Source organism: Physella acuta, unplaced genomic scaffold (genome assembly GCF_028476545.2).
Source record: "Physella acuta isolate Inbredline_101_S28 unplaced genomic scaffold, ASM2847654v3 ptg000454l, whole genome shotgun sequence".
Lineage (NCBI taxonomy): Eukaryota > Metazoa > Mollusca > Gastropoda > Physidae > Physella > Physella acuta.
The window spans coordinates 62996-184891 of NW_026731973.1; the positions used below are offsets into that span (position 1 = coordinate 62996).

The window sequence follows — 121896 nt, forward strand, 5'->3', positions numbered from 1 at the left end:
GCCAGAGTAAGTGAGTGGAAATTCCCAAAGCGATGCAGATGTTTTTATAGCCGGAGCTGAGAATTATAGAAATAATTAGGAATGATTTAGTATGAACTTGTATAAAAAAAATGAATAGATGTTGTCACTTAAAAGCCGTTTTACAAGTTTGTTTCCTGTTTTCGATTAATTTTAGTAAATAACTTAAAACGTATAAAATGATGGTTCTGGACACACAAGTTTTAATAATCTGATGCGAAAGATAAACTCTATGTTATATTTCATTGAATCCTTTAGTAAAATACTATATTTTTAGAACAATAAGGATTCCACAAAGTACTCTTTTAATGCTAATGATCTGATTTGACAATTAAAGAAGAATTAGTCTAATTTGTGAAATCAGCTAAAAGTTCAATGTTTTTTTTTTTGCATTGAGCTATTTCTAACACACACAATAATACTCAATCTAAGTAGGGTAAGATAATCTCTCAATAATATTTCATTAATTCATGGCATCTTTTTTTCCCGTTCGTTCTCAAGACACAATGGAAATATAAAGTAGAATTTAATTGCTTAAATGACTTTCTTTAGTTCAATATGATTATATTTATGTGCAAACCAAAGAGACTTACAAGTAAGAACTGGCCAACAAAGACGCCTGAGCCAGTAAAAGACTAGTACACAGAAACATGTTGTTTTTGCCTGCACTGTTTCTCAGCTCACAAAACCGGATGTACGTCACTAAAGACACCAGGAGACACAGCATTGACGCGGACATGCAAGTAAGAGTCAGTATGTTGGCGTAATAGTTCAGTTCATTTGGAGTTTTTTCCAGAGTGGCGAGTTTCTCGTACAGCAACTCACGACAAACATTCAACACACCATCGCCGTCAATCTCCAGCATGTTGATCTCTGACACCTTTGAGAAGATCAACGTATTGTTTCTTAAATAAACTGTGATGGTCACGGTTGGTGGAATATCAATGTTGTCAGCATCCACGATGTATTCAGACTTTTTGAAGCTTACAAAACTACAAACTAAAGTATTTGTCACTTTTACAAGCGATTCCTTGCTACTTTGCCAAAGTTTTGAATTAAAAATTAATTCATTGAATCTGTGCGTGGAACAATTTTTGAAATTTGACCTACACCATTCATAAAACGACGTGTTCACAAAGTCACCCAACCACATATATGAAACAAAATGTACATCTTTAACAACTATCGGTTGTCTTAGAAAGTTTTTCACTAAAAATTCTTCAACCTCGTCCCGTGATGTATTCAAAGGAGCAACAAAGACAATATCAACCATGAGGACAAGAGACGACTGAAGTTTATACATGCTTGTTTTCTGTTCTTTAACGGACGTCGCTGACATCGAATCAATCAAATAACTTAAACCTTTTAGATCACGTAACTTTTGTATCTAGAACATAAAATAAAAAGATAAAATATATTATAACAACATTATAATAAAATTATATAAATATATTTACACACATTTTAATTATATATATATATATATATATATATATATATATATATATATATATATATATATATATATATATATATATGTATATATATGTATATATATGTATATATATATATATATATATATATATATATATATATATATATATATATATATATATATAATGATTCTCTCTCACTAATATCAAGAACAATAGGCATTTTAAAAATAATTTTCAAAATGATGGCAATTCATTTTAAAATCCATAAAAAAAACAGTTTTATCACAAGCTTTTAGTATAAATGTTTTTAAAATAAAATATATAACAATGCTCCACAATTTTAATAACTATAAATAAAAACATGGGAGTCTACCTAAATAATAGTAAAGGTATCGAACTGAAATTATGGTATTCCACGCTTTTCTTTTTAGTTATTTAAATTATTTCTTTTCTCATTTTTAGTGCGTCATAAAAAAACTAGTTATTTAAACGTTTTTACCAGTTTTTATTTAGCGAGCAAAATTTCGGGCACTTCTAATTTACAGATATGGTTCAAACTTATCACGTGGGTCAAAAAGTAAAGACAATGCAGTATGACATAAAATTTGAGTAAATAGGATGCCAAAATTAATGTTTTATAAAGTAATTAAAATTTTTCCAAATTAGTAGGCTGTTTTACCAGCACTATTATATCCGCGTTATAACTTTCATATGATAAGCAATGTTTTCAAGTCATGCAATTCTATTGTAATTTTTTTTTTTAAATTAAAGCGCTAAAAAAATCATGAAACCTTTTAATAACATGCTTTTATGTATTAATGCACTAAAAAGTAGAAAATAAATTATATTTAAATAACTATAAACAAAAGCATGGGTATCTTCCTGAATATTAGTAAAGGTATTCAATAGATACTAAAATGACCCACGCTTTTCTTTATAGTTATTTAAAAATGGTGTATATAATTCATTTTCTACTTTTTAGTGCATTATTAAATAAAAGCTTGTTATTAAAACGTGTTTAGTTCTTTAAAATTGTTAATACAATAGAGTTTTGTGATTAAATAAACAGCGCACTTACAGAGGCGTAGCTAGGGGAGGGCGGGGAGGGCGGCCGCCCCGGGCGCCGACCCTAGGGGGGCGCCAAAAGGGGTAGAAAAAAAAATTAAAAGCTAATTTTAAGCTGCAGTTTTGAATTATAAACAGTCAAAGTAAAGAAATTTAACGGCTGAGAGACTTTGCATACTGATTTAACTGTTTTCTACCTTGATTGTGTAACTGTAAAACGTATATCTTTAAGAAACAGTGACCGGAAAAACCGCTTTCCAGCTTTCCTAGATGGGGAGGGGGTGGGGCGCTTTTTCGAAGACTAAAATCGGAAAAATTTACAACGGATTAAGGAATAAATAACCGATATCACTCAGAAAAGAAACCCATTGAACTAAAGCGTATTTTACGATTATATAACATAAAAAAGAGTTAGTGACGTTTAAAATCCGCTCTACCATTTTTGTCCAAGATCGTGGGGCGCTTTTTCACTAACAAAAATCGCAGGATTTGTACTAGATCGGTTGCTAACACTTAATGTACGATTTCACTACCCAGTTTTGCTAAGTAATAACGCGACTAGTTCTTTGAACATTTATTACGATTCTCTCAACTTGATCGAGATAGATCAGATACTTTTACTTGATTGCATAACATCTTGCCTGGATCACTGCATTATTAAAAAAAAATATAACGGATTCTTGTATCGCTATCCGATCAGTAAAATAGCAGACTATCGGAGCGGGGGGATGGGAAGCGACACTCTTTGCCAAAATTTTAAGAGAGAAGAAAATGAGTAAATTGTACTGATTATTACTTTGTTCAACCTAACTGATAATTCAAAATTGCAATATTGGCCTACTATTATCGAAATTGTTCTAAAGACACGACCAAAAGTAGACCAAATAAGGCTTGCACCTTCTACAAAATACACTCTAAAGCAGTGGTTCTTAACTTTTTGGAGTACCAAACCCCACCAGTTTCTTATGCGCAATCACCGAACCCTCCTTAATAGTTGTATCGTCCACACTGACAAAATCCGATCGTGAATCCTATGAGTCGGCTGTGTGTCTTGACCTCCGCGGAAGCCCTGAGACTGAATTACCGAACATCTGTTGTAAGCTCTTTTGATTTTATACTTTTTATTCGTTTCGGCATCTTAAGGGGAATTAATTGGCGTCCAGTGAAGTTTTAGGAAACGACAATCAGCGTAATTGTTAATTTTTTCCCAGACGGTCGCACACACAAACACACACGCATATATATATATATATATATATATATATATATATATATATATATATATATATATATATAATATATATATGGGGGGGGGCACCAAACTGAAAGTTTGCCCCGGGCGCCGGAAAGGGTCGCTACGCCTCTGCGCACTTAGTGAACATGATACTGCGATTGTATTAATGAGGAAAAGTAGTATAGGTCAGTCTACTAATTTAAGAAACAATTATTTAATTCATATAAAATAAACTTTACATCCAATTAAGTTAAATTTAAAGTATTATTGCAATGTCTTTAAGGCTTGTCCAACGGGCAACATTTGAAACGAATCTGTCAGTTAGAGTCCCCGAAATTTCGCTCGCCCATTTCAATCTATGACGTCAGACTGACTGACGAAATAGATAGAGGAAGCGAGTTATAAAAAGCTTGTAAAAATATGTGCAATTCATTGGAGAAAAAAAACACAAAAATATCCATAAGCAAAAACATTTCTCTTGAGAACCTTAATATTGCATACATAAAGCAGAGCTACACGTTAATCTCATGGCTTAGAAAAGGTGACAATATAAATATCAACGATACCTTTGCTCCAAAGCTCTTACGAATAGAGTCCGGTGATTTCAAACTTTGGTTGGCGTCAGCTGGACTCAGCATGAACCAGTTTTTTAATCTGTAGAGGAGACCTGTAACGTCGGTGTTGACTGTTTTACAAATGCCCGAGGTCAGTTTTTTTCCAGTTGTGCAATGAACAGGTTTACATGCACCCTGAAATAATGAAATTTACTACTTACATGGCCCTTATATAACTGCCTTTGTTATTTTCAAGTGCTCTGAAATAGGAGCCTAGAAATAATTGCATTAGCTACTTATAGGAGCCTTGAAATAATTACAATAGTGATTCTGGTTCACCACTTAATTTGAGTTACACATACATTTTGACGAATGTATTAATATTGCCCAAACTAATTCCGCACTTTGCTTTTCAGTGATCTGTCTGTAAATCTAACGTGAGTGAAAAGTATTGACAAGTTTTTTTTTTTTAGAAATTCTGCGCTCAAATTTACTTTTCTATATGATAATAGTATAAGCACTCATCTTTTATTACAATTTCCTCACTGTCCATTTGGGCAAATGTAGTATATTTCCCACACAATATTAACATCTCTTATTGAAATAAATCGTCATGTACCCACAACAGGTGAATGTTTTGTAACAACTTACGTCAGGTGAAGGCCAGTTGGTGTCATCACATTGGAATTGGTTTGACAATCTCGTGCTTGTGTCGTGTTTTGTAGCTGGGCTGGTGAATCTGATGAGCTGGGAGAAGGGAGGTGGCACTTCGAGGTTGGAATTCATATTCGGGGTATTGAAATCTATATATTTCTCGTGCTGAAAAAGTAGACGTTCTTGTGAGTTTACATTGTTAGGTATATTTACATATATTTACATATTCAGAAGACACATTTTAAAAACTTGCCTTGTTATTAATTTAACAAACGACAAGTGTAAACGCTTTGCTGTAACTTATATGAGAGAAGACACTTTAGAAATATTAATGTTTTACAATTTAACAAAAACATAAGCACAAAAAAGTGCAATGGCTTTCATTATTTTTCATTTTATTACCAATCAAAATAATTGTATTTCATATTAAAATATAACTTGTAACCTACAATCTCACAAATATTTAATGTAACAGTAGCTATTCTTGTAGAGCTTACCGTGTTACATATGAAGCAGAAGATGTTCTTGTAAAAAGTCTTTCGATGTGTAACGAGCACCAGGTCCACAGTGTTGTTGAACTCACTACACGCCCTCTCGACGTCCTCCTCATATGGGCGGTTTGTCTGCGTCACGTTACATCGGTCTATAATGTATCTAAACAAAATATTTAGACACATATTTAAAATGTCACACGGAGTGCCAGATGATTTTTTTAAGGTGGTAAGCTCCTGGAAAATAGGAAGTAGGACCGGTTTGCCTTGAAGTAGTGAGCTAAAATGCTAACCCGAAATTCTCAAATTCGAATCCAAGTTCAAGTACGTAGAACGTCCCCAGCCTACCCTGCTCTTAAGGGTAACTAACTCAAATTGGGGAAAGCAAAGGCGGCTGGGCTGAAATATATGTCTGTCCCCTTGTATGGAGCTAGACCTAAATCCCTAAGGAAAATCTTCAGAGACAAATCCAGGTCCAGGAAATAAAATGTCTATGCAAATCTCATACAGAGATCACATAACCAATGATAAAGTTCTGAAAGGGTCACGAATTCGATTAGACTCTTTGAGAGTTTACTGAGCATAGTTAGAAAGGGCAGCTACGAACTCAAGTCTTTCGGGTGGGCAATCGTGAGCTCTAACATCCATCCGACCTCACAGTCCTGTAGTTCAAATAATAAATTGTTTAAATTGTTATCTGCTACAGTTCTTTTATCGTTAAAGGTTATTTTGATGAACTTGTGTCTATGAACCAAAGCGGGAGAGTTCTCAAATTTGATTTATAACTCAACCTCTACCTCCTCTTTAAACAACTAAATCAATGAATAAATACAAGGTCGGTACTTACTTATCTGGGAAACAGCCAGCGGATGTGACGTTCTCTAACTTATGTCGTAAGGCGCAGGTTGGTTCCCGCAGTGAAATGTTAATTATCTCATCATAATCCATCGCTTTTTGCATAATCTGGTAATCTCTGCAGTATACTTCAAAATCTCTAATAGGACGCACCTGTCAGATAAAACCAAATTTATAGGCAGAAAAAAGTGGGTATCGCAACTACATATATTCATTAATTGTACTGGATGGGTAGGTAGGGTGCATACTTAATTTTTTCCGCCGAAAGTGGCATAAGTGGAGATTTTTATGAAATATGATATAGATAGTAAATTTTTAAAAAGATTTTTTTTTTCAAAATCGATAGTTGTTAACTGTTGTATTTGTCTTTATTTTTATGAAGCTGTCAATGAGGTTGTAGTTAGGGTTAGGTTTTCAGTTAGCCATTTAGTTGCAAATTTGTATATTCCGGGGTAGCTCAGGGTATATGCTGCTAATAAATACATACGTCACGGTTTTTTTTCAGATAGTATTTTACAAGGATCAAACCAGCGCCTGGTCGTGATCAATAGTCTAAAATATTTGTATTAAACATGCACACTTATAATACCCAATATTAGTCAATACACGCAGAAAAACATTAACTGTGACTACTAATGCGTCAGAACGTAACATTATATACCTTTTGCAATTGTTTGATATTGTTATCATTCCCTCCATTTTAGTTACTTTGTATGTCTAGTAATTAAACGCTCTAATTAACAACTACGACATAATCCAATTACCTCAGTGTACCAGTTGCATTCTATTTACTTTGTATGTCTAGTAATTAAACGCCCTATTTAACAACTACAACATAATCTAATTACCTTAGTGTACCCATTGCACTCGGCGCAATACTTGTTGTAGAAAAGATAACCTGTCTCTATGTCAACAACGAAATTGTAAACATCCATAGACATCATCTCTCGTGGGATGTCCGCCTCACACAGCTCTACGACGCTGGCCGGACCGGTGTAATTGTCCGGACAAGACCGGATGGTCAAGACGCGAGTCGATGACCGCTGGGTCTCACAGTGAAGTTTGAATACATCGTTTCTAGGCAAGTACTTGTAATTTCTGAACTTATCAAAACTATCGAGTAAAGTTATCACGGTACCGTTCTCGGTTGTAAAGTTGTAATCACTTCTGGATATTTCCGGGCAGCAGTTGTCGAAAATCTCACAGAAAGGTCGGCGACACGAACAGTCTAGCTGTGCCGGCGCTAGTAGAAAATTTCTCCGAAGTTGTGTGTTGCCGTGACACCACTTGGTGTAGAACTGCTGCAAGTAGACGGTCGCAGACATCCGGGTTTTGTTCCAGGCCCAACGAGTGCGATGTTTGTTGAATGTCACAATTATACCATGACAACCCCTGTCTTGGTCGAACGCCAGAATTAAAATACAAACAAGTAGTGGAAAGATTATTTTCATTGCTTGTTTGTTATAAGTGTAGCTTTATATACAGAAAAAAAATAACATGCCCAAAGATTTAGAACCTTGGTTTAATGATAATTATTGTGAAAATCACTATAACGTTGAAACATTGCACATACACTCAAAACAAACTGAAAACTGGCGTGTAATACTCAAACTAAAGACGTTTATAAACATATTCAACTTAAACTTTGTTTATGTGAATTGAATGCAGTCTAGAGTATAAAAAAACTATGCTTTGTTTTCTTCTGTTATTGAATAAGCAGACAGTTTGCAATTATGAGAGTAAAAAAGTACCTTAGCTTTAATGTAACTTGTGTCTTCTGTTTTAATAAATTTATAAATATGAATGTGCTCAGAAAGTAGTTTTTGATAAAAACATAAGGGTAAAAATAAACAAAAACAAGCGTCTAATAGATCGTCTGTGTTTATTGAAACACAAATTAGCAATTCATTTTAAACAGAATTTTAAAAAATCCAAAGCCAATTTCCTTTTTAGCTACCTATCAGTTCTAGTATGAAAACAAAACATTTGGAAATGTGATCTACAGAGTCATCTTCAAGATACAGTCAGAGTTTTTTCCAGTCATCTCCTCGGGGAAAAACATTGAATTCAGTTTAATTTAAAAGCATCTGTAAATATGCATTAAAAGCGTTTCAATAAAAAGAGCACATTACATTTATATTATTTCTTTAGTTTTAAAAGAGGGTGGGCACCGGTAAAATATATCGTATTTCTAGACGGGAATGAATTAATTTACCGCAGCTTTCTAAAGGTACATAAGAATATCGTTTTCTATAAAATGGTTTCTGACTTCTTGAAAGATTAATCTATTTGCAGGACTTGAGTTCTCAAAGCTTTATATTTGTAGCCCAATAAAGTTTGAATTCTTAATATTCATACAACTTATTATGTACTCAGTAATACATTTTAAGTGTCGAACTTTAAACGAATTGCATGTTAATTTTCAAATTTTGGTTTCAGTTAAAATGCCCGAGGGCAACTAATTTAGTGTTACTACTAGACCCAAAATTTGAACATTAATATTGTCTCTGTTCTAATAGTTTGTTCACCAACCACAAGTTTTCAATTAAAACACATATTGAAGTGTTCAGTGGAAAAAATACTTAAGTGTAACTACAGTTTTGGGAAAAAAGAGTTCAAAGTTATTTAAATTATGTTGAAATATCTAGTATTTTTCAACTGATTTTTCAAAGTAAATTACCTGGGTAATTTTTCCATATTCACAATATAGAGGAATAGTTTTGGCATGTATTCAAATAGTTTGCAGGTTTAAAATTGATAATGAAAAAAAAATATTAAATATTATTTAATATTAAATATTATTATTAATTTCAATACTTTTTGCCATTTATATGCAGATGTACCTCTGATGCTAAACTGTAGTGAAATTATTGATTTAAATTCTCGTGAAAGTAAAACAACACCATACGTCATAAGGTTGTATGTAAGTGTTAGACACTTGCATGTATTGGAAGAATAAAAGGCACTAAATAGTAACATTGTTGAATGGGATTAGATGTGCAAACTTTATTGTTTATGCAGATGGGCAAGCTATTCTTGTGTAAATAGATATAGTAGCATGCCGGTCTGACGTAAATTGTTAAGGCGGTTTCATCAATGCGTTACCAATCCAATATTCTTAGAAGCTTGAACTTGTTTTCTAAAACTGGGTTATTAAAAAAATAATGACGACGATATTTTTATTGAATCATGTTTGTCGGGGCACGCGTTTGCCAAGACTAACGCCTTGAATGTAAATTATGTACAATTCTGCGACCACTCGGGTGTCAGGGACGTGTGGGAAGCCATCGGGAACCCCTGTTACAATAACGAGATTGCACCACGTAGGCTTCTGGTTAGATTGTGTCGTGTGCTATCGCCTCAATATTTTAGGGTGCTCTTTAAAAGTTACGTATGCGCAATAATCTTCAAAGTATATCTTGGGCGCCATAACGCACTATGCTGGGGTGCCGGCGGACGTGTTTAATGTAATTTGATGAAAGGCACCCCACTTTAAAACGAAATTAATCGTCAAGGTACTATTGGAAAAGCTCGGGGCGTCAAATAGCACCAGGTGGGCGCAGGTGGACGAGTCGGATTCGATTTAGTGAGTGACAACAACATCAATAACCTAACGTTTTTAAAACACTATAGTCCTCACTGATGAGCACTGGACGCCAACTCACCCCCCAATCCCCCCCACACACTGACAACCAGAAAATGAAAGGTTAAAAAAAAAGATTTGCAAATGGTGTCTATTATGGAAGGAATGCATCTTTCCAGAATACTTAATGTTAGTCTATTATGAGTGGATAGGGGGAATTAAGGAGAATAAAAGCATCACAAACATTTATCAGTGACATGGCACACTTGAGAAAGGTTATGTAGCTTCTATTTTTATTTTTTTTATACTCATAATTTCTTTTTCGATGAAAATTGAATAGTATATGTCTGGGAAAAGTTGGGATGGAAGGGGTTGACATTTCGAAATCGTTTTAGTGATGAGGAGCCTAGATTTTGGGTAATGTTCTGGAGAGAATTACCATCTTTTGATTACATATGTGACTGTGAACATTTAATTTAGTATTTGTATCACAGATGTAAACATTTGATGAATTTGGAAATTATTACTTATTATAAAAATAATGAGGGAAAAGTATGTAAATTAATGAAGTAACAAAAGTAATAAAAATTATTATGTTAGTTGCCGGACACGCTAAACAAAGTATTAGGAATTAAAATAATTTGCACCATAAAAGTGAGAATGAAAAAAATTATGACATTTATTTTTGTAACCACACTATCCCTACATTATCCAGCGTAAACAAACATTCTTAACTTCAAATAACAAAAAAATAAGAAAAATCTGAACAGTTTATAAATAGCCAACTATACCGTCAGGCTCGCTGTGTGATTGATTATCAAATAATGTAGGAGTGAAAACAAAATGTATATTACAAAACTAGGTTCTATCAGCTAGAAAGTCCTCAGAACTATCACTCAGTAGTTAGACATTCATTTTAAAGCGCGACCATTGTTTAAGTCATCAGTATCTTCGTATTGATTTGAGATTGAGCTAAAACAATACTTGTCTTCTCTGCTGTCTGTATTTTACAATACAGTACCAAAATTATTTCAGTGAGCTGTGTTTGTTGTAAATGAGAGGATCAAGTAATGTAACAATAAATATAAGACGACATAGGCTTGTTAATTTAATTTCGGAGTAGCCTATACTTGAACAACAATTGGTTAGTGGCACACGGTACGGTAGCAGAGAATGATTACCACCTTTTCAAAATGTTTTTATAAACTGTATGGTGTCACCCATCTCTCCATACTGTTTTTTTTTAAAAAAAGAAATGCTAAAAACAAGAATAAGCCTTTGTTCAGATGTTTTATTGATCAATTTCTTTTTTTTCTACAGTTAGAAAGCAAAAATAAAATGTTGAATTTAAGAGATGATAACAAAATATACTTCAGTTCAGTTATCAGGTAAATGAGAAAATCTAGTAAAGTGTTCATGAATGAGAACTACTTGACGGCAATGTGTCCTCCCAACTCTAACAGGTGCAAATGGAAAAGTAAAGAAGTCATGGCTTACAATAGTAATCTTAAGGCCTCTAATTAGAAATTTTTCGTTCATATTACTTTGTTTAGAATACTATCCCTATGCAGATACAAAAGAAGTAGATAAACTCTAACTCACTTGCCCTATAGACCGTTAGGTTCAAAAAGGGAAATTTATCAACTACTACTTTGCAAAGTAGTAGTTAGTATATCGTAAAACAAATTACTCGCTACAGAAACGCAGACAAAGAGAAACTTTTTAGAAGTCTTCAACCAACCATGAAAGGTTTGGTGTTCTGGAGATTAACCCCTGAAATAAAAAACAAACTAGTAAAACCTATTTTACTCTATGGAGCTGAGACATGGATAATAACAGCAATAAATAAGAAGAAAATACAATCATTTATAAACGCATGCCCCAGAAAGATCATGTGGCCTAAAACCATTAGAAATGATGTTCTATGGCAACGGACAAATCAACTGCCAGTTGAAGTAGAAATCCTCCAGAGCAAATGGAAATGGATTGACCACACACTCAGGAAGCCTATATTCAGCATAACAAGGCAGGCCCTCAACTGGAATCCACAAGGCAGGAGGAGGGGAGGCAGACCAAGAAAGACCTGGAGACGTGACCTGGAAGAAGACACCAAGAAGTTTGGATACACCTGGGGACAGTTGGAGAGACTAGCCCAGGACAGAAAAGTCTGGAAACTCTTGCCAGCGGCCTATGTCCCAGTAGGGACGACAGACAAACCTAACCTAACCTAACTTTGCAAAGAGGATTAGTAGAACTTTTTAATAATAATTATAGGGTTAAGTGTTGACATTTCTTGCACCATAATCAAAAGTTTTCATATCCTTTAGATAACAATCACTCTAATTCTACTCTATCTGCTCCAGAATCGAGTCACTCTACTTTAACATACATCTGATCTGCTATATGTAATTCTGTTACAGAATCTAGCCACTCGTGGAACCTGTAACATCCCTTTGTCTTACTGATGGCCAGTAGAGTCTCATAACACGACGGTTGCAAATACACGCCACAAAGAAGAAAACACCTTGCAAGCCATTTAGTGTAATTGATAAAAACCTGTTAGATTCAAAAGTTGAAATAATACATTAATTTATAAATTATAACTATTGTTTAGGGTCGGGGTTAATCTAGTGGGGGAGTGCTAGACTTCTAATCCGAGTAATACTTGCGCCCAGCTCTCATGGGTTACTCACGTTAGGGAAAGTAAAGAGGGATGACTATAGCGCTGACCAGATTATTCCTTCGTATGACCAGGTCACAGAAATAGGTGACTTAGGGAACTTAGGAATTTTTAAAGTCTACTGATAAGAACATAATTAGCCAAATATCAAACATTAAGTGCAAAAAAGTCAATAACTCGTTCCGCATTTATTTGAGCAAATTTAAAAAATACAGCTATTGAAACAATTATACCTTTTCTGTTTTAAGCCACAACTAATTAAATTTTAGAAGTATTGAAACATCGTTTATGATTTGGTGTGAAGGTAATACATTTTAGCAATAAAATAATGATTTAAATCGTTATGAGTTAAAACTTACTGAAGTGGTTTCAATCCCGTGGCTTCTCCAACGATGGCAAACAGCCAGAAAGCTCCGGTCATCAACGACAGCTTCACGTAGACCACAGAGAGTTGTCTATCGCTGCTGCTGAAGTTGTTCTGTTGTGTGACAGATCTGTTTATGGTGTAGATCCTGACGACGGTGGCGATGAAAAAAGCCACATTACAGACGGTGATGAGTGCAAGAGGAGTCACCAGACACAAACCTTGATTGGAGATTAGAGAGCATGTCTCATTAATTGTTGTATGTAGTATCGTTTATTCATTTTTTATCTATATCACCGCAATTTATTTTATCTGATTAGATACAAAAAACGCTGGTTGCTATCATGAGCGTGATCTTTCACAAAATACGATTTAGAAAAATGAAATATATTAATTAAAATTCTAAAATTTAAGTACTTTGTAACTTAAACGAAATTGAAACTTAGATTTAAACAACAAACCTAACAGAATACTGGAGTCAATAGAACAGTTGATTTCGCCGTATCCTATTTCCTGGCCGTCAGTTAGTATCTGGGACGAAATCACAACAGCAGCTACAGAAACAATAGGTAGAACAAATGTGATGATTACATTTTTCATCAACATTCGTCTTTCATCATCCGGTGTTTGAGGTATCCGAACCTGCGATGAAAAGACCTGAAGCATTCGAAAGTTGCACATGAAGGTCCAGGAGAAGTTACACAGCCAGAGAAAGTGAGTGGAAATTCCCAAAGCGATGCAGATGTTTTTATAGCCGGAGCTGAGAATTATAGAAATAATTAGGAATGATTTAGTATGTCACTTAAAAATAATAGCAGTTTTAGAAGATTGTTTCTTGTTGAGAAATAATTGTATTAACTGACACACTAAGTGTGTAAATATAGTTCTGGACACACAAATCATACTAATCTGATGTGACAGATTAACTCCATTTTATAATTTATTAAATCCTTTAAGTCTTTAAGCAAATACAATATTGTTTTTGAACAATAAGACTACAAAAACTACACATTGAATACTGATGCTCTTTATTGACATGTAAAGAAGAGTTATTCTTATTTGTGAAATCTGCTAAAAGTCAACTTTTGTGTGTTCTGTATATTGTATTAAGCTATTTCTAACACATACAATACTACTCAATCTATGTATGATAAAATAATCTCTCATTGATATTTCTCTAATTCATTGTATCATCTTTTCCTGTACGTCCTCAAGACACATTGAGCGTAACAATCTGAGTTTATCTGTTTCAACGACTATCTCTAATTCAATATGTGCATATGTAAGTGCAAACCAAAGAGACTTACAAGTAAGAACTGGCCAACAAAGACGCCTGAGCCAGTAAAAGACTTGTACACAGGAACATGTTGTTTTTGCCGGCACTGTTTCTAAGCTCAGAAAACCGGATGTACGTCAGTAAAGACACCAGGAGACACAGCATTGACGCGGACATGCAAGTAAGAGTCAGTATGTTGGCGTAATAGTTCACTTCATTTGGAGTTTTCTCCAGAGTAGCGAGTTTCTCGTCCAGCAGCTCACGACAAACATTCAAAACACCATCGCCGTCAATCTCCAACATGTTGATCTCTGACATCTTTGAGAAGATAAACTTGATGTTTCTAAAATTAACTGTGACGGTCACGGTTGGTGGAATATCGGTGTGGACGGCATCCAAGATATATTCAGACTTGTTGAAGCTTACAAAACTACAAAGTAAAGTATTTCTCACATTAATAAGCGATTCCTTGCTATTTAGCAAATCGTATCTTGAAAAGTCTAGCACTCTAAATCTGCTTTTGTAGCAATCCTCGAACTTTGACCTACACCATTCATAAAACGACGTGTTGACAAAGTCACCCAACCACAGATATGAAACAAAATGTGCATCTTCCACAACCAACGGATGTTTAAGAAAACCTTTCACGAAAATGTCTTCAAACTCGTCCCGTGTTTTACCCAATGGGGCACAAATAAAAATATCAACCAAAAAAACAAGAGGCGACTGAAGTCTATATATGTTACTTTTTTCTACATTAGTGAAGATCACCGTGTCTAAATCCATCAAATAGGACATTCCTGTGAGGTTACGTAGCTCTTTTGCCTAAAAACATTAATTAAAACATGATCTTTTGTAAAGATAATTCGACACACACACTCATATATATATATATATATATATATATATATATATATATATATATATATATATATATATATATATCCGTATGCGTGTGTTTCAATTTTATTTATTTTTTTAAATTAAAAGTTAAAAAACAGCAATTCTTCAGATAAGTTTTCTTCAAACTTATTTTTTCAGTTAAAACATCGAGAACAATGTATCAGGAAAATTTGTACAAAATTGCTGTATTATAATTTGGGAACCAAAAACCGTTATTCTTCAACATGATGATAACACATTCAAAATAAAATATCAATAAAATATGCTGTAAAGAACAAATAATTAATTGCCAAAATATATTACTCAAAGATCTCGTATTAGCTAAATTTAACATCTCATACAGTCTAAAGAGTTACACATTTGTGAAATGTATAAAAAATTGACAAAAATATGCTAACGTCACCTCGGATTCAAAGTTCCTACGGATGGAGACCAGAGATTTGAGATCTAGGTTGGCATCTGCTGGTCTTAGTATAAACCAGGTTCTCAATCTGTAAAAGAGACCTCTGATGTCAATGTTGACTGTTTTACATTTGCCCGAGATCAGTATTTTTCCAGTTGTGCAGTAAAGAAGTTTACACGCGCCCTGTAATAACAACATACATTTTCATTAGTGGTTACATGGACCATTAAACATTTACTTTTACTTAACGTAATCGCGACTGATATCCGAACTCCAGACTTTCGTGATAGCGGTCGATAATTCTACAATCCAACTACGCCGTTCCAACAAATATCTTCAACTCTTATTGAAATGTTTCGTCACGTACCCACAACAGGTGAATGTTTTGTTACAACTTACGCCAGGCGCAGGCCAGTGTGTGTCATCACAACGAGAGTGGTTCAACAATCTTGCGCCTGTGTCGTGTTTTGTAGCTGAGCTGGAAAATCTGATGAGCTGAGAGAATGGAGGGGGCACATCGAAATCGGAGAAACCCTCTAACGGTTGCTTCCCCTTTCCATAGTTCTCATCCTGGAAAAGTAGACGTCCCTGTAAGATCTAATATGCTACACATGTTAAATATGGATACATATGTAACATAGATCTACCGAAGACAAATATAATACATTTCCGATCTTCTCATGTAATAGTAGACAAGTTATAGTGTTGCTAATCTGACGAACTATATAATTTTTAAAATATCTTGCCATTTTACTAATTTAACATAAGGCAAAATAAAATAAAAAATTGCCTTATAACTTTTTAAACACAACTATACTTGTGCTACCTGAAGTCTTAGGAATGTTGTTATTGTAAAGCTTACCGTGTTACATATAAAACAGAAAATGTTCTTGAAATAGGTCTGTCGTTTTCCAACGAATACTTGATCCATTGTGTTGTTGAATTCAAGACAAGCCCTTTCTACATCCTTATCATAATGCCTGTTTGACGGCATTACATTGCATCGGTCTATTATATTCCTGAACAAGAATTTCATAAAATCAGTAGAATTGATTCGTACTTCACTAGGATGTCTAATTTAAAGTAAAGCATGTGTCTTATTAATCGATTCGTTTGTTCAAAGGTAATTTATCATCAAAGCCTTGGTCTCCTTAAGTAAGTCAGATACCCATAAAAATGCGGTTAACTATGTAAGACCCAATGCTAAATTAATTGTATATAAACACCGACTTTATTATATGTTCTTTGGGTGCCATTTCAAAATTACATTTACGTTTGTGGACCGTTCGGTTGAGGAATAGTTGCAGTTTGATATGTTATTGTTGCTATTTCGATGAAGAGACTATGAATTTATATTTGCTAGTGTCACTTCCCTATAAATAAACCTGGCTGTAATCCTAGTCCTTCCAGGTCGGTTGTCGTGAGCTAACGATTCCATCACGCAATCCTGTGGTTCAAACTTTAATATATAATATAAAACGATCCTTTACATATCCAATTAGTCTTTAAAGGTTTGTTTAGAGACTTTTTACGAACGTTAGCCTGGTAGCCACAACGATGACTTTTATTGCAAGATTTATCAATCAGCCCAACACTATTCTTCAAATATAACCATGAATAAATAAACATGTCGGTACTTACTTATCTGGGAAACATCCAGCGAATGTGACGTTGTCTAACTTATGTCTTAAGGCGCAGGTTGGTTCCCGCAGTGAAATGTTAATCACCTCATCATAATCCATCGCTTTGTGCATAATCTGGTAATCTCTGCAGTAAACTTCAAAATCTCTAATAGGACGCACCTGTTAGATTAAACAACATTTACATGGGGAAAAGGGGATATTTATACGTTAAACGCCTACATCTGTTTTGATCGAAGTGTTTAAATGTAATAACAATCCATGAAAGAATATGAGCAATTTATTCATGTGGATGTAGGTGATATATATATATATATATATATATATATATATATATATATATATATATATATATATATATATATATATATATATATATATATTACATTACGCGGTTAAAAATGTAAAACTGTAGTTATTTAACTTTTGTAAATAAAAACAAGTTAATAAAAAGTCTAGTGACAATTTAAGCGCAATTTCCTTATGTTATCTAAAAATAGATAGTGATCAAGTTTGTTTTTAAAAAATGTGAAAAAATGATTAGGCCTAGCGAAACAAAACCTTGTAATTGTAACTCCCTATCACTCTCATATAAATTATAAACAAACTAATAGGGTACAAAAATAACGTTTGAATTAATAAGTAAAAAATTAATTTTTTGTGACCGAACGAAAGGATATTTTGTTTTGCGCTAAAAAAAGACAACTATATTCACCTATATCAACGGAAATAGTTTTATTTTAACGAGTAGGCCTACACGATGCTCAGTTTAAAAAAAAAGTAGTAAATATCATCCTAGGCCTACACGATGCTCAGTTTAAATGTTCTTAATTAATTTTTTGTGACCGAACGAAAGGATATTTTTGAAAATTTTCTTCGGCAATATTGTTCTAAATTATGGCAGGAATCGAGTGGTAAATGTTTCAAGTCGCTAAGTGGTCTGGTTGCCGAGATATGGACCAAAAACTGCATTTGTTCGAGGTTTTTTGGCTTTTCCGGGAAATCCAGGAAGGAATTCCGGGAATTTTTTTGGCCCACAATCATCCTCGGAACTTGCTTAACATATTTGGTTTGGAACTAGTCCTCGATATTGCTTCGTTGAGAAGGAGATACGAATTAAAGCTGGGGACACACATCCATCCAGAAATGACGAGTTAATAATCGAAATTGTCCGTATGGAAATTGCACTAAAAATTTAAAGCAACTCGAATACTTTTTTGCCTAAAGCTTATACTTAAAGTGATACAGCTGTCTTTTTAAGGTCCGTATATAAAGGAAGTGGATCTAAATCTTGCTATAATATCCGGCTACCTTTGTCAACACCCCTAAATTGGGTAACGGGTTAATTTAATTTGTGAGACATCATTTACAGCCTTTAACAATATACTTACGTAGAGCTTGATGGGGAACAATAGAAACATTAAAAAACAAATCATACACCTGCCTGAGTGTACATGTTGCATTCGGCGCAGTACTTGTTGTAGAACAATAAATCCGTTTCCATGTCAACAACGAAATTGTAAACATCCATAGACATCATCTCTCGTGGTATGTTTACTTCACACAGCTCTACGACACGGGCTGGACCTGTATAGTTGTCCGGACAAGACCGGATGGTCAAGACGTAAGAAGATGACCGATTTGATTCACAGAGAATTTTAGGAAGATTTTCTCGTGTCGTGTACTTGTAAGTTCTAAACTTGTTAAAACTGATCAGTAAAGTTATCACATTGTGGTCCGTGGTCGCAAAAAAGTCATAATCCATTCTGGTCAGTTCTGGACAACAGATGTCGAAAATCTCACAGAAAGGACGACGACACGAGCAGTTGAGTTGTTCCGGAACTGGTCGCCAATTACTCCGAAGTTGTCTGTTGCCATGACACCACCTGGTGTAGAGCTTTTGCATGTAGACGGTCGCAGACATCTCGGATTTGTTCCAGGTCCAATGAAACTCCCTTCCGTTTTTAGTGACAGTTACACCGTAGCAACACATGTCACGATGAATCGCCATCGCTAAAATACTAACATAAAGAAGGAAAACTCTTTCCATTGCTTGTGTGTCAATTTTCAGATATTTTATAGCGCCCGTTCAATGTTTTACAACGTTGATTTAACTACGATTAGTGTATATTTTTCAATAAACATCAGACTCTACACACAAAATGTAAACAAAACTGTAAAACTGCTCCTCTCAAACTTCAACTAACTGCTTTTGTAGACACTTTAAATCTGTGTATATGTTAAAATATACATTAGTAATATAATATGCATCCTAGAGAAATTCTAAATGTGCATTTTGAAGTGTATTGTTGTTGAAAAAAAGAAGACATTTTAATATAATACTAATAAGAATTCTGATGAAGTAGTTTACAATGAGAATATAAGAGTAAAAATTCAAATAAAAACTAAAGGTAAGAACCAATAAATTATTAATTTCTCAACATCATGTAAATTTAAAAAGTATTTAAAAAACCCATCTATTTAGCTTTTTATCCGTTTAAGTATTAAAAAAAATATTTTAATTTTACCTGAACCATTATCTTTAAAAAAAAATCCAATTTAAAAGCATATGTAACTAAACGAACAAACGTTTTTAAAAATGTCCCATTGTTTTGATTAATTCTTTTCATTGATACTTAAAAAAAGGAAAAAAGGAAAACAACAAAATAGACTTTTGTAATATGCATTACATTTTCTCAATGTATAGCTATCTAACATGGGCAGCTAGGGTTAGCAAGCTATTCATACAACACAAATAGGTTCAGAACAATGCAACCAGGATCAAGTATCGCAGTGAAATACTCCCGTCAATCAAATGATCGTGGGTAGTTAATAAAGAAACCCTATTTTAAATCATACTCGCAACACTAAATGTTTATTAACGTCTAAACCTATTACTAAACTTAACTCAACTTTAACTCTATCCGTAAACATAAATATAAAAGTAAACATAATCCTACACCTTCACCAACGCTTAAACCTAAACCTAAACTGAAACCTAAACCTTATTTTTCTTTTTGGGAAGGCGGTGATTTCTAGGATTGACATATAAAACCAGACAATAAAAAAGGTAAAAATAAGAATAGCATAATGTGTATATTGTGGAAGGAATGCATCTTTCCAGAATGCCTAATGGTTGTCTATTAATGTGATCACTTATGAGTGGATTGGACGGAGTAAGGAGAATAAAGGCATCACAGACGATAAACAGTCAGAGGGGTATCTGATGAAATGTATCGCAGCATTCATTTATTATTATTACGTAAAAATAATAAACATAAAGTCGTGATTTAAATTTTGATGAAAATTTAGTATTTTATGTCTTGGAATTGGGAAAGGTTGGTGAGGAGAGTGTGGACATTGCGAAATGAGTTGAGCGATGGGGGGGGGGATGTCTATATTTGAGATAATATCCTGTGAAAAAATCATAATCAGTTGATTACATATGTCAATGTAAACATTTAATTAAGTTTTGTTTGTATTGCAGATGTAAAAGTTTGATGGATTTCAAAATTAATACGTTTAAAAAAAAATTGAAAAAGTAAAACCAAGCATTTTATTTTCTTTAATCGCGAATTAGGAAAGTAATGAAATAATAAAAGAAATAACAAAAAAAGTTTGTGAGTCGAGGACACGCTCAAAAAGAACATAGTTTAAATAATTTCCAAATAAAAAGTGACAATGAAAACATTTTTATGAAACAAATCTTTTTAGATTATACTACTTTCTAAATATCTGGCAGGTTTCAGGAAATAAAAACAGTAAACAAGAAACCAGCTGTGGAAATATAAATAAAAAAATAATGTAATGACTAGAGAAAAGTTGTGACTTACAATACGTTTTATTTTAAGCGTGACGTCACTCAATTTCAAAAGTTATCATATGACGTCGAAATGTCCATCCAGATTTGATTTGTACCCTATTCACTTTAGTAAAGAACGTTAAGCATAGTGGTAACCACACTATCCCTTCATTAGACAGCGTAAACAAACATTCTGCACTTCACATAAACTATGGACAGATAGATTTGAAACGAAAAGTAAAGAAAAATCTGAACAGTTTATAAATAGTAGGCTATACGGCCTAGCTAACTGTGTAATTGATTATCAAATAGTGCAGTAGTGAAAACAAAATGTATATTACATTACTCATTTCTATCAACTAGAAAGCTTTCAGAGCTATCACTCAGCAGCTATAAATTCATTTTAATTCGCAGCCACTTGCTTAAGCCACCTTTCTCTTAGTAGGCGTGGGTTCGTATTTCACGAGTGCCAACTTGTTACCTGAATCTTTTCATTTAGAACAAACACAGTTCTACGAGTTCACTAAAGATACAGCTAGAGACAAGAAGTGTCTTCTCAGCTGTCTGTATTTAACAACAAAGTACCAAGGTCATCTCGGTGAGCTGTGTTGGTTCTAAATGAGAGAATCAAGTAATGTAACTTTGTATTTAACATTTCTTTGGTATTTTACTTCATATTCGAAGTATACTTGAACAATCACTGGTTAGTGTCACACGGTATGGCAATAGAGACTGTTTTCTAATGTTGTATCTATATATATGGTGGCACTCCTCTCTCCATACTTTTTTTAACTAAACGAAACATTAGTTTGTTATCATTAGTTTGTTATTGTTTTTTGTGTCACTAGCCGAGTCGGTTCCATAAAAGGCAGTCGCATCCACGGCACCGCATTTAGTACACATAACGGCATTTTCTAATAATGTAGCGAAAACAAAAGTTTAAAACAAGAATAATTTTTTGTGATTGATGAAATGTTTTATTTTTTAATTTCGTTTTTTTAACAGAAAGCAAAAATGAAATATTGAAAACAAAAGAGGATAACACATACTTTAATTGAATTATCAGGTAAATGGAAAACTCTAGTCTGTATAGTTTTCAGGAATGGTCTTCAATTTTGTGTCCTTACCACAATATCGTATTATATACCGAGATCAAGAAACTTTACTTCATCTGCACTATTAAACTTAAGGCCTCAAAGCAGAACTTTTTTTTCAGTTTACTCTCTGTAGAACACTAAAGATATCACTGAAGCAGGTAAACTCTACTTCACTTGTCCCATAGACCGTAAAGTTCGAAATGAGAGATTTATAAACTACTACTTTGCAAAGTGTATTATTTAAAAAGTGTATTAACTACTTTTTTAATAACCGCTATAGGGTTAAGAGTTGAAATGTCTTGCACAAAAATGAAAAGATTTTATGTCCTTCAGACAACAATCACTCTAATACAAACTCAACCCAATCCAGAATCGAGTAGCTCTACTCCAACATTCGCATGATCTACTATGTGTAAGCCTGTTACAGAATCTAGCCACTCGTGGAACCTGTAACATCACGTTGTCTTACTGATGGCCAGTAGAGCCTCATAACACGACGGTTGCAAATGCACGCCACAAAGAAGAAAACACCTTGCAAGCCGTTAAGTGTAATTGATAAAAACCTGTAAGAGTCAAAAATTGAAATACTACATTAATTTATAAATTATTACTATTGTTTAGGGACGGGTTTAATCTAGTGGTAGAGTGCTCTAAGTCTAGCCCAAAAGTTTCGAGTTTTAAAGTGGTTTGAGTTAGTAGTATTTTACTGAGTCCACCCAGCTCTCATGGGTACTTACTCAAGTTAGCGTGAGTTAAGGGGGGGGGGGAATGATCATAGCGCTGACCAGATTATTCCTTCGTATGACCAGGTCACAGAAATAGGTTAACTCTACTTTACTTTGAACAAAATATACAGTGAGTTTCGAAAAGGAAACTTAAGGATGTTTTTTAAATCTAAATCCTACTAATAAGAACATAATTTGCCAAATAATACAAATAATGTGCGGAAATAGTCATAACTCGTTTGAATTTATTCAAGTAAATAAAAAAAAAACAGGTATTAAAACATTTATACCTTTCCTATTTATAGCCACAAAAAAGAAATTTTAGAAGTATTGAAACATCGTTTACGATTTGGTGTGAAGGTAATACATTTTAGCGATAAAATAATGAATGACTAGAATTTGGTTGTTATTTAATGAAACGATATTAATCGTAATGATTTAAAACTTACTGAAGTAGTTTCAATCCCGTGGCTTCTCCAACGATGGCAAACAACCAGAAAGCTCCGGTCATCAACGACAGCTTCACGTAGACCACAGAGAGCTGTCTATCGTTGCTGCTGAAGTTGTTCTGTTGTGTGACAGATCTGTTGATGGTGTAGATCCTGACGACGGTTGCGATGAAAAAAGCCACATTACAGACGGTGATGAGAGCAAGAGGAGTCACCAGACATAAACCTTGATGGGAGATTAGAGAGTATGTCTCATTAATTGTTGCATGTAGTATCGTTGATTCATTTTTTATCTATATCACCGCAATTTATTTTATCTGATTGGATACAAAAAAAACGGTGGGTATTATCATGAGCCGAATCTTTCACAAAATAAGATTAAGAAAAATGAAATATTTATTTGAAATGCTATAACATTTGTAAATTAAACAACATAGAAATTAAATTTATAACTCCAAACCTAACAGAGTACTGGAATCAACAGAGCAGTTGTTTTCGCCGTATCCTATTTCCTTGCCGTCAGTTAGTATCTGGGACGAAATCACAACAGCAGCTACAGAAACAATAGGTAGAACAAATGTGATGTTGACATTTTTCATCAACATTCGTCTTTCATCATCCGGTGTTTGAGGTATCCGAACCTGCGATGAAAAGACCTGAAGCATTCGAAAGTTGCACATGAAGGTCCAGGCGAAGTTCCACAGCCAGAGAAAGTGAGTGGAAATTCCCAAAGCGATGCAGATGTTTTTGTAGCCGGAGCTAAGAATTATAGAAATAAATATGACTGATTTAGCATAAAATTGAATAATAAAACTGAGCCGACGTTGTCACTTAAAAGCAGTTTTACCAGTTCCTTTCCTGTTTTTGAATGAATGTAGTAGATGACTTAAAACTTATATAATGATGGGTTTGGACACTAAAGTTATAATATTCTGATGAGAAAGATAAACTCTGATGTTATATTTCAATGAATCCTTTAGTAAAATACTATATTTTTAAAGTAATAAAGACTACATAAATTACTCTTTTAATGCTGATGTTCTGATTTGACAATTAAAGAAGAGTTAGTCTAATTTGTGAAATCAGCTAAAAGTCAACTTCGTGGCTTTTTAAATATTTTATATCTTTTTCTAACACACAAAATAATTCTCAAACTTAGTATGGTAAGGTAATCTCTCGATAATATTTCACTTATTCATCGCATCATCTATTCCCGTTTGTGCTCAAGACACATTGAGCATATAAAGTAGAATTTAACTGTTTAAATGACTTTCTCTAGTTCAATATGTTTATATGTATGTGTAAACCAAAGAGACTTACAAGTAAGAACTGGCCAACAAAGACGCCTGAGCCAGTAAAAGACTAGTACACAGAAACATGTTGTTTTTGCCTGCACTGTTTCTCAGCTCAGAAAACCGGATGTACGTCACTAAAGACACCAGGAGACACAGCATTGACGCGGACATGCAAGTAAGAGTCAGTATATTGGCGTAATAATTCAGTTCATTTGGTGTTTTCGCCAGAGTGGCGAGTTTCTCGTCCAGCAATTCACGACAAACATTCAACACACCATCGCCGTCAATCTCCAACATGTTGATCTCTGACACCTTTGAGAAGATCAACGTATTGTTTCTTAAATAAACTGTGACTGTCACGGTTGGTGGAATATCAATGTTGACCTCATCTATGATGTATTCAGACTTTTTGAAGCTTACAAAACTACAAACTAAAGTATTTGTCACTTTTACAAGCGATTCCTTGCTAGTTTGCCAAAGTTTTGAAATAAAAATAAATTCCTTGAATGTGTGCGTGGAACAGTTTTTAAACTTTGACCTACACCATTCATAAAACGACGTGTTGACAAAGTCACCCAACCACATATATGAAACAAAATGTACATCTTTAACAACTAACGGTTGTCTTAGAAAGTTTTTCACTAAAAATTCTTCAACCTCGTCCCGTGATGTATTCAAAGGAGCAACAAAGACAATATCAACCATGAGGACAAGAGACGACTGAAGTTTATACATGCTTGTTGTCTGTTCTTTAACGGACGTCGCTGACATCGAATCAATCAAATAATTTAAACCTATTAGATCACGTAACTTTTGTATCTAGAACATAAAATAAAAAGTTAAAATATATTATAACAACATTATAATAAAATTATATAAATATATTTACACACATATTAATTATATATATATATATATATATATGTATATATATATATATATATATATAATGTTTTTCTCTCACTAAAATCAAGAACAAAAGGCATTTTAAAAATAATTTTCAAAATGATGGCAATTTATTTTAAAATCCATAAAAAAACAGTTTTTTATCTCAAGCTTTTAGTAGAATATGCACTAAAAAGAGAAAATAAATGATTTTAAAATAAAATATATAACAATGCCCCACAATTTTAATATCTATAAATAAAAGCATAGGAGTCCACCTAAATATTAGTAAAGGTATCGAACTGAAAATATGGTATTCCACGCTTTTCTTTATAGGTATTTTAATTATTTCTTTTCTTTTTTTTTTGTGCGTTTATGAACAAAAACTAGTTATTTAAACGGTTTTACAAGCTTTTATTTGTCTTATTTTCTCTGTCTGTCGTCAGTCTAGATCGAAACTCCCGAGCAAAACTTAAAGATACGGTTCAAAGTTATCACGTGGGTCAGAACGTAAAGACAATGCAATGTGACATAAAATTTGACTAAATTGGATGCCAAATTAATGTTTTATAAAGTAATTAAAATTTGTCCAAATTAGTAGGTGTTTTACCAGCACTATTATATCCGCGTTATAACTTTCATATGATAAGCAATGTTTTCAAGTCATGCAACTCTATTGTAATTTTTTTTTTAAAATGAAGTGCTAAAAAAATCATGAAACCTTTTAATATCATGCTTTTATGTGTTAATGCTAAAAAAGTGTAGAAAATAAATTATACACTACTATTTAAATAACTATAAACAAAAGCTTAGATATCTTCCTAAATATTAGTAAAGGTATTCAATAGATACTAAAGTGACCCACGCTTTTCTTTATAGTTATTAAAAAGTGGTGTATATAATTCATTTTCTACTTTTTAGTGCATTATTAAATCATTATTAAAAGCTTGTTATTAAAACGTGATTAGTACTTTAAAAATGTCAATACAATAGAGTTTTGTGACTACATAAATAGCACACTTAGTGAACATGATACTGCGATTGTATTAGTGAGGAAAAGTAGTACAGGTCAACCTTTCTAATTTAAGAAACAATTATTTAATTCATATAAAATGAATTTTACATCCAATTAAGTTAAATTTAAAGTATTATTGCATTGTTTTTAAGGCTTGTCCCACGGGCAACATTTAAAACGAATCTGTCAGTTGAAGTCCCCGAAAATTCGCTCGCCCGTTTCGATCTATGACGTCAGACTGACTACCGAAATAGATGGAGGAAGCGAGTTATGAAAAGCTTGTAAAAATATGTGCAATTTATTGGAGAAAAAACAACTGAAATATCCATTAGCAAAAACATTTCTCATGAGATCCTTAATATTGCATACATAAAGCAGAGCTACACGTTTATCTCATGGCTTAGAAAGGGTGACAATATAAATATTAATGATACCTTTGTTCTAAAGCTCTTACGAATGGAGTCCGGAGAATTCAAACTTCGGTTGGCGTCAGCTGGTCTCAACATAAACCAGTTTTTTAATCTGTAGAGGAGACCTGTAACGTCGGTGTTGACTGTTTTACAAATGCCCGAGTTCAGTTGTTTTCCAGTTGTGCAATGAACAGGTTTACATGCACCCTGAAATAATGACATGTACTGCTTATATGCGCCCTAAAATAACTGCCTTTGTTATATACAAGTGCTCTGAAATAATTGCATTAGCTACTAATAGGAGCCTTGAAAATAATTACCATATTGATTCTAGTTCACCACTTAATTTGATTTACACATACATTTTTTTACGAATGTTTTAATACCGCTACAACTATTTCTGCAGTTTACTTTTCAGTTACCTTTCTGTGAATCTAACATGAGCGAAAAGTGTTGACAAGTCTTTTATAAAAATTCTGCGCTTTACGTTTCTATAAGATAATAGTATGAGCACTCATCTTTTATTACAATTTCCACACGGTCAATTTGGGCAAGTGTAGTATATTTCCCACACAATATTACATCTCTTATTGAAATACATCGTCATGTACCCACAACAGGGGAATGTTTTGTAACAACTTACGTCAGGTGAAAGCCAGTGGGTGTCATCACATTGGAATTGGTTTGACAACCTCGTGCTTGTGTCGTCTTTTGTAGCTGGGCTGGTGAATCTGATTAGCTGGGAGAAGGGTGGGGGCACTTTGAGGTTGATGGAAGGATTCAAGTTTATGAAATTTGTATAGTTCTCGTGCTGAAAAAGTAGAAGTTCTTGTGAGTTTACAGTTTTATGTATATTTACATATATCTACATATAACAGAAGTCACATTTCGAAAACTTGCCTTATTATTAATTTAACAGAGGACAAGTGTAAACACTTATCAGTAACTAATTTGACAGAATACATATTACAAATGTTAATGTGTTACAATTTAAAACAAGCAATAGCACACAAAAAAGTAATACGCCCCTGCGGACTTACATTAATTTCCATTTTATTACAAATAAAAACTATATATACTTATTAAAAAAATATAAACGTGTAACCTACAATCTTACAAAAAATTAATGCAACAGTAGCAATTCTTGTAAAGCTTACCGTGTTACATATGAAGCAGAAGATGTTCTTGTAAAAAGTATTTTCTAATGAATCGAGTACTAGGTCCACAGTGTTGTTGAACTCACTACACGCCCTCTCGACGTCCACGTCATAAGGGCGGGTTGATAGCGTAACATTACATCTTTCTACAAAGTATCTAAACAAGATATTTTTAAACACATTTAAAACATCAGTAAGAGTGATAGGTGATTTTGTAAAGGTGGTAAGCTCCGGGAAAATAGGAAGGCTTTGCCGTGATGTAGTGAGCTAATATGCTAACCCAAAATTCTCAAATTCGAATCCAAGTTCAAGTACGTAGAACGCCCACAGCCTACCCTGCTCTTTGAAAGTTTTTTGAGCTTAGTTAGAAAAGATATATTCGAACTCAAGTAATTTAGGTGGGCAATCGTGAGCTCTAACATCCATCCGACCTCATAGTCCAGTAGTTCAAATAATAAATTGTTTAAATTGTTATCCGCTACATTTCTCATATCCATAAAGGTTAATTTGATGAACTCGTGTCTATGAACCGAAGTGAGAGAGTTCTCAAATTTGATTTATAACTCAACCTCTCCCTCCTCTCTAAACAACCAAAGCAATGAATAAATACACAGTTCGGTACTTACTTATCTGGGAAACATCCAGCGGATATGACGTTATCTAACTTATGTCGTAAGGCGCAGGTTGGTTCCCGCAGTGAAATGTTAATCACCTCATCATAATCCATCGCTTTTTGCATAATCTGGTAATCTCTGCAGTATACTTCAAAATCTCTAATAGGACGCACCTGTCAGATAAAACCAAATTTATAGGCAGAAAAAAGTGGGTATCGCAACTACATATATTCATTAATTGTACTGCATGTGTAGGTTGGGTGCATACTTAACTTGTTTCCGCCGAAAGTGGCATAAGTGGAGATTTTTATGAAATATGATATAGATAGTAAGTAAAAGTAAGTAAAGATTCCCTTTCAAACCTTAAGGTCTATGGGGCACGTGAAGTAGAATTCACATGTTTCTGTGACCTCAGCTTATGAAGAGATAGAATGGTCAGAACTATGCCCAGCCGCCTTTACTTGCCCTAACGTGAGTTAGGTACCCATCAGAGTTGGGTGGACTCAGGGACGGTGAACTGACTTGAACCCGGATTCGAACTCGAGACTTACGGGTTAGCAGTCCAGCTCTCTACTGCTAGACCCCTCGTCCCATTTTATAAAATATGATATAGATAGTAAATTTTTTAAAAGATTTTTTTTCTACAAAATCAATAGTTGTTAACTGTTGTATTTGTCTTTATTTTTATGAAGCTGTCAATGAGGTTGTAGTTAGGGTTAGGTTTTCAGTTAGCCATTTAGTTGCAAATTTGTATATTCCGGGTAGCGCAGGGTATATGCTGCTAATGAAAACATAAGTCACGGTTATTTTCAGATAGTATTTTACAAAGACAAAACCAGAGCCTGGTCGTGATTAATAGTCTAAAATATTTTTATTAAACATGCACACTTATAATACCCAATATTAGTCAATACACGCAGAACAACATTAAATGTGACTACTAATGCGTCAGAACGTAACATTATATACCTTTTGCAGTTGTTTGATATTGTTATCATTCCCTCCATTTTAGTTACTTTGTATGTCTAGTAATTAAACGCTCTATTTAACAACTACGACATAATATAATTACCTGAGTGTACCCATTGCATTCTATTTACTTTGTATGTCTAGTAATTAAACGCTCTATTTAACAACTACGACATAATATAATTACCTGAGTGTACCCATTGCACTCGGCGCAATACTTGTTGTAGAAAAGATAACCTGTCTCTATGTCAACAACGAAATTGTAAACATCCATAGACATCATCTCTCGTGGGATGTCCGCCTCACACAGCTCTACGACGCTGGCCGGACCGGTGTAATTGTCCGGACAAGACCGGATGGTCAAGACGCGAGTCGATGACCGCTGGGTCTCACAGTGAAGTTTGAATACATCTTTTCTAGGCAAGTACTTGTAATTTCTGAACTTATCAAAACTATCGAGTAAAGTTATCACGGTACCGTTCTCGGTTGTAAAGTTGTAATCACTTCTGGTCAGTTCTGGACAACAAGTGTCGAAAATCTTACAGTAAGGACGAAGACAGGAGCAGTTGAGCTGTACCGGTGCTAGTACCAAATTTCTCCGAAGTTGTGTGTTGCCGTGACACCACTTGGAGTAGAACTGCTGCAAGTAGACGGTCGCAGACATCCGGGTTTTGTTCCAGGCCCAACGAGAGCGATGTTTGTTGAATGTCACAATTATACCATGACAACCCCTGTCTTGGTCGAACGCCAGAATTAAAATACAAACAAGTAGTGGAAAGATTATTTTCATGGCTTGTTTGTTATAACTGTAGTTTTATATACAGAAAACAAATAACGTGCCCAAAGATTTAGATCGTTGGTTTAATGATACGTATTGTGAAATTCACTATAACGTTGAAACATTGCACATACACTCAAAACAAACTGGAAACTGACCTTTAATACTCAAACTAAAGGCTTTTATAAACATGTTCAACATAAACTTTCTTTATGTGCTTTGAATGCAGTCTAGAGTATACAAAATGTATGCTTTGTTTTCTTCTGCTATTGAATAAGCAGACAGTTTGCAATTATGCCAGTAAAAAAAGCACCTTAGCTTTAATGTAACGTGTGTCTTCTGTTTTAATAAATTTATTAATTTGAATGTGCTTAGAGAGTAGTTTAGGATAATAACATAAGGGTAAAAATAAACAAAAATAAACAAAAACAAGCGCCTAATAGATCGTCTGTGTTTATTGAAACACAAACCAGCAATTAACAGTTCTAGTATGAAAACAAACATTTGGAAATGTGATCTACAGGGTCATCTTCAAGATCCAGTCAAAGTTTCTTCCAGCCATCTCTTCGGGGGAAAAACATTAAATACAGTTTAATTTAAAAGCATCTGTAAATATGCGTTAAAAGCGTTTCAAAAAAAAGAGCACATTACATTTTTATTATTCCTTAGTTTTAAAAGAGGGTGGGTACCGGTAAAATATATCGTATTTCTACACGGGAATGCATTAATTTACTGCAGCTTTCTAAAGGTATATAAGAATATCTTTTTCTATAAAATGGTTTCTGACTTCTTGAAAGATTAATCTATTTGCAGGACTAGAGTTCTCAAAGGTTTATATTTGAAGCCCAATAAAGTTTGAATTCTTAATATTCATTCAACTTATTATGTACTCAGTAATACATTTTAAGTGTCGAACTTCAAACGGATTGCATGTTAATTTTCGAATTTTGGTTCCAGTTAAAATGACCGAGGGCAATAAATTTATTGTTTTTAACAGACCCAAAATTTGAACATTCAAATGGTCTCTGTTCTAATAGTTTGTTCACCAACCACAAGTTTTCAATTGAAACACATATTGAAGTGTTCAGTGGAAAAAAAATACTTAAGTGTAACTACAGTTTTAAGAAAAAAGAGTTGAAATTTATTTAAGGGCAGGTTAAACCCCCAAATTGAAATTTAGGTGTTAGGAATTTTTTGAGTGATAAGGAAGTTGTAACTAGCATAGTATATGAAAAAAATGCAAAAAAAAACACTAAAAAGTTATGGTTTTGTGAAAATATTTTCTAAAAAGTGTCATTTTTAGGGTAAAATAGCTCAAAATTAGCTCTCATTGAAATCACAATAACTCAGCTTCTGTTTGTTAGAATAACACAATTCTTTAATATAGTATAATATACGCAATTACAAAAAAGTTGAACTAAAACAATTAGAAAATAATAAAAAATGGATTTTAGCCAAATTTTTTAAATGTGAGACCTAAATTTTTTCCAAAAAGTAGGGAGTAGACTTAGCTTTTTTTTAATAAAATGAGAAGTTTCAAAGATATAGAAATTCTTTTAGTTCACCTTTACAAGCAGTGTTTAGTAAACATGTGTGCAAAATTTCAGCTAAATATCTCAAGTAGTTTTTGAGTTATAGTGATTTAACTGGTACTATTTTGTTGAAAAGTAACATTTTGAGAAAAACGCTAAAAAGTGAAAAATATACTAAATTTGAAAAAAACGAGAAAAAGCGAAAACTATACCAAATAAGTCATTTTTAAAACCTCCCAGTTACATAAATTGCATCTGGGGCCTCTTACTCAGCAATAAGAACATCTATTTTAGTTAGTTTTTAATTTTTATGTTGCTAAATGTTGCTTAATATAGGTCAATTACGTCATTAGTCTCATTAATTAAAAAATTATAAAAAATACTAGCAATACGAAATTTTGCAAAATGATTATACAAAAATGTTCAGAATTGAATGTAGTTTCAGAAACAATAAATTTTCAAAAATCAACATTTCTGACTTAAATATGTATTTTGGGGGGGTTTAACCTGCCCTTAAATGATGTTGAAATATCTAGTATTTTTCAACTGTTTTATTAAAATAATTTACCAGGGTAATTTTCCATATTCAAAGTATAGAGGAATGGTTTTATTTGCAGGTTTAAAATTGATATTTTAAAAAAAAACTAAATTTCAGTACTTTTTACACTGAGCCATTTATATGCAGATGTACCTCTGATGCTAAACTGTAGTAAAATTATTGCTTTAAATTCTCGGGAAAGTAAAACAACACCATACGTCATAAGGTTGTATGTACGTGTAAAACATTTGCATGTATTGGTAGAATAAAAGGCACTAAATAGTAACATTGATAAATGGGATTAGATGTGCAAACTGTATTGTTCATGCAGATGGGCATTGAACTTGTTTTCTTAAACTGGGTTATTTAAAAAAAATAATGCCGACGATATTTTTATTGGAGTCAATATTGTAGGGTGCTCTTTAAAAGTTACGTAAGCGTAATAATTTTCAAAGGATAGCCTGGGCACCATAACGCAGCATGCTGGGGCGAACGCGCACGTGTTTAATTTAATTTGATGAAAGATACCCCATTTTAACCATAGTCTATCGTACACTTTAAAACGAAATTAAGCGTCAAAGCACTGTTGGGAAAGTTCGGGACGCCAAATAGCAACACGCAGATGGACGCGTCTGATTAGATTTAGTAAGTGATAACAGCATAAAAGTGTATCAATAGCCAAACGTTTTTAAAACGCTATAGTCCTCACTGATGAGCACTGGACGCAAACTCAACCCCTCCCCCCCTACCCCACCGGGAAGCTCGAAGACACGGCTGATTCGATAAAGTCAACGATTTTCTTTCGTGAGTAACCTTTTACTGAAAACCGAACATAGGCGTAATAATATTCATACAAAGCAAACACCAGCAAAACTATTAAAAACCACCAACCAAACAACCACAACAAACAGAGCAGTCAAAGTTTATTTAATTAAACAAAGAACAGAACTCGAAAACATACACTTGAAAAGGCTATTTTTAGATTGACTAATTGCATTTTAGGAATAAAAATCAGGTTTTTTTCTAAAAAATACTCTGCCATAGAATTAAAAATCAAAACGACAGACCGTCCTATTCAATATTTGGTTTATTTTGTCTGTAAGTAATAAAAAAGTCGAAATATTATATATATATATATATATATATATATATATATATATATATATATATATATATATATATATATATATATATATATATATATATATATATATATAATTTAAGAACTATACAGCCACTCCTCTCTGATAAAAACAGATTTGTAATTTTATTACATTTAAATTTTTAAATTTTTAATTAATTTTTATTATTATTTATAAACCTAAACCTAAACTTAAACCTAAACATTTTTGCAAATCAGGAGGGGGGGGGGGGGCTTTTTTCTAATTTTGCCACTGACAACCAGAAACTGAAAGGTTAAAAAAAGATTTGCAAATGGTGTCTATCAGGAAGGAATTCATCATTCCAGAGTGCTTAATGTTAGTCTACTAATGACATCATTCAATGAGTGGATAGGGGGAATTAAGGAGAATAAAAGCATCACAAACGTTTATCAGCGACAGGGCACACTTGAGAAATGTTATGTAGCTTTTTTTTTATTTGTTTATAGTCATAATTTCTTTTTCGATGAAAATTGATTAGTATATGTCTGGGAATGGGGAATGGGTGGGATGGAAGGTGTGGACTTTTTAAAATCGTTTTAGCGATGAGAGGCCTAGATTTGAGGTAATGTTCTGGAGAGAACTCACCATCTTTTGATTACATATGTGACTGTGAATATTTAATTTAGTATTTGTATCACAGATGTAAATATTCGATGAATTTTGAAAGTATTACTACTTTTAAAAAATAATGATTGAAAAGTGTGTGAATTAATGAAATAACAAAAGTACAAAAAATTAGTATGTGAGTTGCCGGACACGCTAAACAAAGAATATGAATTGAAATACTTTGCATCATAAAAGTGAGAATTTTTAAAAAATCATGAAATTTTTTTTTTGGTAACCACACTATCTCTTTATTATCCAGCGTAAACAAACATTCTAAATTTCAAATAACCTATGGACCGATAGGTTCGAAAAAAAATCTAAATAGTTTATAAATAGTATGCTATACCGTCAGGCTCACTGTGTGATTGTGTGTTTCTATCAGCTAGAAAGCCCTCTTAGCTACAACTCAGCAGTTAGAAATTCATTTTAAAACGCGACCACAATTTTAAGGCATCAATATCTTCGTATTGATTTGAGATTGATCTAGAAACAAGACTTGTCTTCTCTGCTGTCTGTTTTTTACAATAAAGTACCAAGATCATCTCGATGAGCTGTGTTTGTTGTACATAAGAGAATCATGTAATGTAACAATGTATATAAGACGACATAGGCTTGTTAATTTAATTTCGGAGTATACTTGAACAACAATTGGTTAGTGTAACACAGTACGGTAACAGAGAATGTATCCCACATTTTCAAAATGATTTTATTATCTATATGGTGTCACCCATCTCTTCACATTTTTTTAAAGAAAAGCTAAAAACAAGAATAAGCCTTTGAAATTGTTCAAATGTTTTATTGTTCAATTTCTATTTTTTTTACAGTTAGAAAGCAAAAAAAAAGTTGAAATTCAGAGATAATATCAAATACTTCAGTTCAGCTATCAGGTAAATGAGAAAATCTAGTAAAGTGTTCATGAATGAGGACTACTTGACGGCGATGTGTCCACCCAACTCTAACAGGTGCAAATGGAAATAGTTTGGCCAGACCACAATATCATATCATATACCAAGATGAAGAATCTTTACTTCATCTTCACTATTAATCTTAAGGCCTCTAAACAGAAATTTTCGTTCATATTACCTTGTTTAGAATACTATCCCTATGCAGATACAGCAGAAGCAGGAAAACTCACTTGCCCCAAAGACCGTTTTGTTCAAAAAGGGAGATTTACTAACTACTACTTTGCAAAGTAGTAGTTGATATATCGTAAAAAAAATTACTCGCTACAGAAACGCAGACAAAGAGAAACGTTTTTAGCAGTCTTCAACCAACTAAAAAGGTTTGGGGTTCTGAAATAAAAATCCGGATTTTTAACACACTAGTAAAACCTGTTTTACTCTATGCAGTTGAGATATGGAAAATAACTGCTATAAATAATGAGAAAATACAATCATTTATAAACGCAAAGCCCCAGAAAGATCCTGCGAATTCGATGGCCTAAAACCATCAGAAATGATGTTCTATGGCTACGGACAAATCAACTGCCAGTTGAAGTAGAAATCCTCCAGAGCAAATGGAAATGGATTGACCACACAATCAGGAAGCCTATATCCAGCATAACAAGGCGGCTCTCAACTGGAATCCACAAGGCAGTAGGAGGGGAGGCAGACCAAGTAAGACCTGGAGACATGACCTGGAAGATGACACCAAGAGGATTGGATACACCTGAGAACAGTTGGAGATATTAGCCCAGGACAGAGACGTCTGGAAAGCTCTTGTCAGCGGCCTATGTCCTAGTAGGGACGACAGGCAAACCTAACTTAACCTAACTTTGGAAAGAGGATTAGTAGAAGAGTGAATTAACAACTTTTTAATAATCGATATAGGGTTTGATGTTGACATTTCTTGCACCATAATCAAAAGTTTTCATACCCTTCATGTTTACAATCATTCTAATTCTACTCTATCTGCTCCAGAATCGAGTCACTCTACTTTAACATAAGTCTAATCTGCTATATGTAATTCTGTTACAGAATCTAGCCACTCGTGGAACCTGTAACATGGCGTTGTCTAACTGATGGCCAGTAGAGTCTCATAACACGACGGTTGCAAATACACGCCACAAAGAAGAAAATACCTTGCAAGCCGTTTAGTGTAATTGATAAAAACCTGTCAGATTCAAAAGTTGAAATAATACATTAATTTATAAATTATTACTATTGTTTAGGGTCGGGGTTAATCTAGTGGGGGAGTGCTAGACTTCTAATCCGAGTAATACTTGCGCCCAGCTCTCATGGGTTACTCACGTTAGGGAAAGTAAAGAGGGAGGACTATAGCGCTGACCAGATTATTCCTTCGTATGACCAGGTCACAGAAAGAGGTGACTTAGGGAACTTAGGAATTTTTAAAGTCTACTGATAAGAACATAATTAGCCAAATGTCAAACATTATGTGCAAAAAAACTCGTTCCGCATTTATTTGAGGCAATTTAAAAAAATACAGGTATTGAAACAATTATACCTTTCCTGTTTTATAGCCACAAATAATTAAATTTTAGAAGTATTGAAACATCGTTTATGATTTGGTGTGAAGGTAATACATTTTAGCAATAAAATAATGAATGACTAGAATTTGGTTGTTTTAAATTGAAACGATATTAAATGTTATGAGTTAAAACTTACTGAAGTGGTTTCAATCCCGTGGCTTCTCCAACGATGGCAAACAGCCAGAAAGCTCCGGTCATCAACGACAGCTTCACGTAGACCACAGAGAGTTGTCTATCGCTGCTGCTGAAGTTGTTCTGTTGTGTGACAGATCTGTTGATGGTGTAGATCCTGACGACGGTGGCGATGAAAAAAGCCACATTACAGACGGTGATGAGAGCAAGAGGAGTCACCAGACAGAAACCTTGATTGGAGATTAGAGAGTATGTCTCATTAGTTGTTGTATGTAGTATCGTTGATTCATTTTTCTTTATCTATATCACCGCAGTTTGTTTTATCTGATTTAAATAACAAAACGTTGGACATTATTATAAACATAATCCTACACACAAGAAACGATTTAGAAAAAAAATAATGTTTATTAAAATTCTAAAGCATGTAAACCTTGTAACGGAAACGTAATTGATACTAAGATTTAAACGCCAAACCTAACAGAATACTGGAGTCAATAGAGCAGTTGTTTTCGCCATATCCCAAGTTTTTTCTTTGAGTAAGTATCTGAGACGAAATCACAACAGCAGCTACAGAAACGATGGGTAGAACAAAAGTGACGATTACATTTTTCATCAAAATTCGTCTTTCATCATTCGGTGTTTGGGATATCCGAACCTGCGATGAAAAGACCTGAAGCATTCGAAAGTTGCACATGAAGGTCCAGGAGAAGTTCCACAGCCAGAGAAAGTGAGTGGAAATTCCCAAAGCGATGCAGATGTTTTTATAGCCGGAGCTGAGAATTATAGAAATAATTAGGAATGATTTAGTATGTCACTTAAAAATAATAGCAGTTTTAGAAGATTGTTTCTTGTTGAGAAATAATTGTATTAACTGACTCACTAAGTGTGTAAATATAGTTCTGGACACACTAATCATACTACTCTGATGTGACAAATTAACTCCATTTTATAATTTATTAAATCCTTTAAGCAATTGCAATATTGTTTTTGAACAATAAGACTACACAAACTACTCATTGAATACTGATGCTCTTTATTGACATGTAAAGAAGAGTTATTCTTATTTGTGAAATCTGCTAAAAGTCTACTTTTGTGTGTGCTGTATATTGTATTAAGCTATTTCTAACACATACAATACTACTCAATCTATGTATGTTAAGATAATCTCTCATTGATATTTCTCTAATTCATCCTGTACGTCCTCAATACACATTGAGCGTAACAATCTGAGTTTATCTGTTTCAACGACTTTCTCTAATTCAATATGTGCATATGTAAGTGCAAACCAAAGAGACTTACAAGTAAGAACTGGCCAACAAAGAAGCCTGAGCCAGTAAAAGACTTGTACACAGGAACATGTTGTTTTTGCCTGCACTGTTTCTCAGCTCAGAAAACCGGATGTACGTCACTAAAGACACCAGGAGACACAGCATTGACGCGGAGATGCAAGTAAGAGTCAGTATGTTGGCGTAATAGTTCAGTTCATTTGTAGTTTCCGCCAGAGATGCAAGTTTCTCGTCTAGCAACTCACGACAAACATTCAACACACCATCGCCGTCAATCTCCAACATGTTGATCTCTGATACCTTTGAGAAAATCAACTTGGTGTTTCTCAAATTAACTGTTACTGTCACGGTTGGTGGAACATCGGTGTGGATGTCATCCAAGATATATTCAGACTTGTAAAAGCTTACAAAACTACAAACTAAAATGTTTGTCACTTTTATTAGCGATTCATTGCTAGTTTGCCGATAATTTGCATGCAAACTTAATGCCTCGAATGCGTCCGTTGAGCAATTTTCGAACTTAGACCTACACCATTCATAAAACGACGTGTTGACAAAGTCACCCAACCACAGATATGAAACAAAATGTACATCTTCAACAACTAACGGTTGTCTTAGAAAGTTTTTCACTAAAAATTCTTCAACCTCATCCCGTGATGAATACAATGGCGCAACAAAGACAATATCAACCATGAGGACAAGAGACGACTGAAGTCTGTATATGTCTGTTGTCTGATCTCTAACGGAGATCGATGACTTGGAATCCATTAAATAACTTTTATAATTTAGATCAGGCATCTTAAGTGTCTAGAGCATAAAATAAAATAAAATATATTGTAGCAACCATTCTAATATAAGTATATATATATATATATATATATATATATATATATATATATATATATATATATATATATATATATATTCCTCAATGATGACAATGTATTTATTTTTGTAAAAATGTATAAAAACCGTTTTAATGACAACATTTAAGTAAATAATGCAATAAATAAAGCGGGAGTGATATCCCCAAAACGTTCTAGAATATTCTTATATAATACTACTTGAATGGCAACTCAGGATAAAGACATGATTTATAATTAGTTTTTACATAGGCCTTAATTAAACTTTTTAGAAATAGAATAAAATCTCGTAGGAGAAAAATTTGCGCAAAAAGTAAAAGGCAAACAATATGTGTATAATAGTGTGAAATGCTAGTACTTTATAAATTCAGAAGCATTTTTTAAAAATCGGAAATAGCGTTAAGTACTACTTCAGGTCAACGGAAATTTCTCAAACTTTGAAAAAAGGCAGAGAATTAGATGTTTTAGTTGTACTTGAGATTTGGTTTATGTATTGAAAAAAGTACTCAAATTAAAGGCTTTTGAAGAACTGTAAGTAAAATAAGTTCCACTTCCGTTTCCCGGAAATCGATGAAAAGTTGATACACAGCTAAAAATGTGAAATTTTATCAACCTAACTGTAACGATACTCAAGTTATCGTCTCATCACAGGCTTACATAAATCCACAAACACAGACATACGAAAAAAAATGCAAAGCCTAGTTTTTCTGACTCGATTATGTTTTCAATGCCGAGATATTGATAAATCTGCATTTATACTCGATATATGATGAAGTAGCCTACTGAGATATGAAAACAATGAAAACTGTCAAAATTTCATGTGTTTTGTGTACATGATTACAATACTTCCTCTAGAGAGAGAGGAAGAAGAGAAAATAAATGATTTATATATATATATATATATATATATATATATATATATATATATATATATATATATATATATATATATATATATATAAATATATATAAATATATATATATATATATATATATATATATATATATATATATATATATATATATATATATATATATATATATATATATATATATATATATATATATAATACTCTATTATTTAAATAGTTTTTTTTAAAAGCGTTGATCTCTTCCAAAATATTAGTAAAGGTATTGAATAGATAATGTGGTATCCCATGCTTTTCTTTATAGTTATTTTATTAGTTTATTTTCTCCTTTCAAGTGGATTTTTAAAATAACTCCTTGATATCAAAACGTTTTTTGCATTTTTTTAGTAATTTAAAAAGTTTAACACAATAGCGTTTCATGACTAAATTCATTTGCGAGCCAAATGAATATTAAAATACGAGTATAATAGTAAGTAAAAAAGGAAATAATTTTTTTTTTAAATTAGTTAATCCTAAAAAATGAATTAGACATCCAAATATGTAAAATTTAAAGTTATATTGCATTTTTTTCAAGGTTTGATCACTGGCAACCTTTGAAAAGAATCTGTCAGTTAGAAGTGCCCTAAATTTTGCTCATTTTATTCGATCCATGTCGACTGATTGACGGACGATAGACAGGGGCATTTAGTTAAATAAAAGCTTTTAAAAATATGCCCAAATGAATGGGAAAAAAAACAACCAAAATACATATTAGAAAAAAATATTCCTCAAGAGATCCTTAATATAGCATATGCTTTGGCTTATGGCTTATAAATAGTGACAATATAAATTTCAACACACCGTTGCTTCAAAGCTCCTATGAATGGAGAACGGAGGTTTCAAACTTCGTTTTAAGTCAGCTGATCTCAGCATGAACCAGGTTCGCAATCTGTATAAGAGACCTGTGACGTGGGTGTTGACTGATTTACATTTGCCAGAGGTCAAGGTTTTTCCAGTTATGCAGTGTAGAGGTTTACATGCACCCTGAAATAATTACATTAGCTACTTACATGCGACATGAAATAATTATATTAGCTACTTAAATTCTCACTGAAATTTATGCACTTGCTACTTACATGCGCCTGAAACAATAACATTACCTACTTACATGCGCCATGAAAAAATTACATTAGCTACCCAAATGCTCTCTAAAATAATTACATTAGCTACTTACATGCATCCTGAAATAGTTACAATAGTGATTCTTGTTCACCAATTAATTTAAGTTACACATAACGTTTTTACTAATTTATTAATACTGTCACAGTTATTTCCGCAGTTTACTTTTCAGTTATCTGTGAATCTAACATGAGCGAAAAGTGTTAACAAGGCTGTATTTATAGAGAATCTGCGCTCGATTTTACGTTGTTTTGTGATAGTATTATGTGCCGTCATTTTTTATTAAAATTTCCCCACGGTCCATTTGGGCAAGTGTAGTATATTTCCCACACACTATTTACAACTCTTATTGAAATACATCGCCATGTAGGCCCCTATCCACAACAGGTGAATGTTTTTTTACAACTTACGCCAGGTGTAGGCCAGTGTATTTCATCACACAGTGATTGGTTTGACAATCTCGTGTTTGTGTCGTCATTTGTAGCTGGGCTGGTAAATCTGATGAGCTGGGAGAAGGGTGGGGGCACTTTGAAGTTGATGGTAGGATTCGGGTTTTTTAATTCTATATAGTTCTCGGGCTGAAAAAGTAGACGTTCATGTGAGTTTACAGTGTTATGTATATTTACATATATTTACATATACAGAAGTCACATTTTAAAAACTTGCCTTGTTATTAATTTAACAGAGGACAAGTGTAAACACGTATCAGTAACTAATTTGACAGAACACATATTACAAATGTTAATGTGTTACAATTTAAAACAAGCAATAGCACACAAAAAAGTAATACGCCCCTGCGGACTTACGTTAATTTCCATTTCATTACGAATAAAAATATATGCGTTACTTATTTAAAAAAATATAAATGTGTGTTACAAATTGGTTTCAAATTCAAGAACGACTCGGGTTAACGTTCAATACGTTTATTCGGTCTCACATATTCACATTACAGAATAGCCCTCGACCTAACCTCTACCAACTAACCCCTGACGATCATTCACTCCCGCTTTTATACCGCATTCGACCTTGGGATAACAATACATAAACACACCGGGGTTAACAATATTCTAGGGTGAACTCAATTCACACACGCACTACCTATAAGTTCGAAACTTTTCTAACCTATTCTAACCTGACCTCAACTGACCCGTAACAACGTGTAACCTACAATCTTATAAAAAGTTAATGCAAAAGTAGCAATTCTTAAAAAGCTTACCGTGTTACATATGAAGCAGAAGATGTTCTTGTAAATAGTATTTAGTACTGAAAAGAGTACTAGGTCAACAGTGTTGTTGAACTCACTACACGCCCTCTCGACGTCTTCGTCATATGGGCGGGTTAATAGCGTCACATTACATCTGTCTACAATGATTCTAAACAAGATATTTAGACACACATTTAAAACATCACACGGAGTGATTTGTGATTTATTTAAGGTGGTAAGCTCCTGGAAAATAGGTCGGCTTTGACTTGAAGTAGTGAGCTAAAATGCTAACCCGATATTCTCAAATTCGAATCCGAGTTCAAGTACGTGCAACGTCCCCAGCCTACCCTGCTATTTAGGGCAACTAACTCAAATTTGGGAAAGCAAAGGCGGCTGGGCTGAAATATATGTCTGTCACCGTGTTTAGAGCTAGACCTAAATCCCCAAGGAAAATCTCCAGACCCTGGAAATAAAATGTCTATGCAAATACCTAGAAATCATATACAGAGCTGACTTAAATAAAGATAAAGTTCTGAAGGTTCACGAGTTCGATTAGACCCTTTGATAGTTTATTGAGCTTAGTTAGAAAAGACAGATACGAGCTCAAGTCTTTCGGGTGGGCAATCGTGATCTCTACCACCATCCGACCTCACATTCCTGTAGTTTAAATAATAAATTGTTCAAATTGTTATCCGCTACATTTCTCATATCCATAAAGGTAAACTTGACGAACTTGTGTCTATGAACTAAGATGGAGAGTTCTCAAGTTTGATTTATAACTCAACCTATCTCTCCTTTCTAAAAAATATTAAAGCAATGAATAAATACACAGGGCGGTACTTACTTATCTGGGAAACAGCCAACGGATGTGACGTTGTCTAGTTTATGTCGTAAGGCGCAGGTTGGCTCCCGCAGTGAAATGTTAATCGCCTCATCATAATCCATCGCTTTATGCATAATTTGGTAATCTTTGCAGTATATCTCAAAATCTCTAATAGGACGCGCCTGACAGATAAAACAATATTTACAGGCAGAAAAGAGTGGGTATCACAAACACATGTCGAGGGTCTAGAAGACAAAAAACATAATCTCGTAGCTTGTAGCTTGTATTATTTACAGTATCAGTATCAGTATAAATCTACATCGATTTGACCGAAAAAGTGGACATACAGCATTTGTCCTCTCGTATTCATTACTTGTAATGAAAGTAAATGTAGGCATGGGAAAATTTGATCAAATGTGCATACTTGATTTTTTCATGCGGAAAGTAGAAATGTTCCTGAAATATTATATGCTGAGTAAATATTTAAAACGTTTTTTTTCTTCAAAACCTGTAGTTGTTTTAACTGTTGTATTTGTGTTTATGAAGTTGTCGATGAGGTTGTTGTTAGAGTTTAAGTTTTCAGTTAGCCATATACTTGCAAATGTGTTTATTCCCGTGTAGCGCAGGGTATATGCTGCTAATAAACACACAATTCACCGTCCTTTTCAGAAAGTTTTTTCTTAAACCAAAAAAGCCTTGCCTTGATTACTATTCTCAAGTATTTTTTTATCAAACATGCACACATATATTACCCAAGTCTAGTCAGTTCATCCAGACCAACTTTAAATTTGACTACTAATGCGTCAGAAAGTAACATTATATACCTTGTGCAGTTTGATATTATTATCACTAGCGGCATACCCGTGCCCCACCACTGTAAATCTTTTTAAAATTTTCCATAGAAACAGAACAAAACTAAACACAATACACACACAAACAAACAAACAGAACACAACACAACACAACACAAACACAACACAACACAAACCAACCACAACACAAACACAACACAACAGAAACACACAAGAAACACAACACAAACACAAACACAATACAAACACAATACAAACACAACACAATCACAACACAACACAAACACAACACAAACAGAACACAACACAAACACAACACAAATACAACACAAACACAACACAAACACAATACAAACACAACACAACCACAACACAAACACAAAACAAACAAAAAACAGCACAAACACAACAAAAACACAACACAAACACAAACATAACACAACACCAAAACAAAAACAAACACAACACAAACACAAACACAACACAAACACAACACAAACAGAGCACAAACACAACACAAACACAACACAAACAAACAAAAACAATTCAAACACAACACATTTAAAATATCCGTGTTGTACCTACCACGGTGCATTTTATCAATCCATGCTAATTATAATATTCTTACAATAGTGTTTTCTTGCATGTCCGCAGAATTTGCATTAAACACTATGCTTATTATATCACTCCAACAATAATTTTCTCTAGAACTTCCGCAGATTTTGCATTTTTTTTTTGGCGAGAGTTCAATTTATTATTTTAATTACCTCCATTTGAAAACTATAAAAAGATTTTAATTTAATAGTTTTTCGTTCCTATTGTTATTAAAATGTATCCACCTTTTCCAGGAATCTAAACTAAAATGACATTTGACATTGAGCCATTTAATATGTTCTAGCAAAGTGCGTGTATTTAATATTTTCTTCACGCTATTCCGAAGTGTAAAAACTGGTAACTATAAATAAATTTAAGTCGTTATTTAAACAAACCCTACTCTTTTAATTATAATAAGACAATGCGATGCAATGTCAAACCTCTGCATGGTGTGGTGTTTACTTTTATGGTTCGAAAATCTATTCTGGAAGGAATGCCTGACACACTACCAGCAGCTTTATATTATAGATTCCCTACATTTATTTACTTTGTATGTCTAGTAATTAAAAGCTCTAATTAACAACTACAACATATTCTAATTACCTGTGTGTACCCGTTGCACTCGGCGCAATACTTGTTGTAGAAAAGATAATCTGTCTTCATATCAACAACGAAATTGTAAACATCCATAGACATCATCTCTCGTGGGATGTCCGCCTCACACAGCTCTACGACGCTGGCCGGACCGGTGTAATTGTCCGGACAAGACCGAATTGTCAAGACGCGAGTCGACGACCGATGGGTCTCACAGTGAAGTTTGAATACATCGTTTCTAGGCAAGTACTTGTAATTTCTGAACTCATCAAAACTATCGAGTAAAGTTATCACGGTACCGTTCTCGGTTATAAAGTTGTAATCACTTCTGGTCAGTTCTGGACAACAAGTGTCGAAAATCTTACAGTAAGGGCGATGACAGGAGCAGTTGAGTTGTACCGGTGCTAGTTCCATATTTCTCCGAAGTTCTGTGTTACCGTGACACCACTTGGTGTAGAACTGCTGCAAGTACACGGTCGCAGACATCCGGGTTTTGTTCCAGGTCCATCGAGATTGAATTTTGTTGAATGTCACATATATACCATGACAACCCCTGTTACGGTTGAACGCAATAATTAAAATACAAACCAGAAGTGGAAAAATTATTTTCATGGCTTGTTATAACTGTAGATTTACATACAGAAAAAATAACCTGCCCAAGGATTTAGAACATAGGTTTAATGATAATTATTGTGAAAATCACTATAACGTAAAAACATTGCACATACTCACAAAATAAACTGAAACCTTTCCTTTAATACTCTAACTAAAAGCTTTCACGTTAAAGTTTGTACATGGGCTTTGAATGCAGTCTAGATCTATTTAAATGCAGACTTTGTATTATTGAATAAGAAGACAGTTTGTAATTATGCCAGTAAAAGAAAACTTAGCTTTAAATGTATCTAGTGTCTTCGGTTTCAATAAATTTAAAAATGTGATTGTGCTCAGGAAATAGTTTAGGATACTAGTATAAGGGTAAAAATAAAAATAATAAAGAAAAACAAGCGACATAATATTCTATGTATTGTAACAAAAACAGCAAATAATTTTATACAGTAAATTCAAAATATCCAAAGCATATTTTTTAGCTAAGTAGCAATTAGAGTATGAAAAGAAAAAACATTAGAAATTTGATCTTCAGATTCATTTTAAAGATACAGGCTGATTTTCTTCCAGGCATCTCTTCGGGGAAGAAACATTGGATACAGTTCAATTTAAAAGCATCTGTAAATTTACGTTAAATCGCGTTTCAAAAATAGAGCACATTAAATTTCTATTATTTCTGAGTTTTAAAAGAGATTGAGCTCCAGTAAACAATATTGTAATTTTAGACGAGAAACAATGTATTGCAGCTTACTCAAGGTACATTAGCTTATGTGTTTCCATACAAAGCCTCTGTCTACCAGAGTTTCTTCCATTCATCTCTTCTACCACCCCCCCCCCTGAACGAATTGGAACTTATTTAGTAAACATACAGTTTTACTAGTCCCCCTCCAAAAAAAAAGTAGACCCCCTTCCCCCCCCCCCCCCCCCCCCCCCCAAAAAAAATATCAAGTGCCCGATGAAGAAAAAAAGTCTACTTAAAAGATTAATCTTTATGTAGAACTGCCACAGTTCTCAAAGTTTTATTTTTGAAGCCTAATAATTCTTAATATTGAATTAAAGTTGTATGTACTCAGTTATGCATTTTAAGTGTAGAACTTCAAAAGATTTTCATGTTACCTTTCAAATTTTGGTTCATGATAAAAATGACCTTGGACATTAAATTTAGTGTTATTACTAGACCCAATATTTGAAAATTTAAATGGTCTCTGTTGTTATAGTTTGTTCACAAACCAAAATTTTTAACGTAAACACATATTGGAGTGTTCAGTGGAAAAACTATAATTTTGAGAAAAACGAGTTAAAAGTTCTTTAAATTCTGTTGAAAGATCTAGTATTTTCAACTGTTTTATTAAAATAAATTACCAGGGTACTTTTTCCATGTTTGAAATGTGGAGGGATGGTTTAGGGCATATATTCAAATAGTTTGCAGGTTTTAACTTAATAGTAAAAAAGAATAATTTCAGTACTTTTTCCACTGAGCCATTTATATGCAGATGTACATATGATGCTAAACTGCAGTGAAATTATTGCTTTAAATACTTGGGAAAGTAAAACAACACAATACAGCATTGTAAGCTACAGTCCATTTTGTCTTTGTATAAATGTCTAGCAGTGGAAACTAATCCAAGAAGGTTATACAAATAAAACAATCTGGCTGAGCACATTGCAAACTTGTCGTTTCCTTCCACCTCCACTTTATTTCACCATCATATCAGAAGCATTAACTCTATTACTAACCCTAACCTTATCCTACTTCTAAATTTGATCCTAATGTAATCCTCACAGTAAACCCAACGTTAAACTTAACACTTATTTCTTATAAACTCAGCAAGTAGTTTCATGATAACATGTAATATACAGGGATTGGGGGTGTATGATGTGCTCTGGGCTAGGGTTTGGTATAGGTGTGGGGGTAGTGTGTATTAATTGTTCATGATGTTATTGATTCATGACTCACTTTAATTGATTCAATGATTCATGCTAAAAAAATCACACGAACGTAAAAAAAAAATAATTCATTAACTACCTTAATGCTGGATATGTGATACACTGCAATTCTTTTTATCCAAATCCCACATCTTTTTCTATGAATCCATCAACTTTCCTACCTCTAAAGCTCCATACTTTAAAACTCTGTCTAATCACGTATTCAAATAGATGTTAATGGTCTGTTATTGTTTTGGGCTTTAACAACTGATGGTACAAAAACAAATTCCTTTTTTCTTTTCTATGGCGATGCCGAAAAGATGTTAATGGTCTGTTATTGTTTTCAGCTTCCTACGCTCATACTACTTTCAAACATTGATATTTTAAAAAAAGTATTTCTTTATTCGATTGTTCTATAGCGCTGCCCATGACATTAGCTTATAACAAGCAACTTCAATTTGTCGCTGGAAATTCCATTTAAATGTATTTGTAAATACAGACAATGTAGATTATTTTCAAAAGATATGTTTATGAGCCAAGTTTACACATTATAAGATCATTAAGTTGCTTTTTTTCTGAAATCAATAACAATTGTTTCATTTTTTAAGCTCTGTGGAATTTTTTTTTTACATTCTCGTATATACGATGTATAGAGAGAGTCTTGAAACCGTGTAAAAAAGAATCGAGATTTTTGAAAATCTCGACGTTTTACACCTCACTGAGTTGAAAAAAACATACTTTGCAATCTTGTCCGTAAGTCTGTGTGTGTGTATGTTGTGTGTTTGTGTGTGTGTGTGTGTGTGTGTGTGGTGTGTGGTGTGTGTGTATGTGTGTGTGTGTGTGTGTCTGTAAACACGATAACTAGTTTGATGAAATTTCATATATAAGTATTATTACAAAATTGTAGATCTATTTTAACTTTTGAGCGAGATTTTCAATAACCGGAAGTGGAACTTTTTCTACTTTCAATTTTTTAAAGCCTATAACTTGAGTACTATTCCAGATAGATAAATATTCCAGATAGATAAATGAATTTTCACGTATAAGTAAAAGATCTAATTCTCTGCCTTCTGTCAAATTTTAGTAATTTCCGTTGACCGAAAGCAGTAATTTTTTGCTATTTCCTATTTCTCAAAAACGCATGTGAATTTATAAAGTACTAATAATATTCCATACTATTAGGCCTATACACATTTTGTTTTGCGTTCACTTGGTGTGCAACTTTTTTTTCTACGAGATTCTATTCTATTTTAAAAATTTTAAGTATTAAAAATAGATTAAAAATCATGTCTATTTCCCGAGTTGCCATCCCCTGTTGTTTTATATAAGAATATTCGAGAAAGTTTAGGGGAGATCACTCCCGGTTTATTTATTCAGCAAAAAATCACAAGCCCTCTTATCAAGAACGAAAGTATTTTTTTTTTAAAGTTTAAACGGAAAACAATAAAAGTATGTATATATGACCTGTAAAGGTGTTGGCGTAGTCAGATGATAGAATTTACGACTGCCAACCCTAATGTTTCGTAAATTAACCTTGGACTCAAGCCTGTAGGGTGCTGTTGAGTTAGGGCGCTGTTGATTTAGGGCGCTTTTGAGTTAGGGCGCTGTTGAGTTAGGGCGCTGTTGAGTTAGGGCGCTGTTGATTTAGGGCGCTGTTGAGTTAGGGCGCTGTTGAGTTAGGGCGCTGTTGAGTTAGGGCGCTGTTGAGTTAGGGCGCTGTTGAGTTAGGGCGCTGTTGAGTAAGGGCGCTGTTGAGTCCACCCAGCGTGATGGATACCTAACTCACGATAGGACAACTAAGGCAACTGGGTATATTATTGACTGAACTATCCCTCGTGTCTCGAAGTCACTGAAAATGATTAACACTACTGCTGGAACATACGTCTTGGATACGAAAAGGAAAAAGTTTAAAATGAATTAAACCTGTACAACATAAGTTTTAGAAAAGCCAATAAGGTATATTGCCGAGAGAGACAACAAAAATTTGACATTTACAAAAAAATCAGGAAACGGGCAAATGCAGACAGCAATACAAAGGGCTATTCATAATGCTTACAGGAAGAAAAATCTAGCGTTGAAAAAAAACCTTGTATCGACAAAATGTCCACTGTAAAATGTCTACTGTATTTAATTTCAGAGATAAAGAAACGACATTAGTAAAAAAGAAAAGCAAAAAAAAATAAATCTTAAACATATATAAGTTTACACAAAAAACAAGCTTTTATGTGATAAAAAGGAGAAAATAAATAAAAAATATAGAAAAGTGTAGGTAACTAAATTATCTATTGGATACCTTTACTAATATTAAGGAAGAGACCCATACTTTTCTTTATAGTTGTTTAGATAGTTGTGTATTATTATAAGTTTAACAAAAAATAAATAAACAAAGGAGCTTTGTCAATTTTTAAAAGTTACGTCAATTGGGAAAATTATGTGTGTGAGAAGGAGAGTGGTATGGGTGAGCATTGTGAAATCATTTTAATAGTGGAGGTCTAGACTTGAGATTATTGCTTATTCGTGTTTTATATGTGAGTGTAATAGTTCTAGTAATATCAAATCTATAAAAAATGTATGTACAATACATTATTTTTAATGTTTTCCCCTTTAGAACAAAGTTTATCTGTTAGGTTTCTTGAAAGTTATCTCTCAGTATAAAAGAAAACGTAGTTTTTATCTAAACGTTCAATATTATTAAAGATAGTTGTTCTTGGTTGAGTATACTGATTATATAACGAGATACATTTAAATAGTATGGCCCTTTCAGTCTACCTGTCAGCTGCCAATTACCCGTAAGGAGACATAATTTAGAGTATTGAGCAATAATAATAATAGAGCAATAATAACTAGCCTCGTTTAATCTGTCTCTTAATTTATACTTTAGTAGTTTCTCTTGACCCATGTGTTACCTTTGTGGTGTATGCACATTCGGTGTTTTGGGATGGTAAAGCGCACGACTGCTAACAATAACGTCTCGAATTTGGATCTCCGGATTGAGACTGTGAGACGTTTACGAGTTCGCCCAGCACTAATAGGTACCTGACTTCCGTTTGACAGAGTAAAGGCTGCTGGGTATAGGGGTGACCACATTATCTCATCATATACCGGTGAATTCAACTTCATCCTTCACTATTAACTCTACTTTGTCTGCTCCATGGGCGGCAGGTTCGAGAGGGTAAGTTTATTTTTACTGTAATTTGAAGGAAGGGCCCTTGGAACTCACCTATCAAGGGAGTCAGTGATGTGGTTGCAGAAAATACTGCTTAAATTTATTACGTGTTCTACTTTACCTGCACAACTTCCACAAAGTAATCTTCTTCAACCAATAGATATTAAATTATTAGACATGAGGTGTTATTTTAAAGTCAGACAAAGGTTCGAGATAAAGTATTTATAAAAGAACAGTTTTTACAACTCCGGATTAGATCCTACCCCTCCAACCAGCAACGACTCTCTTCTCATCAAAACAGAAGTGTAAACACAACGACCAGTTAGCTGTCCAGAAATAATTCGCTCCTGATCGTCCACTTTTGTAGCCGCTGTAAGCAGTCGTGGACAGGCGTGACGTCGGAGAACCAGAGTCGCCTGAAGACTTTAAGTCAACAATGCAACTAGAGTACATTTCTTTGACAGATCATTGCATGAAATGTTACCATTGACGTTATTGATGAAATACTATGGGCAGTCCAAAGCCATCGGTACATTTATCTTTAGCCCTGTTTTGCTGTCCTCTAATCCATTTTTTTATTAAGTATAGGTTAAGAGGTATACGAGCCAGGGATGGATTGGCTCGCCAATATACCTTAACTTCAACTAGTACATTTTTATAGATTTGATATCATTAGAACAAGCAATCATCTCAAGTATAGATCACCATTAAAATAATTTCACATCTCTCATACATACCACCGTCCATCTCACACACATGCTTTCCCCAATTAACGCAATTTTTTAAAAATTGCTGGTATTTTTCCCCTCCATTTTACCATTGTTTGATACCAAGGCATAAAATGCATGCTATGATGGGAGCGAAATGCACAATGCAAATTTTAATAATCTGGAGGTAGGAGTCGTAGTCACAGCAAGTCCATCCCATTTAAGAGGTAACATTTGAAAATATTTCTAAAAAAAAAAACAACAGGACAATAATAACATGTAATTATAGTTAATTACCCGACTCGTTATACTTAGAACATAACATCAGAAGCCATTAGATTTACATACTAGCTTTATTAAGCAGCTACAATTCAATCTCCGACGTATATGTCTGAGCTCTTTGTGCAGTCACAGACAGAAAGTGCAAACAAGAATACACACAAGGGAAATAATCATTATATAGGAAAGTAATTCAAGATCAGTTAAAAATAACACTAAATAATGTAACAATAGCTGACAATATATAAAGAAACAGTTATAAGGGTTGTTAATAAAATAAGAAAATAAGCAAGTTTATATTATTACACATTTATACCTATACTTTAAAAAAATGTGTACACAAGTTTATATTTTTTGCTGCAAAATTTTACGAGTGCAAGATGATTATGAAAAACAGTCTCTGTTTATAATTACTATTAAATCTTAAAAATACATTGATATGTCAAACACATTATATGAATTAATTTAAAAAGCTTAACTAATATCTTATTGTAATTGTTTTTTTTTCTATTCCTTTAAAGGTTGAAAATATTAACTAAGTTATTTTTGTTTTCAATGTCAAATTTTATGTTGGTAAGATTACAAAGTTTTTTGGTGACTTTCAAAATAAAAAATCAAAACATTAAGGAATATTTAAATGTAATAAATACTACTGTAATGAATTTTTAAAAAATTCAAAATCCATAAACTTTTAATTAAACACCCAACAGGAAACAAGCGAAATTATTATAAACATAATTAGCTTGTTGAATATCAATACATTTAAGGAACAAAGAATCACCCGTTTTCATTAACACACAAGAAGATCTTTCGATCGAAGAACCTTTTTTAGTTAAGGAAGCGTCATTTACCACACTTGTTCCAGTGTTTGACTGATGCTGTAGAACGTGTATGGAAGGGGTATCGGTTTGGGTGACCTTAAACATCACGTGGTACAGACCGTCTTGAGGTGCCGTAAAAGTCCCAGTACTGACATCAAAGTGGTTCCCAATGTTACACTGTACGGTTGTAAATTTGTTGGATAGGTGACCGGTTCCCTTGCCGTCAGAAGCCATGAATCCCACTACAGAGCTGTACCACTTTCGATCCTCTAAAATGTATATATTTATATAGGCCCAATATACAATTATATATATATATATATATATATATATATATATATATATATATATATATATGATTTATTATATACACAAAACAAACATACATATACAAAGGAGTAGCATACACATGGGTGCTTGGATATAAGCTCACTCATACAAAAAAACTACACACAAACACACCAGCATTAGTTTTAGTAGTCGTTTCATAAGTAACTTTACTTACTGTATTTTTCAAATTCACCCGCTAACTTTTCAACATCATCTTCAAGATCGTGAATCTTTAAATGGAATTAAATTAAAACTATTTTTGTTTCCATATAAGTTAGATGAAATTCTAATAAAAAAAACGATTAAACGAATTCGATTTTTTAAATTTGTAAAAATAATTAACCAAAATATTCATAACTATTCTACATTTTCAGTTAGTTTATCATTATTTTTATCATTAAAAATAAATTTAAACATTTGTTTTGATTAACATTAGAAGAAAGGTTTTAGAAAAAATAAATTTCAAAAATTAGTTGAAAAAATTATTAACTAAAACATTTTTCAAAAAATATAATCCCTTTATAATTTCATTTTACCTTTTTTGCTCTTTTATCTTTCTCTTTCATGTTTGTATTAATGCGTTTAAATAACTTCTCTACTGGTAAAATCCTTTTCTGTTGAAGTGAGCACATCAGGCCAAACTACATAGAACATGGTTATAAAAGATATTATTTAATTGTTAATGACACTTTGACACAACACGTTTTCTTAAGTGTTGTTTTTTTTCTGTGAACATTTAAATCAAACTAAAACATGAACATTGAATTTAAACAAACATTTCAATGTAATATACTTGAAAACGAAATAATTGATTTCTAAGCTTTTTTCAGATTTTTATTTAACCCTATTAAAATTGCCAGAAAACAAAAACGATTTATTCGCTTTTATTTCATATTTTTAAGCATACCTTTGAATGTAAGGCTTCGATTTCGTTAGTTAGGAATATTTCACTTGTAGCTGTTTTTTCTTTTAAATCTGTTATCAAAGCATTTTGGCTGGCGAATTGTACATCAAAATTAACATGTGTTTTTTGGATAGAATCGTCAATTAATTTTGACAGGTTCGCGATGTTTGCGTTTGTTTGTGTTTCAATTTCTGTTTTCTGCTTCTTAAGTAATTTGCTCTGTTTAACTTTTTGTCTTGCTAACGACTTCTCAATTTCTGTAATCTTGTTGCATAAATCAGTCCATTTTATTGAAAGTTTACTGACGCTTTTTTCAACCGCTTCAAGTTTTTGTAAAACGTTGGATGATTCAGCTAAAGAAAAAAATGATCCATCAGATTAACCTGGTTCAACATAAATTACAGTTAAATAATTAAAAGTCCATACATGAAACTGATGAAATGTACCTAACAATTTTAAGAATTACGCTATTGTTCTATATATTTATATAACTATATATCTGTATATCTATGTTACAAATTATACATCTATATATATACATGTATATATACATGTATATATATACGTCTATAAACGTCTATATATACATCAATATATCTATATCTATATATCAATATATCAATATATCTATATATCCATATATCCATATATCCATATATCCATATATCCATATATCCATTTATCCATATATCCATATATCCATATATCCATATATCCATATATCCATATATCCATATATCCATATATCCATATATCCATATATCCATATATCCATATATCCATATATCCATATAACCATATATCCATATATCCATATATCCATATATCCATATATCCATATATCCATGTATCCATATATCCATATATCCATATATCCATATATCCATATATCCATATGTCCATATATCCATATGTCCATATATCCATATATCCATATATCCATATATCCATATATCCATATATCCATATATCCATATATCCATATATCCATATATCCATATATCCATATATCCATATATCCATATATTCATATATCCAAATATCCATATGTCCATATGTCCATATGTCCATATATCCAAATATCCATATGTCCATATGTCCATATATCCATTATCCATATATCCATATATCCATATATTGATGTATCAATCTATCCATGTATCCATGTATCCATGTATCCATATATCCATGTATCCATGTATCCATGTATCCATGTATCCATATATCCATATATCCATATATCCATATATCCATATATCCATATATCCATATATCCATATATCCATTTATCCATTTATCCATTTATCCATATATCCATATATCCATATATTCATATATCCATAATCCATATATCCATATATTCATACATCCATATATCCATATATCTATATATCCATATGTCCATATATCCATATATCCATATATCCATTTATCCATATATCCATATATCCATATATCCATATATCCATTTATCCATTTATCCATTTATCCATATATCCATATATCCATATATTCATATATCCATATTCCATATATCCATATATTCATACATCCATATATCCATATATCTATATATCCATATGTCCATATATCCATATATCCATATATCTATATATCCATTTATCCATATATCCATATATCCATATATCTATATATCCATATATCTATATATCTATATCTATAATGTGTATGTGCGTGTGCGTAGTTATTTTTATGGTCAAAAACTTCACATAGATTACCTTCTGTTTTAACACTGCTGTTTCCTGTATGTGTTGCATAAATAGTCCCATAGTGCGTATCTCTAGTTGTTTTGTCGAGTTTGTCTGCATTTGATGTCATTTTCAAATAAAATATATAGATATATAATAATGAGTAATTATACAAACGCTTTTTATTGAAACTTTTTATGATTTTTATTATTAATATAAAGAAATTTTTTCCCTTTTTCGTGCACAATTATATTATATTTTAAAGTGTATTATTCAAATCCTTTTGCAAGATTTTTTTTTTCTCTGTCTGTCAGAATAGTTCAAAACTGCCATCAAAATTTCGAGCTCTTCTAACTGACAGATTTGTTTCAAACTTGGCACATGGGTGATGACCCAATAACCATGCAATCTGACATCAGTTTGACGGAAGAATACAAAAGACAAAAGCACGATAGAGGAAGTAAGTTAAAATATACGTTGTAACATAAAGCAAACAGTTCTATTGATGTATACAATGAAGTTTAATCCTGCAACATTAATTTTATTACGTTTTTCAATGCTAAAACAGAACGGACCATAATGGTAACAAAAATATCATCCTTAACTGCAAAACATACTTCCGCAGCTTTACATTTTGTTGTTAAATGTATGTTGTTTATTTCATTAATAAAAGCCAGAGACATTCATGTCAGGTGGATTATGAAAATTGATTAATTAATCATTAATTTAATATTAATTTATTATTAAAGAAAAAACATTACCTGACATGTCCAGAAATGTTGAAGTAAAAACATGTGTGGCAAAGTTAAGATGGTTACATAGTTCATGAAAATCTTTATTATTTGGATCATTTGTGTTCTGTTCCCAATTGTTTACTTCTAACTCAATCTGAAAATAAACTGCAGCTTAATGTAAACTCATTGATTTTCAGTACATTATCAATAATTTAAAAAAAAATTGAAATTGAAATTCATTACCTTTTTAGAATAGTCTGTGAAAAAACTTAAAAATGTTTCTTTTTCATATTCGAAATATTGAAATAAATTCTGTACAATGTTATTTTGTTGTTCTTTGCGAGTTTGAATTGGCAATGCCATTTATAAAACCAAAGTAAATTTTTGAAGAAGCTTTAACTTATATAGGGTTCCTAATTTAAATGCAACTTCACTGATTGTCTTGATTAAAGTGAAAATTAACCAAATTCAGGTGTATTTCCGGTAAAATTGTCAAGGTACTCATGACGTAAACCTAGTCAACAGCATCATTCAGTCTTTGGAAATTCAAAAAATGATTTTAAAAATCCCTAGTGGTTAAATTCTGTCACTTGCGTGTCAGTTGTGTCTACTTTTAGCATCTTTAGTTTTCTTGGAACGAAATTCAATACCTCAGTCTACCAATCAATATTGATTATTGATTATATTGCAGAAAGGCTATAGGTCGATTCGTCAAAGCGTTGTTTTACAAAACGACTATGATTTTAAAATGTAATTGTTACATCGATTATTTTGCTTTCAACCTATACCGGATGGATCAATTTTGCGGCCGTGCACATACAATATACATTGTACGGATTAGTCGGATGGTATAGCAAACAACTGCTGACATGCAAGTCTTGAGTTCGAACACCGTGTGCATGAGCCTGGCAGCTCTGATGGGTACCTGATTCCCTTAAAGGAAGTAAAGGCGGGTGGACATAGTTCTGTCTTGCGATTCCAACTTAAATCATCACATTCGCTCTTCTGTTCGACTTCAAAACTTACCAGATTAAAAAATAAACAAAAAATATCAACACTGAAAAAAAGATGATTTAGTTTTGATTTATTATTTCAATTGAATAAAAAAAACAAGGTTTATAAATTTCGAAACAATTTTCATATTTTAAAATAATGACCTAAATCATAAGCAGCGGCAAGATTTGAAATATTGCGCAGAGAATGTCGCGCAATAGTGTCTTAGAGGTTTTAAATAAATTACAAAGACGGAGAATTTTTACTTTATATCAACAAGAGCAAATAGTCTACAAAAACATTTAGAAACAACATTTTTGTTTTCAAACTAAGTCACTTGTTCAAGTTCTTAACAGTGATATGGGCATAGGTTTAACCAATTTTACCGGCGTTTATTTTAATATTCTGTTAACAAGTTCTGCGCTTTGATTCCGATTTCAGCCTGATTTTATTTAAAGATTTTTTTCATAGCTTTTATAGTAGGACAGTAGTTGTTTGATTTTGGAGTTGTCTCTCTCCGATCGCTTGTTGTACAAGCCTTGCATGCTTAATCTGTTAAGGAAGGGGAAGGATCCACGACGATCAGGCAAGCAGTTAAATAGTCTACCCCTCGACCAAGCTTTTTCATATCAAGTCAATCACTCAAGACAGTTACGAGAGGAACAACTATTGAAGTCATAAATATGAGGGAAAATTAAATAACTGAACTATTTTTAGTAACATCGTTGGCTTAACATCAAGGCTAGTAGTGCTTGTAAGTCTCGGTCTTTCTCGCTTAAAATTTTAAAATCTCGTAAACCAGAGAGAGATATTTATTATACGTTTTCGAATAAAATAATTGTTTTGAACAAGTTCAAATTGCTAATAAAAATCACGGCAAATTTTGTTTTAGGCCTCACATCAACATTTAAAAATCCCAAGAATAAGCAAAATGCAATACTTTTCTTTTTTTTTGCCATTAGAATCAAATTAAGTAGGCCTACTGGTAGGCCTAGGTTATTAATATTATATCAATATTGTACCCTACATATAGAACAACTTGTTACTGATTCATTACTTTAAAACAAATCATAATTTTACGTAGGCTTTATTTTTTTCTCTAAGCTATCCCTCATCTTGTAATTTATAACTGTCATTGTTCATCATTTTAAATAATTTAACAATAGCGGAAGTAACTTTTCAATTTATTTTTTCTATATGTTTAATAAAATATTCAAATTCGATTTGAAAATTACTAGCTGGCTAGAAGGTACAAAAACGAAAAGGTGGTAACCTACTTACAAACCCTACTAAAAGCCATATAGATAACAAGAGAATTTAGTACATATTAAAGCACCCAACTTCTCTAGATGTATGGTATCTCCAGCTTTTAACCAAACAAGCCATGATTTTGAAGAGGAACTGGCTTTCGCTGTACACTGAATGCTACTAAAATATTTACAAACATAGTTAGGGTAAACACTATGGCAAACTCACGCCTCTACGCTGTCCTCTCGTATTTGTTTGATTGTTAAATTAACGGTATAGATACCGTCAACAGGAATTTTAAACTTAATAGACCCATTTTCTTGTTTTTCTAGTAAGTTTTCTATGCTACAGTCCAGATTTTTAAAACAAAAGTCTTCATTGGGTACATGATCCTCTTTAGTTGCTGTAAAACCAAGCTTACACTTTTTTATTTGATGTTGCCCTAAATAGTAAACAGAAAACAACATTATTATTTTGATGTTGGTCTAAATAATAAGTATTATAGAAATTTGTTTTCATAAAAAACGTTTTAATAACAAGCTGTTATGTAATAACATAAAACTAAAAAGTAGAAAATAAATTAAAAACTACTATTTAAATAACTCGAGAAAGTCTCGAGTTCGAATCTGGGTGCAAGTCAGTAAAATATTCTCGAGTTCTCCCAGCTCTGATTATTACCTAACGCATGTTAAAGAAAAAACCAAGGCGGCTGGGCATAATGCGGATGACGGTATTCCTTTATATGCCAAGTTCTCTGAAGTAGATGAATTATAATTCATCTGACCCATGTGTCTTTGGCAACAAAGAGAAAACTGATGATAAAGCAAGAAGGCTTTTTTTTATGGAATAGATCATAAGGAAATTACTTTAGTGAAAAAAGATACACGTTGTGAGAGATTGTTATGCTCTTCAAATTTAAGAAACGTTTTTATTCTCGTGTATTGAAATTGTGTAATTATTGGTTGAAAGCATTTTATAAAGCATTTTATAAAGTCCACTTACGTCAAACAATTTTATGATTTTTTTTTACCTTACCAGCATCATGAGTTAAATTTCTTTTTTTCTAATATTGCATTTTACTGAGAATGATTTTAAATATTATTATTATTACAAATTACTTACAGACTCTGCTGAAATCCAAAAGTAAAGCATTTTCATTAGACGTGGTTCCAACCTAGGGAGAAAGGTAATTGGTTTAGGATTAATAACTGTGTTTCATTGAATTTCACACAAAAACATGTTTTGTAGTACAGGTATCACTAATTGTAAGAAAATAATAAAATGTGGCATTATTAAAATACTCATGTGACCTAGAAACATCTGCCTTAATTTATTTTAAAATTATTTTAATCTAAGGTAATAGTGCAAATATAACATTTCTAAAAATTTAAATCTTTAAATAAGGCAATCACTGCGTATGCATGTATATTTCCATAACATTAAAAACTTCATATAAAAAAATAGTAGTAAAGCCTAATTTGATTTCATCATTGAACTTTTTATACATAATAATTTAGATAGAAAAAATAATGATACAAAAACTGAATTTACCATTTGAACATTTTGTTCTAGATTGGATCTGTTTTTGTTAATATTTTGCATCAGTTTTTCGATTGGTGCCAATCTTTGCTGGAGAACTCTGCACATCACACCATACTAGGTTGCACATGCAAAAGATAAAAACTACACTTAGATTACTCAAAATTTGTAGCTTTCCATTTTTATATTTTATATATAGCATGTTATGCTAAGATTGAGATTTTTTTGGCCATTACAAACAGCTATCATTATCCACAAAATCAGTTATTAAGCTGCCCTATTTATTCAAATGTTGGATTTTTAGGTACGACAATTGTAACAACACGTATTAACAGTAATACCCTTTTGACTATACCTTGGGAATGTATAAATAATTACCTTTAAAACTGTGTTTTCCAATGCTTTATGTGAAGCATCATTATTTTTCTTTTCATTTTCTTGTAATGAAGCTATAATGCCAGAATGCACTTTCATTTCTCTCGACATCGATTTTATTTCATCAGCATTAGCTTGAATATCTTTTTCTATTTTAACTATTGTTTTCTCATTTTCTTTAACATCAAAAGACAGTTTCTGTAACTGCTTGTTTGAATTGGATTCTTTATCTTTTAACCTTTCAAATTCCTTAACAATATTCACCACACTATTTTCTTGTTCTATTATTTGTTTCGCAAGGTTTTTAAAATTCTGTTTTTGTTTTTTAGACAGGTTTTCTATTTTTAGGCTACAGTCAGATTCAAAGTTTTCTCTCCATTGTTTCATCTCTAATATTTCCTCTTCTGTGTTGGATACGGCAGAAATTTTTGCTTCAAGTTGATCTAGTCGTCTTGTCAGAAAAGTTAAAGTGTCTTCTGAATTAGCTGAAAAAGAAGTAAATTGAAAAAACGTTCATTTTCATAACCAAATATTGATAAAACTGATAATATAGATATCAGTTAAAATCTTGGTTTTGATTGTCGATTAAGGTGATGAATGGTAACCTACTTCTCTTATTAAAGCATATACTCGAATTGTCACTTCTAGCTTCCGCTGGCTTTAGTCAGAGTTTCTTCCAAGCAACTCTTCGAAGAAAGTATACAGCCCCCAACCCTCCTAACAAAATAAAATGTATATAGAAAATTTATACTTGTATTAGTTGCCTCCTCCAGAAATTGTTAGTGCCACCCCCAGAGAAAAAAGTCTGAAAGAAACACTGGTTTTAGTTATGCGTTATGTTTTCCTTGAATAGTATTTTGAGAGCTGTCTACACATTGATAGCATTTCTGGGAATTTAAACTAAATGTTAAACCTACCCATTATTCTAACACTGGAATCCTGTGGTGCAGTTTTTGCTGGTTTAATGTTTGTGCCAGTTTGTTCTTCAATGGGCAGTATAGCACCTTGTAGCTGATCTTTTATAAGATTGTTAAAAAAATTATTAATACAATGTTAATAATAATTGTTTAATAATAATTTATTTAAATATCTTTTTTTTAAATTTAAAAATTTGTTTAAATAATTGCAAAAAAAGAGTGAAATTTTAAGTGTACAATTTTTTTTATAAAAGAACACTGTATTTTCAATTATTTCTGACAATATATTTTCCTGTTATGGTTAAGCTTTGGTTTAGATGTCAGTTAGCAAATGCAATTGTAATAGAATCATTACACTGGTAAATAATGTTAATAGTTATGAAATGAACTTAAACTATTACCAGTGACCGCATCAATGTATTCAGCTAAAGTCATATTGGCTGTGGTGATCATAGCTGCAGCTTCTTTGTATGTCGTGGTTTGCTCAGTAGGTTTGTCCATCCATTCCTTAGTTTTTGTGATAATCTGCATGGATTAAATAAATGGCCTACAACTTACCATCTTGCTATCATGGCTATATTTAATACCTTAAACCAGGACGATATACTCTGGAGTAAAAACAGTGAACTCTGCTTCACTTTTTACAAGTCGTTTCTAGTCTAGTGGGTGGTTTTATTTTGTTATATTTTAAAAAAAAAACCTTTAAAGCATCTGCTGGATCATAGGTGTCGCCTCGACTCAATGTTATTTTTGTAGTTTCTGGTCAAAACACAATATATAACTATTATAACCAGAGTTTCTGTCAGGCATCCCCTTTCTCCCCCCCCCCCCCCTCCACCCGCCAAACGAAATATAATTTATATATTAAAATACATACTTATACCTTAGTCCACCCCATACCCACGGAGAAAAAATCTGGAATAAACACATGATAGAACATGACTTGTTTGATATTTTTCTCAGATTAATACACGCCTGAACAATTCAGTTTCAACAAGGCTCATATATCTAAAACAACTAAGTAGTTTTAATTTCACCAACCTGTGTTACAAAGGTATGAAGCAGATTCTGTAACTGATCATTGTTTTCCTCCAGACTCTCCAGAAGATTGTTTAAAACTTTCTTCGACTGGGTGCTGATTGACATCTTAAAAATATATATTGGATCTCTATAAGGCAGATCTTCTAGAGCACGAGATCAAACGTGTAAATTGTGGTATTCGTGGTATTTAAAAGTATTAATAATTTGAAAACTATAAGTTTAAGCACAATTTTTTAACAATCGGCTGTAGCTAATACACAGTAGGCTAACACAATGACACACATCGTACTACATCTAATCTCCCTTGTCCTAAAATAGGCAACTTTTAGTGGGCAACAAGTAGGGCTAGTACTACTACAAGTTTTATTTTATCAAGGCTTTTATGCTTAAGTAAAAATAAATTCAAAGAACCGAGTTAAGAGCAGTGTTTCTTCCAGACTTTTTTCTCCGGGGGGGCACTTGAAATTTTCGGGGGGGCGGTAGACTTTCTTCGGGGGGGCGGACACTGTTAAAAGTATATATTTTCTATATAAATTATATAAATTTCATTTCGTTCGGGGGGGGGGGGGGCGGTAAAAATTTCTCGGGGGGGGGCTTCGCCCCCCCGAAGAGATGCCTGGAAGAAACTCTGGTTAAGAGTGTGTAACACATATATTGGTAGCTAGTAGTTACTTATAAAGTAGTAAATGGTCTAATGCTTAAGTAGGTCTATATGACAGTTAATTCAGACTAAAGCTTTGTTTAGTATGGTAAAGGCCAGAGGTGTCGGAAGGATTAAGGAATAAGAGGAGTGGCAAGTCAAGAATAGGCTCCATATTTAACTGACAGTTATTTATCAGTCCCAGCTCATGAAATCCGACGCCAATGCATAGTTTCTTTCAGGCAGCTCTTCCGGGGCCGAGAGAGCCCTCCCCCCTCCTTCCCGGAAGAGAATCTACAGCCCCCCCCCCCCCCCCCCCCCGAACGAAATGGAATTGAAATATAAAACAAACACTTTTACCAGTGTCCCCCCACCCCCGGAAAATCTAGTCCTAGCCCTAGCCCTAACCATAATAACCCCAACCGTAACCGTAACCCTAGCCCTAACTTTAACCCTAACCCTAGCTGTAATGTCCTACTGGGCGGGGGGGGGGGGTAATTGTGACAGGAGGTAATTGATAGGGGGATAATTACTCCGGGGGGTAATATCGGGGGGAAATGTTCATCCCTAAACCTAAGGGGGGGGGTCTTATCCAGTTAAGCCCCGCCATTTTTTGCCGGCTCCAATTTAAAGCACTCACCCAACCTTGACCTATTTCTGATGTCTAGGAATTTGAATATTTAAATGAACTCCTTATCTGCCTCTGGTGCCAAGGTTTAGGGTAGTTTTAGGGTCAGTGTTGGGTTGCCGTTAAAAAAATTAAAGTACAAGTTTCATATCCTTTTTTTCAAATTCGTTTTTCGGGTGACGTGTGTTAACTTTTTGTCGGGGCATATCTGGTCAAGATCCTCTAATGGAAACTAACTGAAAATAGATTAACTTAAATACCGCTTTGGTAATTTATTATTACTTTCGTTTAATGTTCTTGAAAGTTTTCCTCCTCACGGGTCTTTGCCTTTTGTGTTGCCTCTCGCTGAGGTAGCGGTTAGCAAGCTAGACTGAAAGAACGCGAGGGGCGTTGTAAGGGTTTCTAACTCCCACAACTAGGCCGTTAAAAATACATTTTATTGAGGTTTGTTATTCCCTACCTTTCAGAATGTTGCGGAAATAAGGTAGGCATTAAAATAGTGAAATAAATGTGTAATTTCGGATATTAATTTAGTTACAACTGCATAAATATCTGGCGATATTTTTGTAAACAGAAACATTAAAACAATGGGTGTTTGATGCCAGTAAGTTAACCTAGGTCATATTAACATAGAGTTTCCATTCAGTAAATGCATACGAATCGGGCTTGACCTTTCATGGGCGTGTTTGTTTTACCTAACTTTTCTTAAATATGGGGGTCATCCATAAATAACGTCACCCTTTTTTTTAACGATTTGTACCTCCCCCCTCCCCTCCGTCACACATCGTCACAATAAGCCAGACCACCCCCCCATGAAATGACGTATCACCTCAGCCTACAACCCACTCAAAACTTCAGTTGAATTTTTCTTAAAATACGATATTTTCCATTAATATATCTGAACTATGTCAACATAGAATATTTTAATCAATACTATTACAATATATTAAAACAGTTTTCTAAAACGCGAAATAACGGCTAAAATTAGTTTTCTAACATAGTTTTCTGAACACCGCCCCCCCCCCCAGTGTTTCTTCCAGACTTTTTTCTCTTGAAATTTTCGGGGGGGGGGGGGGGGGGGGTGGGCGGTAGACTTTCTTCGGGGGGGGGGGGGAGCGGACACTGTTAAAAGTATATATTTTCTATATAAATTACATAAATTTCATTTCGTTCGGGGGAGGGGGGGGGGGCGGTAGAAATTTTTCGGGGGGGGGGGGGGGGGGGGGAAAGCCCCCCCCCCAAGAGATGCCTGGAAGGAACCCTGCCCCTCCCCCTCCCCTCTCCCTTCCCTTCACCACAAACCGACACAAAATTACGGACCACACTCCTTAATACAAGTGTGACGTCATTTATAGACGACACATATTATATATTAAATACTTTATTTTCAGTAATCAATATTGTAACCATTCTTACATATATATACATATATATATATATATATATATATATATATATATATATATATATATATATATATATATATATATATATATATATATATATATATATATATATTCTTATACTGTTTTTATGTGTGGAAACATAATATTGGGAAAAAGAAGATTGCTTTGACCTTTAAGTAAGCTTTACAAGGGAAGTAATCCTAATTAATTATCCAAAATTACGTTATAAGCTAAAACACTAAGTACTAGAACGAAAGTTTCACAATTTATTTCATTGAATTACTTTTAATTATAGTTCTAAAAATACAAAGATATTATTGTATACGGTTTTTGTGTATTATTATTAAGGGCGCAATAAACATTTTCCGATAGAAAAACCTTTTCATAAACAACAATATGATTACATAAATTGAAAAAAATTAAGAATAAGTTTAATTTGAACATCAATTGTTTGATGCGATTTATACTTGGTAATCTTCTTTCCCTTTTTGAGGTGCTTCTGTGTTGGAGGTTGTCTCGAGCACGATTGAGTGTCTTTATTATTTTCCCTTGTGCTCCAAGGGCTGTATTCGTTCTTCCAATTGTTGATGTGATGGTGTCCTTTGCAGTTTAATAGTATTTGCTGTTGCAGTGTTGTTAACTGTATAGCTGGTGTCATTTAGTTGTGTCGAATTGCAGACAGTTGGTGTCAGCGTATTTGGTTTTGGGGTTGTCTGCTTTGTTGGTTTCAGATGTGGTTGGTTGCACTTATTTGACCATTGTTGCGTTGATGAGCAGTGTTGGCAGGCTTGTTTCCTGCCTGAGATGGTTATTAGAATGTCGATTGTTTTGTCTTTGTAGTTTAATTTGATATAGAGTGGAATGTCTGTTGTTTTTTCTGCGTATATAGTTATTGTACGGTTGTTTGTTAGTGGGATGGTTTGAATTATGGGTTCTTTTAAACTGAAGGTATTAAGTGCCTTGGTGAGATTTTCATTGTTAATTGTAGGTGGGACCTATCAGTCGTTCGGTTCTTGTCGTAAACTGCGAAAATGAGACAGTATGGTCTGTAGGTCTTCGTTGTCATGTGCATCGTTGTAACATCGAAGGCATCGGAGCTGAAGAACCACGTGTGAGCTCTTCCGTAGTTGAGAAGTAAAATGGGTTTGTCGCTAATCATCTGCCTAATGACTTGGCCTTAAAGGTTTGGCAGAACTCTGCTATTGATAGTGACTTGCATCGTGTTGGCGTAGAAAAGATCCGGACAGCCATCCTTAGTCAGGTCTAAGGTGGCTGTTGTTCCTGAAAAGGATGGGGGGCCATGGTTTACATTAAGCTCCTAGTGCCGTAACATTATCAGATCCTTTCAACAGCTTTCGCCAGAGTAATCAAATTAGTGGGCCCAAGCCCACTGTAGATGTTGCATTCTGTTCAATTATGTATGTTTGTAAAAAGAAAATTGAGGAAAAATTTAAACGAGAAGTATTACCACGGTGCATGGGGGTCGGCGTGGTCGAGTCGGTAAAGCTCATGGTTGCTAAACCGAAAAGTCTCGAGTTCGAACCCTCGGGGAGATGAGGCTAGTTAGCTGGAGACAGCCACTCTTATAGGAGAGACAACTCCAAAAGCTTCCTTGAAGCTTGTTCTTTGTTGGACAAAGGCTATGGAAGCAAATCCAAAAAGAAAAGCAGGCTGAAATCGGATTCAATGGCCTCTATGGCGCAAAACCAGTTGACACGTATCCTTAATTGTGTTGGAGGCGTGGTCGAGTCTGCAAAAAGCTCATGGTTGATAAATCCGAAAAAGTCTCGAGTCAAACCCACTGGCAGATAAATCTCGAGACCTTTCAACACAAAAAATTAAGAACGAAGAAGAAGAAGAACCACGGTGCATCAAATAATGCGACACAAATAAAGTATCACAAATAAATAATGTTGATGTACTTGAAAATACTTTGAATATATCATCGAAAATACTTGTTTTCTTTTTTATATTTTGTTGGGTTTTTTTTTTACTTTCTCGTATATGAAGTATAGAGGAAGTATTGTAATCATGCAAAAAATCGAAATCAAGATTTTCATAAATCATGATGTTTTACACCTCTCTGAGTCGTAAAAACTTGGTATTAAAATTTTGTCCGTATTTCTGTGTCTGTGTGTGTAAGCGTGTGTCTTTATAGTTATTTAAAGAGGTGTATGTTATTAAAAATTTAACGAAAATTATTTATTTTCTACTTTTTACTGCATTATTACGTATAAGCTTGTTAGTAAAACGTTGTTTATGATTTTTTTTACTGTGCATTTTTTCGTATTTCTTTCTAAGTAATGGCTTACGCTATGTAAGCTACTCCCATAAATATTTGCCTTATAGCCCGATCAGTATCTTGCAGTCTCTGAAAGACAGGTATCAGCAACACACAAACACACGTGAAAAAAAATCAGCAGTCTGTGACAAACAATTCACCGATGTAAATCAGTTGAAAATAAATTATTTTGTTACTAAATTTAGAAATTTCAAAATTAAATATTAAGGACTAATTGTCTATCTAATAATTGTCTATCTAATAATTAGATGTAGATATCCTTGAACTTTTTTTTGTTATCGAGGAAGAGTGTATCGGGAAAGATTGAACGAAATCGCTGCATTAGAAGTGGATTAAAATTTAGTTGCAATATTAGGCGCAGTCAACAAACAAAGCAAGAAAAAAACAGACATTCTAAAGTAACTAAATGCAAATAAATATGTAAACAATATGTATACCGTGATACCTTGAATGAAATGGAATTCAAACACAAAACAATTATTATAGTACAAATATATATATATATATATATATATATATATATATATATATATATATATATATATATATATATATATATATATATATATATATATATATATACATATATATATATATATATATATATGTAACTAGGGGAAGTTACCAGAGACATAAGAACGCAGTACAGCGCTGTCAACTTTGACACGACTGATGTAATAACGCAGGTGTTGGCTGATAACGATCAGAAAGCCAAGGCGTAGTATCTTGGGAAGCGATACGATAAGAACGCAATACGGTCTGTCAACTTTGATGTGACAGGATGCAGATGGCTTATTAAATCGGACTGTACGACAGAAGCGGCGTAATTAACATTCTGATGCAACGATTAGAATCGATTACGATTACGATTAGGATAGAACCGAATACGATTACGAATACGAAGGGGATATATAGGAAGGCGACGGCTGAGCTCGCAGTCTCTCTCTCGATCAGTCAGTCAGTGAGGCAGTATCAAGTTGGTTATTGAACGGGTTAGCCGTATTGTGTTAAGAAGGACGATAGACATGTGCATTCAGTTATGTGAAGACTAGTGAGGACTGTTGGGGGTCAGTTGATTCAGACTATTATTGTGAAGCATTCCTTTTGATTCATTATATTATTGTGAAGCATTTCTTTGATTCATGAAATAAAAGGATCAATAGCGAACCTGCATCTTCGAGTATCTATACTGTGGTCGATGTTGTGTAGAATGAGTGGTTAGACTCGGTAACATTTGGCGTTGTCGAGCAGAACTCGTTAACATTTGGCACTACAGGCAAATAGTCTCGTTACATTTGGCGCTGCGGACAGGATGAATTCAAAGAGACTTGCCGCTTGAGGCACCCATAGTCAACCTTGTTCATAACTGTGTTTCGTGTGTGTGTGAATTAGGACATTCAGGAACAGGGAAAATTGAGGAACGAGGAACATTTTTCATACACACACGGTAAGAAAGAACTCTTTTTTTTTACTCAAGGAATAAAATGTCTACTCTGGACGAGAAGCAGACCCATATTGTGGTCCTGCCCAGAGAGTCCCACATTAACAAATTTTACGGGGACGGTGATCCAGCTTTAACCAACAGGTTCAGTGAAGAGGTCAAAGCGGCCTGGGCCTCGAGACACATGTCACCAGAGGAAAGATTAAGACTGCTGATGGGCAGTATAGGAGAGACGGTTAGGGCAGAGGTCAAATGCCACGATAAAACCATCCAATCAGATCCAGATAAGGTGCTGGATCTAATTATGGAGACCTTTGGGGAGAGACGGTCGGGATCGCAACTGCTATCGGGGTTCGTAGGCTTAAAGCAGAGAATGGCGGAGAGTGTGATGGAGTATTCACACCGAATGAACAGGGCCTTTGATTCGGTAAAGGGCAAAACACCTGACATTGATGTACGCCTACTGAGGGACCATTTCATCGAGGGGCTAGCAACCCCGATCTTAAGGAGAGAGTTGAAAGAGGAGGTCCACAAAGACCCGCAGTTGACCTTCCTTCAGGTCAGGAACTCAGCGATCCGCAGGTCCGAGGATGAGGACCAATCGAACTGTTCGGTGGACAAAGTCTCTGTGCCGGAACAGAAACAATTCCCACCCACAGGGACCGGCACGGTGGAAACCATGATGGCTCAACTGTTGGCCCACCTGGATAAGGTTGACCAACGATTGGAGAGGTTAGAAAGCAGGTCAACAGCTGAGAATCAGGAAAAGAACGGGACAAAACAGAGACAGGTTGGACGGCCGCGACCCGCCGGTCCATCGCTCCGGTGGACGGCTGACGGTCGACCAATTTGCTTGTCCTGTTCACAACCCGGACATATGGCACGGTACTGTCAGGGAAACGGTCGTCCTCTGTAAGGCAGGGCCAGGCTACAGAGGGGCGAGGTTATGGCCCAAGAAACAAAATGATGGGAGTCTGTCCCGAAATGGTGATTACGATTGGGGACATCGCGGTGAAGGCAATTGTGGATACAGGCTCCCAGGTGACGACAATTACGGAAAATTTTTACACCAAATGGATGAAAGGAAAAGACCATAGATTGAGGTCTGACACATGCATGCGCCTGACGGCAGCTAATGGACTAACCATTCCATACTGTGGTTATTTTCTGGCGGATGTCGTGGTGGCGGGACATAGGTTGAAGCAGGTTGGGGTGTTCGTTACGAAACACAACCTAGAGACAAATGTGTCAAATATACCTTGCCTGTTGGGCATGAATATTCTTGGCCAGTTGCCAGAATTTCTTACAAATATTGTCGGATCGACCACACCAGGTCGGGGATCCAAGTTGGCCAGGTTTGCCAAGACCAGAGGAAGGATATCAGTCCCGGCAAACACGGTCAAGGCAATCACATTACAAATTGGTGATAGAAGCGTGAATGGTGATGTGATGATAGAACCATGTGGCGCCGCACTGAGGGCAGGCGTCGTGTTACTGCGGACATACACATCAGCGGAGAAGGGACTAGTTCAAGGATTAGTGGCAAATGTTTTGGATGAGGAAATTTTTATACCGCCTAATACTCTGGTAGGAGTACCACAGAACATCGAGGTACTAAGGTCGGCACAGTGCATCGAACTGAGCAATACCAGCAGTAATGAAGTAACAATTAGGTCGATCAATGTGACGGCCGAGGTGAAGAAAGAGGATGGCCGATCATATACATTCCCGGAAACTGAGGACCCAAAACTAAATGAATTGCTGAATAAGTACAGGGATATATTTGCCTCGTACGAGGGTGATTTGGGTTACACGGAAGTAATAAAACACCAGATACCCTTACTACAAGACAAGCCGGTGGCGCAACCTTATCGAAGATTACCACCAAGTCACTACTCGGCGGTGAAAGCACACCTGAACGATCTACTAAAAAAGGGAATTATTACAACCAGCACTAGCCCGTATGCGGCACCGATAGTAGTGGTAAAAAAGAAGTCGGGGGAGATAAGACTGTGTTGTGATTACCGGAAATTGAACAATATCACAAGAAGGGATGCATTCCCCTTGCCTCGTATTGATGAATGTCTTGATGCGTTGGGGGGAGCAAGATTTTTTTCTACCTTAGATTTGGCTAGCGGCTACCACCAAGTGGCCATGCACCCCAACGATCAACATAAGACTGCATTTATTTCTCCACTGGGACTGTACGAGTGGACCCGTATGCCGTTTGGTCTAACTAATGCGCCTGCTACATTCCAGCGAGTAATGCAGAGTGCTATGAGTGACTTTCTATTTCAAATAATGTTGGTGTACTTGGATGATATACTGGTTTACTCAAAAACTTGGGAGGACCATCTAAAAAGATTAGAACAAGTGTTTCTCCGTCTTAGGGAGATAGGAGTAAAGCTGAACCCAGACAAATGCGGCTTCGGTCTGAAATCGGTACATTTTTTGGGTTATGTGATTTCGTCGGATGGCATCGCCACTGACCCAGATAAAATTGCAGCTGTTAAAGAATGGAAACAGCCAACAACTACAGTAGAGGTCAGATCATTCTTGGGCTTTGCTTCCTATTATAGAAAATTTGTACCTGGTTTTGCAAAAATTGCCGCACCGTTGCATGACTTGGTAAACAAAATGACAAAGAAACACAGTAAGGAGAAAAAGAAAGGTAAAACACAACTGATAGGTGAATTATGGACTGATGAATGCCTGAACTCGTTTAAGCTCTTGAAAAAGGCTTTGACAGAGACGCCGATATTAGGATACGCGGACTTTGACAAACCATTTCGGCTAGAAATTGACGCCAGCTCTAAAGGTCTGGGAGCTGTGCTATCACAACAACAAAAGCAAGGTTTCAGGGTTATTGCGTATGCCAGTCGAGCTCTGAAGGAATCAGAGAAGAACATGACAAATTACAGCGCCATGAAACTAGAACTTTTGACATTAAAATGGGCTGTGACTGAAAAATTCAGGGACTATCTATTAGGTGCTAAATGTGTGGTATACACTGACAATAACCCCTTGAGTCACCTAAAGACAGCAAAGTTGGGATCCATCGAACAGCGATGGGCAGCAGAATTGGCACTCTTTGACCTGGAGATAAAATATCGCCCGGGGCGGTCCAATGGCAATGCGGACGCTTTATCAAGGAATCCGTACGAGAGACCGGGCGATGAGGAAGAAACGCTGACAGAAATATGTGAGGTCAGAGCGTCAACAGATATCCCTCACGGGGTGCAAGTGATGCAAAACGGACAGACCGGGGTGGAGCACATATCCACAGAGCCCGGACATATGGACATTAGTGATTTTAATTGCCTTAATCACAAAGAGATAAGAGATGCCCAGAGAACGGATAGTGGCTTACAGCCGCTGTTGAAACACGTCCAGGAACAAAAATTCCCAGGAAGAAGGGAAAGAGAACAATTTGGTCGAGAAACAAAGAAAATACTGAGTCAGTGGGACCGTCTCAGTATAAAGGATGGTGTTCTCATGCGGAGAATTCATGACCAAATTGATGGGACAATACACCAGGTGGTGGTGCCTGGACAATTACGAGAAGAAGTGCTAAGGTTGGCACATGACAGGGCAGGACACCAGGGTCAGGACAGGACGCACAAAATATTACGACGGAGGTGTTACTGGCCCAATATGGAAATGGAGGTCAAACGCCATTGTGAGGCTTGTGTGAGGTGTCAGCATGCGAAAATGCCAGTTGTCAAAATGAGACAGCCATCAGGACACCTACTAGCGACAAAACCACTAGAGATTGTGGCTATGGACTTTACGTCGTTGGAGCAATCATCGGATGGGACGGAACATGTGTTGGTAATGACTGATGTATTCACCAAATGGACTGTGGCGGTGCCCACACGAGATCAGACTGCCAAAACAGTGGCAAAGGTCTTAATAGAACATTGGTTCATCAAATATGGCATACCAAGACAATTACACTCTGACCAAGGAAGGGCCTTTGAGTCAGAAGTAATTAACCAACTGTGCAGCCACTACGGGATCAACAAATCTAGAACAACCACATTTAATCCGAAAGGAAACGGACAGTGCGAGCGGTTCAACCGCAGCATGCATGATTTGCTGCGTACTCTAGAACCTGAACAGAAAAAACGTTGGCCTGATTTTCTCCCAGAGTTGGTATATCTATACAACTGCACCCCCCATGCCACAACCGGCTTTTCGCCACACATGTTGCTGTTCGGACGGGAGGCTCGACTCCCTCTTGACTTGTTCCTAGGAAAAAAGGAGAGTATGACTGGCTCATACACTGCACTGGAATATGTGAATGAACATATGAGACGAATTAGAGAAATGTACAGGGTAGTACAGGAAAGACTAGAACATGAAGCACGGCGAAGGGAACCGCCGGTACAGACAAAGGACCCGCCACTCAAACTGAACGACAGGGTATTACTGCGTAGCCACCCGTTAGGCAGAAACAAAATCCACGACCTCTGGGGACAGGAGATATGGCAAGTCGTGGAGATGCCTAAAGTAGCAGGTGGCCCCTTTAAGATAAGACCCATCGATCACGCCAAACCGGATCGGTGGGCGAATATTGCTCAATTAAAGAAATATTGTCATAGTCAAGAAGAGCAGTTACACACAAGGAAACCCAAGACAATTAGGGAACCGGAAACTATAACGGAAATTCACATACCCATCCCGGAACCATGTCACCATCAACAGAACAACAGCGATACACAAGTGGAGGATAACGGCAACGAAGAGGATCCCGTTCCTCCCAGAAACAGAGAGACAGTAGACCATCAGATAAGTGGTCCGCGGAGAAGTTTGAGAAACAGAAAGAATACGAAATTTTTTGTCAGCAACCATCAATTCTTTCATGGTCGCGCTGGTATGAGAACAGACTGTTCAAAAAAAGTCATAAAAGTGAACTGGTGAAGGCACCAAACGAAAAAAGGTGGATGTGAATTCTAGAACTGTTTTGTGTCTGAGGAAGATGATGTAGACACATTTGATATGTGAAATAGGGATAACTGTCAATCTTATACGAATGTGACGACATTGACAGTGAGTGGAACAATACATTTTTTTTTTACGGTGGTGCGATTGACTTTGAAGGACTGCACCTGCCAAGCGTTGTTTGTGGTTGATAACACACAAAAAAAGGCAGGGGTGGATGTAACTAGGGGAAGTTACCAGAGACATAAGAACGCAGTACAGCGCTGTCAACTTTGACACGACTGATGTAATAACGCAGGTGTTGGCTGATAACGATCAGAAAGCCAAGGCGTAGTATCTTGGGAAGCGATACGATAAGAACGCAATACGGTCTGTCAACTTTGATGTGACAGGATGCAGATGGCTTATTAAATCGGACTGTACGACAGAAGCGGCGTAATTAACATTCTGATGCAACGATTAGAATCGATTACGATTACGATTAGGATAGAACCGAATACGATTACGAATACGAAGGGGATATATAGGAAGGCGACGGCTGAGCTCGCAGTCTCTCTCTCGATCAGTCAGTCAGTGAGGCAGTATCAAGTTGGTTATTGAACGGGTTAGCCGTATTGTGTTAAGAAGGACGATAGACATGTGCATTCAGTTATGTGAAGACTAGTGAGGACTGTTGGGGGTCAGTTGATTCAGACTATTATTGTGAAGCATTCCTTTTGATTCATTATATTATTGTGAAGCATTTCTTTGATTCATGAAATAAAAGGATCAATAGCGAACCTGCATCTTCGAGTATCTATACTGTGGTCGATGTTGTGTAGAATGAGTGGTTAGACTCGGTAACATTTGGCGTTGTCGAGCAGAACTCGTTAACATTTGGCACTACAGGCAAATAGTCTCGTTACATATATATATATATATATATATATATATATATATATATATATATATATATATATATATATATATATATATATATATATGTTTCAGTTTTCTTACATATGTATTGTATAATTCATTGGTCGTTATAAATGACCAAGATATATTTTTCAAGATGTGTAATTTTAGACACATTTTAAAATTGAAAAATAGATTTAATTTACATTTAAGTCATTCAAGGGAAGTAATCTCTTTCTAATTTCTAAGTTTGGGTGTAAAAAAAATAATAAAAAACAAAAAAAAATTGTTTACGATTCCATGAAACATTTAATTGAAATTAAACATACTTAAGTAAAACCTCACTATCGGCTTACTAGAAACGTGTTTTCTGATTATTGTTTTGACATTCTCCAAATTAAAAACCTTTCCAGAAATAATACAATAGTTTGTTATTTTTATGAAACTTTAGACAGGTCAATTGCTTATCCAACGATTGATCTGATGACATACTCACAACAGTATTGTTCTTTTATTTACTTCTTAGCCTAAATTTATAATTTTTGTAATGAAATAATTACACAATTCTCTGAGCTATGGTGATATAATTAATTCCAACTCGGTGGTCAATGTTTTACAAATATGTTTTGACAAAAACACTTTCTGAGTAAAAAAAAACGATTTTAATATTATTTTTAACTGTGGTTTTCTTTTCCAGCACCTCTTAAAACACTACAATTTAAACACAAAATCTAGTGTTTTTATTGCTTTACATTTTCAGCATTCAAATAGGATCCTAAAAAACTATAGACCTCCATTTGATGAAAATATTAGAACATTTAAAACAAATATTTTATTATTTTTTAGATTGTTTATGAATTGTTTATTCTTCAAATATAGTGTTTCGTTCTAATACTTAGTAAATCGCATTCAAGAATTGCGTGTTATAAATAAGGAGTTACCGACATTTACTTTATTATGACAATTTGTACATTTTTGTACACGTGTCATAATTTGCAGAATTTGCAGAATGCTTGACCGATGGAGATGAAATTTGGTAAACGATGACAGGACACCACCGACGTAATTTTTATTCATGGAATCATTTTTTGGACAGAAATCCTGTGGTCGTTTTGGACTGTGTTTAAGCTTGGACTACAGTTAAGCTATTGTTGAATATATATATATAGCCTGGGTAACATACACACAGAGGCATAGTTAGGGGAGGGTGTGTGTTGCGGCCGCCTCGGGCGCCGAACCTTAGGGCGTTCCAAACGAGGTAAAAACATATTTAAAACTCATTCTCAGCTACATTACTGATTGATACACATTCAAAGTTTTAAAAAAATTGGCTACTGCTTGGCTTTCCTGACCAACGACACTGTTTTCATTTTTGTTAACGCATAATAACAACTTTCAAGGTATAGTGACTACTAAACATAAGCCGGGTGGGGGGGGGGGGTGCTTTTTTGCCATTTGATGACTCGCTACGCATATGTCTACATAAAACTGAACAAAGCTGAACCTTTCCATGCCTATCTACTAGTGTGTATAGTATACCTAGCACAGTTAACAGTCAATGTTATAACTGGGATTAGCATAGGATAGAAAACTAGGATAGAATATCGTTTAAATCTTAATAGTATTTATGGCCACACTACTATATTGTTTAATTGTAGATGAGATAGATCATAATAGCTGTAATAGGAATAACCCTTAGTGTATTTGATTGAACGTCCCCTTACTAGATACAAGTCTGAATAGCCTGTAGTTGTCCCAGTCGTAAAGAGTTCGAGTTAATGTATGCACAGGTCAAGCGCCCGCCCCTCGCGGGACTGCTGGGGTTAGGCAGGGTTTGGGTTACCTTAGGGTGAAGTTGGGGCCGTGCGAATGAATTAAGTTAGTTGAATGCTAGACTTGTTATCGTGTGGAAGTGTGTGTCTTGTGCTCCGTGGCAGAACTCTGTGCTAGTTTATTTCGTGTATTAAAAGTCTTAAAATCGTACGTGTGTTGGCGTTATTAAATCAAAGTTTAATCTGTTACCTCAACCCTCACTGCAGTCATCACCACCATCAAAACAAAGCACACAGATGACTACATAACAGTCAACCTATAGCATATTGCTTATTAGGACTACATCTCATACTCATCATGTTTTTTACTTGATCTCTCTTTTTCTTGAAATGTTAATTTCCGTTAAAGGGGTCATCCATTAATAGCATACACAACCTCTTTCTCCTCCCCCATTCCACGTGCGTCAACTTTGACACTCCCCTTCCCTCCCCCCCCCCCCCCCCTGCCATTAGTAGACCTCTCAAAAACCACCTCTGATTTACTATTTTATTAGCATATAATTGTAGAGTGTAATTGTAACTGATATACGTATATAAAACGTCTATGATTAGCCTTATAAAAATCCAGAGTAGTTAGAAAAAAAAGTAGTAGGTCCATGTCTCAAAACGTCATAGTATCAGTGTTTTTTCCAGACTTTTTTCTACGGGGGGGGGTGGACTTAAAATTTTCGGGTGGAGGGGGAGCGGAAACTAAATTTTCCGCGGGGCGGACACTGTAAAAAGTATATATTTTCTATATAAATTCCATTTTGTTCGGGGGGGGGGGGGGGGGGGCGGTAGAAGAGATTTCTGCATAGTATAAACATATTGTTTATTATAACGTTCTCCCAATTACACAGAAAAAATGCAACGTATTAAACATTTTTTCCTATGTGGAAACATGTTGTAAAAGATTTTTTTGTCAGAACCGGTAGGACTTTTTATAGTTAGTTTAATAAAATACAGATCAGTAAGTCAAAACGTACTTTTTATAGTTAGTTTAAAAATAAATCTGGTTAATATGTGGTAAGTACTTTTTATAATAAGTTAAAAAATTCTCACAACATTTAAGTGACGACACAATAATGTTAGAAACTGAATCTTTTGCGGGAAGCCCATACATGTGTGAGCGGCTGGAGTGTGTTTATCTGTTATTATAATTATTTGTAACTAAGAAGGCGAATGTCGCTTTTTGTGTTCCTTTTAGGATTGTTGTGGTTTTTAGTTAAGTAGTCCGCTATTTTGGCGCTGATATAATTTTGATTTTACAATGGTTTGTAGCCTGGTTATTGTGTCTTGTTTATATTTTAATGTTATTATTTATGCAAACTTTGTTTCGGATTGTTGCTCCACTTTGCTTTATGTCCTGAATGTTACTTATTATTGTATTAGGGACTATTTTCTTGTGCGTAGCATTGGTTTCTTTGTTCGTAGTATTGGTTTCTTTGTTCGTGAATGTGGTGTGTCGACAGGGAGGGACATTCGGCTGGAATGTCGAGGCCTGTGTGTTGAAGAGTTTCTGTGTCACGTTTATGTGGTGTATGGTAACGTAGGGTTATTTTTATAGTGTTTTATTATGTTTTCCATATTTTTGTTTGCTTATTTTGTATACAAAGTGACTATATACTAGATCTATTTAGTCACTTCGACTTTGAGAAGTCTCAATGTTTGTTTTATCCAGACCACATGGTAGCACGATGGCCTGGGTTTAGTCATGGATTATTGTAGATTTTACTTTCATTTATGAGAGCCTCTTGTTTAGGCTGACAATTGTGTCAGCTTACTGCCTTGTGTATGACTTTTTTTCCATTTTAAATTGATTTGTCTTATTTTTCCTCTTTCTAGGACAGTGGTCCAAAATTGGGTGTTTTGTTTCGTTGAGTTCTGTTTGTTTTGTATGTCTTGAGTGTTTTATTTTGTCTAGATCTAGATTCTAGTTTTTTTTTTTGATAATAACTTTGGTTCCATATTTATTATTTTGTGAAATAAATTTTATATTATTGTTAAAAGTTTTTTAGTATTTTATTTAGACTAAGGTTAGGTTATTAACCAGTCTGGGTTTATCCGGGCTTGCACTGACCGGACAGTAGTTAGTTAGATAAGCCTAGAAGGGTAGATATTAGGTATCCCCCCCCTTGCAGGGCTTACAAATTGGTAGCACGAGTGGGGTCAGTGCTTTAGTCTAGTTAAATTTTTGTTTTTCTGTTAGGACTAGGTTAGTTTAGATAATTTTTTTTCTTGATAGGCCCTTTATGGAACCATTTGTGTTTAGTTTGTGTTTAGTGTAGGAACCGTTTGTTGTTTAAAACACCCAATTCGGACGAGATGGCGGAGGTGGCACCAACCATCATCATCGTTCCACCCAGGGAGATCCTAATCCGGAGGTTCCATGGGGACAGCCATGGCTATGAGGTGGACCGGTTCATCAAAGAGGTACAGTCCCTCTGGAGGGCCAGGGGAAACCTCTCAGTAGAAGAGAGGATGGACCTCCTCTGGCAGTACCTGGGGGAAGCGGTGAGAGAGGAGCTGAGCTGCAGGGGTGATGACCTGCAGCACGACCCAGAAGCCACCCTCAGGCTCCTCAGAGAGGTGTACGGCGAGAAGAGGAGAGTACCGCAGCTCATGGCCCAGTTTCAGATGGTTGTACAGGGCCAACACGAGTCGGTGAGGGCCTACTCGCACCGACTGCACAGGGCCTTCAAGACCCTGGTTACGAGGCAGAGTGCCCTGCAGGTCCCACAGACTGATGCAGGGTTTCTTCGAGACCAGTTTGTGGAAAACCTGAGCCAGGCCAGTCAGACGCCATCTGCACGAGCTGATTTTCCGGGACCCCAAGATCCCCTTCCTGGCCATACGTGATGCGGCCATTCGATGGTCTGGAGACGAGGACCCTCTTGCTGAACCTGCCTACGTGGCAGCAATAAATGCCAGGCCCATTGAAAAATGTTCGTTCAGGTCCAAGCTGGAGGACAAAGTCAACAGGCTCACAGAGCAGCTTGCTGCTCTGCTGAAGCACTTTACGCGGGACCCCAAATTTTCCAATGTGCGCCAAGCATCTCGCAAGCGCACGGAGGTCCAATCAAAGGGCTGCTTTAACTGTCACCAGAGGGGTCACCTCGCCCGTCATTGCCATAGGGCAAAGAAATATGTGCCCAAAGGGAATCAAGTGACACCGAAGGTATGGCGAGGGGACAAGGTCCTCCGCCCCCGCGAAAGGACTCTGGTGCCTGCCAAGGGTGTACCAACCATTCAGGCGACGGAAGGAGACTCCAGAATGAAGGACGACAAGGTGGTACAGCCATTAGACCAACCTTTTCACCCAGATCCGTCAGTGGTATCAGGCCCAACATCCTGCCTACGCGCCAGCATAACCAGTGTAAAGGTGGACCAATCTGAGGAACTAGAGGCAATGGTTCCACCTAACCCATCCTTAATTAAGGCACCGGGTGGTGGTGCTGGGGCATGCCCCCAGACAGAGTCAAGCAAGAAGGACAAACAGGTCAAAAAGGCACCTGTAGCTGAACTGGCCATAGGCGACCTGGTCCTTCTGAGACAACCCCCACTTGGCAGACGCAAAATGGCAGACCTGGACGGCCCGACAGTTTATGTCGTTGTCGAATTACCTCCGATCACCGGCGGGGGTTACGCCATTAAAAAGAAAGATGGCCCTTCTGGCACCCGCCGGGTGGCCAGTACACAGATTAGGAGATATGTGCCTCCCAAGGCTCAACCGCCCTCCCCAAGGCCGGTCAAAGTTGTACCGCCGGCTGCTACAGCCACATCGTCTGATTTGTTTGCAGAATTTTGTTTTTTGTAACATTTATGATTGTGCCCTGTGGGCTGATTTTTTTGCAAAATTTTGTTTTTTGTAAAATGTATGATTGTGCCCTGCGGGCTGATTTTTTTGCAAGTTCTTTTGCAAAATTGTGATTGTGCAAAGTTTTTGTATTTTTGTAACATTTATGATTATGCCCTGTGGGCTGATTTTTTTCAAGTTATTTAGCTTGCGGTGACCGCAAGCTTTAAGGGGCGTGTATGTGAGCGGCTGGAGTGTGTTTATCTGTTATTATAATTATTTGTAACTAAGAAGGCGAATGTCGCTTTTTGTGTTCCTTTTAGGATTGTTGTGGTTTTTAGTTAAGTAGTCCGCTATTATGGCGCTGATATAATTTTGATTTTACAATGGTTTGTAGCCTGGTTATTGTGTCTTGTTTATATTTTAATGTTATTATTTATGCAAACTTTGTTTCGGATTGTTGCTCCACTTTGCTTTATGTCCTGAATGTTACTTATTATTGAAGTGTCTACTCGGAATAAGATTTTTCGGCAAAAGATAGTTCTGCGCATGCGCAGTGACCTATGGCTAGGGTTAGGGCTAGAATGAGGGTTAGGGGTAGGATTAGGGATAGGGTTAGGGATAGGATTAGGGCTAGGATTAGGGATATGATTAGGGCTAGGGTTAGGGTTAGGGTTAGGGATAGGATTAGGGATAGGGTTAAGGATAGGATTAGGGTTGGTATTAGGGTTCTGCGGTTGTAAACACACGCATGCGCAGTACCATCCAAAAACATCGCCGCTAAGTCGTAGTTTCTCTCCATTGCGCATGCGTATCGCATGCGTATCTTATTCCGACTAGAATCGGCCATATTTTTTTTACCAAATGTTTTAAGAAAAATTAAAGAGCTCAAACAGCAACATCACGTTAATCTAAATTAACTTACACATCACCTGCCGAACCTCAATACAGAAGCGTAGCGGGGGGGGGGGTACATGAGTCCCCGGGCGCCGACCTTAAGGGACGCCAAATGGGGTTGGAAAAACAGATTAAAATCTTATTGTAACTGCAGTTTTGCATTATAAAAATAAAACAATATATGGGGGGCGGATGCAAATGGAAAGTTTGAGAGGGGGGGGGGGGGAGTGGGGGTACAAATAAAAATTGGAAGGTTGTTCGCGAGGGGGGCGCCAAATTGAAAGTTTGTCCCAGGCTCCGGGAAGGGTCACTACGCTACTGCCTCAATATCACGGTTCATTACACAAATTTATATAATAAGCATCAGAGTCATAAAACAGAAAACCCTTGTCCTTACTTTCACACTTCGAGTGGGCAACAACCCTATACAAAACAAGAGTATGCAAGAATAAAATATCGGTATAGTATCACTCAAGAGTATTATAACTTTTCTCACCGTAATAGGAGAAAAGTACAAAGTAACCATTCTAATGACGAGTTCAGCCACACACATACACACACCAGTTTTTAAACATAACATAATGTCCCCAACCCCTCCCCCACTCTATCGTAAAAGAAAAAAAAAACTATAAATAATGTAAGAAATTGTGTTACGGAATCTTGTAAACAAACAGCAAACTCCTTATCTAATACAAAAATAAAATAGAATTGCATCATTTTTTAACTAATTAAAATCTAAATTAGAAAAGGACATATCTAAGACGAAATCTTAATTTGTATCTGAAATGTGACATGTTTTACCTGGGTGTGAGAAGTTACCCACCCCTACCCACCCACATCTGGTCATTACCCCCCCCCCCTTTCCGACAGATCAATTTATGTAGGCCTATGTGTGCATTTGTCTTTTTATAATTTCCTAATTAATAAAATGATTTACTTATATGCTTTGTAACTTTTGGAACGTTTTAATCGTAAAACTGATTTAACTTTATTTATGAACATTATAAGGGGCGTAATAATTAACAAAGTTTAAGAAATTTGTTAAAAATTTTAAAAAATAAATAATTTAAGCAAAACTCATATGTTTTTTTATGTCGTATTTACTATTTATGTTATAAATATATTATCATTGAAAATTCTTTAGTTTATTTTTCTACAGTTTAATAATATCAATAGACTATAGATCGAAAACCTTTGCATAAATAAATATGTATTTATTGGACCTTTGAATCTTCCATTTACTAAGCTCTTTCCTTATACCACTGTAAATGTCCCATTATTCTTTTATCTAAAAGTTTACAACTATTGAAACAGTATTTGGTTTAATTAACTTCACATTGAGTAAATCTGTGAAGAATAACACAGACCATCTAAAGTCAAACCGACTTGAGCATCTTCAATCAATCGAATCTGTCAACCAAGCAATGTGCCCAATAAGATGAGAGCTGTTGAGCGGAGCTACTTAAGTCTTATTCTCACAAAATCACGCACCACCAACCCATCCACCCGCACCGCACCAGTCGCACGCCAACCCACCCACCCCCACCGCACCAGTCTCAACCCACCTCACCCCTCTAATCACACAAATCAAGATTTGACCTAACCGCTCTAAAGACAACTCCAGCCCAGAGGCGTAGCGACACTTCCCGACGCCCGGGGACAAACTTTCTATTTGCACCCCCCTCAAGATTTAGATTTTCACCCCCCCCCCCTCCCGTCAAACTTTCGATTTGCATCCCCTCAACTTTCAATTTATTTTTCCAACCCATTTTGACGCCCACAAAGGTTGGCGCCCGGGGAGATGTGCCCCCCCCCCCGCCCCCCCCCCCTTCGCTACGCCTCTGCTTCAGCCACACACCCATACACCAGTTTCTACATAAAACATAATGCCTCCAACCCCTCCCTCATCCTTCCAATCTCAACATATCCAAACTGATGACGTGTCTTAACCCGCTGACCCTCACACCTGTAGATTGTTCTACACAGTATCCTGGTTTACGTGGCTCTTAGTTGCTGGATAAAAATAACAGAAAAAAAATAACCTGTGGGCATTGTACATAAATAAACACGTAAAACACAGGACAGCTGATTTAAGGAGAGATAACCTTGTTCAGATGAGGAAACCGAGTTCATCTTAACATGCCGACATGTAAAATTATCGTATCAATCTAGCCGACCATGTCCGTATTTTGTTTTGCAGGAGTTCTCAAGTATGTGCTGTAATTCAGGAGAAATTGTGAAAATATATTTCTGCTCCTAGGTTGATATGTGTAAGTAGAATTTGAAAATAAAGAAAATAAAATAAAAGGAAACTATACTAGTTTTTCTTCCAGGCATCTATCCGGGAGTGGGGGGGGGGGGGAAGAAGGGAGGGGGAGGCAATACAAAAAACTTCTCCAACCACGTCCAACACCCCCACCAAACAAAACAGATATACCCCCTAGAGTTATGCTCGAATGCTTACCCCCCCCCCCCCCCCCATGCCTAACCTCCACAGAGAATCTTTTTTCTTAAAGTAGTCATTTATTTGATACCCATCTCTTAATATATATTCAACATTGATCTGACTTAGCCACCATTTCCTGCCTGTTTAACTAAAAGTGTAAACACAATATCACTTAACATTTTTTTGATTGTATGTTTTTTCCTATAAATAAAAAAAAAAATTCTTGATGTTCTTATGAGGTGGCGTAGTCGTATGGTGGAGCATTCGACTGCTAACCAAAAAGTCTTGAGCTCGAATCCCTGACTCACGTTATGTAAAGTAGAGGCGACTGGGCATGGTGCTTACCACACTGTCTCTTTATATGCCAAGTTCACTGAAACAGGTCGACTCTCGTGTACAATAAGGTTCGAAAAGGTACATTGATGTAAAAAAAATTAAAAAAAGAAGTCAACATTTACGTGCATATTTTGTACATCTTGATAACTTTTCTTTTTTGTCAATAAAAAAAAAAACACGTTTTTATTATGCACACGTGGCAGGCGTTTATTTGCTTACAAAAATATATATAGCATGTAGTAAACGTCAACCTTTAAGTGCATATCCGGTACAATTTGGGTTGCAGGCAATATCCGGATCTGATTTTACCTATAAATTTGGCTCGAGAAATTACTAGATCAATAACCATTTCTACAGTCATTGAATTATTCAGTTATTCAAGTTAAAATGTTCATCCAATTTTGTTTCGTTATCTGCCTAGTCGCAGTTTTTCAAACAATCTGTTCAGCCCAGTCCATTGGTATGTATGTCTGATGCCTTGATTACATATTTTTTTATTGATTTTTGTCGAATGCATACATTATACTCCCAGGCGTTTTGGTAAATGACATACACAGATGTTTATTTTCCTACTTGTTGTGTCGTGGCTGGAGTTTTTTCACCAGATTTATTTGTGTGTAATATTTTTGGTCAAAAAATAGTTTACTTCAGTTGATTTGTTCTTCATATATTTTTACATTTAAAAAAAATGTGTTGTGTATTTAGATTTTTTCATTAGATAGCCTTATGGCCGTTGTTCGTAGCCTAGCGTCTAACCGGAAAGTCTCGAGTTCGAATCCAGGTTAAAAATATAGTAAGAGCCACTTAGTCTACCCAGCTGTGATGGGTACCTAGCACACAATAGAGAAAGTAAAGGTGCTGGCATGGTGCTAACTATAACATCTCTTCATATGCCGAGTACACAGAAACAGATAGACTCTACTTCACTTGCCCCATGGACAGTCAGGTTTAAAGTGGGAAATTTACTCTACTTTTTACAGTCATTTGGTATTTTTTTATACCGTTGCTGACACTGTAAATAAGAATATTCATTGTATTCATTCTTTTTTATCGCCAATCATCTCTTTAATTTATGCTGTCCTAAAATTTTCCTAAATTTAATGGCAGTTTTAGATATATTTCATGCTTAAAAATAACTTGAAAATATATACAATAGAAGAAAATCAATTAAAATACCAATAGTAAATATTTTTTATTGTGTACTTTGAATGTTGCAATTTTACAATGACAATGATTTCTTAAAACTTTCTGCAGGCAATGTCAACAAAAACACAGCCGAGCAAGCATTTCTAGAACTTTCCTGTCCACCTGCACCAACCACGTGCGTGGATGTGGTCAGTTCCTCGCCCAGGCCAGTAGTCATCCTGTCAAGCGGACTAGAGGTGATGTGTGACACGCAGACGGACGGGGGAGGGTGGACGGTGATACAGCGACGAACCAACGGACAAACAGATTTCTACCGAGGTTGGGAGGAATACAAGTACGGCTTCGGTGATGTGGGTGTAGGTGAATTTTACCTCGGCAACGAGAACATTCACCGTCTGACGTCACTCAGGCGATACGAGATGCGGGTCGATTTTAAACACAACACCATCGACTACTTCGCGAGATACGCAAGGTTTCAATTGTACGGAGAACCGGAAGGTTACAGGTTAAAGGTCAGCGGTTATTCAGGAAACGCCGGGGATGCTCTGGCTCAAACACACAACAACCAGAAGTTCAGCACGTTTGACAAGGACAACGACAGCCACGCCAGCAACTGCGCGGAGGTTTACCACGGTGCGTGGTGGTACGCGGGCTGTCACAGTTCCAACCTCAACGGCCTCTGGGGAAGCACCGCCTACGCTACAGGACTGACCTGGGTCACCACGACCAATTACTACGCGTCTGCTACGTCTACAGAGATTAAGATCAGGCCGATTTAGTTGGGAAAAAGGCGAGCTTCTGAGCTGTATGTCTAATTTTAACTAAATATTTCAAAATATTATTAAGAAAAGTATGTTTCCCCATATTAAAAACGCAATTTAAAAATAAAACTTCAATCATAAAATCTAGGTTTTCTTCTAATTTGTTTCTTAAATCTAATGTTGACAGCAATTTCCTCCAACACAATTATTACGGGTTAGGTTGATTTTGTTTATAGATTTGCTTCCATAGTTGTTGTCCAGCCAAGGTCAAACTACAAGTTGTTTGACTTTCGAGTTGGGGGGTCGTCCATAAATGACGTCACACTCGTAGGGGGGAGGGGGGTCCGTATTTTGCGACGGTGTATGATTAGGGGGAGGGGGGGTTCAGATAATAGGACGTCACATTTTTGCATTAACAAAAAGTAATCTTAGAAAAAAAAATTAGCGGTTATTTCGCGTTTTATGAAACGGGTTTAAATAAATTGTAATAGGAATTGATCAAAATACTCTATGTTAACAGACTTCTGACAAGATTTCGGAAAAATATCGATGTTTGAAGAAAAACTCAACTGCAATTTTGAGGAGGGAGGGGGGGTTGTAGGCTGAGGTGTGACGTCATTTTAGGGGGGTCTAGTTTTTGTGACGATGTGTGAAGGAGTCTAGGGGGGGGGTGAGGTAAAATTCGTCGAAAAAAAAGCGTGACGTCATTTATGGATGACCCCCCTTGTCTCTCCTTGAAGCATTGCTGTCCTCAGCTATTGAGCTTCATCGACCTAAAAGTTCGAACTCAGAACTTTTCAGTTTAGCTGCCATTAGCTTTACCGGTCTGGCCACGCTGATCCCAAATGTATGTTAAATCTCACAATTCTACGTGTATTTTTATTTCTCTGATATTTAATAAAATGTTATGTAAAAAAGAAATATTTTAAAGAACCGGATATGCTAAATGGCGTTTACATCTTTTAGTGTCGGCTAATTATAAGCAAGAACAGTTTATGCTTATTTGTATTTTTAAACACAATAAAATGCAATGTAAAACGACATTTTAAAAAAACTCACAAAAATCATATCTAAGCAAAGCAGCTTCTGAATAAATTATTTCAATAAATCAAAGCTATGAGGAATATTGCACTATTATTATCATATGAAGTTCTACTTTCTTCTTAAAAAATAATTAGCCCAGGCTCTCTCACTGAGGTTCTCTTACTGTGTGTGTGTGAGTGTGTGTGTGCGCGCGCGTGTGTGTTTTTTTAGCGTAGGTATGAGGTTTGCTAGTCTTTTATATAAACGATCACATAAGAATGTTGTAAAATTTATAATCATACCTTTGCCTTCGTTAATTTCAATCACATAGGCCTACTTAACATAGCGGGGGCGGAGGAATATGGGTTGCATAGATGGTTAGGTACAGAAGTGACATTACTATCACTACACATGCTGTAGTACAACTCAGGAGTTTAGTGTCCTTGTTAATAACAATGGTTTGGTTAAGTCGTTGATTAAAGTAGCTCATATAAAATTCACTGTAAGGCGCTCTTTAAATCAAATGTAGGCGTTACGGTATCTACAATTTCAACATCACTAGATAAAAGCTGTGGTGATTTAGCTGATGTTAAGTTAAATTAGTTAAAAACTAATAATAATATAATTTAAAATGTATTCCGACAAAATAAAAAGTTCAATGTACTTAAAGACATAAAGCTCATCTAAAAAGGCTGGAGGATTATTTGTCATATAATCATTTTACATCTTTTTTAAAAGTGTATGTTTAAGAGTAAAATGAAGTATTGTAAAGTTGCCGAATATATAATTAATATTTAGGCCGTTTTTGCAGTTTTTCATCTCCCTACTTTATTGTATACGACATGCATGCTGTAATATGTAATACGTTACGTCACAGCCCCACACTCCCTACCATTTTATTGGTTGGTGTCAATCTGACTTAAACTATTTTAGCTATAAGAACGTATTTAACTTAAAGAACCCATTGTTAAGACAGTATGAGCGATCCGAACCCTCCACTCTCCCCCTCCCCGATCCACCCGCTCATACAATGTAAATCTAAGGTATTTAAGCATTTATGTGTGTGGAACATTACACCCATCACTTTATCTCCACTAGAAAAGCTTTCCTTCAATTAAAATATCTGCAATTAACGTGAATGTTTTAGAATAGTGGTTAAAAACTGATATTAGATAGATAATACATTATAAAACACAATTAAGAAAACATGAGAAAATTGTACATTCGGCTTGAGCAAATAAGCGGCCTATTTGCTGTCCACTAACTGTGATCAGATCTCCAGCTTTCAACCAAAAAGTCCATGTTTTTGAGGAGGAACTGTCTTTCTCTGTACACTCGACGGCACATAATTCGCTTGGACAATTGTCTCCATCTTGACAGTGCTCTACAAAACATAATACAGGTACATTTGTGTCCCCTGTTGTTTTCAAGGCTAGAGCTATTGTGTATGGCTACAGGACATTACCCCCCTGGATATTCCCCCCCCCCGGACATTTCCCCCCCGTATTTACCCCCCGGGGCAATTACCCCCCTGTCAATTACCCCCCCCCGGGAAATTACCCCCCCTTCTCAAGTTAAAATCCTAACTCTAACTAGAATTTTATACCTATATACTACTTTAATCCAAACCTTAAGAAAAAGACCAAAACCTAAGCATCCACCTTAGCCTAAAACTTCACACAAAGCCAAAATCAAAGCTAGACACAACCCTAACCCTAACACTAGCTCTAACTTTAACCCTAGCCCTAACCCTAATCTTAACCCTAACCCTAACCCTAACCCTAACCCTAGCCCTAGCCCTAGCCCTAATCTTAACCCTAACCCTAACCCTAGCCCTAGCCCTAGCCCTAACCCAAATCCTAATCCTAACCCTAACCCTAACCCTAGCCCTAAAACCTAACACTAAGCCTAACCCTAGCCCTAACCCTAGCCCTAGCCCTAAACCTAAACCTAACCCTAAACCCAGCCCTAACCCTAACTCTAACCCTGTCCAGGGGGGGGGGGGGGTAATGTCCTACTGGGCGGGGGGTAATTGACAGGGGGGTAATTGACAGGGGGGGTAATTACTCTGGGGGGTAATGTCGGGGGGGAAATATCCGGGGGGTAATTGACAGGGGGGAAATGTCCTGTTCCCATTGTGTATATGCCCTCGACAGGAATAGTAAACGTAGCCCATGGCTTCATTATTACATTGTCTATATAACAATCAACATGTTCGAAAGAAATTAGTGCAGGCCGTAAATCGTTCAAACGACATTCAAATTTTCCATTGAGTGCTTTGAAACCGATCTCATAATGTTTAAGCTGTCTTGGCCCTTGAAAATGAAAATTATCGATTAGTTTAAATATCAATTAAATATACATTCTTATGACAAATAGATCTAATCCGTTGAACTCAAAACTCAAGAAGATATAGTACAAAAAATGGTTGCATATTTTATGATATTGCCGAATTTTAAATAAAAACTGAAAATATTTAGAGTTATAAAATGATTATTATTACACAAAAACACACAAAAAATTATAAAATAATCTGAGCTACATCTATTATGAGTAATTAAAACCGTACTCACAGGTTTTATCCAATCGAACATTTAAAGACTTGTCAGACGATTCAACCTAGGAATTAATTTACAGAATTTATAAACACTTTCACGGATATATAGTGACAACATTTACACTATTTTCAGAGGCTTAGATATTGGCATGTAAGAAAGCAGGGTAGATTAGGAAAGGTGATATGACAGAACTTACCATTTGTAAATTCGGTTCATTTTTCACTGTGGTCTGATTAGCATTTAGCATAAGTTTTTCAACTGGTGCTAATCTTTTCTGCAGTATTTTGCACATCACACCATACTAGGATTCACAATGTTGGAAAAAAAATTGAAACCTATAATAGATTGACGACAGAAGCCTGTGGTTGTATATAACAGCCTTTATTATGTACAGACGCCATGATGGTAAGACCCAGAGAGGGCGGAAGGAAGTACACAAGGGACATCACTCAAGATAACAATATTATAAATATAACTAATACAGAAGAGTGAGTTCCCTTGACCTCACAATTATTTCAATCTATTACATCCCTTTACCCTTAGAACACAATAACACATCTCTCAATAGAACAATTGATAGTATCCTAAAATCACCAATTATATTGTAACATGAACACTATGGTAGATTACATCCTTACAAACAATGCACAATATGCTACAACATAATCAAAATACAAAACAATAATGTCAAAGTCCTTTTGACCTTTAGAATCATAGGTCTAACTTATTTGGGACTTTGATTGTCCTGCTTGACCTTCTCAGTGGCTTTTGATTTGGTGACTCAAGATTCTGACCATCTGGATTCTCTATCTCAGGAGGTCTAGGATTTAAATCATTAACTCCAGAATTTACATTTTCTGACTCCAGACAACTTGGTTCACTCATATCAACAGAACTTGGTTGTGGAACAACTGAGTTGGTGTGAACTGTTCAGATTTGGTGGGATTGACAGATTCACACTTATTATCTGCACAAGTTATTTTTAACTTTATAAGACACAGGTCCTGTACCTTGAACAATTTGACCTGGTATCCATTTTTCCTTTCTCCCATAATTTCTTAGATACACATTCTTATTAACACCAAATTCTCTTTCAATGAATGTTTGTCATGATTTACTTTTTTAATTGGCATCTGAAAGTATTATGCTATTATTCAGATCCTTAACTGGCATAGATTTCTTTGATTGATCAATTTCCTCATGTAATCTGATAGTGCTTTTTGGTAACCAAAAATACTGTTTAAAAGTAATATCCTGGACAATATCACTTTGCAACTGTGATCCAGTATTTGAAGTGGGTGTATTAAATGGCAAAAATCCTTTTTCTTTTCTTTTGATGTTACCCTTTTAGTTTCTGTAAGTGCTAATGATGTTAGCAAAGTTGTTTGATGATCACATTCCTTCTTACTAATGTATTCTCTTTAAAACATTTGAAATTGCCATATCACCATAATCATTTATTAAATTACAAATACTTTGTTTAGGCAACTCTGACTGATAATGGACTGCATTTTCTCCATCTTTTATATTATCTTCACAAAGGTTTTTATTTCTTATTTAATATGGCCTTAAGTCATCATTCACAGACTCTTCAGGCCAACCATTCTTACAGTACTCATATACTTTTATTAAGCACTCATCTTTTTGTGTTTCTCTCTTAATATCATTCACATTTATATTGGAGTTATCCATGATTGTGAAGAGAACAAATACATCTTCTGGTACATAGCTCAGGCTTTGGTTTTTTAAAGGTAATCTACTAAGACTATCTGCACTATTCTCAGATCCAGGTTTGTATTTCAATTCATAATTGTATGCAGTTAGTGTGATAGCCCATCTTTGAATTCTTGGTGAGGCATGCTCAGGTAGGGTTTTGTTTTCTCCAAATAAACCTAGCAATGGTTTATGATCTGTAAAGATGGTGAACTTCCTACCAAACAGGAACTTATGAAATTTCTTAACACCAAAAATGATGCCTAAGCCTTCCCTATCTAACTGAGAATAATTTTTCTCAGCCTGGTTCAAAGATCTACTGGCAAAAGCAATGGGTCTGTCACCCTTCTCATCCATGTGGGACAAGACTGCTCCTACACCATCTGGTGAAGCATCACATGTTAATATAAGTCTTTTCCCTGGGTCATAGTGAGTTAGTAAGGTGTCAGCAGACAAAGCCTCTTTTGCTGTGTTAAAAGCAGCTTCTTGTTGTTTACCCCAGTGCCAAGTTGCATTTTTCTGTAGCAGCTTGTACAGTGGTGATAGTTTACCAGACAGATTTCCTATGAACTTTGCATAGTAATTTATCAAGCCCAAAAAAGCTCTTAGTTGTTGGGTATTTTCAGGTTTGGGTGCTTCTTTAATGGCTTTTGTTTTCTCAGGTTGAGGTCTGATGCCTTGTTTGCTTAATATATAACCAAGAAAACTAATTTCTGTCAGCATGAATTGACATTTATCTTTGTTTATCTTTAAACCTTTTCCACCAACAATTTTCAAGACTTTATCTAGTGTTTTAAGATGTTCAGTGTCATTCTTACCAGTTATGTACACATTGTCAAAGTACACACAAACATTTGGCATATCCTTAAAAATACTGTCCATGACCGCTTGGAAAATTCCAGGGCTAGATGATATGCCAAAACATAGTCTTTCATATTGGTAGAGTCCTTTATGTGTGTTTATTGTCGTATAGACTTTTGAATCTGGATGCAGTTCTAGTTGAGTGTAAGCATGACTAAAGTCTAATTCAGTGAATTTGTCTCCTCCTGCCAAATTCAAAGAAATTTCCTCAATGTTAGGTATAGGGTACCTATTTAGCTCTATTTGCTTATTCAGTGTAGTTTTATAATCTCCACAAATTCTTATAGAACCATCCTTCTTTAACACTGGCACAATGGGTGTCGCCCAATCGGAATAGTCTACCTTCTTTATAATGCCATTAGATTCCAATCTACTTAGCTCATTTTCAATTTTATTCCTCATTGCATAAGGTGGAACTCTAGCTTTGCAGTATCTTGGATTTGTGTCTTTAATGCTTAACTTCACTGTTCTATCATTTAGTAATCCATGATTACCAAAAACACATTTATTTTCAGATATTACTTTATCTAGTGAAGTAAGACTAGATTCTTTTACATTCTTCAATGAACAAATACTCTCCCAATTTAACTTAAGATCACTTAACCAGTTCCTACCTAGTAATGGCGGTCCATTTCCTTCAACCACAAGAAGAGGAAGTTTAACACTTTGACCATTATAACTTACATGAACCATACACTCTCCTATTACCGGAACATTGTCACCAGTGTATGTTGTTAGACACTTGTGACACGGCTGTAGAGACACTGATCCTCCTGTGACAGCGTCAAAATCTTTCTTTGTTATGACTGTTAGAGATGCTCCAGTGTCAAGTTGGAAGCTGATGCTCTTACCGTTGATATTAACTTGTACATTGATGGGAGCATGACTCATTGATTTCACAGAGAACAGGCTGAAATCCGGCTGCGAATCAGTTTGAGAATTTTCACAGGTAGAGTGGTTCATTGGTTGGGTTAGGTAGTCTTGGTGAGAGTTAACATAGTGCTGCTTTTGGTTGCGGTACTGTCTTGACTGGCTAGATTTAGCAACAGACGAAGACTTTGCAAAGCAGGCCTTAGCAATGTGACCTTGCTTACCGCACTTATAACAAGTTGCAGACTTGAACTTGCACCGATGAGATGCATGGGGACCTTTGCATCGATGACATTTTTGATAATTATTACTAGATTTAGATCTAGGATTTGAACGAGCAGGCTGTTTAGCATAAGTTGGAATGCTCTGATGGGGTTGATGTTTATTGACTAACCTGCTGTTTACTGCATGGATCTCTGAAGGTGCTAAAGATCTCACCGCATCTGATGACTGCTGGAATGACATTGCAAGTTGTATTGCTTTTTCCAATTTTAGATCTGACTCGAGCAGCAACTTTCTTTGAATATCAGGGCTGTTTACACCTGTCACAAACTTTTCACATAGTCTGTCAGACAGCGTATCGCCGAATTCACAAAATCTACTTAAATGACGTAAAGCAGCAACATATTCTGTTATTGACTCGTTTGGTTGACGAGTCCTACTGTCAAATCTAGCTCTACATAAAAACTTTGATGGGGTAGGCGCATGGTGGTCTGTTAGCAATTTGCTCAGCTCGTTAAAGCTCTTGGTATCTGGACTAGCTGGTGCGCATAAGTCCTTTAGTAGCCTAAATTGTTGAGGCCCTATGACTGTTAACAAAACAGCTCTCTTTTTGGCTTCTATCGTCACGTCGTTAGCTTCTAGGTAAAAGCTTAACCTCTCTAGGTAATCTTGAATGATTTCATCATTCGCATCAAATTCTTTTATTTGGCCATACAGCGCCATAATTCTAGAAATAATTAGCTAATAAGCTCTAGCAAACCTCTTTTTTGCGTAAGTAGGTGCTCTTTCTAGTAGATGTTTATCCTTCGTCGCCAGTTATAATAGATTGACGACAGAAGCCTGTGGTTGTATATAACAGCCTTTATTATGTACAGACGCCATGATGGTAAGACCCAGAGAGGGCGGAAGGAAGTACACAAGGGACATCACTCAAGATAACAATATTATAAATATAACTAATACAGAAGAGTGAGTTCCCTTGACCTCACAATTATTTCAATCTATTACAAAACCAAGTATAATAAAAACATTACATAAAATGTATGGACAATTATATGTACAAAGTTAAAGTTCCCTAGTTTATAAAATTACACCTCAACAGAAAAATTACTATATAATTTTAATTATTTTATTTATTTAAAAGAAATGAATTGTTTACTACATATTTTTTGCTAGAATAAATGTCAATTGTGTTTTATAAGAAGAATAACAATTTTAAAATATTTGTAATTACATTCATAATTTCCAAATTTGTTTTTAGCATTTTATATAAATAAAAGATAAACTAAACAATAATTAGAAATTTTAATTTTTAAACAAATTTATTTTAACATGTAAAATGGAATGTTAAGTAGGCCTATATAATTTAAGAATGAAATTGCAGAAGTAGACAATCATTATTTATTTATGTTTACCTTAGATCCAATGCTTTTAAGGGTGGTAGCTGAGTGTTCAGCATTTTTTAGGTGTTCTTCTTGTAAAGTAGTAATTAATTTAGATTGATTTTTAACATCCTTAGTAATATTTTCCATTTTATCTGCATTTCTCTGCAACTCTTGATCAATCTTCAGAAATATTTTTTCATTTTCCTTTGTGTCATGAGTAAGTTTCTCTATCTGCTTATTTGTAGCTGATTCCTTTTCTTTCAAATTTTTTATTTCCTTCATCAGGTCAATTATTTTATCATCTTGGGCACACGACAGTTTCCCAAGTGTTTCAATTTTTAACACAAGTTCAGACTCAAAATTTTCTCTTGATTGTTTGAAACACAACATTTCCTCTTCGATCAACTGTTTTGTATTAAGTATAGATAAAAATTTGGATTCAAGCTGGTCGATTCTGTTTGTAAGATTGGTTAAGGCTTCTTCAACATTTCCTGAAGAAAAGTGAAGAGAACAATTTTCGGTTGGAGCAATTTAAAGTTTAAATAAACGTAATTTGCAATAGTAACATTATTAATATTGTTATGTTACTTATAGTCCCGTTTTCGTTTTATTTCGTAACAAAACATAAGATTTTATTATACACAGAATAAAACAACTTTAGAGTGTATGAAGAAGGAAATTAAAGAATCTAAGTGGTAGGTATCATAATATTTCATGATGCATAGATTAAAAAACATCTTTGGAATGTATGAAGAAAGAAATTGAAGGTATTGTAATTTTTTAAGAGGGCATGTAATTCAATGTATTAATACACTTGCAGCTTTTCATCATTCTGAGCTTATCTTTAAATTAACTTCATCTGAAATGGAACATAATCAATATTTTTATTTTTTTAATCTTTTAAGGAATTGAACTTACCCATAGATTTAACATCTGCAGAATATGGTACACCCTGAGCTGGTTTTATTGGTATAGTCTCTGGTGCAACTGATTCACCATCTGGATCTAAAGGTTGATGTAGTTGGCCTGTGTGAACGGATTATTTAAAAAATGTGTTTTATGTATTTAATGTTTTTTTTAATTTGGAAGGTATATAAAATTCCATTTTCAAAAAATCAAAAAGCTTGTGATGGGTTTATATTGGTAAATATTTCATAAACATTAAAATATGTTGAAAAATAACTTTACAAAAGTGGCCTTGGTAGGAGGAAGGGTGGAGTATGAGTAATAATGGGAGAGTGTATATTGACCAAAATGAAAGTTGTTTCTTTTTGTGTCACAGCTATTGGTAACTAAGTGTTGTGACAATACAGATGTGTTACTTTATTAGGATAATTTTAAAAGATGGAATATATTGTAAACTAAACTTTTAAGCTCTTTAATCATTATCAATTATATAAACAAATATATATATATATATAATTACATATATAATTATATATATAATTATATATATATAATTATATATATATATATATATATATATATATATATATATATATATGCATTATATAGAATTACTAGGACAATTATTTGAGGCCAGCATTCCCCATGAATAAAATTGGCATATTCACACATGCAAACCTTCATTAAAGTTAAGAAACAACAAATTTATGTGTGCCCTACCTTTATCTAAATTCAAAGTGCATCACTACTGCAGAATTATTATTCATAATGTATGATGACTTTGCACGAATCATTAAATGTATACCATCTACAACTTGATCCATAATTCTGGTATAAAATTCATGGAGCTTAAAGCATATAACATAAATAGCCTAGGTCAAGGAATTATAACTCAATGGAATAAAACTTATACCTGTGATCATATCAATGTGTTCAAATAATGTCACACTAGCTCCAGTAATCATAGCCACAGCCTCTTTAAATGTCATGTTTTGCTCTGAAGGATCATCCATCCATTTCTCAGTTGCTGACACAATCTACATAAATCCAGAGATTATTAACAATATTTTATTTTTCATATATTAACTCTAATTTTGTAAAACAATTTAATTTGGCTTTAGTAGTAGTTATGATTGAAAACATTTTAAAATGTGTTTATTAATAGAACAGTTAATCTACACATTTAGAACGTATTCTGTGTTATCTTAACACTTTTGAATAGAAGTATTGTTAAAATGTAAGTTGGATAGATTCAGAGGCGTCGCAAGGCGGGGGCGGGGAATGCGGACTAAAACCGGGTGACACCAATGAAGGGGGTGACACAAAAACAATTGCAAGATATCTTGAATAAATATGTTTTAGCCAGTTTAGTGGATGATTAATTAGAGTTAAAAAGTATTTTAAAGTACATAATGACGATTCCAACAAAGGGGGTTTACATTATAATAGTATTTCTCTCTAACTTGGATGCGTGGTCGGTTGCTAACAACAATATGGCGCCCGGACCGGACGTCTGATTTCCGGTGATTTTTCGGCCAAATTCCAGAGACCTTCAACTAATTACATTTAAAAATGTTTACCACGCGCAAAATGGCGGGATTTCCGTGTCATAACAACAAACCATAAGTGGCAGGGTTAGATATGCCACAAAAGCATTTTAAAATTTGGTTTGGAGAACGGAGGCTAAATTCAAAAGTTGGTTTCATTAAAATTAATAGAATTTAAAAAATATCAACAGTGTAGGTACAGAAATGAGCGAGAACGTAAAGCATTATTAGTTTTATCAGTCTATGAAAAAAGAAATCAAATATTGTGAGCTGTTTTTTTATAAGACCGGCGTCCGTATCACAACCAATTAATTTTTATTTTTTAAAAACCACGTGACCGCTATTTGGTGATCACTAGTGAGGAACTCTTGTGCATGGAGTCTAACCTGATTTGTGGTTTTCTTTAGCTTCAAGCTTAAGAAGAGTTGTCATGGAGAGATGTGTTGGACATGGTAGTGATTGACAATAAATATTAAATTAACTAATTTAGTTCAAAACGAACTAAAAACTCCAAAGTTAGTGCCTAATGGATTAAATATGGATGTCTATTATTCAGTGGTTATGTTTAAATTGATAATTGCGTAAATTCTAGATTTAGTGAGAAAAACTACATTATAACGTAACATGCAAACTATGGAGAAAACAATGCTACACCCATCTGTATTAACAACCTACTATAGATAAGCAACATTAGTAGTAAATTTGAACACTGTATAGCTTTTACCGGGAGGGGGGTAGAATGGGGGTGACACAATGAGATGCCGCACAGGGTGAAACCCGAACAAGAAACGCCATGGATAGATTTCAATTGTCTTGACTTAAATTATGTTGTTTTGCTACTTTCACTTTTGATTTTACAAATTTCCTGTAAATGTAATTTTGGGAAAACCCATTTTTATATGTCAAATATTTTTTTATTATTCGATTTTCCCTAAATCCTAATCTTGATTTATAGTTTTCAAAACGCTCTACAGAAATAAACTAGATCTAAATCTAGATCTAATTTTTATTAGATTATTATAATTTGTTTTAATTTTTTTTTTTTATTTCGTTTTTTTTCCCTCTCTTCAATAAAAATATAATTTACTATAATATATTATATAAACACTTTCATATTCTTACTTAGTATCTAGAATGAATCTAGATCTACGTAGTACATAGGATTACTTTGTACTTAGTCCAACGTACATAAATATTAGGTAGTTAACTATCATATTCATAAAACAAAATTGGTACATAGGTTATTAATTAAAATATAGGCTAAATTAAACGCATGTTTCAAGATGTTAAAATATCGTTCATATTGTATAGTAGTAAGCTGAGAGCTATTTATAGAACTATCTTTTTTTCATCAGAGCCTAATAGAATATATATAGATCTATCACAATTTCTTAATTATTTTTTTTATTTTGTAAAGATTTACTCTGTATGTAGTCTAGGCCTATTAATTATTAAATAGACCTACCTATAGTGTTTAACTGCTTGGGAGCGGTAATGAAAGGACGAAGTTGACCTATTACCTACACCAATTATGGGGTCGTCCATAAATGAAGTCACACTCATAGGGGGGAGGGGGGTCCGTAATTTTGTGATGGTGTGTGATAGGGGAAAGGGGGGGGGGGTCAGATTTTTTTCATTATAAAAAAGCAATGTTAGAAAATGAGTTTTAGCCGTTATTTCGCTTTTTAGAAAACTGTTTTGATAAATTGTAATAGAAATTGATTAAAATACTCTGTGTTGACAAGGTTCTGGCAGGATTTTGGAAAAATATCGATGTTTTAAGAAAAATTCAACTGCAATTTTGAGGGGGTTGTAGGCTGAGGTGTGACGTCATTATAGGGGGGTCTGGCTTTTTGTGACAATGTGTGACGGAGGGGGAGAGGTAAAGGATGACCCCTATTTCTTTTAAAACAACTTATAAATATATTTATATATATATATATATATATATATATATATATATATATATATATATATATATATATATATATATATATATATATGCCTATATTTATATATTAAAATAATATTTTTTAATATATTCTTTCCATTCTTTGAGTTTGTAAGTGTATTAATAAGACGAGTGAATTATTAGCTGTAACCAACACAATAAATAAGGATCGACAACATATGTAGATAAAAATAGCAAACTTTATTATTCTTATAATAAGTTCTATCTAATCACAGAATTTTAAAACACTGCATAGACTTTTACAAGTAAAATAAATGCATGCTAATGTATTATAAAAGAAATCAAAGCATATCTAAATACAAAATCTGCCACCACCCTATTAGTTATTTAGCCATGTTAACCTATAGCATACACCAAAATATGAAAATACAAAGCAAATACTAAAGAAATAAATTACCGTATATATAAAGTACAATCCATATATAATATAAAAACTATATAATGTGAAAAATATGGATTTTCATGAATGATGATATGCATAACAAACGCTTATTACGTAATCATCAATATGTGTGCTTTTTCCATTGCACATGTTTAATAACACCTCGACAAATGAACCGCTTTTTGCACAGGGCTTATACCGAATCAATGTAGTCATCACTTAAATGAAGTCGGATAGGTCTTTAAAAAAAGCAATAGACAACTGTTGTGTTACTTTGATTAAAAATTTTTTTGCTATGCTTACGTCTCCTTACTGACGGCTAGTAAGTCGCATAATTTAGATAACACATTTCCGTGTATATATTTACTGTAACAGACGGGTACTTATTAGAATAGCGATGGTCTAAAGCAGGGGTCTCCAAACTACGGCCCGCGGGCCTGATGCGGCCCGCGAGGTCCTCTCATCCGGCCCGCGATCTTTTTGTCCACGGAAATAAATGATTGTTGGAGGTGGCTGAGGAACTTTGCCCAGAAAATTCAAAACAATTTGGAAAAGTAGCTTTGGTGCAAAACTTTTGCATCAAAGTACCTTTCAATTTTTGGAACAACATACCTGTGTGAACAAAAATTTTCAGGATTGAAATACGTGAATAATAATTTGAGAACAAACTTGGACTTCAAATGTGTGGTCCGCTCCCGACAGTGTTTCTTCCAGACTTTTTTCCCCAGAGGGGTGGGGGTACTTAACATGCGTATATATTTGGGGGGGGGGATGGTAAAGTTCTTGGGTTGGGGGGGGGGGGGGGTTGTAAACGTTCTTGGGTGGGGGAAGGGGGGGAACTGATATTTGATAGTTAATCCGGCTCTCGGGGTGAAATGTTTGGAGACCCCTGGTAAAGTCTAATTTATGTCTGGGAGCTCTTCCCGTTCAATAATAAAAAGCCACGTCGAATAAGTAATAAGATCCTCTTCTCATCAATCATAAACGTTTCACCATCTTTCTAAACGACTTGTTATTTTAATGTTGTCCAGTTTAAGTTGAAAGCGTTGTTATTACTCCTGTTGGAGAAATAATATTTGTTTTATGTCGACTAAATAGTCGTAATATGTTTAAATCATCGTTAGCTTTCGACTGGTCATAGACTTTTTGGTGTAATATAACAGCCATTAGGCTTGCTTGATAACTGTAGTTGAAATAGTAGGATGTATAGTCCAAATTTGTTTTTTTTTAATGTTGTTTCCATGTAATATCTGAAGAAGGCGGATTAACAATGAGCAGGGGCGTAGCGAGGGGGGTGCGGACCGCACCGGGTGGCACCATTTAGGGGGGTGACACCAAGGCAAAAAATAGCAAAATATGTAGAGAAAAATGATAATTCCACTTAATAGAGTGATCAATTAGAGTGTTAAATAGCCTTTTAAGAGGTGGGGGGTGCAAATCGAAAGTTTGAGGGAGGGGGGTGCAAATCGAAGGTTTGAGGGGGGGGGTGCAAATCGAAAGTTTGAAGGGGGGGGGGGTGTAAATCGAAAATTGAAAGTTTGTCCCCGGGAAGGGTCGTTGCGCCTCTGGGGGATGACACCATTAAGTGCCGCACCGGGTGACACCCGACCTCGCTACGCCACTGACAATGAGTATATTGTATTACGATATTGAGCGACTAGGCCTATATCCCTTATGAAGTTTTAATCACATAGATAGGATTCCCATATTTGATAAGATAAATACATTTTGATAAAATTTTTAAGGTTGATATAATTATGTTTCATCTCTAAAAATGTTTAAAAATGTAACCAATCCAGGACTATATACTTTGGTCTTAAAATCAATAAACTTCAGATTATAATCAGAACATACTCGGTTCAAATTTGGTTTAAAATGTAAAGAAAATAGAAATGTAGTCCAAGTGAATTGATTATGCCAAAGTTTCATTTGATGGTTGAATCAGATTTTAAATGTCAACAGTGCTCACAAATAAATTTAAGATCCCAAGTATTTCTAATAAGGAAAAGTGATATAGAGATTTATAGCTTTACTATTTTTTTCAAGTTTCTTGGCTTTATGTATTTCGAAAGTCGGTTTAATTGTTGGGTTCTTTATTGTTTACTGTCTATAGCGTTTCCCAACCCTTGGTGCAGTAATTTGATTCGGAGCAGCCTTTGTGTAAGTAGTCGTAGGACTGCTTCCCACCCCCAAGGATGTAGACGTAGGCCCCGCTGCTCCCCCCACAGGTGGGCGTGGTGTACGAGTAGGTGTGGTCACCACATCGCTCATCCCTGACCTTCACCTTCCATTCACCAATAGAAACGCGTTTTGGAATACCATGCGGGTGGGAAACGATCACCGTCAAATTATCCTCGTCTGTGATTGGTTGAAATATGTCCTGAACTTTTTGACAGCATTCGTCGAATTTCTCTAACGCGTGTTCCAGTTTCTGAAGCATCTCCACGTCATGGGTCACACAGCTCAACCGGCACCAGTCCTTCTCCGCGCTGGCCCTCACCAACGCCTCCGCCTGGAGTTCCACCACAACACTCCCCTCCCTGTCGAAATCGAAAGTACACACGGAACTCTTCACCTCGGAATCGTCATGTACAACATGCGTCGCAGTGAAGATATTAATAACACCCCAGATTTTCTTAGGCTCGGTAGAGTTCTTACAACTCCTACATTCACAAGTCCGGTTATCTTTCTCAGAGAATTTCGTCACCTTACACACTTTCCCACTACCTTTCATGTTGACTGACTTCCCTTTCTTACCGGAAGCTGGATATGCTTGTTCAGTCCCGGGGTAAAAATCCGGTCTCTTCTCGCTGACGAAACCCACAGTGATCATGACTGTGAGTCTGATCAGCCATTGTATCAGCAGGTAAACTCTAACGTCTCTGTATTGTACAGGCAAGTGGTTGATTGTAAAGTCTTTGCAGGGTATAAAGTGTTTATGGCCTGGATTTTTCTTGCAACGCTTTGCTCCTATACCTTCGTCTCTCTCCAGCACGTCGACCTCCAGTCCACCTATAATACACGTCATATGTATATATATATATATATATATATATATATATATATATATATATATATATATATATATATATATATATATATATATATATATATATATATATATATATATATTTATTTATTTATTTATTTATATATATATATATATATATATATATATATATATATATATATATATATATATATATATATATATATATATATATATATATATATATATGTGTGTGTGTGTGTGTGTGTGTGTGTGTAATCAATTATTACAAACAGTTGATGAGTATAATTTGGAATTCAACGTTGTGCTGAATTCGTATTCATCAATACATTGCTTACCTTAGCTTATCTTAATATACACTTTAAAAAAGTTTTAAAATATGCTTGTTTATCTTCCACACTTAAATAATTCAGAATGTAAGATTTATTCAGATTTCAGAATCTGGCCAGTGTTTGTTCAAATAATTCGACCACGTTGAAACTAGACGTACAATCTAACTTGATCAACAACGTGCCTACGTCATATTGATTATTACCTTCAAAAAGCTTATTTGTTACTTGTTTAGCCATTAAATATTACCCAGACACTGATTTTAATATGCTCATACCTGAAATAAGATTGAAAATAAGGATATAAAAAAAGCTTTCAAAAGTCATATCGACATTCCACACACACTGACACATATTCACACACACGCACATACACAATTCTTATCGAGATAAATTACCAAGTATAGAAAAAAATGTAACAAAAGCATTTAGTTGCAATAAAGTATGATTAAAGTACACTCCTGCTATACATTGGCAAGCAGTGGTTACTTCCCTTTTCTTGTGTTCTTTGCCATACTAAGAGGAACGATTCATTGTTTCAACCCCTCTAATCAGACATTAGTCTATTGGCTGACATGTCGCTTCAAAGACACATGCTCATAATGATAAAATTATAAAACATTAAAAACACAAAATTAGTTATACAACTAAACGTACTTATAAAACGAAACAAACTTTTGACAAGTAAATTATGGCTTTAAACAAGACAAAAGCGGGAGGAGCTTATGTCAAGTCGTGACGAACATGTCAGCCGAAGACCAGGTACAGCAGCAACTGACGGACTGTCTGGGACCCAGAATTTGTTGGCATGGGTTCTGTACATCTGCAAAAACAAGAAGCACTTCATTTAGTCCAATGATGACGTCAAGAACTAATTAGGGATTAAGTGAAAAAAATGGAGAAGGGAGGAAGGAGATTTATTTTTTTTGAACTACAGTTGAATTAAGGAAAAAGGGGAAGCGAGTTTGTTGATAGGAGGAGTATCATGCCATGTGCAGATACATGTGACGGCAAGGAATGGATGTAAAATATGCCAGCGACTGCATGATGCCATGTATATCCACCCTCTTACATAAAATATTTCACACCAGCAAATATATGAAATGTAACGTAATCATTTTCCTTATCAATAGTTTCTCAAAATATTGAGTCATAACGAGATAATGTTCAGAAATTGTTCAGTTAAGTGTGATGAACACACACACACACACACACACACACACACACACACACATATATATATATATATATATATATATATATATATATATATATATATATATATATATATATATATAATATATATGCATGTATGTATGTTTATATACACATTTGTTATGTTATTGTATTTTCAAACCGACAGAAGCGTCAATAAAATCAGGCACTTTTTAAAAAGCTAGCATAAAGGGAGATAAATCGTTTTTAAATCGTCAACAAAATTGTTTTTAACCAAACAAAATGCTCTCAAATATATCAACATACCCAGCATCTTAGAACAATGTTCCAACGGCGACATCGTAGAATCTAGAACTCGTTTATGCAATACTTGATTAGATCTTCTGTCTTTCAATTGGTCACAACGTATTGTGTTTGCAACAGGGACCAATACTGACTGTTTGACACAAATTGGAGTAAATATAAATAGAGCGGTGGGAATTCCCGTTATGACGTTAAGTCACAACATTAACCTGACGTGGTTTGGGTCAGCCTAAACGATCGTACGACTATCACGTGACTTTCTAAGTGAAGTGATTTTTTTTCAGGAAAAACAAACGTTGCAGGAAGGAAATCACACGCGGCTGTGTGCAACACGCGATGGTGTGATAAACCCAGAAATAGAATCCAGAAATTGTTTACTTCCAGTTCATACGAGACTTTACAGCCCTCTACTTATTTTTTTTATATAGTTTTTGTTAAAGGGTTGAACTATATATGACGTCACACTTCTAGTGCCGGGGGAGAGGGGACTTTAATGTAGAATAACGTGGAAGGTTTAGAAACTATCAAAACAATTACGTACTGTAAATTTATTTTTTTAAACCTAACTTTAACAGGTACAACGTGAATTTTTTTTTCTTTCAGAAGCTTAAATACCTAGTTTCCTTTATGTTTTAGAATAGACAATGTTGAATATTGTAATTATTGTTTTACAAATAATGAAGGCCTATAATGTGCTTAAAAGAAGAGAGAGAAAAGAAGCTAGAATCTTATCTTACTAGAATTTTGCCTTGAAAAAATTAAAATTAAAAATATATCTGTTGTTTGTTTCTATGCATTATTGCAATGTGTACATTTAGATCTTGGGTATTTCATGTATTTGCAGCTTTAAGTTATACGTGCACAATTTTTAAGCTTAGATAAAGACACAGGGTAAATCTGCTCATATCCAAATATTTATCTGAGGTGGGGGTTTTTTCTGGGTTTTTTTTTCCACAAATGTTTATGATCTCTTGGGTGTGGCGTTTTTTTGTGTGGACTTTTTGTACGTCCACGAAAACAACTTGACAATATCAACCTCTTAACTATAAGCTAACTTGTGTATACTTTTGAAAAATAATTATGTTTACTAGTTACCAATAGATTAGTTTCTTTAGCAGAAAAAAAAAAAACAACTAAAAACAGCAGACTAATAAAAATTAGTCATATTATATTGAGATGATTGGAATAAGTTATATTTATAAACATCGATCCCTCTGTAAGACTGACGTGGCGGACTATTCTAGTGGAACTGTTAGGGTGGAGTATTTTTTTTATACTATACTGACACGATTGGAGTTATATTTATAAACATCGATCCCTTTGTAAGACTGACGTGGTGAATTATTTGAGCGGAACCGTTATGGTGGAATATGTTTTCTTAGATTGACTTATGCCTGGTTTTGCTGTTGACGTTCGAGCGAGACACGTGACTGTTCAGGTTTAGAGTTAATTTAGGATCATGGCTAGGTTCACATTTAGAATATCTATGTCGAATTGGGTTTGTATTTTGTTTTTTTTTTTTGTTTTTTTTTCGTGTACATCTGACGTTAATCTGACGAAATGTATACACTCGAAATCTAAGCCACGTAATGAAAAAATCAATAATCACTCGAAAAATTCAATAGATCAGCATTTATATTACTAAAAAAAAAACATAAACAACGCATTAATTTTTGATTACGTAATCTCTACAGTTGATGTTTATATTTGTTACACATTTTTTTATTGTTTCCACAATACAGTGTCGTTGAGAATAGTGTTGGATGGGCTGAAAATGCACAGTGAAACTTTGTATCTCCTTCTGTTGAGGGCTTAAGTTAAAATTTTCCGAGACACTTGGACACAAAGTTGGGGGCGGGGTTTCTTGTCAGCAGCGTTTTTAACTATTTAAGTGTTGGGGGGGGGGGCATCATGATGACAATTCCTTAAGCTCACTGGAAAACAAAAGTTTTATCCAGTTAAAATAATACAACATCAAGGTAGAGGGGTAAATTCTAACAGAAAGGTTAATATTGTTGGAGTAGGGTAGGATGACACCTTCAGTCGCTGTAGTGGGTGACACCCTCAGTCACTATACTGTGTGACACCCTTAGTCACTATAATGGTAGACACCCTAAGTCAATGTAATGGTAGACACCCTAAGTCAATGTAATGGTAGACACCCTAAGTCAATGTAATGGTAGACACCCTAAGTCAATGTAATGGTAGACACCCTAAGTCAATGTAATGGTAGACACCCTAAGTCAATGTAATGGTTGACACTCTAAGTCAATGTAATGGTAGACATTCTAAGTCAATGTAATGGTTGATACACTAAGTCACTGTAATGGTAGACACCCTAAGTCACTGTACTGTATGACACCGTCAGTCACTGTACTGTGTGACACACTCAGTCACTGTAATGGTAGACAACCTAAGTCACTGTAATGGTAGACAACCTAAGTCACGTATTGTGTGACAAACGACCAAGTAACGCCATTAGCTGTAAACCTGCTATTTAACAATACCATCTTTAAGCATGGAGTTGCAAGAACAAATCTTGACTGTGTTCTTGTATTAAGCAATATTTTTCATTCTTATAATTGTATTAGTATAATATTAATCTTTATTATTAATTATGAATTAATTAATTGGTAAGTTAAAGTAAAAAAAAAGAGTTTATCATTTTTTTTCTTTATTTCACAAACAAAAAGGAATCACAGCCGTTGAAATTATTTTTTAAAAGTGAACACAATACAGTAATACAATAACACTGTGAGTAAAGTTTCAGTGTAAACAGAAAAAAAACAATACAAAACTCACATTTTGTAAGAAATAAATGTGCATTAATGTGCATCTTATGAAAAAAAAAATGCAAACAGGGCTCAATCAGAATCCGATGCAATAATTCACAAAAAAAAAACAATATTTTTTTTATAAAATTCTTAGAACACAACAGAAATGATAGAAACTCACACGCAACGTTTCGACCAAAAGACTTCATCAGACATCCCACTCACAACGTCTCCCACCCACGGGTGCTGTAGTTTAGTTTCAAGTCCGATCCCTTTACACACCCTTTATGTAGGTAGTCGTACGACTGTTTCCCCCCGCCCATAATGTACACATACGCCCCGCTACTTCCCGGGCAGGTAGGGGTGGTGTACGTGTACACGTGATCCCCGTATTTCCCCTTCCTTCTCTTATGTTGCCATTCCCCAATAGACACCATCTTGGGGTTGCCATGGGAATGCGAGACAATGACGGTTAATTTATGCATCTCGCCGATAGGCGAGTATTTATCTTCTACAGTTTGACAATACTGATCAAATTGTTCAAGATGGTGTTCTAGCTTATCCAGGAGGTCAATATCATGTGTGATTAAGTTTAACCTACACCAGTCTTTCTCTAAGTTACACCGTACAATCCGCTCCGCTCTGATGATACGCTTCTCGCTATCCACATTGTCGTAAAAGAACCGACAGCTGGTGTGTTTGGTCTCCGACTCATCGAACACGACGTGGGATGTCGTAAACACGTTGATCTCACCCCACTCTCTTTTCGGGGACTCGATCGTCTTACAATCCACACACTGACACGGCGACTCTTCCTGCTTGACCACCCTACACACAAACCCACTTCCGGTTCGGAGTTTACTCTGACCTCTAAAGTTCAAGGCCGGGTACTGGTCAGTGGTTCCAGGGTAGAATTCCGGTCGTCGGGTGCTAGTGAACTCGATAGAGATGCTAACGGTCAAGGAGATTTGGTGGGTTATCAGATTAAACAAATCCATATCTCTGTAATCCGGGGGGAGACTGTTGACACTGAAGTCAGACACGGGGATAAAATCTTTGTGGTGTTCTTCTTTGTAGCATGGGCGAAGTTGTTTTTCTTCTGCAAATAGGGAATCTTCGAACTCTATTGGTCCTAGGGATTGATGGAGAAAATTGATACGGGAATAAGATGAAGAAAATCAATTCGAGAATTAGATGGAGACAATCAATATGAGAATTAGATCAAGGAAATCAGTATGAGATTTAGATGAAGAAAATCAATACGAGAATTAGATGGAGAAAATTATTATGAGAATAAATAATTTTTTTGAACTGCTTGTTAGGTTTTGTACTATAAAGAATACGTTAATTGAATATATAGGGGTACACATAGTATAACGAAATTTCTTTTAAAACATTTATTTTCTAAAGACCGTGAACAGATTATTTCATAAGAGATTGCATGGTGTAGGATTTACTAACACTGAAGCATATTTTTCCCTTTTTATTTTTCTTCATTTAAAATGTTACACAGCGGTATTGTATTGTATTATATATATATATATATATATATATATATATATATATATATATATATATATACATTTATTTATATATATATAGTTAGAGTTATATATGTGCGTGCGTGTGTCTGTGAGTGTGCCCGTGTGTGTGTTTGTTTGTGTATATATAATACATTTTTACCTTTAAAAAGATCATCGATGTCCTTGTCATTTATTTATTTATTTATATTAATAGTTATAGTTATATAAGTGCGTTAGTGTTTCTGTGTATCTCTGTGTGTTTGTGTTGGTGTATATATAATACATTTTTACCTTTAAAAAGTTCATCGATGTCAGTGTTATTCATAGCTGTCTAACGTCATTCTTATTCTTGTAGCGCCATTTCTTTTAAAAAAAAAAAGAATTTTAACGAGTTACTTGATTCTGGTATGCCTATACACACAATATTATGTTGTTATGTCCAGTGGCGTAGCGAAGTCGGGTGTCACCCGGTGCTGCACTTAATGGTGTCACCCCCCCCCCCAGAGGCGTAGCGACCCTTCCCGGGGACAAACTTTCAAGTTTTCGATTTGCACCCCCCCCTCAAGTTTTTCTCTATATATTTTGTTTGCTATTTTTTGCCTTGGTGTCACCCCCCTAAATGGTGTCACCCGGTGCGATCCGCACCCCCCCCCCGCCCCCCCCCCCTCGCTACGCCCCTGGTTATGTCACATTCGTAGGGTGGAGGGGGGGTCCGTAATTTTGTAACGATGTGTGATGAGGGGGAGGTGGCGAAGGGGTTCAGATGGTGTGACGTCACACTTTTGCATTATAAAAAAAGCAATGTTAGAAAACAAGTTTTAGCCATTATTTCGCATTTTACAAAACGGTTTTAATAAATTGTAATAGGAATTGATCAAAAGACTCTATGCTGACATAGTTCTGACATGATTTTGGAAAAATATCGATGTTTTAAGAAAAATTCAACAGCCCTTTTGAGGGGGGGGGGGGGTGTTGTTGACTGAGGTGTGACGAGATTTTAGGGGGGGTGGCTTTTTGTGACGACGTGTGACGAAGGGGAGGGGGGGGGGTAAAAATCGTCAAAAAAGCGGGACGTCATTTATGGATGACCACATAGACCAGGGGTCGGCAACCTGCGGCTCGCGAGCCGCATGCGGCTCTTTTGATGTCAAGATGCGGCTCTCCAGTTCCTTGCACAAATACTAATAATCTTAATAAAAAAATAAAATACTTGTAATAAAAAAATGTTAGTGGCTCTTTAAAACCAGGAAAATTTTGAAAATTGTAACTTTTGGCGACCCCTGACATAGACTAATATAGAAGGCACATGTTTTTGCGGACAGAGACAAATATTCGACCATTCAACTTTTTTCTAAAACGATACAGACTAACTCATAGTTTATGTAATTCAATCATGAAAACCAAGTAACTTACGTGCTGTTTCGTGCTTGTTTTAAATCAGTGGATGACGTTCACAGCCGACCGCTCAATGTTTAGAACGGCGGACAACTAAAAAGAACAGAAAATTTTATTTTTACAGAAGAACGGGTTTTTCCTATTTTTGAATGGACGCGCACAGAATAGGGAATTCCCACAATGACGAAATTATTTATTTCAAATGCAGTTAAATCAATAATATAAAAAAAAACTACTTGAAAAAAAATCATAAATTAAAAACTATGCATTTCAATTTTAATACAAATTAATTGCAAATAAATTACTTGCAACGAAAAAGAGGAAATTAATGTTGTAATCTTAATTAAAAGTATCTGATTCTAGATTCTAAGGGACAAAGAGAAGATAACTTGCATTAAAATCTGTTGAGAGACATATGCCAGTATTTCTAATTGAAAATTAATAAAAACTCATTTTCATTTTACATATCTTCCACACATTAAAAATTACTCATGGACAAATAAAACGCGTTCAGTTAAATTTCAATATTTTTTAAAATTTAAATTTTAAAAAATTAATTTGAAAACAGTACAAGTACTAAATGTATTTTATTATTATAAATAAACATTTGTTAGCAACACTATTACGTTCCTAATGCGAATATGGATCGGCAACGTGCGGTTCTCCATATCTGTGCTCTTCTTATATCTTTTTAAAATACATTGTTATACATTCGAACGTCCAAAGGTACAACAATATTTGATTAATATATTACTTCCTCTCAAAACAAATGCAAAGTAAATCAACATTGAGCCATTTGGAATTGATGCTGGTTCGCTTCAAAAGCCATTGCTTGATTTGAAAACCAAACGTTCATGGAGTGGTAGTTCATCAATCTTAAGAGCAGAGTTAATTCCAGGCATCTCTTCGGGGCCGCCCAACCACCCCCCCCCCCACCCCCGAAGAAAGCTCACCGCCCCCCCCCCCCCTAACGAAATGAAATTTATATAGAAAATATATACTTTTAACAGTGTCCACCCCTTCCCCCCCCCCCCCGAAGAAAGTCTACCGCCCCCCCCCTCCGGAAATTTCAAGTGCCCCCCCCCCCCCCCCGGGAGAAAAAAGTCTGGAAGAAACACTGCTTAAGAGCAAGTTAGAAGAGTTGGGGGTCCAAAAAGACATGAACGTTACGCTGGACAAGTGGACAGTTCTAAAAGAAATGCCGCGAGTTGAGGCACTTATATTTGACCTATGAAATAGTCTTGCAGGATGCTAGTTAGGTGAAGAAAATGGAGTCAGAGTGATAACGAGCTTCAGGTCAACAGTTTCGTGCAAGCAAGTGTTCTCTTGCTTGAATATAAATAAATAAAAGAAAAGAAACTAACAAATATAAATCTATAGGCATGCTTGAAACTAAAAACAACAAGCTAAAACGTCAGATAGAACAAACTATCAAAATGCATGCAAGAGGCCAATGCTACCATCAGGGGCGTAGCAAGGGGGGGCGGGGGGTGCGGACCGCACCGGGTGACACCATTTAGGGGGGTGACACCAAGGCAAAAAATAGCAAACAAAATATATAGAGAAAAACTTGAGGGGAGGGGGTGCAAATCGAAAGTTTGAGGGGGGGGGGGTGCAAATCAAAAACTTGAGGGGGGGTGCAAATCGAAAACTTGAGGGGGGTGCAAATCGAAAATTTGAATGTTTGTCCCTGGGAAGGGTCTCTATGCCTCTGGGGGGGGGTGACACCATTAAGTGCCGCACCGGGTGACACCCGACCTCGCTACGCCACTGGCTACCATTGAGTAATTATTATAAATATTATTCAATAACTGTAGCCAAAATATAGGATTTCTAATTTTATTATTAAAAAATAGCTAGCTAAAATAATGGTATATATTTTGTGCGGAAACAATGTATGTTTTTTTATGAATAAATATTGTTTCATATTTAAAGCTATTTATTTTTTTTTAAATCAAATTCATATACCTAATCCTAATCAAATACCATAATAATTGAAATAAAAATGCTATTGGCTCTCTAAAATCTGGGAAATTTTTTGTAAAATATAACTTTTGGCGCTTCCTTCTAAAAAGTTGCTGACTCCTGATCTACATGGTTAATTTACATTACTTGTAACAGGTGACTGATAAGATTTTTTTCAAATAATTTGTGTATGAGATCAACACGGATCATCTTGTATTTTGCTATTTAGTCAGAGTAACAGTCTGACTAAGAAAATAAACCGGGAGTGATCTCCCCTAAACTTTCTCGAATATTCTTATATAAAATAACAGGGGATGGGAACTCGGGCTATAGACTTCTAGACATGATTTTTAATCCATTTTAAATACTTAAAGTTTTAAAAATAGAATAAAATCTCGTAGACAAATTAATTGCACACCAAGTGAACGCGAATAAAAAAGCGCATAATAGTGCGCAATATTATTAGTACTTTTAAAATTTACATTAGTTTTTTGAGAAATCGGAAGTAGCGTAAATAAGTACTTCCGGTCAACGAAAAATTCTCAAAATTTGACAGAAGGTAGAGAATTAGATCTTTTACTTACATATCAAATTTCATTTATCTATCTGAAATAGTACTCAAGTTATAGGCTTTTGAAAAATTCAAAGTAGAAAAAGTACCACTTCCGGTTATCCGAAATCGCGCAAAAGTTGATACGGATCTACGATTTTGATAAAATACTTGTATATGAAATTTCATCAACCTAGCTGTAACGGTACTCAAGTTATTGTGTTTACACACGGACACACACACACACAGAGACATACGGACAAGATTGCAAAATTCTGTTTTTCCGTATCAGTGAGATGTAAAACGTCGAGATTTGCAAAAATCTCGATTTTTTTTTTTTTTTTTGCACGATTACAAGACTTTCTCTATACTTCGTATATACGAGACAATAAAAAAACGGAAAACAGCATGGTCAATTATTAAAATAATTAACCCATTTCATAATTTTCCATTGTAAGCCTGTATTTTTCATTATATATTTTGTATCTATTTTATTAAATGTTTGCTTGTGTTTCTCATTGCGTCCACTATATACAGAGCTTCCATAGGAATAAGAAACGAATAAAAAAAATAATTAGAAATATAAATTTGGTACCTGTAGAAATAAATTTTAGCAAATCCACATGGTTTTTTGTATAAAATACTTTACTTAAAGAAGAAACGGTTAGAGAAATGTACATACGATTGCATGACCTATATTCTTAAAGTAAGAGTCGTAAATAGACATACCTCCAACCATAACAAAACAGTAAACATTGATACTAACCAATGAACAAACTCTAACCTTAACCCTTGATAGATACTTTACTTACGTCTAAAATCTGAACGATAACCTAACCTTTAATTATACTAAACCTAACTCAAATGACAAACTCTAAAACTAACCCTGAGGTTTGAAAAAATTGTAATGGTGAATAATTCATGTAATTGAAAGGTCTTACCTGATAGTCTTCACTAACATACACCACGAAGATGTGTAGATCTACGAATAACTGGGTACCACTAACGGAAATGTCTTACCTTTGGTCTTGTGAAGAATAGATCAGCTACTACAATATGCGCTGTATATATATGAGATGTTGTAAGCCTTGTACCATGTTATTGATTCAAGAAGGATTGTCAAACTTGGGTGGTGGCACGTTTATTCTTAGCGATGACTCGTTTGTACTGATCATGTATATATATATATATATATATATATATATATATATATATATATATATATATATATATATATATAGTATTAACGTAGGCTAAGGAACTCCCAATATTCTACATGTATACGATGATACTACTTACTAGTACTAGTTATTATACTTAAACTATGCTTTAAAGAAAGGATAATCTTAAGTTATGACTTACAAAGATTGTTTGTATTTTCTAATACTGCTGTAGTTTAAATCTCTAATATTTATCTTTTGGGACAAACTTTTAATGATATTACCAATATCATCCATTCAACTTTCGCCAACTAAATTCTTTATCAGGGAACAAGTTGTATAGGCAATAAAAGAAAACAACTAAGTAACCTATCTTCAGTAATGTATCAGCTGGAGACTTTCTATGAACGAGCCTACATCACTGATGCAGGCCATTAGTCTAAAACAGAAATGTATTCTGATGTGTTATCTAACGTGTTGCCATACCCAAATCACCATCAAGTAAAAAAGAACACGGTTAAATATATAAATACTCGTTTATTAGTAAATAAAAATAAATTCTACAATAAAAATGTGATTTAGACTGGACCGCAAACAAAAAGGCAAAGTAAAAAATATGCAAAAAATTAAATTTTCTTTTTAATACTTTGTAATACTTAAATAAATAGTAGATTTTGTAATGTTAATTTATTAACACACACACACACAACCATGCTTGTGCGTGTATGTATGCGTGTGCGTATTTGTTTGCGTGCGTGCGTTTGAAAAAAACCTGAGATTCATTACTAAAGTAAAAATACAAACAGTGTCGATTTGAATGGGTTTTTTCCTGGTAAACAAAGAAAAAAACTCTTTACAAAACCCATTAATTTGCTTTAGACAAAATTTATCTATCGTTTTATTGAATCGATTGAAGACCACGGGGGATAACCCACAGTTTCTACTTTTGAGAAAGATTTAATTTTTTGTTTGACATCCTTTGCTGTTCCATTGTGGCATGATTTTATAACCTAAACTATTAAGGGATAGAGGTGGTTTTACGCTTTCATATTGCCATACGTTATATATATATATATATATATATATATATATATATATATATATATATATATATATATATATATATATATATCAACAATTTCAAAAAGTGGGAATAAGTGGTTTGTCCGGTGTGGTCTTAAAGTGTATTTTACTCATACAATCGTCAACCAAAAAAAAAACCTCATGGGACATAATAAGGCTTCTAGTGATACAAGAAAACTATCAGACTGCCATAGTCATAAAACAAAAGCTATAAAACTGAACCTCCTTACATCTACATTGGAGAACAAATATCAGAGCAAGTTGTGTGAATTATTTACATTGCGCCATAATCAGTAACAAATACTGAGTAACTATAAGAATGTACTAAATCTATAACAATAAATAAGCCGTACTTTCTAACGCTGATATATAGAAATTTTTACTCCATGATAACTACTTTACCACATAATAAACCACACATCTATTGTATCACCGTATAGCACATTATAAACCTGTTTTTGCTTTGTCACGACAGTATACACACAGGGCTACAAAAACAAAATAGGTGAAAGGAAAATATAGTTGGTAAAACAGTTTTCATATGAAAAACACTAAATGTGTAAACAAATAGGATAAAAAATTGCCTGCCTTTTTACGTTTTACTGGCTTTTAGCGTATAAAAATAGTTTGAATTGGGTTTTTTATACTATTGATAGAATATAACTAAACGTTTTATGTTGTTTTCAAAGCTTTTGTTTTACATGAGGTATATATTAAACAGATTTATAAAGTTTAAAAAATATAAAAATAATAAATATAAACAATAAATCAATAAATACAATACATCAATGTATAATGAAAAGCACAGTTTAGTGGTATTTATAATGTGGATTATGTTTTACTTATAAGATTAACAATTGTGAGATGTCATGTTATTATTTAATCAGATCAAATGATGTGTTAACGAATTACGAACTGCGTGCATTCTATAGTAGGATTAAAGTAAAGTTCCCTTTCAACTTGACGGTCTACTGGGCAAGTTAAGTAGAGTTCACATGTTTTTGTGACCTCGGCTCATGAAGGGATAGTGTGGTCAGAACTATGCCCAGCCGCCTTTACTTAGGCTTAAAAGGTGGTTTAAATTGTAGTTGCCAAACAGCTTTTTTTCAATCGAAGTATAATATTTTTTTTTTTAAATGTGAAATTGCTACAAATTGACTTCCGTTTTTATTAAGGCTAGAAAAACTGAAACAAGTAATTATTTGATCAAGTAATATAACATCTCAACTTAATAGTCTTAAAATAGTGATAGACTCAATGTTAAGTGTAGGACGGTTTTTTAAATATTTGGAATTGATTAAAAAACGTATGTTATTGTCAATGGCTATTATCAATACAAAAATATGAAAATGAATGTAATCGATGGTTCCCAAACGGCTTAAAATAGTGAGACCATTACAATAAAAGGATACGCAAATGCATTTTTAACAATGTGAATCGAACTGAAAAATTCCATTGTTTGCCATTTTATTTAACTTTGGTCACCATTTTCGGGAGGTTTATTTTATCATGTAAAGCAACTGTTTTGACTTCCATTGTGTTTGCTTTACCTGGCCACTCCGATAGACTCAATGTTAAGTGCAGGACGGTTTTTTAAATATTTGGAATGGATTAAAAAACGTATGTTATTGTCAATGGCTATTATCAATACAAAAATATGAAAATGAATGTAATCGATGGTTCCCAAACGGCTTCAATTTTAAAAATGTAACCATAATTGAATCGCTTGCGAATTATTTCAAAATAATTGTTTTAAATTTTAAAATGGTTATTTAGATTTTGAAAAAAAAATTGTAAGAGTGAAGTAGTTGTAGAGAAGTGAGTATTTGAAAGCTGCCTGGTGAATAAATTTAATTTACAGTTTTCACATAAAATAAAATGTGTTTAATTAATACTATATGAGGTAGGAAAAAAATGAGATTAAAACACTGATGGTGATCATAAGCTGAGTAATGATATGATCTGAAAATAAAAACGATATAATTCTAAGATGTACATATCCCATTATTACATAGTGTCATGAAAACTCATAACAAATGTATATATGTAGTCACCATAATATTTAAAGACTCATACCGTTCAGGAACATCAGTTGTTTTTTTTTTTAAGTTAATGAAGTTATAGTATACACATTATACGATGTACAACATTTTATTGTTTAATTATTATGCTCATCCACATTCTCTAAATACATTCTTACAAAGGCGACCCCACCAAACACATTCATGCAACTTTTTTAAGATCTTCACACTTATGTCATACCTTTATACCAGGGGTCTCCAAACTACGGCCCGCGGGCCGTATGCGGCCCGCTAAGTCCTCTCATCCGGCCCGCGGAGATCTTTTTGTCCAAAGAAAAATCGTTTGTTGGTGATGGCTGAGGAACTTTGCCCAGAAAAATGAAAGACATACCTGGAAGAAAGTGGCCCCCGAACTGAAATTTGATAGTTAATCCGGACCTCGGACTGAAAAGTTTGGAGACCCCTGCTTTATACAATCCAAACATTCATTAGACACTTACAAAGACTTCCAGCCAACAATATTAACCCATGCTCAGTAGACCATTATAAAGTTCTATCCATGCTTATTACACTTTAACAAAACTGTCGGTACTAAAATTGAACTGACGCTTATTACATATTTATAAAGACCTCAACTATCAGCACTAAAGTTCAGCATATGCTTATTACACCTTTACAAAGACTGCCAGCCATCAGTACTAAAAGTCTATCCACGCTTATTACACAATTACAAAGACTTCCAGCCAAATATACTAAAATTCAACCCATGCTCATTACACCTTTACAAAGACTCCCAGCCAAATATACTAAAATTCAACCCATGCTCATTACACCTTTACAAAGACTCCCAGCCAAATATACTAAAATTCAACCCATGCTCATTACACCTTTACAAAGACTCCCAGCCAAATATACTAAAATGCAACCCATGCTCATTACACCTTTACAAAGACTCCCAGCCAAATATACTAAAATTCAACCCAAGCTCATTACATCTTTACAAAGACTCCCAGCCAAATATACTAGAATTCAACCCATGCTCATTACACCTTTACAAAGACTCCCAGCCAAATATACTAAAATTCAACCCAAGCTCATTACATCTTTACAAAGACTCCCAGCCAAATATACTAGAATTCAACCCATGCTCATTACACCTTTACAAAGACTCCCAGCCAAATATACTAAAATTCAACCTATGCTCATTACACCTTTACAAAGACTCCCAGCCAAATATACTAAAATCCAACCCAGGCTCACTACATCTTTACAAAGACTCCCAGCCATCAGTACTAAAATTCAACCCATGGTCATTACATCTTTACAAAGACTCCCAGCCATCAGTACTAAAATTCAACCCATACTCATTACATCTTTACAAAGACTCCCAGCCATCAGTACTAAAATTCAACCCCAGCTCATTACACCCCTTATGCAGGTAGTCATACGACTGCTTGCCACCCCCAGGATGTACACATACGCCCCACTACTCCCCGGGCAGGTGACCGTGTCGTACGTGTACCTGTGATCCCCGAACCGACTTTTCCTGGTCTTATCTCTCCACTGGCCAATCGACACCTTTTTGTAGTCTCCGTGCGGATGGGAGACAACTACCGTCAACTTATGTAACCCAGGCGTTTGTTTATACCTGTCCTCCACAATTTGACAGTAGCGTTCAAAACTCCTTAAAGCTTTATCTAACCTGTGTAAAAGCTTGTCGTTGTGTGTGTAGCAGTTGATACGACACCAATCTTTTTCAACGTTTAATCTCACAAGTTGCTCCGCGCAGATACTGACTCCTTGCGTACTATCCACCTCCTTGCTGTCCCGGAAGAAATAAACCTGCGTGTGTTTTCTTTCCGTTTCGTCGTACACAACATGCGTGGCGGTGAAAACGTTAATCTCGCCCCACTCTTTACGAGGCGTGGACGAGGTCTTACACTTCTCGCACGGGCAAGTTTTGTTATCTTTTTCAGCGTACCTCACCACTTTACACACGACTCCACTTCCGTTTCTGAGTTTGTTTTTCCCCTTGTGTTCGTGGGAGGGGTAGTTGTAGCATGTACCGGGGTATAACTCCGGACGATCCTCGCTGACTTTGGTAATCCGTAAAAAGACCGTCAGCTCCGCTTGGGATTTGATTAAGTTGAGCACGTCGTAGTTTCGATATCTGATGGGCAGATGTTTTTTGATAAACTTGGTCACGGGGATAAACTTGGAGTGGGATTTTAGTTTTTTGCAGACGCGAAGTTTGGGATCGTCGTCTTCGTAGATTTCTTCTACTTCGAAGGTTCCTTTAAAAAAAAAATTACCGGAAAGTAGAAAAAAAATTATGTATTTTAAGTTCACGAGGATAAGTGTTTATTTAAGATAGCGTTGAGTACAATAGAAATTGCAAGTAAGACAATATAAAAACATGTTTTATCGCCCCTACACACTTCTTTATACAATATGCAACAGGAAATAAGGACTGCTGTAGTGGGCGGACTAAAGCCTACTTCAGTAGGATAGAGAACTCTGGATGGCTTCATTTGCCAATCAATACTCAAACAAGATAGACAACTCTGAAGTGCTGAATTTTGCAGCTAACACACAAGCAGGTATGACGAGAGATGATAATGATAACGATGTATTTTTATGACAATGATAACCATTCTAACCACTACTGTGCGACTTCGTTCCACCCCCCCCCCCCCCACACACACACACCCACAACCCTCTATCCCCCTAGAAGCACCCCTCTCACACAATCTCACCACTCACTGAGCATGACACAACAGCAAAAAATAAACCACTACCTGTATATAAGTTGTCTACAGCCCTGTCGCTCATTGCACCGTCATTTCAGCAGCCTGTAAGAACAAGATCCATCGTATTGTTTTTAATGGGAGATTCCTTCCATGGACTAAAATATTGTCAGATTAAGAGGATATTATTTATTATTTTCCCTTGAGTGGTCAGATATTAGGCTGAGGCTAGTATTGTCTTGTGAAACGCACAATCGAAGTAACAGTCTTGGAGTATCGCTACCCTAAACATGACATTATACCTAAGGCTTTCCCAAACTAAAAGTCTATTTTAATGGAAGCTACCTGACCTCTTGGAATAGTGCTGACCTTACTATCCTTTCATATGCCGAGGTTAAGGAAAATGCGATCTCTACTTCACCTGCCCACTGGATCGCTAGGTCTTAAGAGGAATGTTGTTTTGTCATTTTTTTGACCTAACCTAAATTACACAAATTGTCAGAAAAACAACCTGGATAAAAAACTGTATTTCTGTATGCGTTTTTCTTAAAAAACACTTATTCCAAGCAAAGAAGGTGTAAATATCTTTAGCAATGATAACTACTAAATATAACTAGAGATTTATATATATTTTTTTAAATAAATGGACGGTACTATAAAACCCAGCTTTTTAAAGTACGAATTGTTTTCAAGATTTATATATATGGGAGTGAGGTGTGGAGGGAAGGGGTGGTGAGACTATGTATATATATATATATATATATATATATATATATATATATATATATATATATATATATATATATATATATATATATATTTATTTATTTATATATATATATATATATGTGTTAATCAAAGGTAAAAACTGTTATACTGGGGTAATGCGGTACGTTCGTTCCTTTTATTGTGTTTTCAATCCCCAATTACGTAATGGTTCATTTTCCACATACACAGAAAAGGTCACTACTACCCTCTCTAACTTCCCACCCTAAATGGGGAAGATTATTTTTAACCTAACGGTCCCACACAATCACAAAGCCTACACTAGCGTGCGATCCTTTTAAAGTTTCCAGACGACGTATTTCAAATCAGGTGAACGCACTTATAATACATGTCTTACTTCTTCTGTATCAAGCACCAGCCGTCAATACAACCCTAGCACAAAAAGAATGAATAACCACACTATCACTTCCTAGGCAAATAGTGGACTAAAGTTCGTAACGTCATTATTTATGGAGACCTCGTTCTAGTTATTAAAGTAAACAGGAAAGATCAAGATATAGTTGAACGCACTTCCTTCTCTTAAAAAAGTGTTGTAATCCTTATTATCTAGAGGTTATAAAAAAACGCTCAAATAGATTAGCCGTACCCAGTACCCATACATTCGTGTAGAAACATACAATCTATAACTGACTGTTTACAAGGCAGATGAAGTAGAGTGTACCTATTTCTCTGACCACTACTTATCAAAAGGATAATATGGTAAATAATTATTTCCGGTCGGCTTTTACGTTTTTTTTGTGTGTCTAAAATGCATGAACGGCGTAGTCGGGTGGTTGAGCATGCGACATGTAATCCAAAAGTCCCGAGTTCAGATCCAGGGCTCAATTCCTGAGTCCATCCAGGTCCAATGGTACCTGGCTTACATCAGGTGAAGTAAGGACAACTAGCAATACCGATGATCACAATATCCCTTCATATGCCGCAGTAGTTGAAACATGTGAGTTCTACTTCACCTGCCCCATGTACCGCCAGGTTTAAAAAGGGTACTTTACTTTAAGTGTGGTACTCATCAAAGCTGAGTAGACTCAAGGGCGATATTATGCTAGATAGGCCAATGTAACTAAAAATTGAATAGAGCTATATTTTGACCTATTGTATATATGTTAATGTTAACTAAGTGAGCAGAAATTAAGTTGGGAGATAAATAGCTTTAATTATTAATAATTTAATAATTATCGTGGTCCATAGGTAGAGCTATAAGTCTAAAATACTGTTAGTTGTAATATAAAATGTATCTTAAAAATTATCTCTATAACTTCTATTAGTATAATAATAGTACTTATTAAGAGGAATCTAAAAGTAAAAAAAAAACATTAAATAACGAAAACCAATGTTTAAATTGTGCATGGTAAATAAAAGCCAAAATAGCATTTACATTTTCGAACGAAAATCAGAATACATCTCTAATGACCATGTAGTGTAATATAGAATTTTCTAATTCCTGATCAAACAGATTATAACAACTATTATACTATTGATCCCGTTTATCCTAGTTCTAATCCTGCACATAATCCGAAAGCCGTTAAATCCAGTGATCAAGCAATTAGTGTTGTAGTAGTAGTTATTCACTTACCTTAGAAATGTGATAGTTAACCACTGTGAAGCACTATAAAAATGTATACTACTGGTTTTAATTACAAACCTCGACTGCATTGTTATTCAACATGCGTTTTACTACGAATGCAAGCATTTAAATCTATATATAGCTTGAGTCACACAAACGCCAACAGGGAATTCCCGTAAAGCTCCCATAGCGTATGTTTTGTTTTGATTAGTTTGTTCGTATTTATATATGTAAGCTTATGTTTAATTTTCAGGAGTTATGGACGCAATTTTTTTAATTCAATTTTTTTCTGTTTTTTAATATAAACGTAT

At 34.9% G+C, this 121896-nt stretch overlaps 6 protein-coding genes across 7 annotated transcripts; 1 reads left to right on the top strand and 5 right to left on the bottom strand.

Annotated features, from left to right (window-relative positions):
- Window positions 1–58558: 58558 nt before the first annotated feature.
- On the bottom strand, window positions 58559–61272 carry LOC131943382 (uncharacterized). Its single transcript, XM_059303479.1, has 6 exons — window positions 61269–61272; window positions 60355–60836; window positions 59989–60093; window positions 59560–59611; window positions 58721–58879; window positions 58559–58617 (listed from the first exon to the last, which is right to left on the bottom strand). Exons 1-6 carry the CDS (start codon window positions 61270–61272, stop codon window positions 58559–58561), a joined length of 861 nt encoding a protein of 286 aa, XP_059159462.1.
- Window positions 61273–84221: 22949 nt separating this feature from the next.
- On the top strand, window positions 84222–85852 carry LOC131943399 (ficolin-1-like). The gene is made up of 2 exons (XM_059303498.1): window positions 84222–84313; window positions 85108–85852. The coding sequence occupies exons 1-2, from the start codon at window positions 84241–84243 to the stop codon at window positions 85776–85778; spliced, it is 744 nt and encodes a 247-aa protein (XP_059159481.1). The 5' UTR covers window positions 84222–84240; the 3' UTR covers window positions 85779–85852.
- Window positions 85853–89330: 3478 nt separating this feature from the next.
- On the bottom strand, window positions 89331–99349 carry LOC131943383 (uncharacterized). The gene is made up of 6 exons (XM_059303481.1): window positions 99314–99349; window positions 96212–96335; window positions 95311–95418; window positions 94423–94883; window positions 89538–89642; window positions 89331–89402 (listed from the first exon to the last, which is right to left on the bottom strand). Exons 1-6 carry the CDS (start codon window positions 99347–99349, stop codon window positions 89331–89333), a joined length of 906 nt encoding a protein of 301 aa, XP_059159464.1.
- Window positions 99350–100721: 1372 nt separating this feature from the next.
- On the bottom strand, window positions 100722–104137 carry LOC131943362 (uncharacterized). Its single transcript, XM_059303446.1, has 4 exons — window positions 104021–104137; window positions 103196–103361; window positions 102745–102816; window positions 100722–102211 (listed from the first exon to the last, which is right to left on the bottom strand). The coding sequence occupies exons 3-4, from the start codon at window positions 102776–102778 to the stop codon at window positions 101307–101309; spliced, it is 939 nt and encodes a 312-aa protein (XP_059159429.1). The 5' UTR covers window positions 102779–102816; window positions 103196–103361; window positions 104021–104137; the 3' UTR covers window positions 100722–101306.
- Window positions 104138–106696: 2559 nt separating this feature from the next.
- LOC131943360 (uncharacterized) lies at window positions 106697–113304 on the bottom strand. Of its 2 annotated transcripts, none has more exons than XM_059303444.1 (4): window positions 113245–113304; window positions 109728–109802; window positions 108606–108677; window positions 106697–107923 (listed from the first exon to the last, which is right to left on the bottom strand). In XM_059303444.1, the coding sequence occupies exons 3-4, from the start codon at window positions 108637–108639 to the stop codon at window positions 107013–107015; spliced, it is 945 nt and encodes a 314-aa protein (XP_059159427.1). In that variant the 5' UTR covers window positions 108640–108677; window positions 109728–109802; window positions 113245–113304; the 3' UTR covers window positions 106697–107012. The 2 variants fall into 2 exon arrangements, with proteins under 2 accessions (XP_059159427.1, XP_059159426.1); XM_059303443.1 differs by lacking the exon at window positions 113245–113304 and adding an exon at window positions 113166–113228.
- Window positions 113305–117748: 4444 nt separating this feature from the next.
- LOC131943401 (uncharacterized) lies at window positions 117749–121667 on the bottom strand. The gene is made up of 3 exons (XM_059303502.1): window positions 121595–121667; window positions 119287–119340; window positions 117749–118782 (listed from the first exon to the last, which is right to left on the bottom strand). The coding sequence occupies exons 2-3, from the start codon at window positions 119318–119320 to the stop codon at window positions 117896–117898; spliced, it is 921 nt and encodes a 306-aa protein (XP_059159485.1). The 5' UTR covers window positions 119321–119340; window positions 121595–121667; the 3' UTR covers window positions 117749–117895.
- Window positions 121668–121896: the final 229 nt, after the last annotated feature.

Coding starts and splice junctions, on each gene's coding strand:
- LOC131943382 (XM_059303479.1), bottom strand. Junction 58,880..59,559: donor TTTGGATTTCAGCAGAGTCT/GTAAGTAATTTG, acceptor TTTACTATTTAG/GGCAACATCAAATAAAAAAG. Junction 58,618..58,720: donor GTTTAAAATTCCTGTTGACG/GTATCTATACCG, acceptor TAAATATTTTAG/TAGCATTCAGTGTACAGCGA.
- LOC131943399 (XM_059303498.1), top strand. CDS start 84,241: ATGTTCATCCAATTTTGTTTCGTTATCTGCCTAGTCGCAGTTTTTCAA. Junction 84,314..85,107: donor CTGTTCAGCCCAGTCCATTG/GTATGTATGTCT, acceptor AACTTTCTGCAG/GCAATGTCAACAAAAACACA.
- LOC131943383 (XM_059303481.1), bottom strand. CDS start 99,349: ATGTGCAATGGAAAAAGCACACATATTGATGATTAC. Junction 95,419..96,211: donor ACACATTGATATGATCACAG/GTATAAGTTTTA, acceptor CCGTTCACACAG/GCCAACTACATCAACCTTTA. Junction 94,884..95,310: donor TGCAGATGTTAAATCTATGG/GTAAGTTCAATT, acceptor ACTTTTCTTCAG/GAAATGTTGAAGAAGCCTTA.
- LOC131943362 (XM_059303446.1), bottom strand. CDS start 102,778: ATGGCTAAACAAGTAACAAATAAGCTTTTTGAAG. Junction 102,212..102,744: donor AACAAATAAGCTTTTTGAAG/GTAATAATCAAT, acceptor CGTGTATTATAG/GTGGACTGGAGGTCGACGTG.
- LOC131943360 (XM_059303444.1), bottom strand. CDS start 108,639: ATGAATAACACTGACATCGATGAACTTTTTAAAG. Junction 107,924..108,605: donor CATCGATGAACTTTTTAAAG/GTAAAAATGTAT, acceptor ATCAATCCCTAG/GACCAATAGAGTTCGAAGAT.
- LOC131943401 (XM_059303502.1), bottom strand. CDS start 119,320: ATGAGCGACAGGGCTGTAGACAACTTATATACAG. Junction 118,783..119,286: donor TGTAGACAACTTATATACAG/GTAGTGGTTTAT, acceptor TTTTTTTTAAAG/GAACCTTCGAAGTAGAAGAA.